Here is a 144,179-nt window from a genome sequence, read left to right as displayed (position 1 = left end):
CTACTCATTAACACTTGATTAGGGGAATATATACATAAGTCACCTCAAGAAGTGTTTCACATATATTATGTTATGACCTTTAAACATCTATTTTCCCACCACTTTCTTTCTATATATTAGGTCCACCCATGGATTAGAAGTATTTTCTTTCTCTTTCTCTCTCTTTCACAGGGTCAGTCCGTCTGCAAGTAGACATGTTTTGAAAAGACCACAATTCTTATATTTTCAAGGATATCTCAGAACAAATTGATTCATCACCATTATTAGTAGAGAATCATTTTTTTTCTTACTTGTTCCATGATAAGATAAGATTTTGTCTACTTTGTTTAAGTCTGTACACCTTACTTAACATAAACCATTCTCAAATTTATAAATTATTTAACTTCCAAGTCATAGTATTAATGAGAACCTATAGCACATCCATAGAGAACAGCAGAGCTTAGTGCTGCCCTCAATGATTAAAGAATACATGAGTAATAATTGTCAGCCCATTAGTGGTTTGTAAACTTTTTGATGATGGCCAATCTTGTTGGTGTGAGATGATACCTCATTGTAGTTTTAATTTGCATTTCTCTAATAAAGAACGATGTTGAGCATCTTTTCATGTGTTTATTAGCCATTTTTATGTCTTCTTTGGAGAAATGCTTGTGAGAAGGTAACAGGCAGGAAGGCCAGGGATCTCCAAATGGAGGAAGTAGGCTGCAAATGTCAGACAATTTTTATCTCTCTCTTAAGTGGCAGGAGGAAACAAACCACAAGTGTTAAGATTTTTTTCCCCTTCTCTATACAAATTTAAAAAGAGGTTTCTCTTAAAATTCTGTATTGCCATGACGACACCTGATTCCATCTGAACTTAACTTTTCTCAAACCTTGAGCTAACCAATGCATTTTTCTTATGGAGATGTTTGTCTTAAGCTATGTTAATGTACTATGTATTTACCCTAGACACTGTCTTCAAGTTGGTTGCACCTAAGACTCAGAACCAACTTGACAAACCAGTATGTTTTACTCATCCATTGTTCTCCTAATCAATGTTAATGAAATTATATATTTGCTTGGAAAACTGCCTTTCTTCAAGATTCACCAGGATGACTCAACTGGTGCCAATGTTATCTCAAAATGCATGTTGTGGGTGAGGGGCCTGGTGCCATTCTCTGAGTTTTGAGACATTTCCTTTCTCTGATTAGAGACTGCTAGTAGCTATATAACATCTGGCTAAAGACTAGGAGGGGGGCATTCTTTCTGCACCTTTATGATGTCTAGGTCAGAAGCTTTCTCTATCTCTTTTAGACTTTAGCAAAACTTAATTACACAAAAGCTCTGAGCGATCAAACCTCATCACTGGCCCCGGATTGAATGCTCCTCCTCCGGGGGCTAAGAATCCTGTTGTCTTTCATGGTTTAGCAACAACCTTTCACTTGTTTAGTTCTTCTGGCCACTTTTTGACTGGGTTGTTTGTTTTTCTGGTATTGAGCTGCTTGGGCATATGCCCTCAGGAAACCTTAATTGAAAAAACACATCTGCCCCAATGTTCATTGCAGCACTAATTTACAATTGCAAGGACATGGAAGCAACCTAGATGTCTATCCACAGATGAATGGGTAAAGAAACTGTGGTACATAGTTGTGTACATTCCATACACAACGGAATATTACTCAGCTGTAGAAAGGAACACATTTGAATCCATTCTAATGTAGTGGATGAACTTAGAGCCTATTATACGAATGAAATAAGTCAGAAAGAGAAAGACAAATATCACAAATTAATGCGTATATATAGAATCTAGAAAGATGGTACTGATGATCCTATTTGCAGGGCAGCAAAGGAGACACAGACATAATGAACAGATGTGTGGTCACAGTACAGGAGGGAGAGGGTGGCATGACTCGAGAAAGTAGCATATACATTACCATATACAAAGTGAACGCGTGTATATGTGTGTGTGTGTGTGTGTGTGTGTGTGTGTGTGTGAGTCACTCTGCCATGTCTGACTCTTTGAGACCCCATGAACTGTAGCCCGCCAGGCTCTTCTGTTCATGGAATTCTCCAGGCAAGAACACTGGAGTCATTCCCTTTTCAGAGGAATCTTCCTACCCAGGGTTTGAACCCAGGTCTCCTGCATTGCAGGCAGATTCTTTACCATCTGAGCCACTACGGAAGCCCATAAAGTGGATAGCCAGATGAGATTGGTAGTATGATGCAGAACCCAAAGCTGGTGCTCTGTGATGACTTAGAGGGGTGGAATGGAGAAGGAGGTGGGAAGGTGGCTTAGGAGGAAGGGATGTATGTGTTGTAGCCACGTGTTCCAGGAAACAAACTCACTCAGAAGGACAATGCAGATAGTGGAGTGCAGTTTATTATACCAGCGGGCCCAAGGTAGTGTCTCCTCTTAGCCAAGGACCCCGACCAGTTTTTGTGAAAACTGTACGTATCCTAACTGTACTTGCCCAAACCCACCTCCCCAGATTCCCTGAAACTAGTCTGAACAAAGGAAAAGAAAGACACAATCAAAGTTAACCTGTGATTCATATGCCTTAAGACTAGGTAGTTAGCAGTGGACAATTATCAGTAGGCCTGTGGTCATACCCCAATAAGCATAATAGAATTTATGATTCTATTTGGTTACACAGATAATTAGGGTATTCTTTTAAGTGACGGAGAGTCTAGGTACAAACCCTGGGGCTCTTCCATTCAGGGGGTCTGGTTTTCCAGTTGGTATGTCGTTTCTATAGATACTGGGCATATAGCTCAAAGTCCACAGTCCCGACCAAGATGGAGTCCTGCTTTCAAGATGGAGCCTGTTCTGTCTGTTTCCTCCTTCATATATATACTTATAGCTGATTCATGTTGATGTATGGTGGAAACCATTGCAATATTGTAATTATCCTCTAATTAAAAATAGTATTTAAAATAATTACATCCCAATTCCATTTGATTTCTACAAAATCAAATTGATCATAATATATGAGCATTCAATATCTTAAATTTCATCACCTGTTAACTTCAGTAGAAGTTTTTAAGCCAAATGGAGAATTTTGACTATGACAGATAACACTTCTGCTGTGCAAGGGTAGTGGAAAGAGAAAATACTCACAGTGAAGAGTGAGTCAGTACACATGCTCATTATATATATGTGTGTGTGTGTATATATATATATATATATATATATATATATTTTTTTTTTTTTGAAAAATGTGCCCTGAGGAAATGATGCTCTTTGCCTATTTACATGTGGTAAAAGGACTGACTGACTGGATTGAGCCAAGGGAGAAGCAAGAGTGGAAAGTAAAGGGATTTGAAGAATTGTTTAGATGGAGGTGTGAGGGCAGAAAGTGTTTCCCACTGTGTCCCACATCAATGACCTCCAGAGCGTTTACCACAAAGAAAACACTGGACAGCAGCAAGTTTGGGATATCTTACCCCATCTCTTTCTTTAGGTGCATCGATGTTTATACATGAACGGAGTCCATGGTGGTAGGGATGGCAGGTTTGTGTGAACCAACAGCACAAGCTCGCTCTGACCACGGCTGGCCCTGCTGTATATGCTGCTGGTCAGAAGCAGAGAATAATATCCCTCAGGAAACCCAGCCAGCTAACTTGAAGGCAGGTTAGTTTTCCTGTTAGACTACGTGTGCATGGAAAAGACAGCAATTCCTCTTTACTAAGATTCCATGTTATAAACATGGATTGTTATCCCTATCAGCAGTACTATCCACCAGCTTACAGTAATATTGTCATAGGATTCTGAATAGTAAAACTTAGGACCCACAGACCCACTTTTTGATGAACAAGATCAACAGGAAGCAAATGAACAAGGGATCTACTTGTTCTACCATACATCACATGACAGAGATGGCTGACCCATGGAAAATTAGAATCGTCTTGTTCAGTTCAGTTCAGTCACTCAGTCATGTCCGACTCTTTGTGAGTGCATGGACTGCAGCACACCAGGCTTCCCTGTCCATCACCAGTTCCTGGAGCTTACTCAAACTCATGTCCATTGAGTCGGTGATGCCATCCAACCATCTCATCCTCTGTCATCCCCTTCTCCTGCCTTCAATCTTTCCCAGCTTCAGGGTCCATTCAAATGAGTCAGTTCTTCACATCAGGTGGCTGAAGTATTGGAGTTTCAGCTTCAGCATCATTCCTTTCAATGAATAGTCAAGACTGATTTCCTTTAGGATGAATTGGTTGGATCTCCTTGCAGTCCAAGGGACTCTAAAGAGTCTTCTCCAACACCACAGTTCAAAAGCATCAAGTTTTTGGCACTCAGCTTTCTTTATAGTCCAACTCTCACATCTATCCATGACTACTGGAAAAACCATAACTTTGACTAGATGGACCTTTGTTGGCAAAGTAACTCTCTCCTTTTTAATATACTGTCTAGGTTGGTCATAACTTTTCTTTCAAGGAGCAAGCATCTTTTAATTTCATGGCTGCAGTCACCATCTGCAGTGATTTTGGAGCCCCCTAAAAGAGTCTCTCAATGTGTCCATTGTTTCCCCATCTATTTGCCATGAAGTGATGAGACCAGGTGCCATGATCTTAGTTTCCTGAATGTTGAGTTTTAAGCCAAGAGTATTGAGCCTCTTTCAGTTTCATCAAGAGATGGCTGGCCCATGGAAAATTAGATGGTCTTGGAGATTGCAGTAAGAACCAACTTAGAGATGACAACACACGAGGTTGATCTGTTGTTTCTGAATACGGTACATACTTCGACCTAATGGCCACTATGTGGTTCCCAAATAGGTAGTACCATGTATAACCACAAAGGTAGTATACGTGGTTGCAGAAAGTGAAGTAGCAGTGAACCCTCTCACTTTAACTCAGGGTGACATATATGGGAATCTGTTCTTCCCCTCCCCATGGATCTACACTCTCCTGGATTGAAGGGTTTAATACTATAAAAGTCACATCTTTTAGGGAATATAGTCTATGTTTAAACTGTCACCTGGTCATTTTGGACTCCTCATCTAGATAGACCAGTGGGCAGAGAGAGGAGTTACTAATTGCTGAGGGATAATTATCGTGAAAAGATAGAGGGCAGGGAGAAATAGTGTGAGCATAATTTCCTTGGAGTATCTCATGGTGTGTCCAGGCCCAGCTGTAGATAACCACATGAACAATGACAGCAACTATAGCTTGCCAAGGGCATAGTCACTGAGGTTCAGACATCTATTAATAGTTCCTTGGGATGTAAATGTAAGTGCCCTTGAGCAGGAACAGAAGACTTCATCCTGGATGAGTCTGTTTATTATTAGGTAAATCACACTACACAATGAAATGGGTTTTTAATAATGAGATAATAATTAGGAAGGGGGCTAATATGATGCTCATAATGGATAAAGCATATGATATATAAATTTCTATGTCAGGAAGGTGGTGCAATAAATCAAACACATATAGAAGAATTGTGGTACACCATTTATTGAGAAACATATGGGTAAACATCAAAGTGATCGTAAAAGGAGAAAGCATGATACAAGAACTATGAGGATAGCAAAAGAGAAAATATGATTATAAAGATTATGATAGGCTGCAGAAACCTATAGAAACATTCTGAGATCTCGTTTTCTTAAGTTACTCAGAAGAACTAGATGGTCAATCCTATTTTCAGAGTCAAAACCAAGACATGCTTCCTTATCACAGATGCAGGAAGTTGGCACATGGTCCTCCTACACCAGAGGAAGACAATTGGAGGAAGCTAATTCACAAGCTCTTAAGCAAGGAGATGAGTAACTGAAATTCTGGTAGAGCATGCCAGTTGTCAGCAAAGTCTAAGAAGTGATTTTGTTTGTGCCCAGGTAGCAAGTCAATTAATAGAAGGTGTTGTATAGGGACAGTGGCTCCTTGGCAAGGTGATCAGCAGCAGGAAGGCTGGCAGCAGCTGGACACACAGGTAGGGCGGCAGCAGGTGGTCCTGCAGCAGGTGGTCTGACAGCAGACAGGGCGGCTGCAAGGCTGGCAGCAGCTGGATCCACAGCTCTGGTCTTGGCACCCAGGCAGGCAGCAGCATGTGGGGTGGTAGCAGGTTCTGTGGCAGTACACGGGTGCACAGGAAGCTGGCTGGCAGCAAGACTGGCAGCACCTGGACCCACTGCAGGTTTGTCCACAGCTGCTGGATCCACAGCAGGTGGGCTGGCAGCAGGTGGTCACACAAGTAGGTTTGCAGCAGGTGGTCCTACAGCAGGTGTTTTCACTAGTCTGACAGCAAGTTGGTGGGCAGCAAGGACGACAGCAGGTGGACTCACAGCAGGTGGGCTGGCAGCAGGTGGTCACACAAACAGGCTTGAGGCAAGTGGTCCTGCAGCAGGTGGTCTGACAGCAGGCAGGGCGGCAGCAAGGCTGGCAGCAGCTGGACCCACTGCAGGTGGGCTGACAGCAGGTGGTCACACAGGTGGGTTTGCAGCAGGTGGTCCTACAGCAGGTGTTTTCACTAGTCTGATAGCAAGCTGGGGGGCAGCAAGGCCGACAGCAGCTGGGCTCACAGCAGGTGGGCTGACAGCACGGGGAGCAGCAGGAGTGAGTCATTTTGTCAGTGGTGGAGTGTGGACTTCTGTTTAGAAGTGAGTTTCTCAGATTCTGAGGACTGCTTCTGTTCTGGGGCTTTTTATACACTGGACCCCCAATGTTGGGACCAATAAGCAAGACTTTCCTTGTTGTGTATGTTGTTTTTGCAGTCAATGGGAAATTATCCAAGAGGAAATGATTTCTTTAGTGTTTTGAGGCCTCTGTAAATTAGTGTTTGATCTTCTTTTTAATTAGGACTAGTACTTAAGAACCTTTTCCAGAAGGGAAAAAGAATAAGGAATCATCCCAGCAGCATGTCTGGTCATGTGACATCATCAGGTCATGGGATAGTTCTTCCTGCCTTGGCCAGGGTCGGAGCAGTCATCTTTTCTTTCTTCCTTTGACTACACTTAGGTTGAGACTTGCTGGATGTTGATGCATTCTGTGATGAATGAAGCCAGCTAAAGTCCAAGTGTGATGTCAGAGGAAGTCTGAGATTCAAGACGATCACGTGTATCTATATACATGTCTTTCAAATCAGTAGTGACTGACCTAAAATGTTTCCCAGCTTTATTAGGTACATTTAGGTAGAAGATGTTGGCACATTGTTCTTCACTAGCAATTCGGCACCAAAGCTGGAATAGAGGCAAAACCTGTACCCTGTTTTCAGACATCAATTCATTAATGTCCCATAACTATTTTTAGCTGGATCAATCACCTCTGATGAGACATCACAACTTGCACATACTTTCTTTTATAATTTGTGACAAATAGGTAGATAGGATGATAACTTTATGGATTTATAGATTTCAATAAATGTCAAATGTGTCAGCCATAATTTCTTAGAGTTTTTTCTGCCCTATTTTCTCTCTTTTAGGTACATATGTAAGAGTGTAATTGCCATGTCATAGGGAAAGCAGATAGTCAACAGTGGTAGAAACAATAAAAGTGTTTCACTATTTCACTACAGTGGTGTATGTACTCTCCTGATATGAGACTTCTGAATTCTACTGGTGTGTATCTATCCTTGTTTGTTTGTTTTAAACTGTGCTTTAATTGACACGGTGTTATATTGTTTATAGTTGTTCCAACATAATAATTTGATATTCATAGATGTTGCAAAGTTATCACTGCAGTAAGTCTAGTTAACGTTAACATCTGTCACAATTGATAACTACAAAGTCTTTTTTCTTGCATGAGAGCTTTTAAAATCTACTTTTCTAGCAACTTTCAAAGATTTCAGTATTATTCACTATGGTCACTATGCTGTACATCACATCCCCCATGCATTTATTTTATAACTGGAAGCCTGTACCTTGTGATCCCATTTACCTGTTTCACCCACCCCACCCCCACCTCTGGCTACCATGGATCTGTTCTATCTATGAGCTCAGTTTTAGAAAAATTCTTTTAAGATTCCATATATAAGTGAAATCACATGGTATTTGCCTCTCTCTAACTTATTTCATTTAGCTTAATGCCCTCAAAGTCCATTCATATTGTCATAAATGGGAAGATATCCTTCTATTCATCACTGAATAACATTCCATTATATAATATGTTCCTTGTTTTCTTTATCCATGTATCCATTGACAGCCACTTTGGTTGTTTCCATGTCTTGGCTAGTGTAAACAGTGCTATAATGAACATGTGGCTGCATAAATCTTTTTGAGTCCGTGTTTTTGTTTTCTTCAGATAAATGCCAAGAAGTAGACTATTTAGATCATATTCTATTCTCCCCATGTCCTATTTTTAATTTTGAGGAAACTCCATAATGTTTTCCATAGTGACTGCATGAATTCCCATTTCAACTAACAGGGAAAGGGGTTCCCTTTTTTCATATTCTCATTAAAACTTTGTATGTCTTGACACTCTTATGATAGCCATGCTAAATCCGGTATGAACTGATATCTCATTGTGGTTTTGATTTGCATTCCTGTTGATTAGTGATATTAAACACCTTTTCATGTATCTGATGGCCATTTGCATGTCTTCTTTGGAAAAGTATGTCTTTAGAACCTCTGCCGATTTTAAATGAGGTTGTTTCATTTTTGCTATTGAGTCATGTGAGTTGTGAGTCATGTGAGTTATTGAGTTATGCATTTTGAATATCAACCCTTTATGAAATATGATTTGAAAATATTTTCTCTCAATTCAATAGGTTTCCTTTTCATTGTGTTGATAGCTTCCTTTTCTAGGCATAAACTATTTAATTATTCCCACTTTTAGATCTGTTGCCTTTACTTTTGGTGTCAAATCCAAAAAGTCAACACTCAGACCAATGTCAAGGAGCTTCCTATCTTTTTTCTCTTCCAGGAGTTTTATAATCTCAGGTCTTAAGTTCAGGTCTTTAATCGTTTTAGAGTTAATTTTTGTGGATGGTGTAAGAGAGGAGTCCAGTTTCATTCTTTGGCACATGGCTGCCCAGTTTTCCCACCACTATTTGTTTAAAAGATTGCAATTTCCTTATTGCATTAATATATTCTTGGCTCCTTTGTAATAAATTAGTAGGTCATGTAGTGTGTGGACTTATTTTTGGCCTCTTTATTCTATTTCATTGATCTAAGTGCCAGTTTTTTCCACTCCATCCTGTTTTGTTTAATAGAGCTTTGTAATACTGTTTGGAATCAAGGAAGATGATGCTTCCAGCTTTGTTCTTCTTTTTCAATATTGCATTGGATATTTTGCGGTTCCACACAAATTTTAAATTTTTCCTTTTTTCTGCCATTGGAATTACATTATCATTTATCCTTTCTACTGCTGTTGACTATATGTTTCCCCATTACATGGCAATTACACGCAAACATATACATCTAAAAGAGAGAAAATGGGGCCTAAAAGCTTTAAGAAATTGTGGCTGAGATTCAACATTTGTCGGAATATATAAATTTACAGATTCAAACATACCTTAGTTATTCTACTATCTAACCTGCTTGTCACAAGTTGTAGAAGAAAGTATATGCAAGTTGGGATGTCTCACCAGAGGTCATTAACCTAACTAGAGAATAGCACTGAAATAGAAAGGAAGGGATGCTGTTTGAAAATAGGATTCAGCTTTTGCCTCTATTCCAGTTTTGGTGCTGATTTTCATTTGAAAAACAATGTGCCAACCATCCTCTATTCAGATGACCCTGATGAAACTGGGAAACACTTCAAACTAGTTTTCAAATATAGATATATACAAATACATGTGGAAGTCTTAACTCTGACTTTGTCAGAGACCGGGCTTGAACTCAAGCAGGCTTCATTCATCACAGAATGCATCAGCATCCCGACCCTTTTGAGGCATGCCCCAGTCAAAGGAACAAACCTGAGAAAGGAGAACTATTCTGACCTTCACAGAGCCATCAGCAACTACCCCGTGACTAGATGATGTCACAGGACCAGAAATGCTGCTGGTGATGATTCCTGACTTTTTCATTTCTAGGAAAGATTCTTAAGTACTAGACCCAATTAAGGAAAAGATCAAACACTAATTTACAGAGGCCTCTCTATAAAACACTAAGAAAGCAACTTCCTCCATGACAATGATCAACACTACAACAAAAACATAAAGAACAACCAGGAAAGTCCTGCTTCTTGGTCCCAACATTGGGGGTCCAGGATATAAAGCCCCAGAACAGGAGGAGTGAGCAGAATCTGAGAAACTCACTTCTGAACGGGAGTGCACCCTCCTCACAGACCCAATGGCCCACTCGTGCTGCTCCCCGTGCTGCCAGCCCACCTGCTGTCAGCCCATTAGCTGCAGGACCACCTGCTGTGAGTTCAGCTGCTGCAAGCCCTGCTGCCCCCCACCTAGCTGTCAAACCACCTGTTGCAGGACCACATGCTGCAGACCTACTTGTGTGACCTCCTGCTGTCAGCCCACCTGCTGTGGGTCTAGCAGCTGTGGGCAAACCTTCAGTGGGTCCAGCTATGGCCAGCCTTGCTGTCAGCCAGCTCGCTGTGGTCCTGTGTACTGCCACAGAATCTGCTACCACCCCACGTGCTGCTGCCTGCCTGGGTGCCAAGCCCAAGAATGTGTATCCAGCTGCTGCCAGCCTTCCTGTTGCTGATCACTTCACCAAAGTTTCCCCATCCCCACACAACATCATTTGTTAACTAGCTTGCTATTGTGTGGACAAAATCACTTACTAGACTTCGCCGACCACTAGCATGTTCTACCAGAATTTCTGTTAGTCATCTCCTGTTTAAAAGCTTGTGAGTCAGCTGAATGGAGTGAAAAGGGCTTCCCCCTATCTCTTCCTTCCCTGTGTGGGGATAATATATCAATTTCATGCATCCTTGATATGGAGTTTGTCTGGGTGTTAACTCTGATGTCAGGATCGACTTCCTAGTCATTCCAAATAATTTATGAAAACAAATCCTCATAACATTTTCATAGGTTTCTGCAACTGACCATAATCTTCATAAACATATTTTCTTTATCGGTGTACTCGGGGATCCTGTAACTTGCTTTCTTTCTTAAGACCACTTTGTGTTGTCTTCCTAGATGCAGGAGTCTGATATACTTGTTTCTTAATAAATTCGATTCCACAATTCACTCCATAATGTGTTTGATTTATTGTACAGCATTGCTGATATATGAACATGTATCCATATTGCATACCATATGAGCTATACAAACTGAGGTGCAAACATCCTGCCATTAACTAATTCATATATTTTTAGATGAGAAATTTCACTGTGAAATATTATGTAGCTAATGATGGACAAGCTGAGATCCCAGGCAACTTCTGTTTTTGCTTAAGGACACCTATATTTACATGAAAACATAAGCAGAAATGATATCCAATACTGAGGTCTATTATGTTATGAAACTGAATTGCTACTTTAACAATGGGAGGAATGATACATCCCTCACATTTAACAGCTGGGGCTTCCTAGGTGGCTCAGTGATAACGAATTCACCTGCCAAAGCAGGAGACATAGGAGATGCAGGTTCCATCCCTGGGGCAAGTAGATCCTCTGCAAAGGAAGAGGCAACCCACTCCAATATTCTTGCCTAGAGAATCCCATGGATAGAGGATCATGGCCGGATCATACAGTCCATGGAGTTGCAAAGAGTCGGACACAGCTGAGGGACTGAGAAAGCACGCATACATGCATATATAATAGATAATGCCTGTTACAACGTCATCCCTATATCCATTTCCTACAATGCAGCAAGCAGCAGTTACATGTTAAAGCAGTAGATGCGTTTAGAGCTCTCGTGAAAGCGTGGAGCCTTTCCTGTCTCGGGGCAGTTCAGCCACTAATGCAACTCAACTGTATCAGATATTTTTAGAATCCATTGTGTCATCACAAGAGAAAGTCCATATAAAGGGACTTGTTTCTTAATATCACACAAGTCAAATTCTGAATTGTCTCCTTCTCCTGAATTTCTACTGAAAGAGCAAGGAATTAAATAATTACCTGAAAAAAAAGTGCTCTTTCAGTAGAAATTCAGGAGGAGACAGTTCATGCATTGTCAGTGATACCATCCAACCATCTCATCCTGTGTCGTCCCCTTCTCCTCCTGCCTTCAATCGTTCCCAGCATCCGGGTCTTTTCCAATGAGTCAGTTCTTCATATCAAGCGTCCATATTATTGGAGTTTCAGCTTCAGCATCAGTCTTTCCAATGTATATTCAGGACTGATTTCCTTTAGGATTGATTGGTTGGATCTCCTTGCAGCCCAAGGGACTCTCACGAGTTTCCTACAACACCACAGTTCAAAAGCATCAATTCTTCAGGGCTCAGCTCTTTTTATGGTCCAACTGTCACATCCATACATGACTACTGGAAAAACCGTAGCTTTGACTAGCTGGACCTTTGCTGGCAAAGTAATGTCTCTGCTTTTTAATATGCTGTCTAGGTTGGTCATAGCTTTTCTTCCAAGATGCAAGCATCTTTTAATTTCATGGCTGCAGTCACCAACTGTAGTGATTTTGGAGCCCCCCAAAATAAAGAAGAGGTTAAACTGGTACAAAATGACTGGTATCAAAATTGCAGGAAAACCAACACCTTCCATTTTTTGTCTTTGATGGAGCACTAAACTCTGCTCTTCTCCATGGGTGTAGTATTTTTCTGGTTAATACTTTGGTCTGGAAGAGAAGAGTTTTTAGGGACTCACACTGGACCTTTGTTTCTATCATGATTCTCACTTTGCATGTCTGGAGATGCTCTTCTGTTGCAAGGGCTACAGGCAACTGACAGGCTCCAACTGTTAGTGAGTTTAAGATCTGCATCAGATTTAGAGTTAAGGCCATGTTCTTCCTATCAATCCCTAGCTAATAGCTAGACATCATGCGGGAACTAAAGTTTGAACCTTTCTTCTTTAATTTTATTCATTCATTTATTTTTGGCTGTGCTGGGTCTTGGTTGCTGCCCACAGCCTTTCTCTAGTTGCTGCAAGCAGGGGTAGCTCTCTAGTTGCGGTGTGTGGGCTTCTCATTTTGGTGGCTTCTCTTGTGGTACACGGGCTTTAGGGCATGAGGCCTTCAGTAGTTGTGGCATTTGGGCTCTAGAGCACACACTCAGTAGTTGTGGCCCTCATGCTCTGCAGCATGTGGCATCTTCCTTGGCCAGGGATCAAACCCATATGCCCTTCATTGACAGGCAGATTCTTTACCCCTGGACCACCAGGGAAGTCCAAAGCCTTGAACTTTTCTTATCAACATAGGACTTGTTAATCGTAATCGTTGCTTCGATTATTTCCATTTGGTTGACCACAGTGTTGTTCAATCTACATGGCAAGTCTTATATCCTTGTTAAATGTTATCTCTTTCACACTTTTCTTTGAAAGATGTTAGATTTACTTTGCAATTTGTAGCCCTCAAATTGTGATATTCCTGTTCAGTTCAGTTCAGTTCAGTCACTCAGTCGTGTCCGACTCTTTGCGATCCCATGAATCGCAGCACGCCAGGCCTCCCTGCCCATCACAAACTCCCTGAGCTTGCTCAAACGCATGTCCATTGAGTCGGTGATGCCATCCAGCCATCTCATCCTCTGTCTTCCCCTTCTCCTGCCCCCAACCCCTCCCAGCATCAAGATCTTTTCCAATGAGCCAACTCTTCACATGAGGTCATCAAAGTACTGGAGTTTCAGCTTCAGCATCAGTCCTTCCAATGAACAGCCAGGACTGACCTCCTTTAGGATGGACTGGTTGGATGTCCTTGCAGTCCAAGGGACTCTCAAGAGTCTTCTCCAACACCACAGTTCAAAAGCATCAATTTTTCGGCACTCAGCTTTCTTCACAGTCCAACTCTCACATCCATACATGACCACTGGAAAAACCATAGCCTTGAACAGACGGACCTTTGTTGGCAAAGTGATGTCTCTGCTTTTTAATATGCTATCTAGGTTGGTCATAACTTTCCTTCCAGGGAGTAAGTGTCTTTTAATTTCATGGCTGCGATCACCATCTACAGTGATTTTGGAGCCCAAAAAATTTTAGCCACTGTTTCCACTATCTCCCCATCTATTTCCCATGAAGTGATGAAACCAGATGCCATGATCTTAGTTTTCTGAATGTTAAGCTTTAAGCCAACTTTTTCACTCTCCTCTTTCACTTTCATCAAGAGGCTTTTTAGTTCCTCTTCACTTTCTGCCATAAGGGTGGTATCATTTGCATATCTGAGGTTATTGATATTTCTTCTGGCAATCTTGATTCCAGCTTGTGCTTCTTCCAGCCCAGTGTTTCTCATGATGTACTCTGCATGTAAGTTAAATAAGCAGGGTGACAATATGCACCCTTGATATACTCCTTTTCCTATTTGGAACCAGTCTGTTGTTCCATGTCCAGTTCTAACTGCTGCTTCCTGACCTGCATACAGGTTTCTCAAGAGGCAGGTCAGGTGGTCTGGTATTCCCATCTCTTTCAGAATTTTCCACAGTTTATTGTGATCCACACAGTCAAAGGCTTTGGCATAGTCAATAAAGCAGAAATAGATGTTTTCTGGAACTCACTTGTTTTCTCGATGATCCAGAGGTTGTGGGCAATTTGATCTCTGGTTCCTCTGCCTTTTCTAAAAGCAGCTTGAACATCTCGAAGTTCACGGTTCACATATTGCTGAAGCCTGGTTTGGAGAATTTTGAGCATTACCTTACTAGTATGTGAGATAGGTGCAATTGTACGGTAGTTTGAGCATTCTTTGGGATTGCCTATTCCTGTTATGTTAGTGTAAACTTCCTTTTGGCTCATTTCTGCAATAATATTTAAGAGCTAGTTGCATTACATGTCATAGAAGTCTAAGTGTATTTTATTTATTTATTGAGGAATAGTTGCTTTACAACATTGTGTTAGTGTCTGCTTTACAAGAAGTGAACCAGCTATGTGCATACATATACTCCGTCCCTCTTGGACCTCCCTTCCTCGCCACCCCCATCCCACACATTCTAGGTCACCACAGAGCACTGAGCTGAGCTCCCTGTGCTATATAACTAGTTCTCACTTTCTATCTTTTATTATACATGGCAATTTATAGATGTCAATTCCAATCTCTCAATTCATCCCACCCCCTCTTCCCTCCCTGTGTCCACATGTCTGTGTCTCTATTCCTGCCCTGCAAAAAGGTCATCTCTACTGTTTTGCCAGGTTATGTGTGTGTGTGTGTGTGTGTGTGTGCGTGCCCATGTATACATGTTAATACATGATATTTCTTTTTCTTTTTCTGACTTAACTTCACTCTGTATGAAGACTCTAGGTCCATCCATATCTCTGCAAATGACCAATTTCATGCTTTTTTTGCCTGAGTAATAGTCTATTGTATATATGTACCACATCTTCTTTATTCATTCATCTGTTGATAGACATTTAGTTTGCTTCCATGTCCTGGCTATTGTAAATAGTGCTGCAATAAACACTGGAATGCATGAGGCTTTTTGAATTATCGTTATCTCGGGGTATATGCTCGGTAGCAGAATTACTAGGTCATATGGCAGCTATATTTTTAGTTTTTTTAAGAAATCTCATACTGTTCTCCATGGTAGCTCTATCAGTTTACATTCCATTAATAGTAGAAAAGGATTCCCTCTTCCTCACACCTCCAGTATTTATAATTTGTAGATTTTTCAAATTATATTTTTAATTGATAACACAGTCTCCAATCTTTTTCAAAATGCAAATGTAAAACTCAGTGGAATAGGTTTGTCTTACAAACTTGTCTGGGTTTTCACATTTGCATGGCTATTGATCAGATGAAAACATTGAATTGTTTTCATAATTACAAGGTTGGTTTAGCATTTGAACATTAATCGATGTTTGAAAATAACAGTAATTGAAAAACTACAGGAGAATAATCATAAGGGTATCTCAACAGGTAAAGAGAAAGCATTTTAGAAATGTCAACACATTTCCAATATAGAATACCTTAGCAAGGAATAGGAAACCTCTAGTTACTCTGATGGAAACAATCTAGCAAAAAGGACAGAAAGCTTCCTGTTGAATTATGAAATATTGAGAGTTGTCCCTTCTAGAGAGAATGCACAAAGATATCTTCTTCACCATTCTGCTCAACTGTACCAGTGAACTAGGATAAGAAAAAATTTTACAAGATGAAAAAGCTGCTGACTTCAGACTATACTACAAAGCTACAGTCATCAAGACAGTACAATACTGACACAAAGACAAATAAAGATCAATGGAACAAAACAGAGAGCCTAGAGATAAATCCATGTACCTATGGACACCTTATCTTTGACAAAGGAGGCAAGAATATACTAGGGAGAAAAGAGAATCTAACAAGTGGTGCTGGGAATAGTGGTCAACCACCTGTAAAAGAATGAAACTAGAATACTTTCTAGCACCATACACAAAAATAAACCCAAAATGGATTAAAGATATAAATGTAAGACCAGAAACTATAAAACTCCTAGAGGAAAACAAAGGCAAACACTCTCTGACATAAATCACAGCAGGATCCTCTATGACCCACCTCCCAGAGTAATGGAAATAAAAGCAAAAATACACAAATGGGACCTAATTAAACTTAAAAGCTTTTTCACAACAAAGGAAACTATAAGCAAGGTGAAAAGACAGCCCTCAGATTGGGAGAAAATAATAGCAAATGAAGCAACTGACAAAGACTAATCTCAAAAATATACAAGCAGCTCATGCAGTTCAATACCAGAAAAATATAAATAACTCAATCAAAAAATGGGCCAAAGAACTAAACAGACATTTCTCCAAAGAAGACACTGATGGCTAGCAAACACCTGGAAAAATGCTCAACATCACTCGTTATCAGAGCAATGCAAATCAAAACCACAATGAGGTACCATCTCACACCAGTCAGAATGGCTGCTATCCAAAAGTCTACAAACAATAATGCTGGAGAGGGTGTGGAGAAAAGGGAACCCTCTTACACTGTTGGTGGGAATGCAGACTAGGACAACCACTATGGAGAACAGTGTGGAGATTCCTTAAAAAACTGGAAATAGAACTGCCATACAACCTAGCAATCCCACTGCTGGGCATACGCACTGAGGAAACCAGAACTGAAAGATACACATGTACCCCAATGTTCACTGCAGCACTGTTTACAGTAGCTAGGACATGGAACCAAGCTAGATGTCCACTGGCAGATGAATGGATAAGAAAGTTGTGGTACATATCAACAGTGGAATATTACCCAGCTATTAAAAAGAATACATTGGAATCAGTTCTAATGAGGTGGATGAAAAAGTAAGTCAGAAAGAAAAACACCAATATAGTATATTAATGTATATATATGGAATTTAGAAAGATGGTAACAATGACCCTGTATGCAAGACAGCAAAGAGAAACATACAAAGAATAGACTTTTGGACTCTGTGGGAGCAGACGAGGGTGGGATGATTTGAGAGGATAGCATTGAAACATGTATATTACCATATATGAAACAGATGACCAGTCCAAGTTCGATGCATGAAACAGGGCACTCAAAGCTGGCACACTGGGACAACCCAGAGGGATGGGATGGGGAGGGAGGTGGAAAGGGGGTTCGGGATGGGGGATGCATGTGCACCCATGGCTGATTCATGTCAATGTGTGGCAAAAACCACTACAATCTTGTAAAGTAATTAGCCTGCAATTAAAGTAAAGAAATTAATTTTTATAAAAGATAAAAAGGCTGCTAGCCTCATCATTCATCATTGTTCAGTAGCTCAGTCATGTCCGACTCTTTGTGATCCCATTAATGGCAGCACGCCAGGCTTCCCTGTCCTTCGATCTCCCAGAGCTTGCTCAAACTCATGTCTATTGAGTTGGTGATGCCATCCAATCATCTCATCCTCTGTTGTACACTTCTCCTCCTGCCTCCACTCTTTACCAGCATCAGAGTCTTTTCTAATGAGTTGGCTTATAACACTATTTAAATAGCTAACACATGGAAGCAACCTAGGTATACATCAATAAATGAATGGGTAAAGAAGATATGATGTGTGTGTGTGTGTGTGTGTGTGTGTGTGTGTACACACCAAAGGAATATTACTCAACCATAAAAATGAATTAAAAATTGCCATTTGAAGCAATGTGAATGAAATTAGGGCAGAAATAAATGCAAAAGAAACTAAAGAGACCATAGCAAAAATCAACAAAGCTAAAAGCTGGTTTTTTGAAAAAATAAACAAAATTGACAAACCATTAGCAAGACTCAATAAGAAACAAAGGGAGATGAACCAAATTAACAAAATTAGAAATGAAAATGGAGAGATCACAACAGACAACACTGAAATACAAAGGATCATAAGAGACTACTACCAGCAGCTCTATGTCAATAAAATGGACAACTTGGAAGAAACGGAGAAATTCTTAGAAAAGTATAACTTTCCAAAACTGAACCAGGAAGAAATAGAAGATCTTAACAAACCCATCACAAGCAAGGAAATCGAAACTGTAATCAGAAATCTTCCAGCAAACAAAAGCCCAGGACCAGACGGCTTCACAGCTGAATTCTACCAAAAATTTAGAGAAGAGCTAACACCAATCTTACTCAAACTCTTCCATAAAATTGCAGAAGAAGGTAAACTTCCAAACTCATTCTATGAGGCCACCATCACCCTAATATCAAAACCAGACAAAGATGCCACAAAAAAAGAAAACTGCAAGCCAATATCACTGATGAACATAGATGCAAAAATCCTTAATAAAATTCTAGCAAACAGAATCCAACAACATATTAAAAAAATCATACACCATGACCAAGTGGGCTTTATCCCAGGAATGCAAGGATTCTTTAATATCCACAAATCAATCAATGTAATACAGCACATTAAGAAATTGAGAGATAAAAACCATATGATTATCTCAATAGATGCAGAGAAAGCCTTTGACAAAATTCAACACCCATTTATGATTAAAACTCTCCAGAAAGCAGGAATAGAAGGAACATACCTCAACATAATAAAAGCTATATATGACAAAACCACAGCAAGCATTACCCTCAATGGTGAAAAATTGAAAACATTTCCCCTGAAATCAGGAACAAGACAAGAGTGCCCACTCTCACCACTACTATTCAACATAGTTTTGGAAGTTTTGGCCACAGCAATCAGAGCAGAAAAAGAACTAAAAGGAATCCAGATAGGAAAAGAAGAAGTGAAACTCTCGCTGTTTGCAGATGACATGATCCTCTACATAGAAAACCCTAAAGACTCTACCAGAAAATTACTAGAGCTAATCAATGAATATAGTAAAGTTGCAGGATATAATTAACACACAGAAATCCCTTGCATTCCTATACACTAACAATGAGAATGCAGAAAGAGAAATTAAGGACACAATACCATTCACCATTGCAACAAAAAGAATAAAATACTTAGGAGTATATCTACCTAAAGAAACAAAAGACCTATACATAGAAAACTATAAAACACTGATGAAAGAAATCAAAGAGGACAGAAACAGATGGAGAAACATACCATGTTCATGGATTGGAAGAATCAATATTGTCAAAATGGCTATTCTACCCAAAGCAATCTATAGATTCAATGCAATCCCTATTAAGCTACCAATGATATTTTTCACAGAACTAGAACAAATAATTTCTCAATTTGTATGGAAATACAAAAAACCACGAATAGCCAAAGTAATCTTGAGAAAGAAGAATGGAACTGGAGGAATCAACCTGCCTGACTTCAGGCTCTACTACAAAGCCACAGTGATCAAGACAGTATGGTACTGGCACAAAGACAGAAATATAGATCAACGGAACGGAATAGAAAGCCCAGAGATAAATCCACACACCTATGGACACCATATCTTTGACAAAGGAGGCAAGGATATCCAATGGAAAAAAGACAACCTCTTTAGCAAGTGGTGCTGGGAAAACTGGTCAACCACTTGGAAAAGAATGAAACTAGAACACTTTCTAACACCATACACAAAAATAAACTCAAAATGGATTAAAGATCTAAATGTAAGACCAGAAACTATAAAACTCCTAGAGGAGAACATAGGCAAAACCCTCTCCGACATAAATCACAGCAGGATCCTCTATGACCCACCTCCCAGAATATTGGAAATAAAAGCAAAAATACACAAATGGGACCTAATGAAACTTAAAAGCTTTTGCACAACAAAGGAAACTATAAGCAAGGTGAAAAGACAGCCCTCAGATTGGGAGAAAATAATAGCAAATGAAGCAACAGACAAAGGACTAATGTCAAAAATATACAAGCAACTCCTGCAGTTCAATCCCAGAAAAATAAATGACCCAATCAAAAAATGGGCCAAAGAACTAAACAGACATTTCTCCAAAGAAGACATACAGATGGCTAACAAACACATGAAAAGATGCTCAACATCACTCATTATCAGAGAAATGCAAATCAAAACCACAATGAGGTACCATTACACACCAGTCAGGATGGCTGCTATCCAAAAGTCTACAAGCAATAAATGCTGGAGAGGGTGTGGAGAAAAGGGAACCCTCTTACACTGTTGGTGGGAATGCAAACTAGTACAGCCGCTATGGAAAACAGTGTGGAGATTTCTTTAAAAACTGGAAATAGAACTGCCATATGACCCAGCAATCCCACTCCTGGGCATACACACCGAGGAAACCAGATCTGAAAGAGACACGTGCACCCCAATGTTCGTCGCAGCACTGTTTAAGCAACCTAGATGCCCATCAGCAGACGAATGGATAAGGAAGCTGTGGTACTTATACACCATGGAATATTACTCAGCCGTTAAAAAGAATTCATTTGAATCAGTTCTAATGAGATGGATGAAACTGGAGCCTATTATACAGAGTGAAGTCAGCCAGAAAGATAAAGAACATTACAGCATACTAACACATATATATGGAATTTAGAAAGATGGTAATGATAACCCTATATGCAAAACAGAAAAAGAGACACAGATGTACAGAACAGACTTTTGGACTCTGTGGGAGAAGGCGAGGGTGGGATGTTTTGAGAGAACAGCATCGAAACTTGTATATTATCTATAGTGAAACAGATCACCAGCCCAGGTTGGAAGCATGGGACAAGTGCTCGGGCCTGGTGCACTGGGAAGACTCAGAGGGATTGGGTAGAGAGGGAGGTGGGAGGGGGGATCGGGATGGGGAATACATGTAAATCCATGGCTGATTCATGTCAATGTATGACAAAACCCACTACAATATTGTAAAGTAATTAACCTCCAACTAATAAAAATAAAGGATAAAAAATAAATAAACACAATATAAGTAAATAAAATTCAGTGCCATATACATATGATCATAACCATGTTAAATTATGTTTATAATTACAAGGTTGGTTTAACATTTGAATGTTAATCAATGTTTTAAAATCATAGTCATTGAAACAAACAGAGAATAACTGTAAGAGAATCTCAACAGGTAAAGAAAAAGCATTTTAGAAATTTCAGCACATTTCCAGTATAGAATACCTTAGTTTAAGGAATAGAAAAATTCTAGTTATTCTGTTTGAGACAATCTACAAAGAAAGAGAAAGCTTCCTGTTGAGTTGTGAAATAATGAGAGCTATCCCTCCTACACAGAGTATACAGAGATATCCTTCTGACCATTCTGTTCAACATTGTACTGCAAAGCCTACCTAGGCCTAGTGGTCTAGGGAAGGAAAAAAATTTAACAAGATAAAAAAAATTTACAAGATAAGTGTTATGACACTATTTACAATAGCCAAGACATGGAAGCAACCTAGGTGTCCATCAGCAGATGAATGGGTAAAGATGATGCAGTATACTCAACCATTAAAAAGAATTAAGTATTGCCACTTGCAGCAATGTGAATGGACCCATAGAATATCATACTAAGTGAAGTCAAAGCCAAACATCATATGATATCACTTACTGTGGAATCTAAAACATAATATTAATACAAATGAATCTATATACAAAACAGAGACAGACATAGAAAACAAAGCTTTGGTTGCTGAAGAGGAAAGAGAGCAGAGGAGGGATAAATTAGAAATATGGAATTAACAAGAGACACACTTCTATATATCAAATAGATAAGCAACAAAGATTTACTGCATAATACAGGAAATAGTAGTTAGTAACTTGCAATAACCCTAGTGTGAAATAATCTTAAAAAGCCTATAAACATATAAATATAACTGAATCACTTTGCTGTAGTCCTGAAAGCAACACAATATTGTAAATCAATTATTTCAATTAAAAATGCTGCTAGGAAATAAATAAAGCTGCAGTTACCTGTAGATGATGTGATTGTGCTTGTAAAATTTCAAAACACCTATTGCTAAGCTTTAAAAATAATAAAGGAGTTTGATTACAAGGTCAACATACATAAGTCCATTTTTATACTTCAAAGCAGTTGAAAAATTTCAATTATACTGTAGAAAATGGCATAGAAATGAGCATATCTAGGAATAAGTCAAGTGAAAGATAGGCAAGACCTCTACAGAGAATAGAATAGACGTTTGACCAAGCAATTCTATGAGAAATCTACTCCTAGGTTTATATCCAAACAAATGTTTATATGTGTTTACCCAAAAAATCTGTACAAAAAATTTAAACAAGCATTCTTTTTTAATAGTCCTAAAATTATAGAAAGCCTACTTGTTTATCAGGACAGTCAACAAATCGTGTCATATTAACACAATGGAAGATTATACAACAATGACAATGGATAAATTACAAATAATTTCATTGTTCAATCTCACAATCATAATGTGAAAGGAGGTCAATTCTATATTCTTTCAATTATATAAAGATTAAAAAAAGTCAGAGCTGACTTACAGGGTTGTAAGTCAACAGAGCATTTAGCAACCTTTCGGGATGACTGAGGGGGTATAATTTTGAGGGAACAGGGTTAACTTCTATTGCTTAACCTGCTGGTATTGACAAGGGTTTGTTCATTCTTGTAAGAATCTATGAGCTTGAAAATTAATAATTTTCATTTTATCATTTGCTTTTCAAATAAATGGTATAACTAAAACATGTTTAAGCATGTTAGAGGTCTAAACAATAGATTAGGTATTAACTAATTCAATTCTATCATTAAAAGAAAGAAAGGGAAAGAGCGAGAGAAGGAAAGAAAGAAGGAGAGGAAAGACGGAGGGAAGAAGGAAAGGAAGGATTGAAGGAAGAAGGAAGGAAAGATGGAAGAAAGAGGAAAGAGGACAATAAAAAGAAAGATTACAATGATGAAGATGCTATCATTAAGATGAGATCATCGACTCTGTTGATAAACAAGGGTGGGACTAGAGTCACCAGCTCTCCCGGGTTTGCTGAGAATTGCCCCAATTATTCAGCGGGTCACTGGATGAGCCTCATCCAGGGAAATTCCTCTGTCCTGGAAAAATCAGGACTATCGATCACCCGAGAAGTAAAGTACTGAAACTTTCTCAGTCCCAGTGTACAGTTTCTGCTTCTACTCACCTGTTTTGATTCTGCTTTGCCATGAGAAAGAGATTATGCCAGACACCATCTAACCAACTGTGATAGAACTGGGATACATGGCAGGGGGTGGGTGTAGGGGGTACATAGGGATGCCTGTAGTGGTCTAGAGTCAGGCTTTTGTAGGTAAACAGATTTGAACTCTGACATGGATTCAATTTGTCATTGTGAAGATGTCAGCCATTATGCCCCTCACCCCAGGGGAACTTCCCAGATTCCATATAGCAAAAGGACCAAAGCTGGAGAAGGACAATGCTATAACCCTTCCAGGCCAGCTAGAACTATATCACATGATCACATTATGACTGAGCAGGAACAATACGTATGATGGGATCACCTTCTTTTTTTTTTTTTTTTTTCCTAGTTTTTGCAATGGATACTTAGTTTACTGATTTTTAGCTTTTCCATACATTTCCCTCTAAGTATGGATTTAGCTGCATTTCATGTTTTTTTTTTTTTTTTTTTTTTTATTATTTTTTTTTTTTCCCGTGGGTTTTGTCATACATTGATATGAATCAGCCATGGATTTACATGTATTCCCAATCCCGATCCCCCCTCCCACCTCCCTCTCCACCCGATTCCTCTGGGTCTTCCCAGTGCACCAGGCCCGAGCACTTGTCTCATGCATCCCACCTGGGCTGGTGATCTGTTTCACCATAGATAGTATACATGCTGTTCTTTTGAAATATCCCACCCTCACATTCTCCCACAAAGTTCAAAAGTCTGTTCTGTATTTCTGTGTCTCTTTTTCTGTTTTGCATATAGGGTTATCGTTATCACCTTTCTAAATTCCATATATATGTGTTAGTATGCTGTAATGTTCTTTATCTTTCTGGCTTATTTCACTCTGTATAATGGGCTCCAGCTTCATCCATCTCATTAGGACTGGTTCAAATGAATTCTTTTTAATGGCTGAGTAATATTCCATGGTGTATAAGTACCACAGCTTCCTTATCCATTCATCTGCTGATGGGCATCTAGGTTGCTTCCATATCCTGGCTATTATAAACAGTGCTGCGATGAACATTGGGGTGCACGTGTCTCTTTCAGATCTGGTTTCCTCAGTGTGTATGCCCAGAAGTGGGATTGCTGGGTCATATGGCAGTTCTATTTCCAGTTTTTAAAGAAATCTCCACACTGTTTTCCATAGCGGCTGTACTAGTTTGCATTCCCACCAACAGTGTAAGAGGGTTCCCTTTTCTCCACACCCTCTCCAGCATTTATTGCTTGTAGACTTTTGGATAGCAGCCATCCTGACTGGTGTGTAATGGTACCTCATTGTGGTTTTGATTTGCATTTCTCTAATAATGAGTGATGTTGAGCATCTTTTCATGTGTTTGTTAGCCATCTGTATGTCTTCTTTGGAGAAATGTCTGTTTAGTTCTTTGGCCCATTTTTTGATTGGGTCATTTATTTTTCTGGAATTGAGCTTCAGGAGTTGCTTGTATATTTTTGAGATTAATCCTTTGTCTGTTTCTTCATTTGCTATTATTTTCTCCCAATCTGAGGGCTGTCTGAGAGGAAAAAATCTATGAATTATTATCAATTAGAAACACTTTTAAAAGATTCATAACATCTAGGAAACAACTTCCTCATATACAATCCCTTCAGTGACTATGGAAAACAAGGCAAACAACAATAAGGAAAAATCTGCTTATTGGTTCACACCCTGGGAGCCCAGTATATAAAAGTACAAGAATTGAAGAAGTAATCAGAATCTGAGACACTCACCTCTGAACAAGAACCCACACACCACCCTGAGACCATGACCCACTCCTGCTGCTCCCGTTGCTGCCAGCCTACCTGCTGCAGGACCACCTGCTGTAGGACCATATGCTTCCAGCCCACCTGTAATGGATCCAGCTCTTGTGGGTCCAGCTGCTGCCAGTCCAGCTGCCCCGCAACTTGCTCTCAAACCACCTGCTGCCAACCTACTTGTGTGACCACCTGCTGCCAGCCCACCTGCTGTAGGACCACCTGCTGCAAACCCACCTGTGTGACCACCTGCTGCCAGCCCATCTGCGGTGGGTCCAGCTGCTGCCAGCCTTGCTGCCGCCCTGCCTGCTGTCAGACCACCTGCTGCAGGACCACCTGCCTCAAGCCTACTTGTGTGACCACCTGCTGCCAGCCCACCTGCTGTGAGTCCAGCTGCTGCCAGCCCTCCTGCCCCCAAACTTGCTGTCAAACCACTGAAACCACCTGCTGCAAACCTACTTGTGTGACCACCTGCTGCCAGCCCACCTGCTGTGAGTCCAGCTGCTGCCAGCCCTCCTGCCCCCAAACTTGCTGTCAAACCACTGAAACCACCTGCTGCAAACCTACTTGTGTGACCACCTGCTGCCAGCCCACCTGCTGTGGATCCAGCAGCTGTGGACAAACCTGCGGTGGTTCTAACTGCTGTCAGTCTTGCTGCCAGCCAGCTTCCTGTGCACCCGTGTACTGCCACAGAACCTGCTACCACCCCACATGCTGCTGCCTGCCTGGGTGCCAAGACCAGAGCTGTGGATCCAGCTGCTGCCAGCCTTGCAGCCGCCCTGTCTGCTGTCAGACCACCTGCTGCAGGACCACCTGCTGCCACCCCAGCTGTGTGTCCAGCTGCTGCCAGCCTTCCTGCTGCTGATCACTTTGCTAAAGAATCACTGTCTCACAAATCAATAATCTTACCACCTGATTTGGCATTTCAGAACAAATTTTACTTCCAAATGTTGCTGAAAGCAACATTCTGTCACCAAATTTATGTTATTCATTTCCCTGTTTAAAAGTCTGAGGATCAACTTGATGGAGTGTGAAGGAATTTACCTTAATTCTCTTCTTCTTATGTGTGGGTCATGTTCCTGCTTCCTGCATCCTAGATAGTGTTGGTCTCTGATTTGACTCAGAAACCAGAATCTTCACCTTCTCTCTACATGCAACTTAGGAAGATACATGCTTATGACTTTCTGCAGTTTCTGCTACTTATCTTTATAATAACCTTCATAATCATGTTTCTTTTCAATGTACCCATGATTCTTGTATCCTGCTTTCTTCTTTTCCTAATCACTTTGAGTGCCTCCCTAGAAGCAGGGAATCTTGCTTAAATTTCCAAATAAATCTTGTGCCACTATTAATTCCATATTGTGTTTGGTGTTATTATATAGCATTCATGATGTGAGGATTTACACACATGTGCATATGATATGCACTATTCATTCTAAGATCATACAGTCCCCCACAATTATTATTTGCATTTTTCACATGAGAAAATGTCCAACTTGATAGAATATCTCAAAAGGAACATTTGCCACTTTTACCAGGTAAAGAAATAGAACTTGCTGCCATCACTTTCAAATTCTCTCTTTCACTCATTCCTAAATGTAGGCACGTTCACTTTATATAAAGTTTCTAATCTTTATATAAATGAGAATATAGAATTGACTAATTTCTCTTTATGTTATGACTGTGAGACTCCTTCATGTAATTATCTGTAGTCCATTCATTTTCCTTGCTGTCTAATCTTCCACTGAATGAATACGACATGTTTTATTTGTTTACTGTTGATATATATGTAGATCATTTTCAGTTTGGAGCTAATAAAAGTAGTGTTGCTATGAATGTTTTACAACAAGTCCTTTGGTACACACATATAAACATTTTTGTTGGAAAAACTCTGTAAGAATTGCTTGGACAGAATGTTTATACACTCTCTGTAGAGGTCCTTCCCATTTTATTCAATTTCCTTCTAGGTATTTTAAAGTCTAAGTTATAAGACATAACTAGGACTAGAATCAATTTATGCAAAGGCACTTTACAGAAAAATTGTGATATCAAGACGAGCAGAAATTCCTCTAGCCTGATGAGGATTTGAATAATGAATGTGTGTTTCTTAAATATAGTTGGGATTGTCAGTCGTGGAGGTTCAAAGTCAAGAGAGGCACACGTGCAAAGGTTAGCAGCACAGCCAAGCACTGCAGGGGAAAGAGACTGCACCTGAGTCTTCCAGTCCCTTAGGAAAGACCACATGTTTGACATGATTGCATGAGATGCCACTCAGCATTCCGTCTTACCAAACACTTCTTCTGATTGCTTACAGAATAACCTTCTGATTGTTATTTGACTTTCCTCTTAGTTCTTCATGCAGATAGAAATGACTGATCAAGTAGATTATGAAAATTATACCACAATTATAATTGTGATCCAGAAACTGGAATATTAATTTATGGCATGGATAAATTGTTATCATTCAATAGAGGACTCAATTGTAATATAATACAGTAATGTAATATAATACAGTAATGTAATACTAGAACATAACACAGTTTTCTGTATGTAAATAAAAGCAGATTTCTGAGTCTGCAAGAATCATTTCAGTTGCTTGCACATTGGTCAAAATAATAAAGATCAACTTGAATGGGAATACCAGACCACCTGACCTGCCTCCTGAGAAATCTGTATGTAGGTCAAGAAGCAACAGTTAGACCTGGACATGGAACAACAGATTGATTCCAAATTGGGAAAGGAGTACATCAAGGCTGTATGTTGTCACTCTGGTTATTTAATTTACATGCAGAGTACATCATGAGAAATGCTGGGCTGGATGAAGCACAAGCTGGAATCAAGATTGCCGGGAGAAATATCGATAACCTCAGATATGCAGATGACACCACCCTTGTGGCAGACAGAGAGGAAGGAACTAAAGAACCTCTTGATGAAAGTGAGAGAGGAGAGTGAAAAAGCTGGCTTAAAACTCAACATTCAGAAAACTAAGATCATGGGATCTGATTGCATCACTTAATGGCAAATAGATGGAGAAACAATGGAAACAGTGAAAGAATTTATTTCTGAGGCTCCAAAAATCACTGAAGACGGTGACTGCAGCCATGAAATTAAAAGACGCTTACTCCTTGGGAGGAAAGTTATGACCAACCTCGACAGTATGTTAAAAAGCAGAGATATTACCTTGCCAACCAATGTCCATGTAGTCAAAGCTATGGTTTTTCCAGTAGTCATGGATGGATGTGAGAGTTGGACTATAAAGAAAGCTGAGTGCCAAAGAATTGATGCTTTTGAACTGTGGTGTTGGAAAAGACTCTTGAGAGTCCCTTGGACAGCTAGGAGCTACAACCAGTTCATCCTAAAGGAAATCAGTCCTGACTCTTCATTGAAAGGACTGATGCTGAAGCTGAAACTCCAATACTTTGGCCACCTGATGCAGAGAACTGACTCACTAGAAAGGACCCTGAAGCTGGGAAAGATTGAAGGAGGAGAAGGGGATGACAAAGGATGAGATGGTTGGATTGCCTCACTGACTCTATGGACATGAGTTTGGGTAAGCTGCAGGAGTTGGTGATGGACAGGGAAGCCTGGCATGCTGCAGTCCATGGGATCGCAATGAGTTGGACATGACTGAGTGACTGAACTGTACTGAAGTGAAAGAATTTGGGGAGAGAGCATCTTTTTGCCTAGGTGAATGGATGTCATAATTTCATGGTGCAATGTCTTATTATTTTAATGCTATGCCTTTGAGTGCTTCTGGACCTAGAGCAAAACAGCAATGTCAACAACCAATCAATCAATTATAGTGCTTGAACAAGACAGAGAATTTAGAGACTTCACAGAGACTCATTAATAGAAGGGACCCTTACAGTCCCCTGATAGAATTCACTCACAGAGGCTACAAATCAAAGATACAATATTCCAACTGTTTGATTGTTTAGTTGATGCTTCCATACCTCCAGTGGTGTGACTTCCTACTGCTGTGGTAACCCATTCCATTTTCAAGCATCTCTCATAAATAGGAATTGATTATTTTAGCATTTCTCCTTCCCTCAATCCAGTCTCCTGAATCTTTTTCTCACTGGGATCAGTTGTTAGACACTCAGAATGGCATTGCTGAGCTGTTACTCTTCCCAGGAGAAGACACCTGTACTGCAAAATCACATTCATTTCTCCCTTATCCTTGGCATGTGCTCTCCCACCTCTTGGGATGCACTTTTCATTATGCCCAGTATTTGCCTACTGACTACAGAACCTTAAGATTCTCATTTTTCCCCAAGACCTCTATCACTGACCTTTTCAATCAGATGTGTAGTGTTAAGGTTAAGTCAGAGTAGTTTCCCTAAATATTCTAGATGTTACCAGATTATAGTTTAGTAGAATGAAATATCATTGAAACAAATAGGTGTATGTGATCATTCTTTTGACATTTTTTTTGTTCCTTTGTAAGATGCTTCTAGTGTACACTATCCACTTTCTGTACTAAGTTCCCTCATAGATTTGTGCTTCTATTTACCTTATCTTCAACCATAAGTTCTCCATGGTGGAAAAAGACAAAAGCTCTCAGTTACGGGAATTAATATCATATGGAAGAGAGTTCAAATTTCTGTTCTGCTACTCATTAACACTTGATTAGGGGAATATATACATAAGTCACCTCAAGAAGTGTTTCACATATATTATGTTATGACCTTTAAACATCTATTTTCCCACCACTTTCTTTCTATATATTAGGTCCACCCATGGATTAGAAGTATTTTCTTTCTCTTTCTCTCTCTTTCACAGGGTCAGTCCGTCTGCAAGTAGACATGTTTTGAAAAGACCACAATTCTTATATTTTCAAGGATATCTCAGAACAAATTGATTCATCACCATTATTAGTAGAGAATCATTTTTTTTCTTACTTGTTCCATGATAAGATAAGATTTTGTCTACTTTGTTTAAGTCTGTACACCTTACTTAACATAAACCATTCTCAAATTTATAAATTATTTAACTTCCAAGTCATAGTATTAATGAGAACCTATAGCACATCCATAGAGAACAGCAGAGCTTAGTGCTGCCCTCAATGATTAAAGAATACATGAGTAATAATTGTCAGCCCATTAGTGGTTTGTAAACTTTTTGATGATGGCCAATCTTGTTGGTGTGAGATGATACCTCATTGTAGTTTTAATTTGCATTTCTCTAATAAAGAACGATGTTGAGCATCTTTTCATGTGTTTATTAGCCATTTTTATGTCTTCTTTGGAGAAATGCTTGTGAGAAGGTAACAGGCAGGAAGGCCAGGGATCTCCAAATGGAGGAAGTAGGCTGCAAATGTCAGACAATTTTTATCTCTCTCTTAAGTGGCAGGAGGAAACAAACCACAAGTGTTAAGATTTTTTTCCCCTTCTCTATACAAATTTAAAAAGAGGTTTCTCTTAAAATTCTGTATTGCCATGACGACACCTGATTCCATCTGAACTTAACTTTTCTCAAACCTTGAGCTAACCAATGCATTTTTCTTATGGAGATGTTTGTCTTAAGCTATGTTAATGTACTATGTATTTACCCTAGACACTGTCTTCAAGTTGGTTGCACCTAAGACTCAGAACCAACTTGACAAACCAGTATGTTTTACTCATCCATTGTTCTCCTAATCAATGTTAATGAAATTATATATTTGCTTGGAAAACTGCCTTTCTTCAAGATTCACCAGGATGACTCAACTGGTGCCAATGTTATCTCAAAATGCATGTTGTGGGTGAGGGGCCTGGTGCCATTCTCTGAGTTTTGAGACATTTCCTTTCTCTGATTAGAGACTGCTAGTAGCTATATAACATCTGGCTAAAGACTAGGAGGGGGGCATTCTTTCTGCACCTTTATGATGTCTAGGTCAGAAGCTTTCTCTATCTCTTTTAGACTTTAGCAAAACTTAATTACACAAAAGCTCTGAGCGATCAAACCTCATCACTGGCCCCGGATTGAATGCTCCTCCTCCGGGGGCTAAGAATCCTGTTGTCTTTCATGGTTTAGCAACAACCTTTCACTTGTTTAGTTCTTCTGGCCACTTTTTGACTGGGTTGTTTGTTTTTCTGGTATTGAGCTGCTTGGGCATATGCCCTCAGGAAACCTTAATTGAAAAAACACATCTGCCCCAATGTTCATTGCAGCACTAATTTACAATTGCAAGGACATGGAAGCAACCTAGATGTCTATCCACAGATGAATGGGTAAAGAAACTGTGGTACATAGTTGTGTACATTCCATACACAACGGAATATTACTCAGCTGTAGAAAGGAACACATTTGAATCCATTCTAATGTAGTGGATGAACTTAGAGCCTATTATACGAATGAAATAAGTCAGAAAGAGAAAGACAAATATCACAAATTAATGCGTATATATAGAATCTAGAAAGATGGTACTGATGATCCTATTTGCAGGGCAGCAAAGGAGACACAGACATAATGAACAGATGTGTGGTCACAGTACAGGAGGGAGAGGGTGGCATGACTCGAGAAAGTAGCATATACATTACCATATACAAAGTGAACGCGTGTATATGTGTGTGTGTGTGTGTGTGTGTGTGTGTGTGTGTGAGTCACTCTGCCATGTCTGACTCTTTGAGACCCCATGAACTGTAGCCCGCCAGGCTCTTCTGTTCATGGAATTCTCCAGGCAAGAACACTGGAGTCATTCCCTTTTCAGAGGAATCTTCCTACCCAGGGTTTGAACCCAGGTCTCCTGCATTGCAGGCAGATTCTTTACCATCTGAGCCACTACGGAAGCCCATAAAGTGGATAGCCAGATGAGATTGGTAGTATGATGCAGAACCCAAAGCTGGTGCTCTGTGATGACTTAGAGGGGTGGAATGGAGAAGGAGGTGGGAAGGTGGCTTAGGAGGAAGGGATGTATGTGTTGTAGCCACGTGTTCCAGGAAACAAACTCACTCAGAAGGACAATGCAGATAGTGGAGTGCAGTTTATTATACCAGCGGGCCCAAGGTAGTGTCTCCTCTTAGCCAAGGACCCCGACCAGTTTTTGTGAAAACTGTACGTATCCTAACTGTACTTGCCCAAACCCACCTCCCCAGATTCCCTGAAACTAGTCTGAACAAAGGAAAAGAAAGACACAATCAAAGTTAACCTGTGATTCATATGCCTTAAGACTAGGTAGTTAGCAGTGGACAATTATCAGTAGGCCTGTGGTCATACCCCAATAAGCATAATAGAATTTATGATTCTATTTGGTTACACAGATAATTAGGGTATTCTTTTAAGTGACGGAGAGTCTAGGTACAAACCCTGGGGCTCTTCCATTCAGGGGGTCTGGTTTTCCAGTTGGTATGTCGTTTCTATAGATACTGGGCATATAGCTCAAAGTCCACAGTCCCGACCAAGATGGAGTCCTGCTTTCAAGATGGAGCCTGTTCTGTCTGTTTCCTCCTTCATATATATACTTATAGCTGATTCATGTTGATGTATGGTGGAAACCATTGCAATATTGTAATTATCCTCTAATTAAAAATAGTATTTAAAATAATTACATCCCAATTCCATTTGATTTCTACAAAATCAAATTGATCATAATATATGAGCATTCAATATCTTAAATTTCATCACCTGTTAACTTCAGTAGAAGTTTTTAAGCCAAATGGAGAATTTTGACTATGACAGATAACACTTCTGCTGTGCAAGGGTAGTGGAAAGAGAAAATACTCACAGTGAAGAGTGAGTCAGTACACATGCTCATTATATATATGTGTGTGTGTGTATATATATATATATATATATATATATATATATTTTTTTTTTTTTTTTGAAAAATGTGCCCTGAGGAAATGATGCTCTTTGCCTATTTACATGTGGTAAAAGGACTGACTGACTGGATTGAGCCAAGGGAGAAGCAAGAGTGGAAAGTAAAGGGATTTGAAGAATTGTTTAGATGGAGGTGTGAGGGCAGAAAGTGTTTCCCACTGTGTCCCACATCAATGACCTCCAGAGCGTTTACCACAAAGAAAACACTGGACAGCAGCAAGTTTGGGATATCTTACCCCATCTCTTTCTTTAGGTGCATCGATGTTTATACATGAACGGAGTCCATGGTGGTAGGGATGGCAGGTTTGTGTGAACCAACAGCACAAGCTCGCTCTGACCACGGCTGGCCCTGCTGTATATGCTGCTGGTCAGAAGCAGAGAATAATATCCCTCAGGAAACCCAGCCAGCTAACTTGAAGGCAGGTTAGTTTTCCTGTTAGACTACGTGTGCATGGAAAAGACAGCAATTCCTCTTTACTAAGATTCCATGTTATAAACATGGATTGTTATCCCTATCAGCAGTACTATCCACCAGCTTACAGTAATATTGTCATAGGATTCTGAATAGTAAAACTTAGGACCCACAGACCCACTTTTTGATGAACAAGATCAACAGGAAGCAAATGAACAAGGGATCTACTTGTTCTACCATACATCACATGACAGAGATGGCTGACCCATGGAAAATTAGAATCGTCTTGTTCAGTTCAGTTCAGTCACTCAGTCATGTCCGACTCTTTGTGAGTGCATGGACTGCAGCACACCAGGCTTCCCTGTCCATCACCAATTCCTGGAGCTTACTCAAACTCATGTCCATTGAGTCGGTGATGCCATCCAACCATCTCATCCTCTGTCATCCCCTTCTCCTGCCTTCAATCTTTCCCAGCTTCAGGGTCCATTCAAATGAGTCAGTTCTTCACATCAGGTGGCTGAAGTATTGGAGTTTCAGCTTCAGCATCATTCCTTTCAATGAATAGTCAAGACTGATTTCCTTTAGGATGAATTGGTTGGATCTCCTTGCAGTCCAAGGGACTCTAAAGAGTCTTCTCCAACACCACAGTTCAAAAGCATCAAGTTTTTGGCACTCAGCTTTCTTTATAGTCCAACTCTCACATCTATCCATGACTACTGGAAAAACCATAACTTTGACTAGATGGACCTTTGTTGGCAAAGTAACTCTCTCCTTTTTAATATACTGTCTAGGTTGGTCATAACTTTTCTTTCAAGGAGCAAGCATCTTTTAATTTCATGGCTGCAGTCACCATCTGCAGTGATTTTGGAGCCCCCTAAAAGAGTCTCTCAATGTGTCCATTGTTTCCCCATCTATTTGCCATGAAGTGATGAGACCAGGTGCCATGATCTTAGTTTCCTGAATGTTGAGTTTTAAGCCAAGAGTATTGAGCCTCTTTCAGTTTCATCAAGAGATGGCTGGCCCATGGAAAATTAGATGGTCTTGGAGATTGCAGTAAGAACCAACTTAGAGATGACAACACACGAGGTTGATCTGTTGTTTCTGAATACGGTACATACTTCGACCTAATGGCCACTATGTGGTTCCCAAATAGGTAGTACCATGTATAACCACAAAGGTAGTATACGTGGTTGCAGAAAGTGAAGTAGCAGTGAACCCTCTCACTTTAACTCAGGGTGACATATATGGGAATCTGTTCTTCCCCTCCCCATGGATCTACACTCTCCTGGATTGAAGGGTTTAATACTATAAAAGTCACATCTTTTAGGGAATATAGTCTATGTTTAAACTGTCACCTGGTCATTTTGGACTCCTCATCTAGATAGACCAGTGGGCAGAGAGAGGAGTTACTAATTGCTGAGGGATAATTATCGTGAAAAGATAGAGGGCAGGGAGAAATAGTGTGAGCATAATTTCCTTGGAGTATCTCATGGTGTGTCCAGGCCCAGCTGTAGATAACCACATGAACAATGACAGCAACTATAGCTTGCCAAGGGCATAGTCACTGAGGTTCAGACATCTATTAATAGTTCCTTGGGATGTAAATGTAAGTGCCCTTGAGCAGGAACAGAAGACTTCATCCTGGATGAGTCTGTTTATTATTAGGTAAATCACACTACACAATGAAATGGGTTTTTAATAATGAGATAATAATTAGGAAGGGGGCTAATATGATGCTCATAATGGATAAAGCATATGATATATAAATTTCTATGTCAGGAAGGTGGTGCAATAAATCAAACACATATAGAAGAATTGTGGTACACCATTTATTGAGAAACATATGGGTAAACATCAAAGTGATCGTAAAAGGAGAAAGCATGATACAAGAACTATGAGGATAGCAAAAGAGAAAATATGATTATAAAGATTATGATAGGCTGCAGAAACCTATAGAAACATTCTGAGATCTCGTTTTCTTAAGTTACTCAGAAGAACTAGATGGTCAATCCTATTTTCAGAGTCAAAACCAAGACATGCTTCCTTATCACAGATGCAGGAAGTTGGCACATGGTCCTCCTACACCAGAGGAAGACAATTGGAGGAAGCTAATTCACAAGCTCTTAAGCAAGGAGATGAGTAACTGAAATTCTGGTAGAGCATGCCAGTTGTCAGCAAAGTCTAAGAAGTGATTTTGTTTGTGCCCAGGTAGCAAGTCAATTAATAGAAGGTGTTGTATAGGGACAGTGGCTCCTTGGCAAGGTGATCAGCAGCAGGAAGGCTGGCAGCAGCTGGACACACAGGTAGGGCGGCAGCAGGTGGTCCTGCAGCAGGTGGTCTGACAGCAGACAGGGCGGCTGCAAGGCTGGCAGCAGCTGGATCCACAGCTCTGGTCTTGGCACCCAGGCAGGCAGCAGCATGTGGGGTGGTAGCAGGTTCTGTGGCAGTACACGGGTGCACAGGAAGCTGGCTGGCAGCAAGACTGGCAGCACCTGGACCCACTGCAGGTTTGTCCACAGCTGCTGGATCCACAGCAGGTGGGCTGGCAGCAGGTGGTCACACAAGTAGGTTTGCAGCAGGTGGTCCTACAGCAGGTGTTTTCACTAGTCTGACAGCAAGTTGGTGGGCAGCAAGGACGACAGCAGGTGGACTCACAGCAGGTGGGCTGGCAGCAGGTGGTCACACAAACAGGCTTGAGGCAAGTGGTCCTGCAGCAGGTGGTCTGACAGCAGGCAGGGCGGCAGCAAGGCTGGCAGCAGCTGGACCCACTGCAGGTGGGCTGACAGCAGGTGGTCACACAGGTGGGTTTGCAGCAGGTGGTCCTACAGCAGGTGTTTTCACTAGTCTGATAGCAAGCTGGGGGGCAGCAAGGCCGACAGCAGCTGGGCTCACAGCAGGTGGGCTGACAGCACGGGGAGCAGCAGGAGTGAGTCATTTTGTCAGTGGTGGAGTGTGGACTTCTGTTTAGAAGTGAGTTTCTCAGATTCTGAGGACTGCTTCTGTTCTGGGGCTTTTTATACACTGGACCCCCAATGTTGGGACCAATAAGCAAGACTTTCCTTGTTGTGTATGTTGTTTTTGCAGTCAATGGGAAATTATCCAAGAGGAAATGATTTCTTTAGTGTTTTGAGGCCTCTGTAAATTAGTGTTTGATCTTCTTTTTAATTAGGACTAGTACTTAAGAACCTTTTCCAGAAGGGAAAAAGAATAAGGAATCATCCCAGCAGCATGTCTGGTCATGTGACATCATCAGGTCATGGGATAGTTCTTCCTGCCTTGGCCAGGGTCGGAGCAGTCATCTTTTCTTTCTTCCTTTGACTACACTTAGGTTGAGACTTGCTGGATGTTGATGCATTCTGTGATGAATGAAGCCAGCTAAAGTCCAAGTGTGATGTCAGAGGAAGTCTGAGATTCAAGACGATCACGTGTATCTATATACATGTCTTTCAAATCAGTAGTGACTGACCTAAAATGTTTCCCAGCTTTATTAGGTACATTTAGGTAGAAGATGTTGGCACATTGTTCTTCACTAGCAATTCGGCACCAAAGCTGGAATAGAGGCAAAACCTGTACCCTGTTTTCAGACATCAATTCATTAATGTCCCATAACTATTTTTAGCTGGATCAATCACCTCTGATGAGACATCACAACTTGCACATACTTTCTTTTATAATTTGTGACAAATAGGTAGATAGGATGATAACTTTATGGATTTATAGATTTCAATAAATGTCAAATGTGTCAGCCATAATTTCTTAGAGTTTTTTCTGCCCTATTTTCTCTCTTTTAGGTACATATGTAAGAGTGTAATTGCCATGTCATAGGGAAAGCAGATAGTCAACAGTGGTAGAAACAATAAAAGTGTTTCACTATTTCACTACAGTGGTGTATGTACTCTCCTGATATGAGACTTCTGAATTCTACTGGTGTGTATCTATCCTTGTTTGTTTGTTTTAAACTGTGCTTTAATTGACACGGTGTTATATTGTTTATAGTTGTTCCAACATAATAATTTGATATTCATAGATGTTGCAAAGTTATCACTGCAGTAAGTCTAGTTAACGTTAACATCTGTCACAATTGATAACTACAAAGTCTTTTTTCTTGCATGAGAGCTTTTAAAATCTACTTTTCTAGCAACTTTCAAAGATTTCAGTATTATTCACTATGGTCACTATGCTGTACATCACATCCCCCATGCATTTATTTTATAACTGGAAGCCTGTACCTTGTGATCCCATTTACCTGTTTCACCCACCCCACCCCCACCTCTGGCTACCATGGATCTGTTCTATCTATGAGCTCAGTTTTAGAAAAATTCTTTTAAGATTCCATATATAAGTGAAATCACATGGTATTTGCCTCTCTCTAACTTATTTCATTTAGCTTAATGCCCTCAAAGTCCATTCATATTGTCATAAATGGGAAGATATCCTTCTATTCATCACTGAATAACATTCCATTATATAATATGTTCCTTGTTTTCTTTATCCATGTATCCATTGACAGCCACTTTGGTTGTTTCCATGTCTTGGCTAGTGTAAACAGTGCTATAATGAACATGTGGCTGCATAAATCTTTTTGAGTCCGTGTTTTTGTTTTCTTCAGATAAATGCCAAGAAGTAGACTATTTAGATCATATTCTATTCTCCCCATGTCCTATTTTTAATTTTGAGGAAACTCCATAATGTTTTCCATAGTGACTGCATGAATTCCCATTTCAACTAACAGGGAAAGGGGTTCCCTTTTTTCATATTCTCATTAAAACTTTGTATGTCTTGACACTCTTATGATAGCCATGCTAAATCCGGTATGAACTGATATCTCATTGTGGTTTTGATTTGCATTCCTGTTGATTAGTGATATTAAACACCTTTTCATGTATCTGATGGCCATTTGCATGTCTTCTTTGGAAAAGTATGTCTTTAGAACCTCTGCCGATTTTAAATGAGGTTGTTTCATTTTTGCTATTGAGTCATGTGAGTTGTGAGTCATGTGAGTTATTGAGTTATGCATTTTGAATATCAACCCTTTATGAAATATGATTTGAAAATATTTTCTCTCAATTCAATAGGTTTCCTTTTCATTGTGTTGATAGCTTCCTTTTCTAGGCATAAACTATTTAATTATTCCCACTTTTAGATCTGTTGCCTTTACTTTTGGTGTCAAATCCAAAAAGTCAACACTCAGACCAATGTCAAGGAGCTTCCTATCTTTTTTCTCTTCCAGGAGTTTTATAATCTCAGGTCTTAAGTTCAGGTCTTTAATCGTTTTAGAGTTAATTTTTGTGGATGGTGTAAGAGAGGAGTCCAGTTTCATTCTTTGGCACATGGCTGCCCAGTTTTCCCACCACTATTTGTTTAAAAGATTGCAATTTCCTTATTGCATTAATATATTCTTGGCTCCTTTGTAATAAATTAGTAGGTCATGTAGTGTGTGGACTTATTTTTGGCCTCTTTATTCTATTTCATTGATCTAAGTGCCAGTTTTTTCCACTCCATCCTGTTTTGTTTAATAGAGCTTTGTAATACTGTTTGGAATCAAGGAAGATGATGCTTCCAGCTTTGTTCTTCTTTTTCAATATTGCATTGGATATTTTGCGGTTCCACACAAATTTTAAATTTTTCCTTTTTTCTGCCATTGGAATTACATTATCATTTATCCTTTCTACTGCTGTTGACTATATGTTTCCCCATTACATGGCAATTACACGCAAACATATACATCTAAAAGAGAGAAAATGGGGCCTAAAAGCTTTAAGAAATTGTGGCTGAGATTCAACATTTGTCGGAATATATAAATTTACAGATTCAAACATACCTTAGTTATTCTACTATCTAACCTGCTTGTCACAAGTTGTAGAAGAAAGTATATGCAAGTTGGGATGTCTCACCAGAGGTCATTAACCTAACTAGAGAATAGCACTGAAATAGAAAGGAAGGGATGCTGTTTGAAAATAGGATTCAGCTTTTGCCTCTATTCCAGTTTTGGTGCTGATTTTCATTTGAAAAACAATGTGCCAACCATCCTCTATTCAGATGACCCTGATGAAACTGGGAAACACTTCAAACTAGTTTTCAAATATAGATATATACAAATACATGTGGAAGTCTTAACTCTGACTTTGTCAGAGACCGGGCTTGAACTCAAGCAGGCTTCATTCATCACAGAATGCATCAGCATCCCGACCCTTTTGAGGCATGCCCCAGTCAAAGGAACAAACCTGAGAAAGGAGAACTATTCTGACCTTCACAGAGCCATCAGCAACTACCCCGTGACTAGATGATGTCACAGGACCAGAAATGCTGCTGGTGATGATTCCTGACTTTTTCATTTCTAGGAAAGATTCTTAAGTACTAGACCCAATTAAGGAAAAGATCAAACACTAATTTACAGAGGCCTCTCTATAAAACACTAAGAAAGCAACTTCCTCCATGACAATGATCAACACTACAACAAAAACATAAAGAACAACCAGGAAAGTCCTGCTTCTTGGTCCCAACATTGGGGGTCCAGGATATAAAGCCCCAGAACAGGAGGAGTGAGCAGAATCTGAGAAACTCACTTCTGAACGGGAGTGCACCCTCCTCACAGACCCAATGGCCCACTCGTGCTGCTCCCCGTGCTGCCAGCCCACCTGCTGTCAGCCCATTAGCTGCAGGACCACCTGCTGTGAGTTCAGCTGCTGCAAGCCCTGCTGCCCCCCACCTAGCTGTCAAACCACCTGTTGCAGGACCACATGCTGCAGACCTACTTGTGTGACCTCCTGCTGTCAGCCCACCTGCTGTGGGTCTAGCAGCTGTGGGCAAACCTTCAGTGGGTCCAGCTATGGCCAGCCTTGCTGTCAGCCAGCTCGCTGTGGTCCTGTGTACTGCCACAGAATCTGCTACCACCCCACGTGCTGCTGCCTGCCTGGGTGCCAAGCCCAAGAATGTGTATCCAGCTGCTGCCAGCCTTCCTGTTGCTGATCACTTCACCAAAGTTTCCCCATCCCCACACAACATCATTTGTTAACTAGCTTGCTATTGTGTGGACAAAATCACTTACTAGACTTCGCCGACCACTAGCATGTTCTACCAGAATTTCTGTTAGTCATCTCCTGTTTAAAAGCTTGTGAGTCAGCTGAATGGAGTGAAAAGGGCTTCCCCCTATCTCTTCCTTCCCTGTGTGGGGATAATATATCAATTTCATGCATCCTTGATATGGAGTTTGTCTGGGTGTTAACTCTGATGTCAGGATCGACTTCCTAGTCATTCCAAATAATTTATGAAAACAAATCCTCATAACATTTTCATAGGTTTCTGCAACTGACCATAATCTTCATAAACATATTTTCTTTATCGGTGTACTCGGGGATCCTGTAACTTGCTTTCTTTCTTAAGACCACTTTGTGTTGTCTTCCTAGATGCAGGAGTCTGATATACTTGTTTCTTAATAAATTCGATTCCACAATTCACTCCATAATGTGTTTGATTTATTGTACAGCATTGCTGATATATGAACATGTATCCATATTGCATACCATATGAGCTATACAAACTGAGGTGCAAACATCCTGCCATTAACTAATTCATATATTTTTAGATGAGAAATTTCACTGTGAAATATTATGTAGCTAATGATGGACAAGCTGAGATCCCAGGCAACTTCTGTTTTTGCTTAAGGACACCTATATTTACATGAAAACATAAGCAGAAATGATATCCAATACTGAGGTCTATTATGTTATGAAACTGAATTGCTACTTTAACAATGGGAGGAATGATACATCCCTCACATTTAACAGCTGGGGCTTCCTAGGTGGCTCAGTGATAACGAATTCACCTGCCAAAGCAGGAGACATAGGAGATGCAGGTTCCATCCCTGGGGCAAGTAGATCCTCTGCAAAGGAAGAGGCAACCCACTCCAATATTCTTGCCTAGAGAATCCCATGGATAGAGGATCATGGCCGGATCATACAGTCCATGGAGTTGCAAAGAGTCGGACACAGCTGAGGGACTGAGAAAGCACGCATACATGCATATATAATAGATAATGCCTGTTACAACGTCATCCCTATATCCATTTCCTACAATGCAGCAAGCAGCAGTTACATGTTAAAGCAGTAGATGCGTTTAGAGCTCTCGTGAAAGCGTGGAGCCTTTCCTGTCTCGGGGCAGTTCAGCCACTAATGCAACTCAACTGTATCAGATATTTTTAGAATCCATTGTGTCATCACAAGAGAAAGTCCATATAAAGGGACTTGTTTCTTAATATCACACAAGTCAAATTCTGAATTGTCTCCTTCTCCTGAATTTCTACTGAAAGAGCAAGGAATTAAATAATTACCTGAAAAAAAAGTGCTCTTTCAGTAGAAATTCAGGAGGAGACAGTTCATGCATTGTCAGTGATACCATCCAACCATCTCATCCTGTGTCGTCCCCTTCTCCTCCTGCCTTCAATCGTTCCCAGCATCCGGGTCTTTTCCAATGAGTCAGTTCTTCATATCAAGCGTCCATATTATTGGAGTTTCAGCTTCAGCATCAGTCTTTCCAATGTATATTCAGGACTGATTTCCTTTAGGATTGATTGGTTGGATCTCCTTGCAGCCCAAGGGACTCTCACGAGTTTCCTACAACACCACAGTTCAAAAGCATCAATTCTTCAGGGCTCAGCTCTTTTTATGGTCCAACTGTCACATCCATACATGACTACTGGAAAAACCGTAGCTTTGACTAGCTGGACCTTTGCTGGCAAAGTAATGTCTCTGCTTTTTAATATGCTGTCTAGGTTGGTCATAGCTTTTCTTCCAAGATGCAAGCATCTTTTAATTTCATGGCTGCAGTCACCAACTGTAGTGATTTTGGAGCCCCCCAAAATAAAGAAGAGGTTAAACTGGTACAAAATGACTGGTATCAAAATTGCAGGAAAACCAACACCTTCCATTTTTTGTCTTTGATGGAGCACTAAACTCTGCTCTTCTCCATGGGTGTAGTATTTTTCTGGTTAATACTTTGGTCTGGAAGAGAAGAGTTTTTAGGGACTCACACTGGACCTTTGTTTCTATCATGATTCTCACTTTGCATGTCTGGAGATGCTCTTCTGTTGCAAGGGCTACAGGCAACTGACAGGCTCCAACTGTTAGTGAGTTTAAGATCTGCATCAGATTTAGAGTTAAGGCCATGTTCTTCCTATCAATCCCTAGCTAATAGCTAGACATCATGCGGGAACTAAAGTTTGAACCTTTCTTCTTTAATTTTATTCATTCATTTATTTTTGGCTGTGCTGGGTCTTGGTTGCTGCCCACAGCCTTTCTCTAGTTGCTGCAAGCAGGGGTAGCTCTCTAGTTGCGGTGTGTGGGCTTCTCATTTTGGTGGCTTCTCTTGTGGTACACGGGCTTTAGGGCATGAGGCCTTCAGTAGTTGTGGCATTTGGGCTCTAGAGCACACACTCAGTAGTTGTGGCCCTCATGCTCTGCAGCATGTGGCATCTTCCTTGGCCAGGGATCAAACCCATATGCCCTTCATTGACAGGCAGATTCTTTACCCCTGGACCACCAGGGAAGTCCAAAGCCTTGAACTTTTCTTATCAACATAGGACTTGTTAATCGTAATCGTTGCTTCGATTATTTCCATTTGGTTGACCACAGTGTTGTTCAATCTACATGGCAAGTCTTATATCCTTGTTAAATGTTATCTCTTTCACACTTTTCTTTGAAAGATGTTAGATTTACTTTGCAATTTGTAGCCCTCAAATTGTGATATTCCTGTTCAGTTCAGTTCAGTTCAGTCACTCAGTCGTGTCCGACTCTTTGCGATCCCATGAATCGCAGCACGCCAGGCCTCCCTGCCCATCACAAACTCCCTGAGCTTGCTCAAACGCATGTCCATTGAGTCGGTGATGCCATCCAGCCATCTCATCCTCTGTCTTCCCCTTCTCCTGCCCCCAACCCCTCCCAGCATCAAGATCTTTTCCAATGAGCCAACTCTTCACATGAGGTCATCAAAGTACTGGAGTTTCAGCTTCAGCATCAGTCCTTCCAATGAACAGCCAGGACTGACCTCCTTTAGGATGGACTGGTTGGATGTCCTTGCAGTCCAAGGGACTCTCAAGAGTCTTCTCCAACACCACAGTTCAAAAGCATCAATTTTTCGGCACTCAGCTTTCTTCACAGTCCAACTCTCACATCCATACATGACCACTGGAAAAACCATAGCCTTGAACAGACGGACCTTTGTTGGCAAAGTGATGTCTCTGCTTTTTAATATGCTATCTAGGTTGGTCATAACTTTCCTTCCAGGGAGTAAGTGTCTTTTAATTTCATGGCTGCGATCACCATCTACAGTGATTTTGGAGCCCAAAAAATTTTAGCCACTGTTTCCACTATCTCCCCATCTATTTCCCATGAAGTGATGAAACCAGATGCCATGATCTTAGTTTTCTGAATGTTAAGCTTTAAGCCAACTTTTTCACTCTCCTCTTTCACTTTCATCAAGAGGCTTTTTAGTTCCTCTTCACTTTCTGCCATAAGGGTGGTATCATTTGCATATCTGAGGTTATTGATATTTCTTCTGGCAATCTTGATTCCAGCTTGTGCTTCTTCCAGCCCAGTGTTTCTCATGATGTACTCTGCATGTAAGTTAAATAAGCAGGGTGACAATATGCACCCTTGATATACTCCTTTTCCTATTTGGAACCAGTCTGTTGTTCCATGTCCAGTTCTAACTGCTGCTTCCTGACCTGCATACAGGTTTCTCAAGAGGCAGGTCAGGTGGTCTGGTATTCCCATCTCTTTCAGAATTTTCCACAGTTTATTGTGATCCACACAGTCAAAGGCTTTGGCATAGTCAATAAAGCAGAAATAGATGTTTTCTGGAACTCACTTGTTTTCTCGATGATCCAGAGGTTGTGGGCAATTTGATCTCTGGTTCCTCTGCCTTTTCTAAAAGCAGCTTGAACATCTCGAAGTTCACGGTTCACATATTGCTGAAGCCTGGTTTGGAGAATTTTGAGCATTACCTTACTAGTATGTGAGATAGGTGCAATTGTACGGTAGTTTGAGCATTCTTTGGGATTGCCTATTCCTGTTATGTTAGTGTAAACTTCCTTTTGGCTCATTTCTGCAATAATATTTAAGAGCTAGTTGCATTACATGTCATAGAAGTCTAAGTGTATTTTATTTATTTATTGAGGAATAGTTGCTTTACAACATTGTGTTAGTGTCTGCTTTACAAGAAGTGAACCAGCTATGTGCATACATATACTCCGTCCCTCTTGGACCTCCCTTCCTCGCCACCCCCATCCCACACATTCTAGGTCACCACAGAGCACTGAGCTGAGCTCCCTGTGCTATATAACTAGTTCTCACTTTCTATCTTTTATTATACATGGCAATTTATAGATGTCAATTCCAATCTCTCAATTCATCCCACCCCCTCTTCCCTCCCTGTGTCCACATGTCTGTGTCTCTATTCCTGCCCTGCAAAAAGGTCATCTCTACTGTTTTGCCAGGTTATGTGTGTGTGTGTGTGTGTGTGTGTGTGTGTGCGTGCCCATGTATACATGTTAATACATGATATTTCTTTTTCTTTTTCTGACTTAACTTCACTCTGTATGAAGACTCTAGGTCCATCCATATCTCTGCAAATGACCAATTTCATGCTTTTTTTGCCTGAGTAATAGTCTATTGTATATATGTACCACATCTTCTTTATTCATTCATCTGTTGATAGACATTTAGTTTGCTTCCATGTCCTGGCTATTGTAAATAGTGCTGCAATAAACACTGGAATGCATGAGGCTTTTTGAATTATCGTTATCTCGGGGTATATGCTCGGTAGCAGAATTACTAGGTCATATGGCAGCTATATTTTTAGTTTTTTAAGAAATCTCATACTGTTCTCCATGGTAGCTCTATCAGTTTACATTCCATTAATAGTAGAAAAGGATTCCCTCTTCCTCACACCTCCAGTATTTATAATTTGTAGATTTTTCAAATTATATTTTTAATTGATAACACAGTCTCCAATCTTTTTCAAAATGCAAATGTAAAACTCAGTGGAATAGGTTTGTCTTACAAACTTGTCTGGGTTTTCACATTTGCATGGCTATTGATCAGATGAAAACATTGAATTGTTTTCATAATTACAAGGTTGGTTTAGCATTTGAACATTAATCGATGTTTGAAAATAACAGTAATTGAAAAACTACAGGAGAATAATCATAAGGGTATCTCAACAGGTAAAGAGAAAGCATTTTAGAAATGTCAACACATTTCCAATATAGAATACCTTAGCAAGGAATAGGAAAACTCTAGTTACTCTGATGGAAACAATCTAGCAAAAAGGACAGAAAGCTTCCTGTTGAATTATGAAATATTGAGAGTTGTCCCTTCTAGAGAGAATACACAAAGATATCTTCTTCACTATTCTGCTCAACTGTACCAGTGAACTAGGATAAGAAAAAATTTTACAAGATGAAAAAGCTGCTGACTTCAGACTATACTACAAAGCTACAGTCATCAAGACAGTACAATACTGACACAAAGACAAATAAAGATCAATGGAACAAATCAGAGAGCCTAGAGATAAATCCATGTACCTATGGACACCTTATCTTTGACAAAGGAGGCAAGAATATACTAGGGAGAAAAGAGAATCTAACAAGTGGTGCTGGGAATAGTGGTCAACCACCTGTAAAAGAATGAAACTAGAATACTTTCTAGCACCATACACAAAAATAAACCCAAAATGGATTAAAGATATAAATGTAAGACCAGAAACTATAAAACTCCTAGAGGAAAACAAAGGCAAACACTCTCTGACATAAATCACAGCAGGATCCTCTATGACCCACCTCCCAGAGTAATGGAAATAAAAGCAAAAATACACAAATGGGACCTAATTAAACTTAAAAGCTTTTTCACAACAAAGGAAACTATAAGCAAGGTGAAAAGACAGCCCTCAGATTGGGAGAAAATAATAGCAAATGAAGCAACTGACAAAGACTAATCTCAAAAATATACAAGCAGCTCATGCAGTTCAATACCAGAAAAATATAAATAACTCAATCAAAAAATGGGCCAAAGAACTAAACAGACATTTCTCCAAAGAAGACACTGATGGCTAGCAAACACCTGGAAAAATGCTCAACATCACTCGTTATCAGAGCAATGCAAATCAAAACCACAATGAGGTACCATCTCACACCAGTCAGAATGGCTGCTATCCAAAAGTCTACAAACAATAATGCTGGAGAGGGTGTGGAGAAAAGGGAACCCTCTTACACTGTTGGTGGGAATGCAGACTAGGACAACCACTATGGAGAACAGTGTGGAGATTCCTTAAAAAACTGGAAATAGAACTGCCATACAACCTAGCAATCCCACTGCTGGGCATACGCACTGAGGAAACCAGAACTGAAAGATACACATGTACCCCAATGTTCACTGCAGCACTGTTTACAGTAGCTAGGACATGGAACCAAGCTAGATGTCCACTGGCAGATGAATGGATAAGAAAGTTGTGGTACATATAAACAGTGGAATATTACCCAGCTATTAAAAAGAATACATTGGAATCAGTTCTAATGAGGTGGATGAAAAAGTAAGTCAGAAAGAAAAACACCAATATAGTATATTAATGTATATATATGGAATTTAGAAAGATGGTAACAATGACCCTGTATGCAAGACAGCAAAGAGAAACATATAAAGAATAGACTTTTGGACTCTGTGGGAGCAGACGAGGGTGGGATGATTTGAGAGGATAGCATTGAAACATGTATATTACCATATATGAAACAGATGACCAGTCCAAGTTCGATGCATGAAACAGGGCACTCAAAGCTGGCACACTGGGACAACCCAGAGGGATGGGATGGGGAGGGAGGTGGAAAGGGGGTTCGGGATGGGGGATGCATGTGCACCCATGGCTGATTCATGTCAATGTGTGGCAAAAACCACTACAATCTTGTAAAGTAATTAGCCTGCAATTAAAGTAAAGAAATTAATTTTTATAAAAGATAAAAAGGCTGCTAGCCTCATCATTCATCATTGTTCAGTAGCTCAGTCATGTCCGACTCTTTGTGATCCCATTAATGGCAGCACGCCAGGCTTCCCTGTCCTTCGATCTCCCAGAGCTTGCTCAAACTCATGTCTATTGAGTTGGTGATGCCATCCAATCATCTCATCCTCTGTTGTACACTTCTCCTCCTGCCTCCACTCTTTACCAGCATCAGAGTCTTTTCTAATGAGTTGGCTTATAACACTATTCAAATAGCTAACACATGGAAGCAACCTAGGTATACATCAATAAATGAATGGGTAAAGAAGATATGATGTGTGTGTGTGTGTGTGTGTGTGTGTGTGTGTGTACACACCAAAGGAATATTACTCAACCATAAAAATGAATTAAAAATTGCCATTTGAAGCAATGTGAATGAAATTAGGGCAGAAATAAATGCAAAAGAAACTAAAGAGACCATAGCAAAAATCAACAAAGCTAAAAGCTGGTTTTTTGAAAAAATAAACAAAATTGACAAACCATTAGCAAGACTCAATAAGAAACAAAGGGAGATGAACCAAATTAACAAAATTAGAAATGAAAATGGAGAGATCACAACAGACAACACTGAAATACAAAGGATCATAAGAGACTACTACCAGCAGCTCTATGTCAATAAAATGGACAACTTGGAAGAAACGGAGAAATTCTTAGAAAAGTATAACTTTCCAAAACTGAACCAGGAAGAAATAGAAGATCTTAACAAACCCATCACAAGCAAGGAAATCGAAACTGTAATCAGAAATCTTCCAGCAAACAAAAGCCCAGGACCAGACGGCTTCACAGCTGAATTCTACCAAAAATTTAGAGAAGAGCTAACACCAATCTTACTCAAACTCTTCCATAAAATTGCAGAAGAAGGTAAACTTCCAAACTCATTCTATGAGGCCACCATCACCCTAATATCAAAACCAGACAAAGATGCCACAAAAAAAGAAAACTGCAAGCCAATATCACTGATGAACATAGATGCAAAAATCCTTAATAAAATTCTAGCAAACAGAATCCAACAACATATTAAAAAAATCATACACCATGACCAAGTGGGCTTTATCCCAGGAATGCAAGGATTCTTTAATATCCACAAATCAATCAATGTAATACAGCACATTAAGAAATTGAGAGATAAAAACCATATGATTATCTCAATAGATGCAGAGAAAGCCTTTGACAAAATTCAACACCCATTTATGATTAAAACTCTCCAGAAAGCAGGAATAGAAGGAACATACCTCAACATAATAAAAGCTATATATGACAAAACCACAGCAAGCATTACCCTCAATGGTGAAAAATTGAAAACATTTCCCCTGAAATCAGGAACAAGACAAGAGTGCCCACTCTCACCACTACTATTCAACATAGTTTTGGAAGTTTTGGCCACAGCAATCAGAGCAGAAAAAGAACTAAAAGGAATCCAGATAGGAAAAGAAGAAGTGAAACTCTCGCTGTTTGCAGATGACATGATCCTCTACATAGAAAACCCTAAAGACTCTACCAGAAAATTACTAGAGCTAATCAATGAATATAGTAAAGTTGCAGGATATAATTAACACACAGAAATCCCTTGCATTCCTATACACTAACAATGAGAATGCAGAAAGAGAAATTAAGGACACAATACCATTCACCATTGCAACAAAAAGAATAAAATACTTAGGAGTATATCTACCTAAAGAAACAAAAGACCTATACATAGAAAACTATAAAACACTGATGAAAGAAATCAAAGAGGACAGAAACAGATGGAGAAACATACCATGTTCATGGATTGGAAGAATCAATATTGTCAAAATGGCTATTCTACCCAAAGCAATCTATAGATTCAATGCAATCCCTATTAAGCTACCAATGATATTTTTCACAGAACTAGAACAAATAATTTCTCAATTTGTATGGAAATACAAAAAACCACGAATAGCCAAAGTAATCTTGAGAAAGAAGAATGGAACTGGAGGAATCAACCTGCCTGACTTCAGGCTCTACTACAAAGCCACAGTGATCAAGACAGTATGGTACTGGCACAAAGACAGAAATATAGATCAACGGAACGGAATAGAAAGCCCAGAGATAAATCCACACACCTATGGACACCATATCTTTGACAAAGGAGGCAAGGATATCCAATGGAAAAAAGACAACCTCTTTAACAAGTGGTGCTGGGAAAACTGGTCAACCACTTGGAAAAGAATGAAACTAGAACACTTTCTAACACCATACAAAAAATAAACTCAAAATGGATTAAAGATCTAAATGTAAGACCAGAAACTATAAAACTCCTAAAGGAGAACATAGGCAAAACCCTCTCCGACATAAATCACAGCAGGATCCTCTATGACCCTCCTCCCAGAATATTGGAAATAAAAGCAAAAATACACAAATGGGACCTAATGAAACTTAAAAGCTTTTGCACAACAAAGGAAACTATAAGCAAGGTGAAAAGACAGCCCTCAGATTGGGAGAAAATAATAGCAAATGAAGCAACAGACAAAGGACTAATGTCAAAAATATACAAGCAACTCCTGCAGTTCAATCCCAGAAAAATAAATGACCCAATCAAAAAATGGGCCAAAGAACTAAACAGACATTTCTCCAAAGAAGACATACAGATGGCTAACAAACACATGAAAAGATGCTCAACATCACTCATTATCAGAGAAATGCAAATCAAAACCACAATGAGGTACCATTACACGCCAGTCAGGATGGCTGCTATCCAAAAGTCTACAAGCAATAAATGCTGGAGAGGGTGTGGAGAAAAGGGAACCCTCTTACACTGTTGGTGGGAATGCAAACTAGTACAGCCGCTATGGAAAACAGTGTGGAGATTTCTTTAAAAACTGGAAATAGAACTGCCATATGACCCAGCAATCCCACTTCTGGGCATACACACTGAGGAAACCAGATCTGAAAGAGACACGTGCACCCCAATGTTCGTCGCAGCACTGTTTAAGCAACCTAGATGCCCATCAGCAAACGAATGGATAAGGAAGCTGTGGTACTTATACACCATGGAATATTACTCAGCCGTTAAAAAGAATTCATTTGAATCAGTTCTAATGAGATGGATGAAACTGGAGCCTATTATACAGAGTGAAGTCAGCCAGAAAGATAAAGAACATTACAGCATACTAACACATATATATGGAATTTAGAAAGATGGTAATGATAACCCTATATGCAAAACAGAAAAAGAGACACAGATGTACAGAACAGACTTTTGGACTCTGTGGGAGAAGGCGAGGGTGGGATGTTTTGAGAGAACAGCATCGAAACTTGTATATTATCTATAGTGAAACAGATCACCAGCCCAGGTTGGAAGCATGGGACAAGTGCTCGGGCCTGGTGCACTGGGAAGACTCAGAGGGATTGGGTAGAGAGGGAGGTGGGAGGGGGGATCGGGATGGGGAATACATGTAAATCCATGGCTGATTCATGTCAATGTATGACAAAACCCACTACAATATTGTAAAGTAATTAACCTCCAACTAATAAAAATAAAGGATAAAAAATAAATAAACACAATATAAGTAAATAAAATTCAGTGCCATATACATATGATCATAACCATGTTAAATTATGTTTATAATTACAAGGTTGGTTTAACATTTGAATGTTAATCAATGTTTTAAAATCATATTCATTGAAACAAACAGAGAATAACTGTAAGAGAATCTCAACAGGTAAAGAAAAAGCATTTTAGAAATTTCAGCACATTTCCAGTATAGAATACCTTAGTTTAAGGAATAGAAAAATTCTAGTTATTCTGTTTGAGACAATCTACAAAGAAAGAGAAAGCTTCCTGTTGAGTTGTGAAATACTGAGAGCTATCCCTCCTACAGAGAATATACAGAGATATCCTTCTGACCATTCTGTTCAACATTGTACTGCAAAGCCTACCTAGGCCTAATGGTCTAGGGAAGGAACAAAATTTAACAAGATAAAAAAAATTTACAAGATAAGTGTTATGACACTATTTACAATAGCCAAGACATGGAAGCAACCTAGGTGTCCATCAGCAGATGAATGGGTAAAGATGATGCAGTATACTCAACCATTAAAAAGAATTAAGTATTGCCACTTGCAGCAATGTGAATGGACCCATAGAATATCATACTAAGTGAAGTCAAAGCCAAACATCATATGATATCACTTACTGTGGAATCTAAAACATAATATTAATACAAATGAATCTATATACAAAACAGAGACAGACATAGAAAACAAAGCTTTGGTTGCTGAAGAGGAAAGAGAGCAGAGGAGGGATAAATTAGAAATATGGAATTAACAAGAGACACACTTCTGTATATCAAATAGATAAGCAACAAAGATTTACTGCATAATACAGGAAATAGTAGTTAGTAACTTGCAATAACCCTAGTGTGAAATAATCTTAAAAAGCCTATAAACATATAAATATAACTGAATCACTTTGCTGTAGTCCTGAAAGCAACACAATATTGTAAATCAATTATTTCAATTAAAAATGCTGCTAGGAAATAAATAAAGCTGCAGTTACCTGTAGATGATGTGATTGTGCTTGTAAAATTTCAAAACACCTATTGCTAAGCTTTAAAAATAATAAAGGAGTTTGATTACAAGGTCAACATACATAAGTCCATTTTTATACTTCAAAGCAGTTGAAAAATTTCAATTATACTGTAGAAAATGGCATAGAAATGAGCATATCTAGGAATAAGTCAAGTGAAAGATAGGCAAGACCTCTACAGAGAATAGAATAGACGTTTGACCAAGCAATTCTATGAGAAATCTACTCCTAGGTTTATATCCAAACAAATGTTTATATGTGTTTACCCAAAAAATCTGTACAAAAAATTTAAACAAGCATTCTTTTTTAATAGTCCTAAAATTATAGAAAGCCTACTTGTTTATCAGGACAGTCAACAAATCGTGTCATATTAACACAATGGAAGATTATACAACAATGACAATGGATAAATTACAAATAATTTCATTGTTCAATCTCACAATCATAATGTGAAAGGAGGTCAATTCTATATTCTTTCAATTATATAAAGATTAAAAAAAGTCAGAGCTGACTTACAGGGTTGTAAGTCAACAGAGCATTTAGCAACCTTTCGGGATGACTGAGGGGGTATAATTTTGAGGGAACAGGGTTAACTTCTATTGCTTAACCTGCTGGTATTGACAAGGGTTTGTTCATTCTTGTAAGAATCTATGAGCTTGAAAATTAATAATTTTCATTTTATCATTTGCTTTTCAAATAAATGGTATAACTAAAACATGTTTAAGCATGTTAGAGGTCTAAGCAATAGATTAGGTATTAACTAATTCAATTCTATCATTAAAAGAAAGAAAGGGAAAGAGCGAGAGAAGGAAAGAAAGAAGGAGAGGAAAGACGGAGGGAAGAAGGAAAGGAAGGATTGAAGGAAGAAGGAAGGAAAGATGGAAGAAAGAGGAAAGAGGACAATAAAAAGAAAGATTACAATGATGAAGATGCTATCATTAAGATGAGATCATCGACTCTGTTGATAAACAAGGGTGGGACTAGAGTCACCAGCTCTCCCGGGTTTGCTGAGAATTGCCCCAATTATTCAGCGGGTCACTGGATGAGCCTCATCCAGGGAAATTCCTCTGTCCTGGAAAAATCAGGACTATCGATCACCCGAGAAGTAAAGTACTGAAACTTTCTCAGTCCCAGTGTACAGTTTCTGCTTCTACTCACCTGTTTTGATTCTGCTTTGCCATGAGAAAGAGATTATGCCAGACACCATCTAACCAACTGTGATAGAACTGGGATACATGGCAGGGGGTGGGTGTAGGGGGTACATAGGGATGCCTGTAGTGGTCTAGAGTCAGGCTTTTGTAGGTAAACAGATTTGAACTCTGACATGGATTCAATTTGTCATTGTGAAGATGTCAGCCATTATGCCCCTCACCCCAGGGGAACTTCCCAGATTCCATATAGCAAAAGGACCAAAGCTGGAGAAGGACAATGCTATAACCCTTCCAGGCCAGCTAGAACTATATTACATGATCACATTATGACTGAGCAGGAACAATACGTATGATGGGATCACCTTCTTTTTTTTTTTTTTTTTTTTCCTAGTTTTTGCAATGGATACTTAGTTTACTGATTTTTAGCTTTTCCATACATTTCCCTCTAAGTATGGATTTAGCTGCATTTCATGTTTTTTTTTTTTTTTTTTTTTTTTTTATTATTTTTTTTTTTTCCCGTGGGTTTTGTCATACATTGATATGAATCAGCCATGGATTTACATGTATTCCCAATCCCGATCCCCCCTCCCACCTCCCTCTCCACCCGATTCCTCTGGGTCTTCCCAGTGCACCAGGCCCGAGCACTTGTCTCATGCATCCCACCTGGGCTGGTGATCTGTTTCACCATAGATAGTATACATGCTGTTCTTTTGAAATATCCCACCCTCACATTCTCCCACAAAGTTCAAAAGTCTGTTCTGTATTTCTGTGTCTCTTTTTCTGTTTTGCATATAGGGTTATCGTTATCACCTTTCTAAATTCCATATATATGTGTTAGTATGCTGTAATGTTCTTTATCTTTCTGGCTTATTTCACTCTGTATAATGGGCTCCAGCTTCATCCATCTCATTAGGACTGGTTCAAATGAATTCTTTTTAATGGCTGAGTAATATTCCATGGTGTATAAGTACCACAGCTTCCTTATCCATTCATCTGCTGATGGGCATCTAGGTTGCTTCCATGTCCTGGCTATTATAAACAGTGCTGCGATGAACATTGGGGTGCACGTGTCTCTTTCAGATCTGGTTTCCTCAGTGTGTATGCCCAGAAGTGGGATTGCTGGGTCATATGGCAGTTCTATTTCCAGTTTTTAAAGAAATCTCCACACTGTTTTCCATAGCGGCTGTACTAGTTTGCATTCCCACCAACAGTGTAAGAGGGTTCCCTTTTCTCCACACCCTCTCCAGCATTTATTGCTTGTAGACTTTTGGATAGCAGCCATCCTGACTGGCGTGTAATGGTACCTCATTGTGGTTTTGATTTGCATTTCTCTAATAATGAGTGATGTTGAGCATCTTTTCATGTGTTTGTTAGCCATCTGTATGTCTTCTTTGGAGAAATGTCTGTTTAGTTCTTTGGCCCATTTTTTGATTGGGTCATTTATTTTTCTGGAATTGAGCTTCAGGAGTTGCTTGTATATTTTTGAGATTAATCCTTTGTCTGTTTCTTCATTTGCTATTATTTTCTCCCAATCTGAGGGCTGTCTGAGAGGAAAAAATCTATGAATTATTATCAATTAGAAACACTTTTAAAAGATTCATAACATCTAGGAAACAACTTCCTCATATACAATCCCTTCAGTGACTATGGAAAACAAGGCAAACAATAATAAGGAAAAATCTGCTTATTGGTTCACACCCTGGGAGCCCAGTATATAAAAGTACAAGAATTGAAGAAGTGATCAGAATCTGAGACACTCACCTCTGAACAAGAACCCACACACCACCCTGAGACCATGACCCACTCCTGCTGCTCCCGTTGCTGCCAGCCTACCTGCTGCAGGACCACCTGCTGTAGGACCATATGCTTCCAGCCCACCTGTAATGGATCCAGCTCTTGTGGGTCCAGCTGCTGCCAGTCCAGCTGCCCCGCAACTTGCTCTCAAACCACCTGCTGCCAACCTACTTGTGTGACCACCTGCTGCCAGCCCACCTGCTGTAGGACCACCTGCTGCAAACCCACCTGTGTGACCACCTGCTGCCAGCCCATCTGCGGTGGGTCCAGCTGCTGCCAGCCTTGCTGCCGCCCTGCCTGCTGTCAGACCACCTGCTGCAGGACCACCTGCCTCAAGCCTACTTGTGTGACCACCTGCTGCCAGCCCACCTGCTGTGAGTCCAGCTGCTGCCAGCCCTCCTGCCCCCAAACTTGCTGTCAAACCACTGAAACCACCTGCTGCAAACCTACTTGTGTGACCACCTGCTGCCAGCCCACCTGCTGTGAGTCCAGCTGCTGCCAGCCCTCCTGCCCCCAAACTTGCTGTCAAACCACTGAAACCACCTGCTGCAAACCTACTTGTGTGACCACCTGCTGCCAGCCCACCTGCTGTGGATCCAGCAGCTGTGGACAAACCTGCGGTGGTTCTAACTGCTGTCAGTCTTGCTGCCAGCCAGCTTCCTGTGCACCCGTGTACTGCCACAGAACCTGCTACCACCCCACATGCTGCTGCCTGCCTGGGTGCCAAGACCAGAGCTGTGGATCCAGCTGTTGCCAGCCTTGCAGCCGCCCTGTCTGCTGTCAGACCACCTGCTGCAGGACCACCTGCTGCCACCCCAGCTGTGTGTCCAGCTGCTGCCAGCCTTCCTGCTGCTGATCACTTTGCTAAAGAATCACTGTCTCACAAATCAATAATCTTACCACCTGATTTGGCATTTCAGAACAAATTTTACTTCCAAATGTTGCTGAAAGCAACATTCTGTCACCAAATTTATGTTATTCATTTCCCTGTTTAAAAGTCTGAGGATCAACTTGATGGAGTGTGAAGGAATTTACCTTAATTCTCTTCTTCTTATGTGTGGGTCATGTTCCTGCTTCCTGCATCCTAGATAGTGTTGGTCTCTGATTTGACTCAGAAACCAGAATCTTCACCTTCTCTCTACATGCAACTTAGGAAGATACATGCTTATGACTTTCTGCAGTTTCTGCTACTTATCTTTATAATAACCTTCATAATCATGTTTCTTTTCAATGTACCCATGATTCTTGTATCCTGCTTTCTTCTTTTCCTAATCACTTTGAGTGCCTCCCTAGAAGCAGGGAATCTTGCTTAAATTTCCAAATAAATCTTGTGCCACTATTAATTCCATATTGTGTTTGGTGTTATTATATAGCATTCATGATGTGAGGATTTACACACATGTGCATATGAGATGCACTATTCATTCTAAGATCATACAGTCCCCCACAATTATTATTTGCATTTTTCACATGAGAAAATGTCCAACTTGATAGAATATCTCAAAAGGAACATTTGCCACTTTTACCAGGTAAAGAAATAGAACTTGCTGCCATCACTTTCAAATTCTCTCTTTCACTCATTCCTAAATGTAGGCACGTTCACTTTATATAAAGTTTCTAATCTTTATATAAATGAGAATATAGAATTGACTAATTTCTCTTTATGTTATGACTGTGAGACTCCTTCATGTAATTATCTGTAGTCCATTCATTCTCCTTGCTGTCTAATCTTCCACTGAATGAATATGACATGTTTTATTTGTTTACTGTTGATATATATGTAGATCATTTTCAGTTTGGAGCTAATAAAAGTAGTGTTGCTATGAATGTTTTACAACAAGTCCTTTGGTACACACATATAAACATTTTTGTTGGAAAAACTCTGCAAGAATTGCTTGGACAGAATGTTTATACACTCTCTGTAGAGGTCCTTCCCATTTTATTCAATTTCCTTCTAGGTATTTTAAAGTCTAAGTTATAAGACGTAACTAGGACTAGAATCAGCTTATGCAAAGGCACTTTACAGAAAAATTGTGATATCAAGACGAGCAGAAATTCCTCTAGCCTGATGAGGATTTGAATAATGAATATGTGTTTCTTAAATATAGTTGGGATTGTCAGTCGTGGAGGTTCAAAGTCAAGAGAGGCACACATGCAAAGGTTAGCAGCACAGCCAAGCACTGCAGGGGAAAGAGACTGCACCTGAGTCTTCCAGTCCCTTAGGAAAGACCACATGTTTGACATGATTGCATGAGATGCCACTCAGCATTCCGTCTTACCAAACACTTCTTCTGATTGCTTACAGAATAACCTTCTGATTGTTATTTGACTTTCCTCTTAGTTCTTCATGCAGATAGAAATGACTGATCAAGTAGATTATGAAAATTATACCACAATTATAATTGTGATCCAGAAACTGGAATATTAATTTATGGCATGGATAAATTGTTATCATTCAATAGAGGACTCAATTGTAATATAATACAGTAATGTAATATAATACAGTAATGTAATACTAGAACATAACACAGTTTTCTGTATGTAAATAAAAGCAGATTTCTGAGTCTGCAAGAATCATTTCAGTTGCTTGCACATTGGTCAAAATAATAAAGATCAACTTGAATGGGAATACCAGACCACCTGACCTGCCTCCTGAGAAATCTGTATGTAGGTCAAGCAGCAACAGTTAGACCTGGACATGGAACAACAGATTGATTCCAAATTGGGAAAGGAGTACATCAAGGCTGTATGTTGTCACTCTGGTTATTTAATTTACATGCAGAGTACATCATGAGAAATACTTGGCTGGATGAAGCACAAGCTGGAATCAAGATTGCCGGGAGAAACATCGATAACCTCAGATATGCAGATGACACCACCCTTATGGCAGACAGAGAGGAAGGAACTAAAGAGCCTCTTGATGAAAGTGAGAGAGGAGAGTGAAAAAGCTGGCTTAAAACTCAACATTCAGAAAACTAAGATCATGGGATCTGATTGCATCACTTAATGGCAAATAGATGGAGAAACAATGGAAACAGTGAAAGAATTTATTTCTGAGGCTCCAAAAATCACTGAAGACGGTGACTGCAGCCATGAAATTAAAAGACGCTTACTCCTTGGGAGGAAAGTTATGACCAACCTCGACAGTATGTTAAAAAGCAGAGATATTACCTTGCCAACCAATGTCCATGTAGTCAAAGCTATGGTTTTTCCAGTAGTCATGGATGGATGTGAGAGTTGGACTATAAAGAAAGCTGAGTGCCAAAGAATTGATGCTTTTGAACTGTGGTGTTGGAAAAGACTCTTGAGAGTCCCTTGGACAGCTAGGAGCTACAACCAGTTCATCCTAAAGGAAATCAGTCCTGACTCTTCATGGAAAGGACTGATGCTGAAGCTGAAACTCCAATACTTTGGTCACCTGATGCAGAGAACTGACTCACTAGAAAGGACCCTGAAGCTGGGAAAGATTGAAGGAGGAGAAGGGGATGACAAAGGATGAAATGGTTGGATTGCCTCACTGACTCTATGGACATGAGTTTGGGTAAGCTGCGGGAGTTGGTGATGGACAGGGAAGCCTGGCATGCTGCAGTCCATGGGATCGCAATGAGTTGGACATGACTGAGTGACTGAACTGTACTGAAGTGAAAGCATCTGGGGAGAGAGCATCTTTTTGCCTAGGTGAATGGATGTCATAATTTCATGGTGCAATGTCTTATTATTTTAATGCTATGCCTTTGAGTGCTTGTGGACCTAGAGCAAAACAGCAATGTCAACAACCAATCAATCAGTTATAGTGCTTGAACAAGACAGAGAATTTAGAGACTTCACAGAGACTCATTAATAGAAGGGACCCTTACAGTCCCCTGATAGAATTCACTCACAGAGGCTACAAATCAAAGATACAATATTCCAACTGTTTGATTGTTTAGTTGATGCTTCCATACCTCCAGTGGTGTGACTTCCTACTGCTGTGGTAACCCATTCCATTTTCAAGCATCTCTCATAAATAGGAATTGATTATTTTAGCATTTCTCCTTCCCTCAATCCAGTCTCCTGAATCTTTTTCTCACTGGGATCACTTGTTAGACACTCAGAATGGCATTGCTGAGCTGTTACTCTTCCCAGGAGAAGACACCTGTACTGCAAAATCACATTCATTTCTCCCTTATCCTTGGCATGTGCTCTCCCACCTCTTGGGATGCACTTTTCATTATGCCCAGTATTTGCCTACTGACTACAGAACCTTAAGATTCTCATTTTTCCCCAAGACCTCTATCACTGACCTTTTCAATCAGATATGTAGTGTTAAGGTTAAGTCAGAGTAGTTTCCCTAAATATTCTAGATGTTACCAGATTATAGTTTAGTAGAATGAAATACCATTGAAACAATTAGGTGTATGTGATCATTCTTTTGACTTTTTTTTTGTTCCTTTGTAAGATGCTTCTAGTGTACACTATCCACTTTCTGTACTAAGTTCCCTCATAGATTTGTGCTTCTATTTATCTTATCTTCAACCATAAGTTCTCCATGGTGGAAAAAGACAAAAGCTCTCAGTTACGGGAATTAATATCATATGGAAGAGAGTTCAAATTTCTGTTCTGCTACTCATCAACACTTGATTAGGGGAATATATACATAAGTCACCTCAAGAAGTGTTTCACATATATTATGTTATGACCTTTAAACATCTATTTTCCCACTACTTTCTTTCTATATATTAGGTCCACCCATGGATTAGAAGTATTTTCTTTCTCTTTCTCTCTCTTTCACAGGGTCAGTCCGTCTGCAAGTAGACACCTTTTGAAAAGACCACAATTCTTATATTTTCAAGGATATCTCAGAACAAATTGATTCATCACCATTATTAGTAGAGAATCATTTTTTTTTCTTACTTGTTCCATGATAATGTAAGATTTTGTCCACTTTGTTTAAGTCTGTATGCCTTACTTAACATAAACCATTCTCAAATTTATAAATTATTTAACTTCCAAGTCATAGTATTAATGAGAACCTATAGCACATCCATAGAGAACAGCAGAGTTTAGTGCTGCCCTCAATGATTAAAGAATACATGAGTAATAATTGTCAGCCCATTTGTGGTGTGTAGACTTTTTGATGATGGCCAATCTTGTTGGTGTGAGATGATACCTCATTGTAGTTTAAATTTGCATTTCTCTAATAAAGAACGATGTTGAGCATCTTTTCATGTGTTTATTAGCCATTTTTATGTCTTCTTTGGAGAAATGCTTGTGAGAAGGTAACAGGCAGGAAGGCCAGGGGTCTCCAAATGGAGGAAGTAGGCTGCAAATGTCAGACATTTTTTATCTCTCTCTTAAGTGGCAGGAGGAAACAAACCACAAGTGTTAAGATTTTTTTCCCCTTCTCTATACAAATTTAAAAAGAGGTTTCTCTTAAAATTCTGTATTGCCATGACGACACCTGATTCCATCTGAACTTAACTTTTCTCAAACCTTGAGCTAACCAATGCATTTTTCTTATGGAGATGTTTGTCTTAAGCTATGTTAATGTACTATGTATTTACCCTAGACACTGTCTTCAAGTTGGTTGCACCTAAGACTCAGAACCAACTTGACAAACCAGTATGTTTTACTCATCCATTGTTCTCCTAATCAATGTTAATGAAATTATATATTTGCTTGGAAAACTGCCTTTCTTCAAGATTCACCAGGATGACTCAACTGGTGCCAATGTTATCTCAAAATGCATGTTGTGGGTGAGGGGCCTGGTGCCATTCTCTGAGTTTTGAGACATTTCCTTTCTCTGATTAGAGACTGCTAGTAGCTATATAACATCTGGCTAAAGACTAGGAGGGGGGCATTCTTTCTGCACCTTTATGATGTCTAGGTCAGAAGCTTTCTCTATCTCTTTTAGACTTTAGCAAAACTTAATTACACAAAAGCTCTGAGCGATCAAACCTCATCACTGGCCCCGGATTGAATGCTCCTCCTCCGGGGGCTAAGAATCCTGTTGTCTTTCATGGTTTAGCAACAACCTTTCACTTGTTTAGTTCTTCTGGCCACTTTTTGACTGGGTTGTTTGTTTTTCTGGTATTGAGCTGCTTGGGCATATGCCCTCAGGAAACCTTAATTGAAAAAACACATCTGCCCCAATGTTCATTGCAGCACTAATTTACAATTGCAAGGACATGGAAGCAACCTAGATGTCTATCCACAGATGAATGGGTAAAGAAACTGTGGTACATAGTTGTGTACATTCCATACACAACGGAATATTACTCAGCTGTAGAAAGGAACACATTTGAATCCATTCTAATGTAGTGGATGAACTTAGAGCCTATTATACGAATGAAATAAGTCAGAAAGAGAAAGACAAATATCACAAATTAATGCGTATATATAGAATCTAGAAAGATGGTACTGATGATCCTATTTGCAGGGCAGCAAAGGAGACACAGACATAATGAACAGATGTGTGGTCACAGTACAGGAGGGAGAGGGTGGCATGACTCGAGAAAGTAGCATATACATTACCATATACAAAGTGAACGCGTGTATATGTGTGTGTGTGTGTGTGTGTGTGTGTGTGTGTGTGAGTCACTCTGCCATGTCTGACTCTTTGAGACCCCATGAACTGTAGCCCGCCAGGCTCTTCTGTTCATGGAATTCTCCAGGCAAGAACACTGGAGTCATTCCCTTTTCAGAGGAATCTTCCTACCCAGGGTTTGAACCCAGGTCTCCTGCATTGCAGGCAGATTCTTTACCATCTGAGCCACTACGGAAGCCCATAAAGTGGATAGCCAGATGAGATTGGTAGTATGATGCAGAACCCAAAGCTGGTGCTCTGTGATGACTTAGAGGGGTGGAATGGAGAAGGAGGTGGGAAGGTGGCTTAGGAGGAAGGGATGTATGTGTTGTAGCCACGTGTTCCAGGAAACAAACTCACTCAGAAGGACAATGCAGATAGTGGAGTGCAGTTTATTATACCAGCGGGCCCAAGGTAGTGTCTCCTCTTAGCCAAGGACCCCGACCAGTTTTTGTGAAAACTGTACGTATCCTAACTGTACTTGCCCAAACCCACCTCCCCAGATTCCCTGAAACTAGTCTGAACAAAGGAAAAGAAAGACACAATCAAAGTTAACCTGTGATTCATATGCCTTAAGACTAGGTAGTTAGCAGTGGACAATTATCAGTAGGCCTGTGGTCATACCCCAATAAGCATAATAGAATTTATGATTCTATTTGGTTACACAGATAATTAGGGTATTCTTTTAAGTGACGGAGAGTCTAGGTACAAACCCTGGGGCTCTTCCATTCAGGGGGTCTGGTTTTCCAGTTGGTATGTCATTTCTATAGATACTGGGCATATAGCTCAAAGTCCACAGTCCCGACCAAGATGGAGTCCTGCTTTCAAGATGGAGCCTGTTCTGTCTGTTTCCTCCTTCATATATATACTTATAGCTGATTCATGTTGATGTATGGTGGAAACCATTGCAATATTGTAATTATCCTCTAATTAAAAATAGTATTTAAAATAATTACATCCCAATTCCATTTGATTTCTACAAAATCAAATTGATCATAATATATGAGCATTCAATATCTTAAATTTCATCACCTGTTAACTTCAGTAGAAGTTTTTAAGCCAAATGGAGAATTTTGACTATGACAGATAACACTTCTGCTGTGCAAGGGTAGTGGAAAGAGAAAATACTCACAGTGAAGAGTGAGTCAGTACACATGCTCATTATATATATGTGTGTGTATATATATATATATATATATATATATTTTTTTTTTTTTTTTGAAAAATGTGCCCTGAGGAAATGATGCTCTTTGCCTATTTACATGTGGTAAAAGGACTGACTGACTGGATTGAGCCAAGGGAGAAGCAAGAGTGGAAAGTAAAGGGATTTGAAGAATTGTTTAGATGGAGGTGTGAGGGCAGAAAGTGTTTCCCACTGTGTCCCACATCAATGACCTCCAGAGCATTTACCACAAAGAAAACACTGGACAGCAGCAAGTTTGGGATATCTTACCCCATCTCTTTCTTTAGGTGCATCGATGCTTATACATGAACGGAGTCCGTGGTGGCAGGGATGGAAGGTTTGTGTGAACCAACAGCACAAGCTCGCTCTGACCACGGCTGGCCCTGCTGAATATGCTGCTGGTCAGAAGCAGAGAATAATATCCCTCAGGAAACCCAGCCAGCTAACTTGAAGGCAGGTTAGTTTTCCTGTTAGACTACATGTGCGTGGAAAAGACAGCAATTCCTCTTTACTAAGATTCCATATTATAAACATGGATTGTTATCCCTATCAGCAGTACTATCCACCAGCTTACAGTAATATTGTCATAGGATTCTGAATAGTAAAACTTAGGACCCACAGACCCACTTTTTGATGAACAAGATCAACAGGAAGCAAATGAACAAGGGATCTACTTGTTCTACCATACATCACATGACAGAGATGGCTGACCCATGGAAAATTAGAATCGTCTTGTTCAGTTCAGTTCAGTCACTCAGTCATGTCCGACTCTTTGTGAGTGCATGGACTGCAGCACACCAGGCTTCCCTGTCCATCACCAATTCCTGGAGCTTACTCAAACTCATGTCCATTGAGTCGGTGATGCCATCCAACCATCTCATCCTCTGTCATCCCCTTCTCCTGCCTTCAATCTTTCCCAGCTTCAGGGTCCATTCAAATGAGTCAGTTCTTCACATCAGGTGGCTGAAGTATTGGAGTTTCAGCTTCAGCATCATTCCTTTCAATGAATAGTCAAGACTGATTTCCTTTAGGATGAATTGGTTGGATCTCCTTGCAGTCCAAGGGACTCTAAAGAGTCTTCTCCAACACCACAGTTCAAAAGCATCAAGTTTTTGGCACTCAGCTTTCTTTATAGTCCAACTCTCACATCTATCCATGACTACTGGAAAAACCATAACTTTGACTAGATGGACCTTTGTTGGCAAAGTAACTCTCTCCTTTTTAATATACTGTCTAGGTTGGTCATAACTTTTCTTTCAAGGAGCAAGCATCTTTTAATTTCATGGCTGCAGTCACCATCTGCAGTGATTTTGGAGCCCCCTAAAAGAGTCTCTCAATGTGTCCATTGTTTCCCCATCTATTTGCCATGAAGTGATGAGACCAGGTGCCATGATCTTAGTTTCCTGAATGTTGAGTTTTAAGCCAAGAGTATTGAGCCTCTTTCAGTTTCATCAAGAGATGGCTGGCCCATGGAAAATTAGATGGTCTTGGAGATTGCAGTAAGAACCAACTTAGAGATGACAACACACGAGGTTGATCTGTTGTTTCTGAATACGGTACATACTTCGACCTAATGGCCACTATGTGGTTCCCAAATAGGTAGTACCATGTATATCCACAAAGGTAGTATACGTGGTTGCAGAAAGTGAAGTAGCAGTGAACCCTCTCACTTTAACTCAGGGTGACATATATGGGAATCTGTTCTTCCCCTCCCCATGGATCTACACTCTCCTGGATTGAAGGGTTTAATACTATAAAAGTCACATCTTTTAGGGAATATAGTCTATGTTTAAACTGTCACCTGGTCATTTTGGACTCCTCATCTAGATAGACCAGTGGGCAGAGAGAGGAGTTACTAATTGCTGAGGGATAATTATCGTGAAAAGATAGAGGGCAGGGAGAAATAGTGTGAGCATAATTTCCTTGGAGTATCTCGTGGTGTGTCCAGGCCCAGCTGTAGATAACCACATGAACAATGACAGCAACTATAGCTTGCCAAGCGCATAGTCACTGAGGTTCAGACATCTATTAATAGTTCCTTGGGATGTAAATGTAAGTGCCCTTGAGCAGGAACAGAAGACTTCATCCTGGATGAGTCTGTTTATTATTACGTAAATCACACTACACAATGAAATGGGTTTTTAATAATGAGATAATAATTAGGAAGGGGGCTAATATGATGCTCATAATGGATAAAGCATATGATATATAAATTTCTATGTCAGGAAGGTGGTGCAATAAATCAAACACATATAGAAGAATTGTGGTACACCATTTATTGAGAAACATATGTGTAAACGTCAAAGTGATCGTAAAAGGAGAAAGCATGATACAAGAACTATGAGGATAGCAAAAGAGAAAATATGATTATAAAGATTATGATAGGCTGCAGAAACCTATAGAAACATTCTGAGATCTCGTTTTCTTAAGTTACTCAGAAGAACTAGATGGTCAATCCTATTTTCAGAGTCAAAACCAAGACATGCTTCCTTATCACAGATGCAGGAAGTTGGCACATGGTCCTCCTACACCAGAGGAAGACAATTGGAGGAAGCTAATTCACAAGCTCTTAAGCAAGGAGATGAGTAACTGAAATTCTGGTAGAGCATGCCAGTTGTCAGCAAAGTCTAAGAAGTGATTTTGTTTGTGCCCAGGTAGCAAGTCAATTAATAGAAGGTGTTGTATAGGGACAGTGGCTCCTTGGCAAGGTGATCAGCAGCAGGAAGGCTGGCAGCAGCTGGACACACAGCTAGGGCGGCAGCAGGTAGTCCTGCAGCAGGTGGTCTGACAGCAGACAGGGCGGCTGCAAGGCTGGCAGCAGCTGGATCCACAGCTCTGGTCTTGGCACCCAGGCAGGCAGCAGCATGTGGGGTGGTAGCAGGTTCTGTGGCAGTACACGGGTGCACAGGAAGCTGGCTGGCAGCAAGACTGGCAGCACCTGGACCCACTGCAGGTTTGTCCACAGCTGCTGGATCCACAGCAGGTGGGCTGGCAGCAGGTGGTCACACAAGTAGGTTTGCAGCAGGTGGTCCTACAGCAGGTGTTTTCACTAGTCTGACAGCAAGTTGGTGGGCAGCAAGGACGACAGCAGGTGGACTCACAGCAGGTGGGCTGGCAGCAGGTGGTCACACAAACAGGCTTGAGGCAAGTGGTCCTGCAGCAGGTGGTCTGACAGCAGGCAGGGGGACAGCAAGGCTGGCAGCAGCTGGACCCACTGCAGGTGGGCTGACAGCAGGTGGTCACACAGGTGGGTTTGCAGCAGGTGGTCCTACAGCAGGTGTTTTCACTAGTGTGATAGCAAGCTGGGGGGCAGCAAGGCCGACAGCAGCTGGGCTCACAGCAGGTGGGCTGACAGCACGGGGAGCAGCAGGAGTGAGTCATTTTGTCAGTGGTGGAGTGTGGACTTCTGTTTAGAAGTGAGTTTCTCAGATTCTGAGGACTGCTTCTGTTCTGGGGCTTTTTATACACTGGACCCCCAATGTTGGGACCAATAAGCAAGACTTTCCTTGTTGTGTATGTTGTTTTTGCAGTCAATGGGAAATTATCCAAGAGGAAATGATTTCTTTAGTGTTTTGAGGCCTCTGTAAATTAGTGTTTGATCTTCTTTTTAATTAGGACTAGTACTTAAGAACCTTTTCCAGAAGGGAAAAAGAATAAGGAATCATCCCAGCAGCATGTCTGGTCATGTGACATCATCAGGTCATGGGATAGTTCTTCCTGCCTTGGCCAGGGCCGGAGCAGTCATCTTTTCTTTCTTCCTTTGACTACACTTAGGTTGAGACTTGCTGGATGTTGATGCATTCTGTGATGAATGACGTCAGCTAAAGTCCAAGTGTGATGTCAGAGGAAGTCTGAGATTCAAGACGATCACGTGTATCTATATACATGTCTTTCAAATCAGTAGTGACTGACCTAAAATGTTTCCCAGCTTTATTAGGTACATTTAGGTAGAAGATGTTGGCACATTGTTCTTCACTAGCAAGTCGGCACCAAAGCTGGAATAGAGGCCAAAACTGTACCCTGTTTTCAGACATCAATTCATTAATGTCCCATAACTATTTTTAGCTGGATCAATCACCTCTGATGAGACATCACAACTTGCACATACTTTCTTTTATAATTTGTGACAAATAGGTAGATAGGATGATAACTTTATGGATTTATAGATTTCAATAAATGTCAAATGTGTCAGCCATAATTTCTTAGAGTTTTTTCTGCCCTATTTTCTCTCTTTTAGGTACATATGTAAGAGTGTAATTGCCATGTCATAGGGAAAGCAGATAGTCAACAGTGGTAGAAACAATAAAAGTGTTTCACTATTTCACTACAGTGGTGTATGTACTCTCCTGATATGAGACTTCTGAATTCTACTGGTGTGTATCTCTCCTTGTTTGTTTGTTTTAAACTGTGCTTTAATTGACACGGCGTTATATTGTGTATAGGTGTTCCAACATAATAATTTGATATTCGTAGATGTTGCAAAGTTATCACTGCAGTAAGTCTAGTTAACGTTAACATCTGTCACAATTGATAACTACAAAGTCTTTTTTCTTGCATGAGAGCTTTTAAAATCTACTTTTCTAGCAACTTTCAAAGATTTCAGTATTATTCACTATGGTCACTATGCTGTACATCACATCCCCCATGCATTTATTTTATAACTGGAAGCCTGTACCTTGTGATCCCATTTACCTGTTTCACCCACCCCACCCCCACCTCTGGCTACCATGGATCTGTTCTATCTATGAGCTCAGTTTTAGAAAAATTCTTTTAAGATTCCTTATATAAGTGAAATCACATGGTATTTGCTTCTCTCTAACTTATTTCATTTAGCTTAATGCCCTCAAAGTCCATTCACATTGTCATAAATGGGAAGATATCCTTCTATTCACCATTGAATAACATTCCATTATATAATATGTTCCATGTTTTCTTGATCCATGTATCCATTGACAGCCACTTTGGTTGTTTCCATGTCTTGGCTAGTGTAAACAGTGCTATAATGAACATGTGGCTGCATAAATCTTTTTGAGTCCGTGTTTTTGTTTTCTTCAGATAAATGCCAAGAAGTAGACTATTTAGATCATATTCTATTCTCCCCATGTCCTATTTTTAATTTTGAGGAAACTGCATAATGTTTTCCATAGTGGCTGCACCAATTCCCATTTCAACTAGCAGGGAAAGGGGTTCCCTTTTCTCATATTCTCCTTAAAACTTTGTATGTCTTGACACTTTTATGATAGCCATGCTAAATCCGGTATGAACTGATATCTCATTGTGGTTTTCATTTGCATTCCTGTTGATTAGTGATATTAAACACCTTTTCATGTACCTGATGGCCATTTGCATGTCTACTGTGGAAAAGTATGTCTCTAGAACCTCTGCCCATTTTAAATGAGATTGTTTCATTTTTGCTATTGAGTCCTGTGAGTTGTGAGTCATGTGAGTTATTGAGTTATGCATTTTGAATATCAACCCTTTATGAAATATGATTTGAAAATATATTCTCTCAATTCAATAGGTTTCCTTTTCATTTTGTTGATAGTTTCCTTTTCTAGGCATAAACTATTTAATTATTCCCACTTTTAGATCTGTTGCCTTTACTTTTGGTGTCAAATCCAAAAAGTCAACACTAAGACCAATGTCAAGGAGCTTCCTATCTTTTTTCTCTTCCAGGAGTTTTATAATCTCAGGTCTTAAGTTCAGGTCTTTAATCGATTTAGAGTTAATTTTTGTGGATGGTGTAAGGGAGGAGTCCAGTTTCATTCTTTGGCACATGGCTGCCCAGTTTTCCCACCACTATTTGTTTAAAAGATTGCAATTTCCTTATTGCATTAATATATTCTTGGCTCCTTTGTAATAAATTAGTAGGTCATATAATGTGTGGACTTATTTCTGGCCTCGTTTTTCTATTTCGTTGGACTAAGTGCCGGTTTATTCCAATCCATCCTGTTTTGTTTAATAAAGCTTTGTAATACTGTTTGGAATCAAGGAAGATGATGCTTCCAGCTTTGTTCTTCTTTTTCAATATTGCATTGGATATTTTGTGGTTCCACACAAATTTTAAATTTTTCCTTTTTTCTGCCATTGGAATTACATTATCATTTTATCCTTTCTACTGCTGTTGACTATATGTTTCCCCATTATATGGAAATTATACGCAAACATATACATCTAAAAGAGAGAAAATGGGGCCTAAAAGCTTTAAGAAATTGCGGCTGAGATTCAACATTTGTCGGAATATATAAATTTACAGATTCAAACATACCTTAGTTATTCTCCTATCTAACCTGCTTGTCACAAGTTGTAGAAGAAAGTGTATGCAAGTTGGGATGTCTCACCACAGGTCATTAGCCGAACTAGAAAATAGCACTGAAACAGTAAGGAAGGGATGCTGTGTGAAAATAGGATTCAGCTTTTGCCTCTATTCCAGTTTTGATGCTGATTTTCATTTGAAAAATAATATGCTAACCATCCTCTAATCAGATGACCCTGATGAAACTGGGAAACACTTCAAACTAGTTTCCAAATACAGATATATACAAATACATGTGGAAGTCTTAACTCTGAATTTGTCAGAGACCGGGCTTGAACTCAAGCAGGCTTCATTCATCACAGAATGTATCAGCATCCCGACCCTTTCGAGGCATGTCCCAGTCTAAGTAGAGCCAAAGGAACAAAGCTGAGAAAGGAGAGCTATTCTGACCTTCACAGAGCCAGCAGGAACTACCCATGACCAGATGATATCACAGGACCAGAAATGCTGCTGGTGATGATTCCTGACTTTTTCTTTTCTAGGAAAGATTCTTAAGTACTAGACCCAATTAAGGAAAAGATCAAACACTAATTTACAGAGGCCTCTCTATAAAACACTAAGAAAGCAACTTCCTCCACAACTATTATCAAAACTACAACAAAAACATAAAGAACAACCAGGAAAGTCCTGCTTCTTGGTCCCAACATTGGGGGTCCAGGATATAAAAGCCCCAGAACAGGAGGAGTGAGCAGAATCTGAGAAACTCACTTCTGAACAGGAGTGCACCCTCCTCACAGACCCAATGGCCCACTCGTGCTGCTCCCCGTGCTGCCAGCCCACCTGCTGTCAGCCCATTAGCTGCAGGACCACCTGCTGTGAGTCCAGCTGCTGCAAGCCCTGCTGCCCCCCAGCTTGCTGTCAAACCACCTGCTGCAGGACCACCTGCTGCAGACCTACTTGTGTGACCACCTGCTGCCAGCCCACCTGTTGCAGCAAACCCTGCTGTCAGCCCACCTGCTGTGAGACCATCTGCTGCCAGCCCTCCTGCCCCCCAACTTGCTATCAAACTAGTGAAACCACCTGCTGTAGGACCACCTGCCGCAAGCCTGCTTGTGTGACCACCTGCTGTCAGCCCACCTGCTGTGGGTCCAGCAGCTGTGGGCAAACCTTCAGTGGGTCCAGCTGCGGCCAGCCTTGCTGTCAGCCAGCTTGCTGTGCTCCTGTGTACTGCCACAGAATCTGCTACCACCCCACGTGCTGCTGCCTGCCTGGGTGCCAAGTCCAAGCATGTGGATCCAGCTGCTGCCAGCCTTGACCCGCCCCTGTCTGCTGTCAGACCACCTGCTGTCGCCCTAGCTGTGTGTCCAGCTGCTGCCAGCCTTCCTGTTGCTGATCACCTCACCAGAGAACCTGTGTCCCCAACAACACTTTATAGCAACTGAGTTGCTACTTGGGGACAAAAAATTACTTCTTAGTCTTTGCTGACAACTGGTATGCTCTACCAGAATTTGTTACCCATCTGCCTCTTTAAAAGCTTATAAATCAGCTTGATAGAGTGCAGAGGGTTCTCCTAGTTGTCTTTGTCTGGTGTAGGAAGACCATGTGCCAGGCATCTTTGATAAGGACTTATGTCTTGGTTTTGACTCTGAAAATAGGACTGACCATGTTGTACTTTTAAGCAACTTAGGAATACAAATCCTCTTAATGTTTCTATAGGTTTCTGCAGCTTATCATGATTAATATAATCATATGTTTCTCTATCAATATCCCCATGGCTCTTGTACCCTGAGTTTTCCTTTCATGATGCCTTTGAATTGTCTTCCTAGATGCAGTAGTCTTGCCTGTGTGTTTCTCAATAAATTCTTTGCCATAATCTTCCTATATTGTGTTTGATTTTTACATGGCATTCCTGATATAGAGATTTAAGTACATACTACATACTATATGCATTATCCATTATGAGTATCATGTTGGCTCTCAAAATCAATTATTAGCTCATTAAGTAAATTGTGTAGTATGCTTTAGCCAGTAATGAACACACTCATCCAGGATAGGGTCTTCTGTTCCTGCTCACAGGTATTTACCTATACATCCCAAGGAAATAGATGCTTCAATCTCAGTGACTAAGCTGTAGTTGTTGTCTTTGTTTATGTGCTATTGCTGGGCATGGACACATCATAAGATATGCCAAAGAAATTATGTTCAGACTATTAGTCCCTACTCTCTACCTCTTCTTGATAACCATCCCTGAGCAATTAGTAACTGCAAAAGAACCCCTGTCCCACACAACACCTTATGTTAACTGACTTGCTATTGAGGACAAAAAAATCACTTCTTAGACTTTGCTGACAACTGGTGTGCTGCACCAGAATTTGTTACAAATCTATCTCTTAAAAAAAAAACTTGCAAATCAGCTTGATGGAGTTCAAAGGGCTTCCCACTGGTCTACCTACATGAGGAATGCAAAATGATGGACACGACTGAGTGACTGAACTGAACTGATATTCCTTCTAAGAAATGTGACTCTCATAGTGTTAAAGCCTTCAATGCAGGATGGGAAGCACTGATTCCCAAGAACGTTACTTTGAGTTAAGTTGAGAAGATTCACTCCTACATCACTTTCTGAAACCATGTGTACTACCTCTGTGTATATATTTGGTACTACCTATGTAGGAACCAGGTAATGGTCTTTGGGTCAAAGTATACACCACAACCAGAAGACACTATATCAAAATCACATGCTGTCACTTCTAAATTTGTTCTTTGCTCCATATTTGCAAGACCATTCCAATTTTCCATGGGGCCAGTCATCTCTGTCATGTGATGTTTGGTAGAATAAGTAGCTCTCATGTTTGTGTGCCTGTTGTTGATCTTGTTCTTCAAAAAGTGGGGCTCTTGGTCCAAATTGATGCTATTCAGAATCCTATGATAATAATACTATAAGCCAACAGTGCTGCTGATAGGGACAACAAATCCATGTTTAGAATATGCAGTCCTAGAAAGAAGAACCTCTCTCTTTTTCTACAAGTCTGAGAGGATAACTTGCCTTTGTGTGGCTTGGTTAATGAGTTATGATGCTACCTTATCAGTGCTCAATAACATTCTCTGCTTCTAACTAGCAGCACATACAGCAGGGGCAGCCATGGTGAGAGGGAGCCTATGCTATTGGGTTCACACAAATCCTCTATCACTGCCACCATGGATACTTTATTCATATTCTCTTGTGTAAATATTGATGCACCTGAGGACAGAGATGGGATGAGTTATTCCAAATTTGTAGCTGTCCAGTGCCTTCTCTATCATGAACACTCTGAAGATCATTGACGTGGGACAGAAGTGGGAAACACCTTCTGTCCTCAACCCATCTTTATATAAATAATTATTCTCCAAATCTCCTTATGTTCCAGTCTTGCTTCTCCCAAGCTCAATCCAGTCAGGACTTCCACCACTTGCAAACAGCCAATGAACATCATTGCAAGGCCACTTTTCCTCAAAATAAATGTCATGCCCATCTGTACTGTTGATTGTTCGCTGTAAATATTTTCTCTTTCCACTGCCTTTGAAGAGCAAAAGTGTTATCTGTGGTACTCAAAATTCTCCACCTGGCATAAAAACTTCTATGGGACTATGGACTGGTGAAACTTAAGGTATTGCATGTTTATATACTATGATCCATTAGATTTTGCAAGAATCAAATGCAAGTATTACCTGTGTATTCTTTAGTCATTGAGGGCAGCACAAAACTCTACTGTTCTCCTTGGATGTGTAGGTTCTCATACCTTCCAATACCTTGACTTTGTTGTTGTTCAGTCGCTCTGCTGTATCCAATTCTTTGCAACCCCATGGACTGCAGCACATGAGGCTTCCCTGTCCTTCACCATATCCTGGAACTTCCTCAAACTCATGTCCATTGAGGCGGTGATGCCATCCAACTATCTCATCCTCTGTCATCCCCTTCCCCTCCTGCCTTCTATCTCTCCCGGCATCAGGGTCTTTTCCAGTGAGTCAGGTCTTCACATCAAGTAGCAAAAATCTTGGAGCTTCAGCTTCAGCATCAGTTCTAATGAAAACTCAGGGTTAATTTCCTTTAGGATTGACTGGTTTTATCTCCTTGCAGTCCAAGGGATTCTCAGGAGTGTTCTCCAACACCACAGTTCGAAAGCATCAGTTCTTCGGCACTCAGCCTTCTTTATGGTCCAACTCTCACATCCATACATGACTATGGGAAAAATCATAGCTTTGACTATATGGAACTTTGTCAGCAAAGTAATGTCTCTGCTTTTTAATATGCTATCTAGGTTGGTCATAGTTTTTCTTCCAAGGAGCAAGCATCTTTTAATTTTATGGCTGCAGTCACCATCTGCAGTGATTTTGGAGCTCAAGAAAATAAAATTGGTCACTGTTTTCATTGTTTCCCCACCTATATGCCATTACGTAGTGGGACTGGATGCAGCGATCTTAGTTTTTTGAATGTTGAGTTTTAAGCCATATTTTCACTCTCCTCTTTCACCTTCATCAAGAAACTCTTTAGTTCTTCCTCGCTTTCTGCCATAAGGGTGGTGTCGTCTACATATCTGAGGTTATTGATATGTCCCCTGGCAATCTTGATTTCAGCTGTGCTTCATCCAGCCTGGCATTTCACATGATGTACTCTGCATATAAGTTAAATAAACATGGTGACAATTTACAGCCTCGATGCACCCCTTTACCAAATTTGAACCAGTTTGTTGATCCATATTCAATTCTAATTGTTGCTTCTTGACATGCATACAGATTGCTCAAGAGACAGATAAGGTGGTCTGGTATTCCCATCTCTTGAAGACTTGGAAGTTTACAATTAGTAGATTTGAAGCTAATTTGTGTTAAGTCAGGCACACAGGTGCTTCCCAGGGGGCGCTAGTGGTAAAGAACCCGCCTGCCAGTGCAGGAGACTTAAGAGACATAGGTTTCATCCCTGGATTGGGAAGATCCCCTGGAGGAGGGCATGGCAACCCTCTCCAGTATTCTTGCCTGGAGAATCCTATTTACAGAGGAACCTGTTGGTCTATAGTCCATAAGTTTGCAAAGAGTTGGACATGACTGAAGCAACTTAGCGTGCACCCATGCAGGCATACAGTGTTAAACAAAAGAGACAAAACAGATTATCATGGAACAAGTAAGGGAAAAACCAATTCTCTGGTGATGAATAGATCTGTTCCTGTGATATTCTTTTTTTTTTCCTGTGATATTCTTAAAAATATAACAATTGTGGTTTTTCAAAGTCATCTGCTTATAGACTAGTTGACCCATAAAAGCACGGGGAAGAGAAAGAAAACACTTCTAGATTAATACATAAGTTGACATAATATGAAAGAAAATAGTGGAAAATTAACACAACATTGTAAATCAACTATAATTAAATAAAAATAAGTTAGAAAATAAAAAATGATAACAGAATATATATGAAAAATATGTTCTGTACATTCTCCTAATAAGACTAGTGAGTGGCAGAACAAGAATTTGAGTACTCTTCCATATGATTTTAATTCTCATAATTGAGTGATAGTTGCTCAGTCATGTCTGACTCTTTGCAATCCCATGGACTGTAGCCTGTCAGGCTACTCTGTCCTTGGAATTCTCCAGGCAAGAATACTAAGAGCTGTGGTCTTTCCTTCCTTTATAGAGATTTTATGATTGAAGATAAATTCAGAAGTAAAGAAAAGCACAATCTAAGAGTGAGTTTAGTAAAGAAAGTGTGTGCATGCATGTTAAGTCACTTCAGTCCTGTCTGACTCTTTATGATCCCATGTACTGTAGCCTGGCTGGTGCCTCTGTTCATGGGATTCTCCAGGCATGAATACTGGAGTGGGTTTTTATGCCTTTCTCAAGGGCATTTTCCTGACCTAGGGATCTCTTATGTCTCCTGCATTGGCAGGCAGGTTCTTTATCACTAGTGCCACCAGGGAAGCCGAGTACAGAAAGTGGATAATGTAAATTAGAAACATCTTAAAAAGGCACAGACACAGTCATAAGAATGATAACATATGTCCATGCATTTCAGTGGTATTTCATGCCACTAAACCATAATCCAGTACATTTAGAATATTTAGAGAAAATGTTTGGACTTAACCTTAACACTATAGATCTAGTTGGAAAAGTCAGTGACTGGGGCCTCAGGGAAAAATGAACATCTGCGGTCAGTAAGGAAACACTAGGCCTTGTCCAAAATGCACCCTGGGAGGTGGGAAAATACATGCCAGGGATTGGTGTGAAACCAATGTGATTTTTCAGTGTGCATATCTTCTACTGGGGAGAACTCAGTAACTGCTCAGTAATGCCATTCTGACTGTCTAACAAGTGATCCCAATGAGCAAAAGATTCAGGAGACCAGGCTGGACAATCCAGGAGACCAACTGAAATTCCATGGCTGACTATTCCAACCCCATTTAAGAAATACACATTCGTTTTTCAAATCCTTTTCAGGCAAGAGGAAATTCTGCTAGTCTTGATATTACAATTTCTCTATAAGTTCTTTTGTATAAATTGGTTCTAGTCCTACTTATGTCTTGTAAGTTAGACTTTAGAAGGGTCAAGCCATCAACTGTAGTTGATAATGACTATGCATGCAAAATTAAAAAGAAAACCCATCTATTGATAAACTATTAGAAAGAATGAGGAAGTTTGGTTATAGTATCAACATACATGAACTAATTGCTATTTTATATGTCAGAAACAGGACTTCGCCGGTAGCTCAGATGATGAAGAATCTGCCTGCAATGCAGGAGGCCTGGGATCGATCCCTGGGTCAGGAAGATGCCCTGGAGAAGAAGATGGCAATCCACCACAGTGTTCATGCCTGAAGAATTCCATGGACAGAAGACCCTAGTGGGCTACAGTCTATGGGGTCACAAAGAGTGAGACACACATTCGCATACATATGAAAACACACATACACACACACATTTCACACATACGTATGAAAACACACATACACATACACATGTCAGAAACACTGAAGAATCAGAATTTTAAGTTGTACCCTAAAATAGCATAAATTTATGCTGTTATGTTTCATAATTATGAAACACCTAGAAATAAATCTAATAGAAATGGGAAGACCTCTACAGAGATCAGTATAAATACTTTGATCAAGCAATTCTACTTGCAGATATTTATCCAATAGAAATGTTTATATACATGTACCAAAGAACCTGTTCTAAAACTTGAAAGCAGCATGATTTTATTAGCCCCAAACTGCAAACAATATATCAATGGGAAACAAATGAAAGTTGTCATATTCATTCAGTGGAAGATGATACCGTAAGGAGAATAAGTGAACTTCAGATAATTACATGGATCAGTGTCACAATCCTAATATAAAGAACAAGTGGCCAATTATATAGTATCTCATTTATATGAAGTTCAGAAAAATCGTGACCTTGCCTACATTTGGGAATGAATGAGAGAATTTGAAGATAGCAAGTTCTATTTCTTAAGCTGGTAAGAGTGACAGGAGTGTGTTCATTTGGAGGTCATCTATCAAGTTGGGCATTTTCTCATGTGAAATGGAAATAATAAATGTGGGGCATTGTATGAGCTCAGAATGAATAATTCATAGTATATGCATATGTGTATAAATCCTCACATCATGAATGCTATATAATAACACCAAACACAATATGGAATGAATACTGGCACAAGATTTATCTAGAAATTCAGGTAAGATTCCCTGCTTCTGGGAGATGCTAGAAGTGATTATAAAAAGAAGAAAGCAGGATGTAAGAATCATGAGTACGTTGAAAACAAACATGATTATGAAGATTTTTATGAAGATAGTAGCAGAAACTGAAGAAAGTCGTGAGTATGTGTCTTCATAAGTTGCATGTAGAGAGAAGATGAAGATCCTGATTTCTGAGTCAAAGTAGAGACCAACACTCCATATCAAGGATGCAGGAATGTGGAACATGACTCATATACACAGGAAGAAGAGAATCAAGGGGAGGTCCTCCACACTCCATCAAGCTGATTCTCAACCTTTTAAACAGGGAGATTAATAACAAAAATTTGGTGATAGAACACTGGCTTTAGCAACATTTGGAAGTAAAATTTGTTCTGGAATGCCAAATCAGGTGATGAGAAGGTTGGTTTGAGAGACAGTGATTCTTTAGCAAAGTGATCAGCAGCAGGAAGGCTGGCAGCAGCTGGACACACAGCTGGGGTGGCAGCAGGTGGTCCTACAATGGGTGGTCTGACAGCAGACAGGGGGGCAGCAAAGCTGGCAGCAGCTGGACCCACAGCTCTGGTCTTGGCACCCAGGCAGGCAGCAGCACGTGGGGTGGTAGCAGGTTCTGTGGCAGTACACGGATGTACAGTGAGCTGGCTGGCAGCAAGACTGACCACAGTTAGACCCACCACAGTTTTGTCCACAGCTGCAGGATCCACAGCAAGCGGGCTGACAGCCAGTGGTCACACAAGTAGGTTTGTAGCAAGTGATTTGACAGCAAGTTGAGGGGCAGCAGGACTGGCAGCGGCTGGACCCACAAGAGCTACATCCACTACAGGTGGGCTGGAAGCTCGTGGTCCTACAGCAGGTGGTCCTGCCACAGGCAGGCTGGCAGCAAGGGGAGCAGTAGGAATGGGTCATGGTCTCAGGGTGGTGTGTGGGTTCTTACACAGAGGTGAGTTCTCAGATTCTGATCACTTCTTCAATTCTAGTACTTTTATACACTGGGCTCTCAATATGTGAACCAATAAACAGGATTTTCCTTACTGTTGTTTACATTGTTTTCACAGTCACTGATGGAATTTTAGAGGAGGAAGTTGTTCCCTAAGGGTTATGAATCTTTGGTAAATAAGGATTTAATCTGTTTCCCAATTGAGAATAGTTCATAGAAACATTTTTCAGGGAAAAGAAAGGCGATCACATTATCAACATCATTCCTGCTTCAGTCATAATATGATCATGTGATACAGTTTTCACTGGCCTGAGGCGGGTCATAGCAGTTGTCCCTCCCTAGCTTTGGTGCTTTTGCTATATGGAAATTGGCAATTTCCTAATTTATCTTTAGGTTTTAAACTTTTTAAGGTAACAAGTGAATGGTAAATACAAATAATTAATTACCAGCTTTATAGATTATGATGCAATGAACAAACCCATGTCAATATTACCAGGTTAAGAAATAGAAATTAAAAGTGGTCCTTTCCAATTATACCCTCTTCACTAATCCCCATATGTGCTAAATACTCTATTGATGACTTACAACCCTTTAGGTCAGTTTTAACTTTTTTTTTAACCTTTATGTAATAAAAGAATATAGAATTGACTTCCCTTTACATTATGAGTGTGAGATTCAACAAAGTTATTATTTGTAGTTTATCTATTGTCATTGCTCTAAAATCTTGGATTGTATGTGAATATGACACAATTTATTTGTTGACTGTCCTCCTGATGTACATTTTTTTTAAGGTTTAATATTGAAAAGAGTCCTATAAATGTTTTTGTACCAGTTGTTTGATAAACACATTTCTTTGGATGTAAACCTAAGAGTAGGTGGCTCATATAATTGCTTGGTCAAATGTTTATCCTATTCTATGTATCCTATTCTTGCCCATCTTCCATTTGATTTATTCCTAGATATTCTAATTTTTATGCTAATTTTATTTTATAATTGAATTTTTTCGATTGCTTCTGACATACAAAAATATATTCATATATGTTGATGTTGTAACTAAGCTCTCTTATTATTTTTAATATTTAGCAATAGATTTTTTGAGAAATTTTACATGCACAATCATGTCATCTACAGATGATGATAGCTTTATCCATTTCATAGAAGACTTTAAAGTTTTTTTTAATTAATTTATTTTGTATTGAAGGATAATTGCTTTACAGAATTTTCCTGTTTTCTGTCAAATCTCAAAATGAATCAGCCATAGGTATACATATATCCCCTCCCTTTTGAACCTCTCTCCCATGTCCCTTCCCATCCCACCCCTTTAGGTTGATCCAGAGCCCCTGTTTGAGTTTCCTGCCATACAGCAAATTCCCATTGGCTATCTATTTAACATATGGTAATATAAGTTTCTGTGCTACTCTTTCCATACATCTCACCCTCTCCTCCCCTCTCCCCATGTCTATAAGTCTATTCTCTATGTCTGTTTCTCCATTATTGCCCTGTAAATAAGTTCTTCAGTACCATTTTTCTAGATTCTGTATATATGCTTTAGAATACAGTATTTACCTTTCTCTTTCTGACTCACTTCCCTCTGTAGATTCTAGGTTCATCCACCTCATTAGAACTGACTCACATGCATTCCTTTTTCTGGCTGAGTGATATTCCATTGTCTATATGTACCACAACTTCTTTATCCATTCAACTGTTGATGGACATCTAGGTTACGTCCATGTTCTAGCTATTGTAAATAGCATAGCAACCTTTTTAAAATTAAAGAATAGTTGGTTTACATATTGTGTTAGTTTCAGGTGTATGGTAAAGTGATTCAGTTATATGTATATATATATTTTTCAGATTATTTTCCGTTGTAGATTATTAAAAGATATTGACTACTGTATCCTGTATTATGCAGTAAATCCTTGTTACTTATCTGTTTTATTCAATATATATGTGGTAGTGTGTACTTGTTAATCCTATACTTCTAATTTGTTCCTCTCCCCTTATCTTTCTCTCTTGGTAATGATAAGTTTGTTTTCTATGTCTGTGAGTCTCTGTTTTCTAAATAGATTCATTTATATTGCTTTTTTGATTCCACATATAAGTACTGCAGTCCTTAGGGTCACAGCCAGACATGACTGAGTGACTGAACAACATAAGTGATATCATATGATATTTGTCTTTCCTCCTCTGACTTAATTCACTTGGTATGACATTACCTAGGTCCATTCACATTGCTTCAAATGGCAATATTTAATTCAATTTTCTGGTTGAGTAATATTCCTTTGGTGTGTATACACACACACACACACACACACACACCATATCTTCTTTACGCATTCATCTATTGATGTATTCCTAGGTTGCTTCTGTGTGTTAGCTATTTAAATAGTGTTATAAGCCAACTCATTAGAAAAGACTCTGATGCTGGTAAAGAGTGGAGGCAGGAGGAGAAGGGTACAACCCAGGATGAGATGATTGGATGGCATCACCGATTCAATAGACATTGAGTTTGAGCAAGCTCTGGGAGATGGTGAAGACAGGGAAGCCTGGCATGCTGCCGTTCATGGGGTCACAAAGAGTCGGACATGCATGAGCGACTGAACAATGATGAATGATGAGGCTAGCAGCCTTTTTATCTTTTATAAAAATTAATTTCTTTACTTTAATTGCAGGCTAATTGCTTTACAAGGTTGTAGTGGTTTTTGCCATACATTTACATGAATCAGCCATGGGTGTACATGCATCCCCCATCCTGAACCCCCTTCCCACCTCCCTCCCCGTCCCATCCCTCTGGGTTGTCCCAGTGTGCCAGCTTTGAGTGCCCTGTTTCATGCATCGAACTTGGACTGGTCATCTGTTTCATATATGGTAATATACATGTTTCAATGCTATCCTCTCAAATCATCCCACCCTCGCCTGCTCCCACAGAGTCCAAAAGTCTGTTCTTTATATGTTTCTCTTTGCTGTCTTGCATACAGGGTCATTGTTACCATCTTTCTAAATTCCATATATATACATTAATATACTATATTGGTGTTTTTCTTTCTGACTTACTTTTTCATCCACCTCATTAGAACTGATTCCAATGTATTCTTTTTAATAGCTGGGTAATATTCCACTGTTGATATGTACCACAACTTTCTCATCCATTCATCTGCCAGTGGACATCTAGCTTGCTTCCATGGCCTAGCTATTGTAAACAGTGCTGCAGTGAACATTGGGGTACATGTGTATCTTTCAGTTCTGGTTTCCTCAGTGTGTATGCCCAGCAGTGGGATTGCTAGGTTGTATGGCAGGTCTATTTCTAGTTTTTTAAGGAATCTCCACACTGTTCTCCATAGTGGTTGTACTAGTCTGCATTCCCACCAACAGTGTAAGAGGGTTCCCTTTTCTCCACACCCTTTCCAGCATTATTGTTTCTAGACTTTTGGATAGCAGCCATTCTGACTGGTGTGAGATGGTACCTCATTGTGGTTTTGATTTGCATTTCTCTGATAATGAGTGATGTTGAGCATCTTTTCATGTGTTTGCTAGCCATCTGTATGTCTTCTTTGGAGAAATGTCTGTTTAGTTCTTTGGCCCATTTCTTGATTGAGTTATTTATTTTTCTGGTATTGAACTGCATGAGCTGCTTGTATATTTTTGAGATTAGCTCTTTGTCAGTTTCTTCATTTACTATTATATTCTCCCAATCTGAGGGCTGTCTTTTCACCTTGCTTATAGTTTCCTTCTTTGTGAAAAAGCTTTTAAGTTTCATTAGGTCCCATTTGTTTATTTTTGCTTTTATTTCCAATATTCTGGGAGGTGGGCCGTAGAGGATTCTGCTGTGATTTATGTCAGAGAGTGTTTGCCTTTGCTTTCCTCTAGGAGTTTTATAGTTTCTGGTCTTATGTTTAGATCTTTAATCCATTTTGAGTTTATTTTTGTGTATGGTGTTAGAAAGTATTCTAGTTTCATTCTTTTACAGGTGGTTGACCACTATTTCCAGCACCACTGGTGAAAGAGATTGTCTTTTCTCCATAGTATATTCTTGCCTCCTTTGTCAAAGATAAGGTGTCCATAGGTGTGTGGATTTATCTCTGGGCTTTCTATTTTGTTCCATTGATCTTTATTTGTTTTTGTGTCAGTATTGTACTGTCTTGATGACTGTAGCTTTGTAGTATAGTCAGCAGCCTTTTTATCTTGTAAAATTTTTTCTTATCCTAGTTCACTGGTACAGTTGAGCAGAATGGTGAAGAAGATATCTTTGTGTATTCTCTCTAGGAGGGACAACTCTCAATATTTCATAATTCAACAGAATGCTTTCTGTCTTTTTTGGTAGATTGTTTCCATCAGAGTAACTAGAGGTTTCCTATTCCTTGCTAAGGTATCCTATATTGGAAATGTGTTGACATTTCTAAAATGCTTTCTCTTTACCTGTTGAAATAACCTTATGATTATTCTCCTGTAGTTTTTCAATTAGTATTATTTTCAAACATTGATTAACGTTCAAATGCTAAACCAACCTTGTAATTATGAAAACAATTCAACATTTTCATCTGATCAATAGCCACGCAAATGTCAAAACCCAGACAACTTGGTAAGACAAACCTATTCCACTGAGTTTTACATTTGCATTTTGAAAAAGATTGGAGACTGTGTTATCAATTAAAAATATAATTTGAAAAATCTACAAATTATAAATACTGGAGAAGGTGTGGGGAAAAGGGAACCCTTTTCTACTATTAATGGAATGTAAACTGATACAGCTACCATGGAGAACAGTATGAGATTTCTTAAAAAACTAAAAATATAGTTGCCATATGACCTAGTAATTCTACTACCGAGCATATACCCCGAGATAACGATAATTCAAAAAGCCTCATGCATTCCAGTGTTTATTGCAGCACTATTTACAACAGCCAGGACATGGAAGCAAACTAAATGTCTATCAACAGATGAATGAATAAAGAAGATGTGGTACATATATACAATAGACTATTACTCAGGCAAAAAAAGCATGAAATTGGTCATTTGCAGAGATATGGATGGACCTAGAGTCTTCATACACAGTGAAGTTAAGTCAGAAAAAATAAAAGAAATATATATTAATGTGTATGCATGGGCACGCACACACACACACACACACACACACACACACACACACACACACATAACCTAGCAAAACAGTAGAGATGACCTTTTTGCAGGGCAGGAATAGAGACACAGACATGTGGACACTGGGAGGGAAGAGGGGGTGGGATGAATTGAGAGATTGGAATTGACATCTATAAATTGCCATGTATAATAAAAGATAGAAAGTGAGAACTAGTTATATAGCACAGGGAGCTCAGCTCAGTGCTCTGTGGTGACCTAGAATGTGTGGGATGCGGGGTGGCGAGGAAGGGAGGTCCAAGAGGGACGGAGTATATGTACGCACATAGCTGGTTCACTTCTTGTAAAGGAGAGACTAACACAATGTTGTAAAGCAACTATTCCTCAATAAATAAATAAAATACACTTAGACTTCTATGACATGTAATGCAACTAGCTCTTAAATATTATTGCAGAAATGAACCAAAACGAAGTTTACACTAACATAACAGGAATAGGCAATCCCAAAGAATGCTCAAACTACTGCACAATTGCACTCATTTCACACACTGGTAAGGTAATGCTGAAAATTCTCCAAGCCAGGCTTCAGCAATACGTGAACTGTGAACTTCCAGATGTTCAAGCTGGTTTTAGGAAAGGCAGAGGAACCAGAGATCAAATTGCCAATATCCACTGGATCATCGAAAAAGCAAGAGAGTTCCAGAGAAACATCTATTTCTGCTTTATTGACTACGCCAAAGCCTTTGACTGTTTGGATGACAATAAACTGTGAAAAATTCTGAAAGAAATGGGAATACCAGACCACCTGACCTGCCTCTTGAGAAATCTGTATGCAGGTCAGGAAGCAACAGTTAGAACTGGACATGGAACAACAGACTGGTTCCAAATAGGGAAAGGAGTACATCAAGGCTGTATATTGTCACCCTGCTTTTTTAACTTATATGAAGAGTACATCATGAGAAACGCTGGGCTGGAGGAAGCACAAGCTGGAATCAAGATTGCCAGGAGAAATATCAATAACCTCAGATATGCAGATGACACCACCCTTATGGCAGAGAGTGAAGAGGAACTGAAAAGCCTCTTGATGAAAGTGAAAGAGGAGAGTGAAAAAGTTGGCTTAAAGCTCAACATTCAGAAAACTAAGATCATGGCATCTGGTCCCATCAGTTCATGGGAAATAGATGGGGAGACAGTGGAAACAGTGGCTGACTTTAATTTTTTGGGCTCCAAAATCACTGCAGATGGTGATTGCAGCCATGAAATTAAAAGATGCCTGCTTCTTGGAAGGACAGTTATGACCAACCTAGGTAGCATATTTAAAAGCAGAGACATTACTTTGCCAGCAAAGGTCCGTCTAGTCAAGGCTATGGTTTTTCCAGTAGTCATGTATGGATGTGAGAGGTGGACTATAAAAAGAGCTGAGCCCTGAAGAATTGATGCTTTTGAACTGTGGTGTTGGAGGAAACTCATGAGAGTCCCTTGGACTGCAAGGAGATCCAACCAATCAATCCTAAAGGAAATCAGTCCTGAATATACATTGGAAGGACTGATGCTGAAACTGAAACTCCAATTCTTTGGCCACTTGATGTGAAGAACTGACTCATTGGAAAAGACCCGGATGCCGGGAAAGATTGAAGGCAGGAGGAGAAGGGGACGACACAGGATGAGATGGTTGGATAGCATCAGTGACAATGCATGAATTGTCTCCTTCTGAATTTCTACTGAAAGAGCACTTTTTTTTCAGGTAGTTAATTAAATTCCTTGCTCTTTCAGTAGAAATTCAGAAGGAGAAAATTCAGAATTTTACTTGTGTGATATTAAGAAACAAGTCCCTTTATATGGACTTTCTCTTGTGATGACACAATGGATTCTAAAAATATTTGATACAGTTGAGTTGCATTAGTGGCTGAACTGCCCCGAGACGGGAAAGGCTCCATGCTTTCACCAGAGCTTTAAACGCATCTACTGATCTAACATGTAACTGCTGCTTGCTGCATTGTAGGAAACCGATATAGGAACGATGTAACAGGCATTATCTATTATATATACATGTATGCGTGCTTTCTCAGTACCTCAGCTGTGTCTGACTCTTTGCAACTTCATGGACTGTATGATCCGGCCATGATCCTCGATCCATGGGATTCTCTAGGCAAGAATATTGGAGTGGGTTGCCATTTCCTTTGCAGAGGATCTACTTGTCCCAGGGATGGAACCTGCATCTCCTACGTCTCCTGCTTTGGCAGGTGAATTCTTTATCACTGAGCCACCTAGGAAGCCCCAGCTATTAAATGTGAGGGATTTATCATTCCTCCCATTGTTAAAGTAGCAATTCAGGTTCATAACATAATAGACCTCAGTAGTGGATATCGTTTCTGCTTATGTTTTCATGTAAATATAGGTGTCCTTAAGCAAAACCAGAGGAGAGGGCAACGGCAACCCACTCCAGTACTCTTGCCTGGAAAATCCTATGGATGGAGGAGCCTGGTAGGCTGCAGTCCATGGGGTCGCTAAGAGTCGGACACGACTGAACCACTTTACTTTCACTTTTCACTTTCATGCATCGGAGAAGGAAATGGCAACCCACTCCAGTGTTCTTGCCTGGAGAATCCCAGGGATGGTGGAGCCTGGTAGGCTGCTGTCTATGGGGTCGCACAGAGTTGTACACAACTGAAGTGACTTAGCAGCAGCAGCAAGCAAAAACAGAAGTTGCCTGGGATCTCAGCTTGTCCATCATTAGTTACATAATATTTCACAGTGAAATTTCTCATCTAAAAATGTATGAATTAGTTAATGGCAGGATGTTTGCACCTCAGGTTGTATAGCTCATATGGTATGCAATATGGATACATGTTCATATATTAGCAATGCTGTACAATAAATCAAACACAATGTGGAGTGAATTGTGGAATCGAATTTATTAAGATACAGGTATGTAAGACTCCTGCATCTAGGAAGAGAACACAAAGTGGTCTTAAGGAAGAAAGCAAGTTACAGGATCCCTGAGTACACCGATAAAGAAAATATGTTTATGAAGATTATGGTCAATTGCAGAAACCTATGAAAGTGTTATGAGGATTTGTTTTCAAAAATTATTTAGAATGACTAAGAAGTAGATCTTGACATCAGAGTTAATACCCAGACAAACTCCATATGAAGGATGCATGAAATTGATATATTATCCCCACACAGGGAAAGAAGAGATAGGGGAAGCCTTTTTCACTCCATTCAGCTGACTCACAAGCTTTTAAACAGGAGAAGAGTAATAGAAATTCTGGGAGAACATGCTAGTTGTCGGCAAAGTCTAGTAAGTGATTTTGTCCACACAATAGCAAGCTAGTTAACAAATGATGTTGTGTGGGGATGGGGAAACTTTGGTGAGGTGATCAGCAACAGGAAGGCTGGCAGCAGCTGGACACACAGCTAGGGCGGCAGCAGGTGGTCCTGCAGCAGGTGGTCTGACAGCAGACAGGGCGGCTGCAAGGCTGGCAGCAGCTGGATCCACAGCTCTGGTCTTGGCACCCAGGCAGGCAGCAGCATGTGGGGTGGTAGCAGGTTCTGTGGCAGTACACGGGTGCACAGGAAGCTGGCTGGCAGCAAGGCTGACAGCACCTGGACCCACTGCAGGTTTGTCCACAGCTGCTGGATCCACAGCAGGTGGGCTGACAGCAGGTGGTCACACAAAGAGGCTTGAGGCAGGTGGTCCTGCAGCAGGTGGTCTGACAGCAGGCAGGGCGACAGCAAGGCTGGCAGCAGCTGGACCCAGCGCAGGTGGGCTGACAGCAGGTGGTCACACAGGTGGGTTTGCAGCAGGTGGTCCTACAGCAGGTGTTTTCACTAGTCTGATAGCAAGCTGGGGGGCAGCAAGGCCGGCAGCAGCTGGGCTGACAGCAGCTGGGCTGACAGCACGGGGAGCAGCAGGAGTGAGTCATGTTGTCAGTGGTGGAGTGTGGACTTCTGTTTAGAAGTGAGTTTCTCAGATTCTGAGGACTGCTTCTGTTCTGGGGCTTTTTATACACTGGACCCCCAATGTTGGGACCAATAAGCAAGACTTTCCTTGTTGTGTGTGTTGTTTTTGCAGTCAATGGGAAGTTATCCAAGAGGAAATGATTTCTTTAGTGTTTTGAGGCCTCTGTAAATTAGTGTTTGATCTTCTTTTTAATTAGGACTAGTACTTAAGAACCTTTTCCAGAAGGGAAAAAGAATAAGGAATCATCCCAGCAGCAAGTCTGGTCATGTGACATCATCAGGTCATGGGATAGTTCTTCCTGCCTTGGCCAGGGTCGGAGCAGTCATCTTTTCTTTGTTCCTTTGACTACACTTAGGTTGAGACTTGCTGGATGCTGATGCATTCTGTGATGAATGACGTCAGCTAAAGTCCAAGTGTGATGTCAGACGAAGTCTGAGATTCAAGACGATCACGTGTATCTATCTACATGTCTTTCAAATCAGTAGTGACTGACCTAAAATGTTTCCCAGCTTTATTAGGTACATTTAGGTAGAAGATGTTGGCACATTGTTCTTCACTAGCAAGTCGGCACCAAAGCTGGAATAGAGGCCAAAACTGTACCCTGTTTTCAGACATCAATTCATTAATGTCCCATAACTATTTTTAGCTGGATCAATCACCTCTGATGAGACATCACAACTTGCACATACTTTCTTTTATAATTTGTGACAAATAGGTAGATAGGATGATAACTTTATGGATTTATAGATTTCAATAAATGTCAAATGTGTCAGCCATAATTTCTTAGAGTTTTTTCTGCCCTATTTTCTCTCTTTTAGGTACATTTGTAAGAGTGTAATTTCCATGTCATAGGGAAAGCAGATAGTCAACAGTGGTAGAAACAGTAAAAGTGTTTCACTATTTCACTACAGTGGTGTCATGTACTCTCCTGATATGAGACTTCTGAATTCTACTGGTGTGTATCTATCCTTGTTTGTTTGTTTTAAACTGTGCTTTAATTGACACGGCGTTATATTGTTTACAGGTGTTCCAACATAATAATTTGATATTCGTAGATGTTGCAAAGTTATCACTGCAGTAAGTCTGGTTAACGTTAACATCTGTCACAATTGATAACTACAAAGTCTTTTTTCTTGCATGAGAGCTTTTAAAATCTACTTTTCTAGCAACTTTCAAAGATTTCAGTATTATTCACTATGGTCACTATGCTGTACATCACATTCCCCATGCATTTGTTTTATAACTGGAAGCCTGTACCTTGTGATCCCATTTACCTGTTTCACCCACCCCACCTCCACCTCTGGCTACCATGGATCTGTTCTATCTATGAGCTCAGTTTTAGAAAAGTTCTTTTAAGATTCCATATATAAGTGAAATCACATGGTATTTGCCTCTCTCTAACTTATTTCATTTAGCTTACTGCCCTCAAAGTCCATTCACATTGTCATAAATGGGAAGATATCCTTCTATACATCATTGAATAACATTCCATTATATAATATGTTCCATGTTTTCTTTATCCATTTATCCATTGACAGCCACTTTGGTTGTTTCCATGTCTTGGCTAGTGTAAACAGTGCTAAAATGAACATGTGGCTGCATAAATCTTTTTGAGTCCGTGTTTTTGTTTTCTTCAGATAAATGCCAAGAAGTAGACTATTTAGATCATATTCTATTCTCCCCATGTCCTATTTTTAATTTTGAGGAAACTCCATAATGTTTTCCATAGTGGCTGCACCAATTCCCATTTCAACTAACAGGGAAAGGGGTTCCCTTTTTTCATATTCTCATTAAAACTTTGTATGTCTTGACACTTTTATGATAGCCATGCTAAGTCTGGTATGAACTGATATCTCATTGTGGTTTTGATTTGCATTCCTGTTGATTAGTGATATTAAGCACCTTTTCATGTATCTGATGGCCATTTGCATGTCTTAAGAACCTCTGCCCATTTTAAATGAGGTTGTTTCATTTTTGCTATTGAGTCATGTGAGTTGTGAGTCATGTGAGTTATTGAGTTATGCATTTTGAATATCAACACTTTATGAAATATGATTTGAAAATATTTTCTCTCAATTCAATAGGTTTCCTTCTCATTTTGTTGATAGTTTCCTTTTCTAGGCATAAACTATTTAATTATTCCCACTTTTAGATCTGTTGCCTCTACTTTTGGTGTCAAATCCAAAAAGTCAACACTAAGACCAATGTCAAAGAGCTTCCTATCTATTTTCTCTTCCAGGAGTTTTATAATCTCAGGTCTTAAGTTCAGGTCTTTAATCGATTTAGAGTTAATTTCTGTGGATGGTGTAAGAGAGGAATCCAGTTTCATTCTTTGGCACATGGCTGCCCAGTTTTCCCACCACTATTTGTTTAAAAGATTGCAATTTCCTTATTGCATTAATATATTCTTCGCTCCTTTGTAATAAATTAGTAGGTCATATAATGTGTGGACTTATTTCTGGCCTCTTTATTCTATTTCATTGATCTAAGTGCCGGTTTTTTCCAATCCATACTGTTTTGTTTGATAGAGCTTTGTCATACTGTTTGGAATCAAGGAAAATGATGCTTCCAGCTTTGTTCTTCTTTTTCAATATTGCATTGGATATTTTGCGGTTCCACACAAATTTTAAATTTTTCCTTTTTTCTGCCATTGGAATTACATTATCATTTTATCCTTTCTACTGCTGTTGACGATATGTTTCCCCATTACATGGCAATTATATGCAAACATATACATCTAAAAGAGAGAAAATGGGGCCTAAAAGCTTTAAGAAATTGTGGCTGGGATTCAACATTTGTCAGAATATATAAATTTACAGATTCAAACATACCTTAGTTATTCTCCTATCTAACCTGCTTGTCACAAGTTGTAGAAGAAAGTATACGCAAGTTGGGATGTCTCACCACAGGTCATTAACCTAACTAGAAAATAGCACTGAAATAGAAAGGAAGGGATGCTGTTTGAAAATAGGATTCAGCTTTTGCCTCTATTCCAGTTTTGGTGCTGATTTTCATTTGAAAAATAATATGCTAACCATGCTCTATTCAGATGACCCTGATAAAACTGGGAAACACTTCAAACTAGTTTCCAAATACAGATATATACAAATACATGTGGAAGTCTTAACTCTGACTTTGTCAGAGACCGGGCTTGAACTCAAGCAGGCTTCATTCATCACAGAATGTATCAGCATCCCGACCCTTTCGAGGCATGTCCCAGTCTAAGTAGAGCCAAAGGAACAAAGCTCAGAAAGGAGAACTATTCTGACCTTCACAGAGCCAGCAGGAACTACCCATAACCAGATGATGTCACAGGACCAGAAATGCTGCTGGTGATGATTCCTGACTTTTTCATTTCTAGGAAAGATTCTTAAGTACTAGACCCAATTAAGGAAAAGATCAAACACTAATTTACAGAGGCTTCTCTATAAAACACTAAGAAAGCAACTTCCTCCATGACAATGATCAAAACTACAACAATAACATAAAGAACAACCAGGAAAGTCCTGCTTCTTGGTCCCAACATTGGGGGTCCAGGATATAAAAGCCCCAGAACAGGAGGAGTGAGCAGAATCTGAGAAACTCACTTCTGAACAGGAGTGCACCCTCCTCACAGACCCAATGGCCCACTCGTGCTGCTCCCCGTGCTGCCAGCCCACCTGCTGTCAGCCCATTAGCTGCAGGACCACCTGCTGTGAGTCCAGCTGCTGCAAGCCCTGCTGCCCCCCAACTAGCTGTCAAACCACCTGTTGCAGGACCACATGCTGCAGACCTACTTGTGTGACCTCCTGCTGCCAGCCCACCTGTTGCAGCAAACCCTGCTGTCAGCCCACCTGCTGTGAGACCATCTGCTGCCAGCCCTCCTGCCCCCCAACTTGCTATCAAACTAGTGAAACCACCTGCTGTAGGACCACCTGCCGCAAGCCTGCTTGTGTGAGCATCTGCTGTCAGCCCATCTGCTGTGGGTCTAGCAGCTGTGGACAAACCTTCAGTGGGTCCAGCTGCGGCCAGCCTTGCTGTCAGCCAGCTTGCTGTGGTCCTGTGTACTGCCACAGAATCTGCTACCACCCCACGTGCTGCTGCCTGCCTGGGTGCCAAGCCCAAGAATGTGGATCCAGCTGCTGCCAGGCTTGCACCGCCCCTGTCTGCTGTCAGACCACCTGCTGTCGCCCTAGCTGTGTGTCCAGCTGCTGCCAGCCTTCCTGTTGCTGATCACTTCACCAAAGTTTCCCCATCCCCACTCAACATCATTTGTTAACTAGCTTGCTATTGTGTGGACAAAATCACTTACTAGACGTCGCCGACTTAGCATGTTATACCAGAATTTCAGTTACTCATCACCTGTATAAAAGCTTGTGAGTCAGCTGAATGCAGTGAAAAGGGTTTCCCCGTATCTCTTCCTTCCCTGTATGGGGATAATATATCAATTTCATGCATCATCCCCTTCATATGGAGTTTGTCTGGGTATTAACTCTGATGTCAGGATCGACTTCCTAGTCATTCTAAATAATTTCAAATACAAATCCTCATAACATTTTCATAGGTTTCTGCAATTGACCATAATCTTCATAAACAAATTTTCTTTATCAGTGTACTCAGGGATCCTGTAACTTGCTTTCTTCCTTAGGACCACTTTGTGTTGTTTTCCTAGATGCAGGAGTCTTACATACCTGTTTCTTAATAAATTCTATTCCACAATTCACTGCATATTGTGTTTGATTTATTGTACAGTATTGCTAATATATGAATATGTATCCATATTGCATACCATATGAGCTATACAATCTGAGGTGCAAACTTCCTGCCATTAACTAATTCATACATTTTTAGATGAGAAATTTCACTGTGAAATATTATGTAACTAATGATGGACAAGCTGAGATCCCAGGCAACTTCTGTTTTTGCTTAAGGACACCTATATTTACATGAAAACATAAGCAGAAATGATATCCAATACTGAGGTCTATTATGTTATGAAACTGAATTGCTACTTTAACAATGGGAGGAATGATAAATCCCTCACATTTAATAGCTGGGGCTTCCTAGGTGGCTCAGTGATAAAGAATTCACCTGACAAAGCAGGAGACGTAGGAGATGCAGGTTCCATCTCTGGGACAGGTAGATCTTCTGCAAAGGAAGAGGCAACCCACTCCAGTATTCTTGCCTAGAGAATCCCATGGATAGAGGATCATGGCCGGATCATACAGTCCATGGAGTTGCAAAGAGTCGGACACAGCTGAGGGACTGAGAAAGCAAGCATACATGCATATGTAATAGATAATGTCTGTTACAACGTCATCCCTATATCCGTTTCCTACAATGCAGCAAGCAGCAGTTACATGTTAGGGCAGTAGATGCGTTTAGAGCTCTGGTGAAAGCTTGGAGACTTTCCTGTCTCGGGCCAGTTCAGCCACTAATGCAACTCAACTGTATCAAATATTTTTAGAATCCATTGTGTCATCACAAGAGAAAGTCCATATAAAGGGACTTGTTTCTTAATATCACACAAGTCAAATTCTGAATTGTCTCCTTCTCCTGAATTTCTACTGAAAGAGCAAGGAATTAAATAATTACCTGAAGAAAAAAGTGCTCTTTCAGTAGAAATTCAGGAGAAGGAGACAATTCATGCATTGTCATTGATGCTATCCAACCATCTCATCCTGTGTCGTCCCCTTCTCCTCCTGCCTTCAATCTTTCCCAGCATCCGGGTCTTTTCCAATGAGTCAGTTCTTCACATCAAGTGGCCAAAGTATTGGAGTTTCAGCTTCAGCATCAGTCTTTCCAATGTATATTCAGGACTGATTTCTTTTAGGATTGATTGGTTGGATCTCCTTGCAGTCCAAGGGACTCTCACGAGTTTCCTCCAACACCACAGTTCAAAAGCATCAATTCTTCAGGGCTCAGCTCTTTTTATGGTCCAACTGTCACATCCATACATGACTACTGGAAAAATCGTAGCTTTGACTAGCTGGACCTTTGCTGGCAAAGTAATGTCTCTGCTTTTTAATATGCTGTCTAGGTTGGTCATAGCTTTTCTTCCAAGATGCAAGCATCTTTTAATTTCATGGCTGCAGTCACCAACTGTAGTGATTTTGGAGCCCCCCAAAATAAAGAAGAGGTTAGACTGGTACAAACTGACGGGTATCAACATTGCAGGAAAACCAACACCTTCCATTTTTTGTCTTTGATGGAGCACTAAACTCTGCTCTTCTCCATGGGTGTAGTATCTTTCTGGTTAATACTTTGGTCTGGAAGAGAAGAGTTTTTAGGGACTCACACTGGACCTTTGTTTCTATCATGATTCTCACTTTGCATGTCTGGAGATGCTCTTCTGTTGCAAGGGCTATAGGCAACTGACAGGCTCCAACTGTTAGTGAGTTTAAGATCTGCATCAGATTTAGAGTTAAGGCCATGTTCTTCCTATCAATCCCTAGCTAATAGCTAGACACCATGTGGGAACTAAAGTTTGAAACTTTCTTCTTTAATTTTATTCATTCATTTATTTTTGGCTGTGCTGGGTCTTGGTTGCTGCCCACAGCCTTTCTCTAGTTGCTGCAAGCAGGGGTAGCTCTCTAGTTACGGTGTGTGGGCTTCTCATTTTGGTGGCTTCTCTTGTGGTACACAGGCGTTAGGGCATGAGGCCTTCAGTAGTTGTGGCATTTGGGCTCTAGAGCACACGCTCAGTAGTTGTGGCCCTCAGGCTTAGTTGCTCTGCAGCATGTGGCATCTTCCTTGGCCAGGGATAAAACCCATATGCCCTTCATTGGCAGGCAGATTCTTTACCCCTGGACCACTAGGGAAGTCCAAAGCCTTGAACTTTTCTTACCAACATAGGACTTGTTAATCGTAATCTTTGCTTTGATCATTTCCGTTTGGTTTACCACGGTGTTGTTCAATCTACACGGCAAGTCTTATATCCTTGTTTAATGTTTTCTCTTTCACACTTTTCTTTGAAAGACGTTAGAATTACTTTGCAATTTGTAGCACTCAAATTGTGATATTCCTGTTCAGTTCAGTTCAGTCACTCAGTCGTGTCCGACTCTGCGATCCCATGAATCGCAGCACGCCAGGCCTCCCTGCCCATCACCAACTCCCTGAGCTTGCTCAAACCCACGTCCATCGAGTTGGTGATGCCATCCAGCCATCTCATCCTCTGTCATCCCCTTCTCCTGCCCCCAACCCCTCCCAGCATCAAGATCTTTTCCAATGAGTCAACCATTCGCATGAGGTGGCCAAAGTATTGGAGTTTCAGCTTCAGCATCAGTCCTTCCAATGAACAGCCAGGGCTGATCTCCTTTAGGATGGACTGGTTGGATGTCCTTGCAGTCCAAGGGACTGTCAAGAGTCTGCTCCAACACCACAGTTCAAAAGCATCAATTTTTCAGCACTCAGCTTTCTTCACAGTCCAACTCTCAATCCATACATGAGAACTGGAAAAACCATAGCCTTGACCAGACAGACCCTTGTTGGCAAAGTAATGTCTTTGCTTTTTAATATGCTATCTAGGTTGGTCATAACTTTCCTTCCAAGGAGTAAGCATCTTTTAATTTCATGGCTGCAATCACCATCTGCAGTGATTTTGGAGCTCCCAAAAATAAAGTCAGCCACTGCTTCCACTGTTTTCTGATCTATTCTCCATGAAGTGATGGGACCAGATGCTATGATCTTAGTTTTCTGAATGTTGAGCTTTAAGCCAACTTTTCCACCCTCCTTCTTCACTTTCATCAAGAGGCTTTTTAGTTCCTCTTCACTCTCTGCCATAAGGGTGGTGTCATCTGCATATCTGAGGTTATTGATATTTCTCCCAGCAATCTTGATTCCAGCTTGTGCTTCTTCCAGCCCAGCATTTCTCATGATGTACTCTGCATATAAGTTAAATAAGCAGGGTGACAATATGCAGCCTTGACGTACTCCTTTTCCTATTTGGAACCAGTCTGTTGTTCCATGTCCAGTTCTAACTGTTGCTTCCTGACCTGCATACAGGTTTCTCAAGATGCAGGTCAGGTGGTCTGGTATTCCCATCTCCTTCAGAATTTTCCACAGTTTATTGTGATCCACACAGTCGAAGGCTTTGGCATAGTCAATAAAGCAGAAACAGATGTTTTTCTGGAACTAGCTTGCTTTTTGATGATCCAGAGGATGTCGGCAATTTGATCTCTGGTTCCTCTGCCTTTTCTAAAAGCAGCTTGAACATCTGGAAGTTCATGGTTCACATATTGCTGAAGCCTGGCTTGGAGAATTTTGAGCATTACCTTACCAGTGTGTGAGATGAGTGCAATTGTGCGGTAGTTTGAGCATTCTTTGGGATTGCCTATTCCTGTTATGTTAGTGTAAACTTCCTTTTGGCTCATTTCCGCAATAATATTTAAGAGCTAGTTGCATTACATGTCATAAAAGTCTAAGTATATTTTATTTATTTATTGAGGAATAGTTGCTTTACAACATTGTGTTAGTGTCTGCTTTACAAGAAGTGAATCAGCTATGTGCATACATATACTCCCTCCCTCTTGGACCTCCCTTCCTCGCCACCCCCCATCCCACACATTCTAGGTCACCACAGAGCACTGAGCTGAGCTCCCTGTGCTATATAACTAGTTCTCACTTTCTATCTTTTATTATACATGGCAATTTATAGATGTCAATTCCAATCTCTCAATTCATCCCACCCCCTCTTCCCTCCCAGTGTCCACATGTCTGTGTCTCTATTCCTGCCCTGCAAAAAGGTCATCTCTACTGTTTTGCTAGGTTTTATGTGTGTGTGTGTGTGTGTGTGTGTGTGTGTGTGCGTGCCCATGCATACACATTAATATATATTTCTTTTATTTTTTCTGACTTAACTTCACTGTGTATGAAGACTCTAGGTCCATCCATATCTCTGCAAATGACCAATTTCATGCTTTTTTTGCCTGAGTAATAGTCTATTGTATATATGTACCACATCTTCTTTATTCATTCATCTGTTGATAGACATTTAGTTTGCTTCCATGTCCTGGCTGTTGTAAATAGTGCTGCAATAAACACTGGAATGCATGAGGCTTTTTGAATTATCGTTATCTCGGGGTATATGCTCGGTAGTAGAATTACTAGGTCATATGGCAACTATATTTTTAGTTTTTTAAGAAATCTCATACTGTTCTCCATGGTAGCTGTATCAATTTACATTCCATTAATAGTAGAAAAGGGTTCCCTTTTCCCCACACCTTCTCCAGTATTTATAATTTGTAGATTTTTCAAATTATATTTTTAATTGATAACACAGTCTCCAATCTTTTTCAAAATGCAAATGTAAAACTCAGTGGAATAGGTTTGTCTTACCAAGTTGTCTGGGTTTTCACATTTGCATGGCTATTGATCAGATGAAAACGTTGAATTGTTTTCATAATTACAAGGTTGGTTTAGCATTTGAACTTTAATCAATGTTTGAAAATAACAGTAATTGAAAAACTACAGGAGAATAATCATAAGGGTATCTCAACAGGTAAAGAGAAAGCATTTTATAAATGTCAACACATTTCCAATATAGAATACCTTAGCAAGGAATAGGAAACCTCTAGTTACTCTGATGGAAACAATCTACCAAAAGACAGAAAGCGTTCTGTTGAATTATCAAATATTGAGAATTGTCCCTCCTAGAGAGAATACACAAAGATATCTTCTTCACCATTCTGCTCAACTGTACCAGTGAACTAGGATAAGAAAAAATTTTACAAGATAAAAAGGCTGCTGACTTCAGACTATACTACAAAGCTACAGTCATCAAGACAGTACAATACTGACACAAAAACAAATAAAGATCAATGGAACAAAATAGAAAGCCTGGAGATAAATCCATGTACCTACAGACACCATATTTTTGATAAAGGAGGCAAGAATATTATGGAGAAAAGAGCATCTAACAAGTGGTGCTGGGAATAGTGGTCAACCACCTGTAAAAGAATGAAACTAGAATACTTTCTAGCACCATACACAAAAATAAACTCAAAATGGATTAAAGATATAAATGTAAGACCAGAAACTATAGAACTTCTAGAGGAAAACAAAGGCAAACACTCTCTGACATAAATCACAGCAGAATCCTCTACGGCCCACCTCCCAGAGTAATGGAAATAAAAGCAAAAATAAACAAATGGGACCTAATTAAACTTAAAAGCGTTTTCACAACAGAGGAAACTATAAGCAAGATGTAAAGACAACTTTCAGAATGGGAGAAAATAATAGCAAATGAAGCAACTGACAAAGACTAATCTCAAAAATATACAAGCAGTGCATGCAGTTCAATACCAGAAAAATATAAATAACTCAACCAAAAAATGGGCCAAAGAACTAAACAGACATTTCTCCAAAGAAGACATTGATGGCTAGCAAACACCTGGAAAAATGCTCAACATCACTCATTATCAGAGAAATGCAAATCAAAACCCCAATGAGGTACCATCTCACACCAGTCAGAATGGCTGCTATCCAAAAGTCTAGAAACAATAATACTGGAGAGGGTGTGGAGAAAAGGGAACCCTCTTACACTGTTGGTGGGAATGCAAACTAGGAAAACCACTATGGAGAACAGTGTGGAGATTCCTTAAAAAACTGGAAATAGAACTGCCATACAACCTAGCAATCCCACTGCTGGGCATACACACTGAGGAAACCAGAACTGAAAGATACACACGTACCCCAATGTTCACTGCAGCACTGTTTACAATAGCTAGGACATGGAAGCAAGCTAGATGTCCACTGGCAGATGAATGGATGAGAAAGTTGTGGTACATATCAACAGTGGAATATTACCCAGCTATTAAAAAGAATACATTGGAATCAGTTCTAATGAGGTGGATGAAAAAGTAAGTCAGAAAGAAAAACACCAATATAGTATATTAATGTATATATATGGAATTTAAAAAGATGGTAACAATGAACCTGTATGCAAGACAGCAAAGAGAAACATATAAAGAACAGACTTTTGGCCTCTGTGGGAGAAGGCAACGGTGGGATGATTTGAGAGAACGGCACTGAAACATGTATATTACCATATATGAAACAGATGACCAGTCAGAGTTTGAAGCATGAAAGAGGGCACTCAAAGCTGGCGCACTGGGACAACCCAGAGGGATGGGATGGGGAGGGAGGTGGAAAGGGGGTTCGGGATAGGGGATGCATGTACACCCATGGCTGATTCATGTCAATGTGTGGCAAAAACCACTACAATCTTGTAAAGTAATTAGCCTGCAATTAAAGTAAAGAAATTAATTTTTATAAAAGATAAAAAGGCTGCTAGCCTCATCATTCATCATTGTTCAGTAGCTCAGTCATGTCCGACTCTTTGTGATCCCATTAATGGCAGCACGCCAGGCTTCCCTGTCCTTCGATCTCCCAGAGCTTGCTCAAACTCATGTCTATTGAGTTGGTGATGCCATCCAATCATCTCATCCTCTGTTGTACACTTCTCCTCCTGCCTCCACTCTTTACCAGCATCAGAGTCTTTTCTAATGAGTTGGCTTATAACACTATTTAAATAGCTAACACATGGAAGCAACCTAGGTATACATCAATAAATGAATGGGTAAAGAAGATATGATGTGTGTGTGTGTGTGTGTGTGTGTGTGTGTGTGTGTACACACCAAAGGAATATTACTCAACCATAAAAATGAATTACATATTGCCATTTGAAGCAATGTGAATGAAATTAGGGCAGAAATAAATGCAAAAGAAACTAAAGAGACCATAGCAAAAATCAACAAAGCTAAAAGCTGGTTTTTTGAAAAAATAAACAAAATTGACAAACCATTAGCAAGACTCAATAAGAAACAAAGGGAGATGAACCAAATTAACAAAATTAGAAATGAAAATGGAGAGATCACAACAGACAACACTGAAATACAAAGGATCATAAGAGACTACTACCAGCAGCTCTATGTCAATAAAATGGACAACTTGGAAGAAACGGAGAAATTCTTAGAAAAGTATAACTTTCCAAAACTGAACCAGGAAGAAATAGAAGATCTTAACAAACCCATCACAAGCAAGGAAATCGAAACTGTAATCAGAAATCTTCCAGCAAACAAAAGCCCAGGACCAGACGGCTTCACAGCTGAATTCTACCAAAAATTTAGAGAAGAGCTAACACCAATCTTACTCAAACTCTTCCATAAAATTGCAGAAGAAGGTAAACTTCCAAACTCATTCTATGAGGCCACCATCACCCTAATATCAAAACCAGACAAAGATGCCACAAAAAAAGAAAACTGCAAGCCAATATCACTGATGAACATAGATGCAAAAATCCTTAATAAAATTCTAGCAAACAGAATCCAACAACATATTAAAAAAATCATACACCATGACCAAGTGGGCTTTATCCCAGGAATGCAAGGATTCTTTAATATCCACAAATCAATCAATGTAATACAGCACATTAAGAAATTGAGAGATAAAAACCATATGATTATCTCAATAGATGCAGAGAAAGCCTTTGACAAAATTCAACACCCATTTATGATTAAAACTCTCCAGAAAGCAGGAATAGAAGGAACATACCTCAACATAATAAAAGCTATATATGACAAAACCACAGCAAGCATTACCCTCAATGGTGAAAAATTGAAAACATTTCCCCTGAAATCAGGAACAAGACAAGAGTGCCCACTCTCACCACTACTATTCAACATAGTTTTGGAAGTTTTGGCCACAGCAATCAGAGCAGAAAAAGAACTAAAAGGAATCCAGATAGGAAAAGAAGAAGTGAAACTCTCGCTGTTTGCAGATGACATGATCCTCTACATAGAAAACCCTAAAGACTCTACCAGAAAATTACTAGAGCTAATCAATGAATATAGTAAAGTTGCAGGATATAATTAACACACAGAAATCCCTTGCATTCCTATACACTAACAATGAGAATGCAGAAAGAGAAATTAAGGACACAATACCATTCACCATTGTAACAAAAAGAATAAAATACTTAGGAGTATATCTACCTAAAGAAACAAAAGACCTATACATAGAAAACTATAAAACACTGATGAAAGAAATCAAAGAGGACAGAAACAGATGGAGAAACATACCATGTTCATGGATTGGAAGAATCAATATTGTCAAAATGGCTATTCTACCCAAAGCAATCTATAGATTCAATGCAATCCCTATTAAGCTACCAATGATATTTTTCACAGAACTAGAACAAATAATTTCTCAATTTGTATGGAAATACAAAAAACCACGAATAGCCAAAGTAATCTTGAGAAAGAAGAATGGAACTGGAGGAATCAACCTGCCTGACTTCAGGCTCTACTACAAAGCCACAGTCATCAAGACAGTATGGTACTGGCACAAAGACAGAAATATAGATCAATGGGACGGAATAGAAAGCCCAGAGATAAATCCACACACCTATGGACACCTTATCTTCGACAAAGGAGGCAAGGATATCCAATGGAAAAAAGACAACCTCTTTAACAAGTGGTGCTGGGAAAACTGGTCAACCACTTGGAAAAGACTGAAACTAGAACACTTTCTAACACCATACACAAAAATAAACTCAAAATGGATTAAAGATCTAAATGTAAGACCAGAAACTATAAAACTCCTAGAGGAGAACATAGGCAAAACACTCTCTGACATAACTCACAGCAGGATCCTCTATGACCCACCTCCCAGAATATTGGAAATAAAAGCAAAAATACACAAATGGGACCTAATGAAACTTAAAAGCTTTTGCACAACAAAGGAAACTATAAGCAAGGTGAAAAGACAGCCCTCAGATTGGGAGAAATTAATAGCAAATGAAGAAACAGACAAAGGACTAATCTCAAAAATATACAAGCAGCTCCTGCAGCTCAATTCCAGAAAAATAAATGACCCAATCAAAAAATGGGCCAAAGAACTAAACAGACATTTCTCCAAAGAAGACATACAGATGGCTAACAAACACATGAAAAGATGCTCCACATCACTCATTATCAGAGAAATGCAAATCAAAACCACAATGAGGTACCATTACACGCCAGTCAGGATGGCTGCTATCCAAAAGTCTACAAGCAATAAATGCTGGAGAGGGTGTGGAGAAAAGGGAACCCTCTTACACTGTTGGTGGGAATGCAAACTAGTACAGCCGCTATGGAAAACAGTGTGGAGATTTCTTAAAAAACTGGAAATAGAACTGCCATATGACCCAGCAATCCCACTCCTGGGCATACACACCGAGGAAACCAGATCTGAAAGAGACACGTGCACCCCAATGTTCGTCGCAGCACTGTTTAAGCAACCTAGATGCCCATCAGCAGACGAATGGATAAGGAAGCTGTGGTACATGTACACCATGGAATATTACTCAGCCGTTAAAAAGAATTCATTTGAATCAGTTCTAATGAGATGGATGAAACTGGAGCCTATTATACAGAGTGAAGTCAGCCAGAAAGATAAAGAACATTACAGCATACTAACACATATATATGGAATTTAGAAAGATGGTAATGATAACCCTATGTGCAAAACAGAAAAAGAGACACAGATGTACAGAACAGACTTTTGGACTCTGTGGGAGAAGGCGAGGGTGGGATGTTTTGAGAGAACAGCATCGAAACTTGTATATTATCTATAGTGAAACAGATCACCAGCCCAGGTTGGAAGCATGGGACAAGTGCTCGGGCCTGGTGCACTGGGAAGACTCAGAGGGATTGGGTAGAGAGGGAGGTGGGAGGGGGGATCGGGATGGGGAATACATGTAAATCCATGGCTGATTCATGTCAATGTATGACAAAACCCACTACAATATTGTAAAGTAATTAACCTCCAACTAATAAAAATAAAGGATAAAAAATAAATAAACACAATATAAGTAAATAAAATTCAGTGCCATATACATATGATCATAACCATGTTAAATTATGTTTATAATTACAAGGTTGGTTTAACATTTGAATGTTAATCAATGTTTTAAAATCATATTCATTGAAACAAACAGAGAATAACTGTAAGAGAATCTCAACAGGTAAAGAAAAAGCATTTTAGAAATTTCAGCACATTTCCAGTATAGAATACCTTAGTTTAAGGAATAGAAAAATTCTAGTTATTCTGTTTGAGACAATCTACAAAGAAAGAGAAAGCTTCCTGTTGAGTTGTGAAATACTGAGAGCTATCCCTCCTACACAGAGTATACAGAGATATCCTTCTGACCATTCTGTTCAACATTGTACTGCAAAGCCTACCTAGGCCTAGTGGTCTAGGGAAGGAAAAAAATTTAACAAGATAAAAAAAATTTACAAGATAAGTGTTATGACACTATTTACAATAGCCAAGACATGGAAGCAACCTAGGTGTCCATCAGCAGATGAATGGGTAAAGATGATGCAGTATACTCAACCATTAAAAAGAATTAAGTATTGCCACTTGCAGCAATGTGAATGGACCCATAGAATATCATACTAAGTGAAGTCAAAGCCAAACATCATATGATATCACTTACTGTGGAATCTAAAACATAATATTAATACAAATGAATCTATATACAAAACAGAGACAGACATAGAAAACAAAGCTTTGGTTGCTGAAGAGGAAAGAGAGCAGAGGAGGGATAAATTAGAAATATGGAATTAACAAGAGACACACTTCTGTATATCAAATAGATAAGCAACAAAGATTTACTGCATAATACAGGAAATAGTAGTTAGTAACTTGCAATAACCCTAGTGTGAAATAATCTTAAAAAGCCTATAAACATATAAATATAACTGAATCACTTTGCTGTAGTCCTGAAAGCAACACAATATTGTAAATCAATTATTTCAATTAAAAATGCTGCTAGGAAATAAATAAAGCTGCAGTTACCTGTAGATGATGTGATTGTGCTTGTAAAATTTCAAAAAACCTATTGCTAAGCTTTAAAAATAATAAAGGAGTTTGATTACAAGGTCAACATACATAAGTCCATTTTTATACTTCAAAGCAGTTGAAAAATTTCAATTATACTGTAGAAAATGGCATAGAAATGAGCATATCTAGGAATAAGTCAAGTGAAAGATAGGCAAGACCTCTACAGAGAATAGAATAGACGTTTGACCAAGCAATTCTATGAGAAATCTACTCCTAGGTTTATATCCAAACAAATGTTTATATGTGTTTACCCAAAAAATCTGTACAAAAAATTTAAACAAGCATTCTTTTTTAATAGTCCTAAAATTATAGAAAGCCTACTTGTTTATCAGGACAGTCAACAAATCGTGTCATATTAACACAATGGAAGATTATACAACAATGACAATGGATAAATTACAAATAATTTCATTGTTCAATCTCACAATCATAATGTGAAAGGAGGTCAATTCTATATTCTTTCAATTATATAAAGATTAAAAAAAGTCAGAGCTGACTTACAGGGTTGTAAGTCAACAGAGCATTTAGCAACCTTTCGGGATGACTGAGGGGGTATAATTTTGAGGGAACAGGGTTAACTTCTATTGCTTAACCTGCTGGTATTGACAAGGGTTTGTTCATTCTTGTAAGAATCTATGAGCTTGAAAATTAATAATTTTCATTTTATCATTTGCTTTTCAAATAAATGGTATAACTAAAACATGTTTAAGCATGTTAGAGCTCTAAACAATAGATTAGGTATTAACTAATTCAATTCTATCATTAAAAGAAAGAAAGGGAAAGAGCGAGAGAAGGAAAGAAAGAAGGAGAGGAAAGACGGAGGGAAGAAGGAAAGGAAGGATTGAAGGAAGAAGGAAGGAAAGACGGAAGAAAGAGGAAAGAGGACAATAAAAAGAAAGATTACAATGATGAAGATGCTATCATTAAGATGAGATCATCGACTCTGTTGATAAACAAGGGTGGGACTAGAGTCACCAGCTCTCCCGGGTTTGCTGAGAATTGCCCCAATTATTCAGCGGGTCACTGGATGAGCCTCATCCAGGGAAATTCCTCTGTCCTGGAAAAATCAGGACTATCGATCACCCGAGAAGTAAAGTACTGAAACTTTCTCAGTCCCAGTGTACAGTTTCTGCTTCTACTCACCTGTTTTGATTCTGCTTTGCCATGAGAAAGAGATTATGCCAGACACCATCTAACCAACTGTGATAGAACTGGGATACATGGCAGGGGGTGGGTGTAGGGGGTACATAGGGATGCCTGTAGTGGTCTAGAGTCAGGCTTTTGTAGGTAAACAGATTTGAACTCTGACATGGATTCAATTTGTCATTGTGAAGATGTCAGCCATTATGCCCCTCACCCCAGGGGAACTTCCCAGATTCCATATAGCAAAAGGACCAAAGCTGGAGAAGGACAATGCTATAACCCTTCCAGGCCAGCTAGAACTATATCACATGATCACATTATGACTGAGCAGGAACAATACGTATGATGGGATCACCTTCTTTTTTTTTTTTTTTTTCCTAGTTTTTGCAATGGATACTTAGTTTACTGATTTTTAGCTTTTCCATACATTTCCCTCTAAGTATGGATTTAGCTGCATTTCATGTTTTTTTTTTTTTTTTTTTTTTTTTTTTTTTTATTTTTTCCCATGGGTTTTGTCATACATTGATATGAATCAGCCATGGATTTACATGTATTCCCAATCCCGATCCCCCCTCCCACCTCCCTCTCCACCCGATTCCTCTGGGTCTTCCCAGTGCACCAGGCCCGAGCACTTGTCTCATGCATCCCACCTGGGCTGGTGATCTGTTTCACCATAGATAGTATACATGCTGTTCTTTTGAAATATCCCACCCTCACATTCTCCCACAAAGTTCAAAAGTCTGTTCTGTATTTCTGTGTCTCTTTTTCTGTTTTGCATATAGGGTTATCGTTATCACCTTTCTAAATTCCATATATATGTGTTAGTATGCTGTAATGTTCTTTATCTTTCTGGCTTATTTCACTCTGTATAATGGGCTCCAGCTTCATCCATCTCATTAGGACTGGTTCAAATGAATTCTTTTTAATGGCTGAGTAATATTCCATGGTGTATAAGTACCACAGCTTCCTTATCCATTCATCTGCTGATGGGCATCTAGGTTGCTTCCATGTCCTGGCTATTATAAACAGTGCTGCGATGAACATTGGGGTGCACGTGTCTCTTTCAGATCTGGTTTCCTCAGTGTGTATGCCCAGAAGTGGGATTGCTGGGTCATATGGCAGTTCTATTTCCAGTTTTTAAAGAAATCTCCACACTGTTTTCCATAGCGGCTGTACTAGTTTGCATTCCCACCAACAGTGTAAGAGGGTTCCCTTTTCTCCACACCCTCTCCAGCATTTATTGCTTGTAGACTTTTGGATAGCAGCCATCCTGACTGGCGTGTAATGGTACCTCATTGTGGTTTTGATTTGCATTTCTCTAATAATGAGTGATGTTGAGCATCTTTTCATGTGTTTGTTAGCCATCTGTATGTCTTCTTTGGAGAAATGTCTGTTTAGTTCTTTGGCCCATTTTTTGATTGGGTCATTTATTTTTCTGGAATTGAGCTTCAGGAGTTGCTTGTATATTTTTGAGATTAATCCTTTGTCTGTTTCTTCATTTGCTATTATTTTCTCCCAATCTGAGGGCTGTCTGAGAGGAAAAAATCTATGAATTATTATCAATTAGAAACACTTTTAAAAGATTCATAACATCTAGGAAACAACTTCCTCATATACAATCCCTTCAGTGACTATGGAAAACAAGGCAAACAATAATAAGGAAAAATCTGCTTATTGGTTCACACCCTGGGAGCCCAGTATATAAAAGTACAAGAATTGAAGAAGTGATCAGAATCTGAGACACTCACCTCTGAACAAGAACCCACACACCACCCTGAGACCATGACCCACTCCTGCTGCTCCCGTTGCTGCCAGCCTACCTGCTGCAGGACCACCTGCTGTAGGACCAAATGCTTCCAGCCCACCTGTAATGGATCCAGCTCTTGTGGGTCCAGCTGCTGCCAGTCCAGCTGCCCCGCAACTTGCTCTCAAACCACCTGCTGCCAACCTACTTGTGTGACCACCTGCTGCCAGCCCACCTGCTGTAGGACCACCTGCTGCAAACCCACCTGTGTGACCACCTGCTGCCAGCCCATCTGCGGTGGGTCCAGCTGCTGCCAGCCTTGCTGCCGCCCTGCCTGCTGTCAGACCACCTGCTGCAGGACCACCTGCCTCAAGCCTACTTGTGTGACCACCTGCTGCCAGCCCACCTGCTGTGAGTCCAGCTGCTGCCAGCCCTCCTGCCCCCAAACTTGCTGTCAAACCACTGAAACCACCTGCTGCAAACCTACTTGTGTGACCACCTGCTGCCAGCCCACCTGCTGTGAGTCCAGCTGCTGCCAGCCCTCCTGCCCCCAAACTTGCTGTCAAACCACTGAAACCACCTGCTGCAAACCTACTTGTGTGACCACCTGCTGCCAGCCCACCTGCTGTGGATCCAGCAGCTGTGGACAAACCTGCGGTGGTTCTAACTGCTGTCAGTCTTGCTGCCAGCCAGCTTCCTGTGCACCCGTGTACTGCCACAGAACCTGCTACCACCCCACATGCTGCTGCCTGCCTGGGTGCCAAGACCAGAGCTGTGGATCCAGCTGCTGCCAGCCTTGCAGCCGCCCTGTCTGCTGTCAGACCACCTGCTGCAGGACCACCTGCTGCCACCCCAGCTGTGTGTCCAGCTGCTGCCAGCCTTCCTGCTGCTGATCACTTTGCTAAAGAATCACTGTCTCACAAATCAATAATCTTACCACCTGATTTGGCATTTCAGAACAAATTTTACTTCCAAATGTTGCTGAAAGCAACATTCTGTCACCAAATTTATGTTATTCATTTCCCTGTTTAAAAGTCTGAGGATCAACTTGATGGAGCGTGAAGGAATTTACCTTAATTCTCTTCTTCTTATGTGTGGGTCATGTTCCTGCTTCCTGCATCCTAGATAGTGTTGGTCTCTGATTTGACTCAGAAACCAGAATCTTCACCTTCTCTCTACATGCAACTTAGGAAGATACATGCTTATGACTTTCTGCAGTTTCTGCTACTTATCTTTATAATAACCTTCATAATCATGTTTCTTTTCAATGTACCCATGATTCTTGTATCCTGCTTTCTTCTTTTCCTAATCACTTTGAGTGCCTCCCTAGAAGCAGGGAATCTTGCTTAAATTTCCAAATAAATCTTGTGCCACTATTAATTCCATATTGTGTTTGGTGTTATTATATAGCATTCATGATGTGAGGATTTACACACATGTGCATATGATATGCACTATTCATTCTAAGATCATACAGTCCCCCACAATTATTATTTGCATTTTTCACATGAGAAAATGTCCAACTTGATAGAATATCTCAAAAGGAACATTTGCCACTTTTACCAGGTAAAGAAATAGAACTTGCTGCCATCACTTTCAAATTCTCTCTTTCACTCATTCCTAAATGTAGGCACGTTCACTTTATATAAAGTTTCTAATCTTTATATAAATGAGAATATAGAATTGACTAATTTCTCTTTATGTTATGACTGTGAGACTCCTTCATGTAATTATCTGTAGTCCATTCATTCTCCTTGCTGTCTAATCTTCCACTGAATGAATATGACATGTTTTATTTGTTTACTGTTGATATATATGTAGATCATTTTCAGTTTGGAGCTAATAAAAGTAGTGTTGCTATGAATGTTTTACAACAAGTCCTTTGGTACACACATATAAACATTTTTGTTGGAAAAACTCTGCAAGAATTGCTTGGACAGAATGTTTATACACTCTCTGTAGAGGTCCTTCCCATTTTATTCAATTTCCTTCTAGGTATTTTAAAGGCTAAGTTATAAGACGTAACTAGGACTAGAATCAGCTTATGCAAAGGCACTTTACAGAAAAATTGTGATATCAAGACGAGCAGAAATTCCTCTAGCCTGATGAGGATTTGAATAATGAATATGTGTTTCTTAAATATAGTTGGGATTGTCAGTCGTGGAGGTTCAAAGTCAAGAGAGGCACACGTGCAAAGGTTAGCAGCACAGCCAAGCACTGCAGGGGAAAGAGACTGCACCTGAGTCTTCCAGTCCCTTAGGAAAGACCACATGTTTGACATGATTGCATGAGATGCCACTCAGCATTCCGTCTTACCAAACACTTCTTCTGATTGCTTACAGAATAACCTTCTGATTGTTATTTGACTTTCCTCTTAGTTCTTCATGCAGATAGAAATGACTGATCAAGTAGATTATGAAAATTATACCACAATTATAATTGTGATCCAGAAACTGGAATATTAATTTATGGCATGGATAAATTGTTATCATTCAATAGAGGATTCAATTGTAATATAATACAGTAATGTAATATAATACAGTAATGTAATACTAGAACATAACACAGTTTTCTGTATGTAAATAAAAGCAGATTTCTGTGTCTGCAAGAATCATTTCAGTTGCTTGCACATTGGTCAAAATAATAAAGATCAACTTGAATGGGAATACCAGACCACCTGACCTGCCTCCTGAGAAATCTGTATGTAGGTCAAGCAGCAACAGTTAGACCTGGACATGGAACAACAGATTGATTCCAAATTGGGAAAGGAGTACATCAAGGCTGTATGTTGTCACTCTGGTTATTTAATTTACATGCAGAGTACATCATGAGAAATACTTGGCTGGATGAAGCACAAGCTGGAATCAAGATTGCCGGGAGAAACATCGATAACCTCAGATATGCAGATGACACCACCCTTATGGCAGACAGAGAGGAAGGAACTAAAGAACCTCTTGATGAAAGTGAGAGAGGAGAGTGAAAAAGCTGGCTTAAAACTCAACATTCAGAAAACTAAGATCATGGGATCTGATTGCATCACTTAATGGCAAATAGATGGAGAAACAATGGAAACAGTGAGAGAATTTATTTCTGAGGCTCCAAAAATCACTGAAGACGGTGACTGCAGCCATGAAATTAAAAGACGCTTACTCCTTGGGAGGAAAGTTATGACCAACCTCGACAGTATGTTAAAAAGCAGAGATATTACCTTGCCAACCAATGTCCATGTAGTCAAAGCTATGGTTTTTCCAGTAGTCATGGATGGATGTGAGAGTTGGACTATAAAGAAAGCTGAGTGCCAAAGAATTGATGCTTTTGAACTGTGGTGTTGGAAAAGACTCTTGAGAGTCCCTTGGACAGCTAGGAGCTACAACCAGTTCATCCTAAAGGAAATCAGTCCTGACTCTTCATGGAAAGGACTGATGCTGAAGCTGAAACTCCAATACTTTGGTCACCTGATGCAGAGAACTGACTCACTAGAAAGGACCCTGAAGCTGGGAAAGATTGAAGGAGGAGAAGGGGATGACAAAGGATGAAATGGTTGGATTGCCTCACTGACTCTATGGACATGAGTTTGGGTAAGCTGCGGGAGTTGGTGATGGACAGGGAAGCCTGGCATGCTGCAGTCCATGGGATCGCAATGAGTTGGACATGACTGAGTGACTGAACTGTACTGAAGTGAAAGCATCTGGGGAGAGAGCATCTTTTTGCCTAGGTGAATGGATGTCATAATTTCATGGTGCAATGTCTTATTATTTTAATGCTATGCCTTTGAGTGCTTGTGGACCTAGAGCAAAACAGCAATGTCAACAACCAATCAATCAGTTATAGTGCTTGAACAAGACAGAGAATTTAGAGACTTCACAGAGACTCATTAATAGAAGAGACCCTTACAGTCCCCTGATAGAATTCACTCACAGAGGCTACAAATCAAAGATACAATATTCCAACTGTTTGATTGTTTAGTTGATGCTTCCATACCTCCAGTGCTGTGACTTCCTACTGCTGTGGTAACCCATTCCATTTTCAAGCATCTCTCATAAATAGGAATTGATTATTTTAGCATTTCTCCTTCCCTCAATCCAGTCTCCTGAATCTTTTGCTCACTGGGATCACTTGTTGACACTCAGAATGGCATTGCTGAGCTGTTACTCTTCCCAGGAGAAGACACCTGTACTGCAAAATCACATTGATTTCTCCTTTATCCTTGGCATGTGCTCTCCCACCTCTTGGGATGCACTTTTCATTATGCCCAGTATTTGCCTACTGACTACAGAACCTTAAGATTCTCATTTTTCCCCAAGACCTCTATCACTGACCTTTTCAATCAGATATGTAGTGTTAAGGTTAAGTCAGAGTAGTTTCCCTAAATATTCTAGATGTTACCAGATTATAGTTTAGTAGAATGAAATACCATTGAAACAATTAGGTGTATGTGATCATTCTTTTGACTTTTTTTTTGTTCCTTTGTAAGATGCTTCTAGTGTACACTATCCACTTTCTGTACTAAGTTCCCTCATAGATTTGTGCTTCTATTTATCTTATCTTCAACCATAAGTTCTCCATGGTGGAAAAAGACAAAAGCTCTCAGTTACGGGAATTAATATCATATGGAAGAGAGTTCAAATTTCTGTTCTGCTACTCATCAACACTTGATTAGGGGAATATATACATAAGTCACCTCAAGAAGTGTTTCACATATATTATGTTATGACCTTTAAACATCTATTTTCCCACTACTTTCTTTCTATATATTAGGTCCACCCATGGATTAGAAGTATTTTCTTTCTCTTTCTCTCTCTTTCACAGGGTCAGTCCGTCTGCAAGTAGACATGTTTTGAAAAGACCACAATTCTTATATTTTCAAGGATATCTCAGAACAAATTGATTCATCACCATTATTAGTAGAGAATCATTTTTTTTTCTTACTTGTTCCATGATAATGTAAGATTTTGTCCACTTTGTTTAAGTCTGTATGCCTTACTTAACATAAACCATTCTCAAATTTATAAATTATTTAACTTCCAAGTCATAGTATTAATGAGAACCTATAGCACATCCATAGAGAACAGCAGAGTTTAGTGCTGCCCTCAATGATTAAAGAATACATGAGTAATAATTGCCAGCCCATTTGTGGTGTGTAGACTTTTTGATGATGGCCAATCTTGTTGGTGTGAGATGATACCTCATTGTAGTTTTAATTTGCATTTCTCTAATAAAGAACGATGTTGAGCATCTTTTCATGTGTTTATTAGCCATTTTTATGTCTTCTTTGGAGAAATGCTTGTGAGAAGGTAACAGGCAGGAAGGCCAGGGGTCTCCAAATGGAGGAAGTAGGCTGCAAATGTCAGACATTTTTTATCTCTCTCTTAAGTGGCAGGAGGAAACAAACCACAAGTGTTAAGATTTTTTTCCCCTTCTCTATACAAATTTAAAAAGAGGTTTCTCTTAAAATTCTGTATTGCCATGACGACACCTGATTCCATCTGAACTTAACTTTTCTCAAACCTTGAGCTAACCAATGCATTTTTCTTATGGAGATGTTTGTCTTAAGCTATGTTAATGTACTATGTATTTACCCTAGACACTGTCTTCAAGTTGGTTGCACCTAAGACTCAGAACCAACTTGACAAACCAGTATGTTTTACTCATCCATTGTTCTCCTAATCAATGTTAATGAAATTATATATTTGCTTGGAAAACTGCCTTTCTTCAAGATTCATGTCAGTCATTTTATGGCCCAGGATGACTCAACTGGTGCCAATGTTATCTCAAAATGCATGTTGTGGGTGAGGGGCCTGGTGCCATTCTCTGAGTTTTGAGACATTTCCTTTCTCTGATTAGAGACTGCTAGTAGCTATATAACATCTGGCTAAAGACTAGGAGGGGGGCATTCTTTCTGCACCTTTATGATGTCTAGGTCAGAAGCTTTCTCTGTCTCTTTTAGACTTTAGCAAAACTTAATTACACAAAAGCTCTGAGCGATCAAACCTCATCACTGGCCCCGGATTGAATGCTCCTCCTCCGGGGGCTAAGAATCCTGTTGTCTTTCATGGTTTAGCAACAACCTTTCACTTGTTTAGTTCTTCTGGCCACTTTTTGACTGGGTTGTTTGTTTTTCTGGTATTGAGCTGCTTGGGCATATGCCCTCAGGAAACCTTAATTGAAAAAACACATCTGCCCCAATGTTCATTGCAGCACTAATTTACAATTGCAAGGACATGGAAGCAACCTAGATGTCTATCCACAGATGAATGGGTAAAGAAACTGTGGTACATAGTTGTGTACATTCCATACACAACGGAATATTACTCAGCTGTAGAAAGGAACACATTTGAATCCATTCTAATGTAGTGGATGAACTTAGAGCCTATTATACGAATGAAATAAGTCAGAAAGAGAAAGACAAATATCACAAATTAATGCGGAAAGATGGTACTGATGATCCTATTTGCAGGGCAGCAAAGGAGACACAGACATAATGAACAGATGTGTGGTCACAGTACAGGAGGGAGAGGGTGGCATGACTCGAGAAAGTAGCATATACATTACCATATACAAAGTGAACGCATGTATATGTGTGTGTGTGTGTGTGTGTGTGTGTGTGTGTGAGTCACTCTGCCATGTCTGACTCTTTGAGACCCCATGAACTGTAGCCCGCCAGGCTCTTCTGTTCATGGAATTCTCCAGGCAAGAACACTGGAGTCATTCCCTTTTCAGAGGAATCTTCCTACCCAGGGTTTGAACCCAGGTCTCCCGCATTGCAGGCAGATTCTTTACCATCTGAGCCACTACGGAAGCCCATAAAGTGGATAGCCAGATGAGATTGGTAGTATGATGCAGAACCCAAAGCTGGTGCTCTGTGATGACTTAGAGGGGTGGAATGGAGAAGGAGGTGGGAAGGTGGCTTAGGAGGAAGGGATGTATGTGTTGTAGCCACGTGTTCCAGGAAACAAACTCACTCAGAAGGACAATGCAGATAGCGGAGTGCAGTTTATTATACCAGCGGGCCCAAGGTAGTGTCTCCTCTTAGCCAAGGACCCCGACCAGTTTTTGTGAAAACTGTACGTATCCTAACTGTACTTGCCCAAACCCACCTCCCCAGATTCCCTGAAACTAGTCTGAACAAAGGAAAAGAAAGACACAATCAAAGTTAACCTGTGATTCATATGCCTTAAGACTAGGTAGTTAGCAGTGGACAATTATCAGTAGGCCTGTGGTCATACCCCAATAAGCATAATAGAATTTATGATTCTATTTGGTTACACAGATAATTAGGGTATTCTTTTAAGTGACGGAGAGTCTAGGTACAAACCCTGGGGCTCTTCCATTCAGGGGGTCTGGTTTTCCAGTTGGTATGTCGTTTCTATAGATACTGGGCATATAGCTCAAAGTCCACAGTCCCGACCAAGATGGAGTCCTGCTTTCAAGATGGAGCCTGTTCTGTCTGTTTCCTCCTTCATATATATACTTATAGCTGATTCATGTTGATGTATGGTGGAAACCATTGCAATATTGTAATTATCCTCTAATTAAAAATAGTATTTAAAATAATTACATCCCAATTCCATTTGATTTCTACAAAATCAAATTGATCATAATATATGAGCATTCAATATCTTAAATTTCATCACCTGTTAACTTCAGTAGAAGTTTTTAAGCCAAATGGAGAATTTTGACTATGACAGATAACACTTCTGCTGTGCAAGGGTAGTGGAAAGAGAAAATACTCACAGTGAAGAGTGAGTCAGTACACATGCTCATTATATATATGTGTGTGTATATATATATATATATATATTTTTTTTTTTTTTTTTTTTGAAAAATGTGCCCTGAGGAAATGATGCTCTTTGCCTATTTACATGTGGTAAAAGGACTGACTGACTGGATTGAGCCAAGGGAGAAGCAAGAGTGGAAAGTAAAGGGATTTGAAGAATTGTTTAGATGGAGGTGTGAGGGCAGAAAGTGTTTCCCACGGTGTCCCACATCAATGACCTCCAGAGCATTTACCACAAAGAAAACACTGGACAGCAGCAAGTTTGGGATATCTTACCCCATCTCTTTCTTTAGGTGCATCGATGCTTATACATGAACGGAGTCCGTGGTGGCAGGGATGGAAGGTTTGTGTGAACCAACAGCACAAGCTCGCTCTGACCACGGCTGGCCCTGCTGAATATGCTGCTGGTCAGAAGCAGAGAATAATATCCCTCAGGAAACCCAGCCAGCTAACTTGAAGGCAGGTTAGTTTTCCTGTTAGACTACATGTGCATGGAAAAGACAGCAATTCCTCTTTACTAAGATTCCATATTATAAACATGGATTGTTATCCCTATCAGCAGTACTATCCACCAGCTTACAGTAATATTGTCATAGGATTCTGAATAGTAAAACTTAGGACCCACAGACCCACTTTTTGATGAACAAGATCAACAGGAAGCAAATGAACAAGGGATCTACTTGTTCTACCATACATCACATGACAGAGATGGCTGACCCATGGAAAATTAGAATCGTCTTGTTCAGTTCAGTTCAGTCACTCAGTCATGTCCGACTCTTTGTGAGTGCATGGACTGCAGCACACCAGGCTTCCCTGTCCATCACCAATTCCTGGAGCTTACTCAAACTCATGTCCATTGAGTCGGTGATGCCATCCAACCATCTCATCCTCTGTCATCCCCTTCTCCTGCCTTCAATCTTTCCCAGCTTCAGGGTCCATTCAAATGAGTCAGTTCTTCACATCAGGTGGCTGAAGTATTGGAGTTTCAGCTTCAGCATCATTCCTTTCAATGAATAGTCAAGACTGATTTCCTTTAGGATGAATTGGTTGGATCTCCTTGCAGTCCAAGGGACTCTAAAGAGTCTTCTCCAACACCACAGTTCAAAAGCATCAAGTTTTTGGCACTCAGCTTTCTTTATAGTCCAACTCTCACATCTATCCATGACTACTGGAAAAACCATAACTTTGACTAGATGGACCTTTGTTGGCAAAGTAACTCTCTCCTTTTTAATATACTGTCTAGGTTGGTCATAACTTTTCTTTCAAGGAGCAAGCATCTTTTAATTTCATGGCTGCAGTCACCATCTGCAGTGATTTTGGAGCCCCCTAAAAGAGTCTCTCAATGTGTCCATTGTTTCCCCATCTATTTGCCATGAAGTGATGAGACCAGGTGCCATGATCTTAGTTTCCTGAATGTTGAGTTTTAAGCCAAGAGTATTGAGCCTCTTTCAGTTTCATCAAGAGATGGCTGGCCCATGGAAAATTAGATGGTCTTGGAGATTGCAGTAAGAACCAACTTAGAGATGACAACACACGAGGTTGATCTGTTGTTTCTGAATACGGTACATACTTCGACCTAATGGCCACTATGTGGTTCCCAAATAGGTAGTACCATGTATAACCACAAAGGTAGTATACGTGGTTGCAGAAAGTGAAGTAGCAGTGAACCCTCTCACTTTAACTCAGGGTGACATATATGGGAATCTGTTCTTCCCCTCCCCATGGATCTACACTCTCCTGGATTGAAGGGTTTAATACTATAAAAGTCACATCTTTTAGGGAATATAGTCTATGTTTAAACTGTCACCTGGTCATTTTGGACTCCTCATCTAGATAGACCAGTGGGCAGAGAGAGGAGTTACTAATTGCTGAGGGATAATTATCGTGAAAAGATAGAGGGCAGGGAGAAATAGTGTGAGCATAATTTCCTTGGAGTATCTCGTGGTGTGTCCAGGCCCAGCTGTAGATAACCACATGAACAATGACAGCAACTATAGCTTGCCAAGCGCATAGTCACTGAGGTTCAGACATCTATTAATAGTTCCTTGGGATGTAAATGTAAGTGCCCTTGAGCAGGAACAGAAGACTTCATCCTGGATGAGTCTGTTTATTATTACGTAAATCACACTACACAATGAAATGGGTTTTTAATAATGAGATAATAATTAGGAAGGGGGCTAATATGATGCTCATAATGGATAAAGCATATGATATATAAATTTCTATGTCAGGAAGGTGGTGCAATAAATCAAACACATATAGAAGAATTGTGGTACACCATTTATTGAGAAACATATGTGTAAACGTCAAAGTGATCGTAAAAGGAGAAAGCATGATACAAGAACTATGAGGATAGCAAAAGAGAAAATATGATTATAAAGATTATGATAGGCTGCAGAAACCTATAGAAACATTCTGAGATCTCGTTTTCTTAAGTTACTCAGAAGAACTAGATGGTCAATCCTATTTTCAGAGTCAAAACCAAGACATGCTTCCTTATCACAGATGCAGGAAGTTGGCACATGGTCCTCCTACACCAGAGGAAGACAATTGGAGGAAGCTAATTCACAAGCTCTTAAGCAAGGAGATGAGTAACTGAAATTCTGGTAGAGCATGCCAGTTGTCAGCAAAGTCTAAGAAGTGATTTTGTTTGTGCCCAGGTAGCAAGTCAATTAATAGAAGGTGTTGTATAGGGACAGTGGCTCCTTGGCAAGGTGATCAGCAGCAGGAAGGCTGGCAGCAGCTGGACACACAGCTAGGGCGGCAGCAGGTGGTCCTGCAGCAGGTGGTCTGACAGCAGACAGGGCGGCTGCAAGGCTGGCAGCAGCTGGATCCACAGCTCTGGTCTTGGCACCCAGGCAGGCAGCAGCATGTGGGGTGGTAGCAGGTTCTGTGGCAGTACACGGGTGCACAGGAAGCTGGCTGGCAGCAAGACTGGCAGCACCTGGACCCACTGCAGGTTTGTCCACAGCTGCTGGATCCACAGCAGGTGGGCTGGCAGCAGGTGGTCACACAAGTAGGTTTGCAGCAGGTGGTCCTACAGCAGGTGTTTTCACTAGTCTGACAGCAAGTTGGTGGGCAGCAAGGACGACAGCAGGTGGACTCACAGCAGGTGGGCTGGCAGCAGGTGGTCACACAAACAGGCTTGAGGCAAGTGGTCCTGCAGCAGGTGGTCTGACAGCAGGCAGGGAGGCAGCAAGGCTGGCAGCAGCTGGACCCACCGCAGGTGGGCTGACAGCAGGTGGTCACACAGGTGGGTTTGCAGCAGGTGGTCCTACAGCAGGTGTTTTCACTAGTCTGATAGCAAGCTGGGGGGCAGCAAGGCCGACAGCAGCTGGGCTCACAGCAGGTGGGCTGACAGCACGGGGAGCAGCAGGAGTGAGTCATTTTGTCAGTGGTGGAGTGTGGACTTCTGTTTAGAAGTGAGTTTCTCAGATTCTGAGGACTGCTTCTGTTCTGGGGCTTTTTATACACTGGACCCCCAATGTTGGGACCAATAAGCAAGACTTTCCTTGTTGTGTATGTTGTTTTTGCAGTCAATGGGAAATTATCCAAGAGGAAATGATTTCTTTAGTGTTTTGAGGCCTCTGTAAATTAGTGTTTGATCTTCTTTTTAATTAGGACTAGTACTTAAGAACCTTTTCCAGAAGGGAAAAAGAATAAGGAATCATCCCAGCAGCATGTCTGGTCATGTGACATCATCAGGTCATGGGAAAGTTCTTCCTGCCTTGGCCAGGGCCGGAGCAGTCATCTTTTCTTTCTTCCTTTGACTACACTTAGGTTGAGACTTGCTGGATGTTGATGCATTCTGTGATGAATGAAGCCAGCTAAAGTCCAAGTGTGATGTCAGACGAAGTCTGAGATTCAAGACGATCACGTGTATCTATCTACATGTCTTTCAAATCAGTAGTGACTGACCTAAAATGTTTCCCAGCTTTATTAGGTACATTTAGGTAGGAGATGTTGGCACATTGTTCTTCACTAGCAAGTCGGCACCAAAGCTGGAATAGAGGCCAAAACTGTACCCTGTTTTCAGACATCAATTCATTAATGTCCCATAACTATTTTTAGCTGGATCAATCACCTCTGATGAGACATCACAACTTGCACATACTTTCTTTTATAATTTGTGACAAATAGGTAGATAGGATGATAACTTTATGGATTTATAGATTTCAATAAATGTCAAATGTGTCAGCCATAATTTCTTAGAGTTTTTTCTGCCCTGTTTTCTCTCTTTTAGGTACATATGTAAGAGTGTAATTGCCATGTCATAGGGAAAGCAGATAGTCAACAGTGGTAGAAACAATAAAAGTGTTTCACTATTTCACTACAGTGGTGTATGTACTCTCCTGATATGAGACCTCTGAATTCTACTGGTGTGTATCTCTCCTTGTTTGTTTGTTTTAAACTGTGCTTTAATTGACACGGCGTTATATTGTGTATAGGTGTTCCAACATAATAATTTGATATTCGTAGATGTTGCAAAGTTATCACTGCAGTAAGTCTAGTTAACGTTAACATCTGTCACAATTGATAACTACAAAGTCTTTTTTCTTGCATGAGAGCTTTTAAAATCTACTTTTCTAGCAACTTTCAAAGATTTCAGTATTATTCACTATGGTCACTATGCTGTACATCACATCCCCCATGTATTTGTTTTATAACTGGAAGCCTGTACCTTGTGATCCCATTTACCTGTTTCACCCACCCCACCCCCACCTCTGGCTACCATGGATCTGTTCTATCTATGAGCTCAGTTTTAGAAAAATTCTTTTAAGATTCCTTATATAAGTGAAATCACATGGTATTTGCTTCTCTCTAACTTATTTCATTTAGCTTAATGCCCTCAAAGTCCATTCATATTGTCATAAATGGGAAGATATCCTTCTATTCACCATTGAATAACATTCCATTATATAATATGTTCCATGTTTTCTTGATCCATGTATCCATTGACAGCCACTTTGGTTGTTTCCATGTCTTGGCTAGTGTAAACAGTGCTATAATGAACATGTGGCTGCATAAATCTTTTTGAGTCCGTGTTTTTGTTTTCTTCAGATAAATGCCAAGAAGTAGACTATTTAGATCATATTCTATTCTCCCCATGTCCTATTTTTAATTTTGAGGAAACTGCATAATGTTTTCCATAGTGGCTGCACCAATTCCCATTTCAACTAGCAGGGAAAGGGGTTCCCTTTTTTCATATTCTCATTAAAACTTTGTATGTCTTGACACTTTTATGATAGCCATGCTAAATCCGGTATGAACTGATATCTCATTGTGGTTTTCATTTGCATTCCTGTTGATTAGTGATATTAAACACCTTTTCATGTACCTGATGGCCATTTGCATGTCTTCTGTGGAAAAGTATGTCTCTAGAACCTCTGCCCATTTTAAATGAGATTGTTTCATTTTTGCTATTGAGTCCTGTGAGTTGTGAGTCGTGTGAGTTATTGAGTTATGCATTTTGAATATCAACCCTTTATGAAATATGATTTGAAAATATTTTCTCTGAATTCAATAGGTTTCCTTTTCATTTTGTTGATAGTTTCCTTTTCTAGGCATAAACTATTTAATTATTCCCACTTTTAGATCTGTTGCCTTTACTTTTGGTGTCAAATCCAAAAAGTCAACACTCAGACCAATGTCAAGGAGCTTCCTATCTTTTTTCTCTCCCAGGAGTTTTATAATCTCAGGTCTTAAGTTCAGGTCTTTAATCGATTTAGAGTTAATTTTTGTGGATGGTGTAAGAGAGGAGTCCAGTTTCATTCTTTGGCACATGGCTGCCCAGTTTTCCCACCACTATTTGTTTAAAAGATTGCAATTTCCTTATTGCATTAATATATTCTTGGCTCCTTTGTAATAAATTAGTAGGTCATATAATGTGTGGACTTATTTCTGGCCTCGTTTTTCTATTTCGTTGGACTAAGTGCCGGTTTATTCCAATCCATCCTGTTTTGTTTAATAGAGCTTTGTAATACTGTTTGGAATCAAGGAAGATGATGCTTCCAGCTTTGTTCTTCTTTTTCAATATTGCATTGGATATTTTGTGGTTCCACACAAATTTTAAATTTTTCCTTTTTTCTGCCATTGGAATTACATTATCATTTTATCCTTTCTACTGCTGTTGACTATATGTTTCCCCATTATATGGAAATTATACGCAAACATATACATCTAAAAGAGAGAAAATGGGGCCTAAAAGCTTTAAGAAATTGCGGCTGAGATTCAACATTTGTCGGAATATATAAATTTACAGATTCAAACATACCTTAGTTATTCTACTATCTAACCTGCTTGTCACAAGTTGTAGAAGAAAGTGTATGCAAGTTGGGATGTCTCACCACAGGTCATTAGCCGAACTAGAAAATAGCACTGAAACAGTAAGGAAGGGATGCTGTTTGAAAATAGGATTCAGCTTTCGCCTCTATTCCAGTTTTGATGCTGATTTTCATTTGAAAAATAATATGCTAACCATCCTCTAATCAGATGACCCTGATAAAATTGGGAAACACTTCAAACTAGTTTCCAAATACAGATATATACAAATACATGTGGAAGTCTTAACTCTGACTTTGTCAGAGACCGGGCTTGAACTCAAGCAGGCTTCATTCATCACAGAATGTATCAGCATCCAGACCCTTTCGAGGCATGTCCCAGTCTAAGTAGAGCCAAAGGAACAAAGCTGAGAAAGGAGAGCTATTCTGACCTTCACAGAGCCAGCAGGAACTACCCATGACCAGATGATGTCACAGGACCAGAAATGCTGCTGGTGATGATTCCTGACTTTTTCATTTCTAGGAAAGATTCTTAAGTACTAGACCCAATTAAGGAAAAGATCAAACACTAATTTACAGAGGCCTCTCTATAAAACACTAAGAAAGCAACTTCCTCCACAACTATTATCAAAACTACAACAAAAACATAAAGAACAACCAGGAAAGTCCTGCTTCTTGGTCCCAACATTGGGGGTCCAGGATATAAAAGCCCCAGAACAGGAGGAGTGAGCAGAATCTGAGAAACTCACTTCTGAACGGGAGTGCACCCTCCTCACAGACCCAATGGCCCACTCGTGCTGCTCCCCGTGCTGCCAGCCCACCTGCTGTCAGCCCATTAGCTGCAGGACCACCTGCTGTGAGTCCAGCTGCTGCAAGCCCTGCTGCCCCCCAGCTTGCTGTCAAACCACCTGCTGCAGGACCACCTGCTGCAGACCTACTTGTGTGACCACCTGCTGCCAGCCCACCTGTTGCAGCAAACCCTGCTGTCAGCCCACCTGCTGTGAGACCATCTGCTGCCAGCCCTCCTGCCCCCCAACTTGCTATCAAACTAGTGAAACCACCTGCTGTAGGACCACCTGCCGCAAGCCTGCTTGTGTGACCACCTGCTGTCAGCCCACCTGCTGTGGGTCCAGCAGCTGTGGGCAAACCTTCAGTGGGTCCAGCTGCGGCCAGCCTTGCTGTCAGCCAGCCTGCTGTGCTCCTGTGTACTGCCACAGAATCTGCTACCACCCCACGTGCTGCTGCCTGCCTGGGTGCCAAGTCCAAGAATGTGGATCCAGCTGCTGCCAGGCTTGCACCGCCCCTGTCTGCTGTCAGACCACCTGCTGTCGCCCTAGCTGTGTGTCCAGCTGCTGCCAGCCTTCCTGTTGCTGATCACCTCACCAGAGAACCTGTGTCCCCAACAACACTTTATAGCAACTGAGTTGCTACTTGGGGACAAAAAATTACTCTTAGTCTTTGCTGACAACTGGTATGCTCTACCAGAATTTGTTACCCATCTGCCTCTTTAAAAGCTTATAAATCAGCTTGATAGAGTGCAGAGGGTTCTCCTAGTTGTCTTTGTCTGGTGTAGGAAGACCATGTGCCAGGCATCTTTGATAAGGACTTATGTCTTGGTTTTGACTCTGAAAATAGGACTGACCATGTTATACTTTTAAGCAACTTAGGAATACAAATCCTCTTAATGTTTCTATAGGTTTCTGCAGCTTATCATGATTAATATAATCATATGTTTCTCTATCAATATCCCCATGGCTCTTGTACCCTGAGTTTTCCTTTCATGATGCCTTTGAATTGTCTTCCTAGATGCAGTAGTCTTGCCTGTGTGTTTCTCAATAAATTCTTTGCCATAATCTTCCTATATTGTGTTTGATTTTTACATGGCATTCCTGATATAGAGATTTAAGTACATACTACATACTATATGCATTATCCATTATGAGTATCATGTTGGCTCTCAAAATCAATTATTAGCTCATTAAGTAAATTGTGTAGTATGCTTTAGCCAGTAATGAACACACTCATCCAGGATAGGGTCTTCTGTTCCTGCTCACAGGTATTTACCTATACATCCCAAGGAAATAGATGCTTCAATCTCAGTGACTAAGCTGTAGTTGTTGTCTTTGTTTATGTGCTATTGCTGGGCATGGACACATCATAAGATATGCCAAAGAAATTATGTTCAGACTATTAGTCCCTACTCTCTACCTCTTCTTGATAACCATCCCTGAGCAATTAGTAACTGCAAAAGAACCCCTGTCCCACACAACACCTTATGTTAACTGACTTGCTATTGAGGACAAAAAAATCACTTCTTAGACTTTGCTGACAACTGGTGTGCTGCACCAGAATTTGTTACAAATCTATCTCTTAAAAAAAAAAAAACTTGCAAATCAGCTTGATGGAGTTCAAAGGGCTTCCCACTGGTCTACCTACATGAGGAATGCAAAATGATGGACACGACTGAGTGACTGAACTGAACTGATATTCCTTCTAAGAAATGTGACTCTCATAGTGTTAAAGCCTTCAATGCAGGATGGGAAGCACTGATTCCCAAGAACGTTACTTTGAGTTAAGTTGAGAAGATTCACTCCTACATCACTTTCTGAAACCATGTGTACTACCTCTGTGTATATATTTGGTACTACCTATGTAGGAACCAGGTAATGGTCTTTGGGTCAAAGTATACACCACAACCAGAAGACACTATATCAAAATCACATGCTGTCACTTCTAAATTTGTTCTTTGCTCCATATTTGCAAGACCATTCCAATTTTCCATGGGGCCAGTCATCTCTGTCATGTGATGTTTGGTAGAATAAGTAGCTCTCATGTTTGTGTGCCTGTTGTTGATCTTGTTCTTCAAAAAGTGGGGCTCTTGGTCCAAATTGATGCTATTCAGAATCCTATGATAATAATACTATAAGCCAACAGTGCTGCTGATAGGGACAACAAATCCATGTTTAGAATATGCAGTCCTAGAAAGAAGAACCTCTCTCTTTTTCTACAAGTCTGAGAGGATAACTTGCCTTTGTGTGGCTTGGTTAATGAGTTATGATGCTACCTTATCAGTGCTCAATAACATTCTCTGCTTCTGACTAGCAGCACATACAGCAGGGGCAGCCATGGTGAGAGGGAGCCTATGCTATTGGGTTCACACAAATCCTCTATCACTGCCACCATGGATACTTTATTCATATTCTCTTGTGTAAATATTGATGCACCTGAGGACAGAGATGGGATGAGTTATTCCAAATTTGTAGCTGTCCAGTGCCTTCTCTATCATGAACACTCTGAAGATCATTGACGTGGGACAGAAGTGGGAAACACCTTCTGTCCTCAACCCATCTTTATATAAATAATTATTCTCCAAATCTCCTTATGTTCCAGTCTTGCTTCTCCCAAGCTCAATCCAGTCAGGACTTCCACCACTTGCAAACAGCCAATGAACATCATTGTAAGGCCACTTTTCCTCAAAATAAATGTCATGCCCATCTGTACTGTTGATTGTTCGCTGTAAATATTTTCTCTTTCCACTGCCTTTGAAGAGCAAAAGTGTTATCTGTGGTACTCAAAATTCTCCACCTGGCATAAAAACTTCTATGGGACTATGGACTGGTGAAACTTAAGGTATTGCATGTTTATATACTATGATCCATTAGATTTTGCAAGAATCAAATGCAAGTATTACCTGTGTATTCTTTAGTCATTGAGGGCAGCACAAAACTCTACTGTTCTCCTTGGATGTGTAGGTTCTCATACCTTCCAATACCTTGACTTTGTTGTTGTCCAGTCGCTCTGCTGTATCCAATTCTTTGCAACCCCATGGACTGCAGCACATGAGGCTTCCCTGTCCTTCACCATATCCTGGAACTTCCTCAAACTCATGTCCATTGAGGCGGTGATGCCATCCAACTATCTCATCCTCTGTCATCCCCTTCCCCTCCTGCCTTCTATCTCTCCCGGCATCAGGGTCTTTTCCAGTGAGTCAGGTCTTCACATCAAGTAGCAAAAATCTTGGAGCTTCAGCTTCAGCATCAGTTCTAATGAAAACTCAGGGTTAATTTCCTTTAGGATTGACTGGTTTTATCTCCTTGCAGTCCAAGGGATTCTCAGGAGTGTTCTCCAACACCACAGTTCGAAAGCATCAGTTCTTCGGCACTCAGCCTTCTTTATGGTCCAACTCTCACATCCATACATGACTATGGGAAAAATCATAGCTTTGACTATATGGAACTCTGTCAGCAAAGTAATGTCTCTGCTTTTTAATATGCTATCTAGGTTGGTCATAGTTTTTCTTCCAAGGAGCAAGCATCTTTTAATTTTATGGCTGCAGTCACCATCTGCAGTGATTTTGGAGCTCAAGAAAATAAAATTGGTCACTGTTTTCATTGTTTCCCCACCTATATGCCATTACGTGGTGGGACTGGATGCAGCGATCTTAGTTTTTTGAATGTTGAGTTTTAAGCCATATTTTCACTCTCCTCTTTCACCTTCATCAAGAAACTCTTTAGTTCTTCCTCGCTTTCTGCCATAAGGGTGGTGTCGTCTACATATCTGAGGTTATTGATATGTCCCCTGGCAATCTTGATTTCAGCTGTGCTTCATCCAGCCTGGCATTTCACATGATGTACTCTGCATATAAGTTAAATAAACATGGTGACAATTTACAGCCTCGATGCACCCCTTTACCAAATTTGAACCAGTTTGTTGATCCATATTCAATTCTAATTGTTGCTTCTTGACATGCATACAGATTGCTCAAGAGACAGATAAGGTGGTCTGGTATTCCCAGCTCTTGAAGACTTGGAAGTTTACAATTAGTAGATTTGAAGCTAATTTGTGTTAAGTCAGGCACACAGGTGCTTCCCAGGGGGCGCTAGTGGTAAAGAACCCGCCTGCCAGTGCAGGAGACTTAAGAGACATAGGTTTCATCCCTGGATTGGGAAGATCCCCTGGAGGAGGGCATGGCAGCCCTCTCCAGTATTCTTGCCTGGAGAATCCTATTTACAGAGGAACCTGTTGGTCTATAGTCCATAAGTTTGCAAAGAGTTGGACATGACTGAAGCAACTTAGCGTGCACCCATGCAGGCATACAGTGTTAAACAAAAGAGACAAAACAGATTATCATGGAACAAGTAAGGGAAAAACCAATTCTCTGGTGATGAATAGATCTGTTCCTGTGATATTCTTTTTTTTTTTTTTTTCCTGTGATATTCTTAAAAATATAACAATTGTGGTTTTTCAAAGTCATCTGCTTATAGACTAGTTGACCCATAAAAGCACGGGGAAGAGAAAGAAAACACTTCTAGATTAATACATAAGTTGACATAATATGAAAGAAAATAGTGGAAAATTAACACAACGTTGTAAATCAACTATAATTAAATAAAAATAAGTTAGAAAATAAAAAATGATAACAGAATATATATGAAAAATATGTTCTGTACATTCTCCTAATAAGACTAGTGAGTGGCAGAACAAGAATTTGAGTACTCTTCCATATGATTTTAATTCTCATAATTGAGTGATAGTTGCTCAGTCATGTCTGACTCTTTGCAATCCCATGGACTGTAGCCTGTCAGGCTACTCTGTCCTTGGAATTCTCCAGGCAAGAATACTAAGAGCTGTGGTCTTTCCTTCCTTTATAGAGATTTTATGATTGAAGATAAATTCAGAAGTAAAGAAAAGCACAATCTAAGAGTGAGTTTAGTAAAGAAAGTGTGTGCATGCATGTTAAGTCACTTCAGTCCTGTCTGACTCTTTATGATCCCATGTACTGTAGCCTGGCTGGTGCCTCTGTTCATGGGATTCTCCAGGCATGAATACTGGAGCGGGTTTTTATGCCTTTCTCAAGGGCATTTTCCTGACCTAGGGATCTCTTATGTCTCCTGCATTGGCAGGCAGGTTCTTTATCACTAGTGCCACCAGGGAAGCCGAGTACAGAAAGTGGATAATGTAAATTAGAAACATCTTAAAAAGGCACAGACACAGTCATAAGAATGATAACATATGTCCATGCATTTCAGTGGTATTTCATGCCACTAAACCATAATCCAGTACATTTAGAATATTTAGAGAAAATGTTTGGACTTAACCTTAACACTATAGATCTAGTTGGAAAAGTCAGTGACTGGGGCCTCAGGGAAAAATGAACATCTGCGGTCAGTAAGGAAACACTAGGCCTTGTCCAAAATGCACCCTGGGAGGTGGGAAAATACATGCCAGGGATTGGTGTGAAACCAATGTGATTTTTCAGTGTGCATATCTTCTACTGGGGAGAACTCAGTAACTGCTCAGTAATGCCATTCTGACTGTCTAACAAGTGATCCCAAAGAGCAAAAGATTCAGGAGACCAGGCTGGACAATCCAGGAGACCAACTGAAATTCCATGGCTGACTATTCCAACCCCATTTAAGAAATACACATTCGTTTTTCAAATCCTTTTCAGGCAAGAGGAAATTCTGCTAGTCTTGATATTACAATTTCTCTATAAGTTCTTTTGTATAAATTGGTTCTAGTCCTACTTATGTCTTGTAAGTTAGACTTTAGAAGGGTCAAGCCATCAACTGTAGTTGATAATGACTATGCATGCAAAATTAAAAAGAAAACCCATCTATTGATAAACTATTAGAAAGAATGAGGAAGTTTGGTTATAGTATCAACATACATGAACTAATTGCTATTTTATATGTCAGAAACAGGACTTCGCCGGTAGCTCAGATGATGAAGAATCTGCCTGCAATGCAGGAGGCCTGGGATCGATCCCTGGGTCAGGAAGATGCCCTGGAGAAGAAGATGGCAATCCACCACAGTGTTCATGCCTGAAGAATTCCATGGACAGAAGACCCTAGTGGGCTACAGTCTATGGGGTCACAAAGAGTGAGACACACATTCGCATACATATGAAAACACACATACACACACACATTTCACACATACGTATGAAAACACACATACACATACACATGTCAGAAACACTGAAGAATCAGAATTTTAAGTTGTACCCTAAAATAGCATAAATTTATGCTGTTATGTTTCATAATTATGAAACACCTAGAAATAAATCTAATAGAAATGGGAAGACCTCTACAGAGATCAGTATAAATACTTTGATCAAGCAATTCTACTTGCAGATATTTATCCAATAGAAATGTTTATATACATGTACCAAAGAACCTGTTCTAAAACTTGAAAGCAGCATGATTTTATTAGCCCCAAACTGCAAACAATATATCAATGGGAAACAAATGAAAGTTGTCATATTCATTCAGTGGAAGATGATACCGTAAGGAGAATAAGTGAACTTCAGATAATTACATGGATCAGTGTCACAATCCTAATATAAAGAACAAGTGGCCAGTTATATAGTATCTCATTTATATGAAGTTCAGAAAAATCGTGACCTTGCCTACATTTGGGAATGAATGAGAGAATTTGAAGATAGCAAGTTCTATTTCTTAAGCTGGTAAGAGTGACAGGAGTGTGTTCATTTGGAGGTCATCTATCAAGTTGGGCATTTTCTCATGTGAAATGGAAATAATAAATGTGGGGCATTGTATGAGCTCAGAATGAATAATTCATAGTATATGCATATGTGTATAAATCCTCACATCATGAATGCTATATAATAACACCAAACACAATATGGAATGAATACTGGCACAAGATTTATCTAGAAATTCAGGTAAGATTCCCTGCTTCTGGGAGATGCTAGAAGTGATTATAAAAAGAAGAAAGCAGGATGTAAGAATCATGAGTACGTTGAAAACAAACATGATTATGAAGATTTTTATGAAGATAGTAGCAGAAACTGAAGAAAGTCGTGAGTATGTGTCTTCATAAGTTGCATGTAGAGAGAAGATGAAGATCCTGATTTCTGAGTCAAAGTAGAGACCAACACTCCATATCAAGGATGCAGGAATGTGGAACATGACTCATATACACAGGAAGAAGAGAATCAAGGGGAGGTCCTCCACACTCCATCAAGCTGATTCTCAACCTTTTAAACAGGGAGATTAATAACAAAAATTTGGTGATAGAACACTGGCTTTAGCAACATTTGGAAGTAAAATTTGTTCTGGAATGCCAAATCAGGTGATGAGAAGGTTGGTTTGAGAGACAGTGATTCTTTAGCAAAGTGATCAGCAGCAGGAAGGCTGGCAGCAGCTGGACACACAGCTGGGGTGGCAGCAGGTGGTCCTACAATGGGTGGTCTGACAGCAGACAGGGGGGCAGCAAAGCTGGCAGCAGCTGGACCCACAGCTCTGGTCTTGGCACCCAGGCAGGCAGCAGCACGTGGGGTGGTAGCAGGTTCTGTGGCAGTACACGGATGTACAGTGAGCTGGCTGGCAGCAAGACTGACCACAGTTAGACCCACCACAGTTTTGTCCACAGCTGCAGGATCCACAGCAAGCGGGCTGACAGCCAGTGGTCACACAAGTAGGTTTGTAGCAAGTGATTTGACAGCAAGTTGAGGGGCAGCAGGACTGGCAGCGGCTGGACCCACAAGAGCTACATCCACTACAGGTGGGCTGGAAGCTCGTGGTCCTACAGCAGGTGGTCCTGCCACAGGCAGGCTGGCAGCAAGGGGAGCAGTAGGAATGGGTCATGGTCTCAGGGTGGTGTGTGGGTTCTTACACAGAGGTGAGTTCTCAGATTCTGATCACTTCTTCAATTCTAGTACTTTTATACACTGGGCTCTCAATATGTGAACCAATAAACAGGATTTTCCTTACTGTTGTTTACATTGTTTTCACAGTCACTGATGGAATTTTAGAGGAGGAAGTTGTTCCCTAAGGGTTATGAATCTTTGGTAAATAAGGATTTAATCTGTTTCCCAATTGAGAATAGTTCATAGAAACATTTTTCAGGGAAAAGAAAGGCGATCACATTATCAACATCATTCCTGCTTCAGTCATAATATGATCATGTGATACAGTTTTCACTGGCCTGAGGCGGGTCATAGCAGTTGTCCCTCCCTAGCTTTGGTGCTTTTGCTATATGGAAATTGGCAATTTCCTAATTTATCTTTAGGTTTTAAACTTTTTAAGGTAACAAGTGAATGGTAAATACAAATAATTAATTACCAGCTTTATAGATTATGATGCAATGAACAAACCCATGTCAATATTACCAGGTTAAGAAATAGAAATTAAAAGTGGTCCTTTCCAATTATACCCTCTTCACTAATCCCCATATGTGCTAAATACTCTATTGATGACTTACAACCCTTTAGGTCAGTTTTAACTTTTTTTTTAACCTTTATGTAATAAAAGAATATAGAATTGACTTCCCTTTACATTATGAGTGTGAGATTCAACAAAGTTATTATTTGTAGTTTATCTATTGTCATTGCTCTAAAATCTTGGATTGTATGTGAATATGACACAATTTATTTGTTGACTGTCCTCCTGATGTACATTTTTTTTAAGGTTTAATATTGAAAAGAGTCCTATAAATGTTTTTGTACCAGTTGTTTGATAAACACATTTCTTTGGATGTAAACCTAAGAGTAGGTGGCTCATATAATTGCTTGGTCAAATGTTTATCCTATTCTATGTATCCTATTCTTGCCCATCTTCCATTTGATTTATTCCTAGATATTCTAATTTTTATGCTAATTTTATTTTATAATTGAATTTTTTCGATTGCTTCTGACATACAAAAATATATTCATATATGTTGATGTTGTAACTAAGCTCTCTTATTATTTTTAATATTTAGCAATAGATTTTTTGAGAAATTTTACATGCACAATCATGTCATCTACAGATGATGATAGCTTTATCCATTTCATAGAAGACTTTAAAGTTTTTTTTAATTAATTTATTTTGTATTGAAGGATAATTGCTTTACAGAATTTTGCTGTTTTCTGTCAAATCTCAAAATGAATCAGCCATAGGTATACATATATCCCCTCCCTTTTGAACCTCTCTCCCATGTCCCTTCCCATCCCACCCCTTTAGGTTGATCCAGAGCCCCTGTTTGAGTTTCCTGCCATACAGCAAATTCCCATTGGCTATCTATTTAACATATGGTAATATAAGTTTCTGTGCTACTCTTTCCATACATCTCACCCTCTCCTCCCCTCTCCCCATGTCTATAAGTCTATTCTCTATGTCTGTTTCTCCATTATTGCCCTGTAAATAAGTTCTTCAGTACCATTTTTCTAGATTCTGTATATATGCTTTAGAATACAGTATTTACCTTTCTCTTTCTGACTCACTTCCCTCTGTAGATTCTAGGTTCATCCACCTCATTAGAACTGACTCACATGCATTCCTTTTTCTGGCTGAGTGATATTCCATTGTCTATATGTACCACAACTTCTTTATCCATTCAACTGTCGATGGACATCTAGGTTACGTCCATGTTCTAGCTATTGTAAATAGCATAGCAACCTTTTTAAAATTAAAGAATAGTTGGTTTACATATTGTGTTAGTTTCAGGTGTCTGGTAAAGTGATTCAGTTATATGTATATATATATTTTTCAGATTATTTTCCGTTGTAGATTATTAAAAGATATTGACTACTGTATCCTGTATTATGCAGTAAATCCTTGTTACTTATCTGTTTTATTCAATATATATGTGGTAGTGTGTACTTGTTAATCCTATACTTCTAATTTGTTCCTCTCCCCTTATCTTTCTCTCTTGGTAATGATAAGTTTGTTTTCTATGTCTGTGAGTCTCTGTTTTCTAAATAGATTCATTTATATTGCTTTTTTGATTCCACATATAAGTACTGCAGTCCTTAGGGTCACAGCCAGACATGACTGAGTGACTGAACAACATAAGTGATATCATATGATATTTGTCTTTCCTCCTCTGACTTAATTCACTTGGTATGACATTACCTAGGTCCATTCACATTGCTTCAAATGGCAATATTTAATTCAATTTTCTGGTTGAGTAATATTCCTTTGGTGTGTATACACACACACACACACACACACACCATATCTTCTTTACCCATTCATCTATTGATGTATTCCTAGGTTGCTTCTATGTGTTAGCTATTTAAATAGTGTTATAAGCCAACTCATTAGAGAAGACTCTGATGCTGGTAAAGAGTGGAGGCAGGAGAAGAAGGGTACAACAGAGGATGAGATGATTGGATGGCATCACCGACTCAATAGACATGAGTTTGAGCAAGCTCTGGGAGATGGTGAAGGACAGGGAAGCCTGGCGTGCTGCTGTCCATGGGGTCACAAAGAGTCGGACACGAATGAGCGACTGAACAATGATGAATGATGAGGCTAGCAGCCTTTTTATCTTTTATAAAAATTAATTTCTTTACTTTAATTGCAGGCTAATTACTTTACAAGATTGTAGTGGTTTTTGCCACACATTGACATGAATCAGCCATGGGTGTACATGCATCCCCCATCCCGAACCCCCTTCCCACCTCCCTCCCCATCCCATCCCTCTGGGTTGTCCCAGTGCGCCAGCTTTGAGTGCCCTGTTTCATGCATCGAACTTGGACTGGTCATCTGTTTCATATATGGTAATATACATGTTTCAATGCTATCCTCTCAAATCATCCCACCCTCGCCTGCTCCCACAGAGTCCAAAAGTCTGTTCTTTATATGTTTCTCTTTGCTGTCTTGCATACAGGGTCATTGTTACCATCTTTCTAAATTCCATATATATACATTAATATACTATATTGGTGTTTTTCTTTCTGACTTACTTTTTCATCCACCTCATTAGAACTGATTCCAATGTATTCTTTTTAATAGCTGGGTGATATTCCACTGTTTATATGTACCACAACTTTCTCATCCATTCATCTGCCAGTGGACATCTAGCTTGCTTCCATGGCCTAGCTATTGTAAACAGTGCTGCAGTGAACATTGGGGTACATGTGTATCTTTCAGTTCTGGTTTCCTCAGTGTGTATGCCCAGCAGTGGGATTGCTAGGTTGTATGGCAGTTCTATTTCTAGTTTTTTAAGGAATCTCCACACTGTTCTCCATAGTGGTTGTCCTAGTCTGCATTCCCACCAACAGTGTAAGAGGGTTCCCTTTTCTCCACACCCTCTCCAGCATTATTGTTTGTAGACTTTTGGATAGCAGCCATTCTGACTGGTGTGAGATGGTACCTCATTGTAGTTTTGATTTGCATTTCTCTGATAATGAGTGATGTTGAGCATCTTTTCATGTGTTTGTTAGCCATCTGTATGTCTTCTTTGGAGAAATGTCTGTTTAGTTCTTTGGCCCCTTTTTCGTTTTTTTTTTTTTTTTTTTTTGCCCTTGTGCATTCTTTTTTATTTTATTTTATTTTATTTATTTTTTTGTCATACATTGATATGAATCAGCCATAGATCTACACGTATTCCCCATCCCGATCCCCCCCTCCCACCTCCCTCCCCACCCGATTCCTCCGGGTCTTCCCAGTGCACCAGGCCCGAGCACTTGTCTCATGCATCCCACCTGGGCTGGTGATCTGTTTCACCATAAATAGTATACATGCTGTTCTTTTGAAATATCCCAGCCTCACATTCTCCCACAGAGTTCAAAAGTCTGTTCTGAATTTCTGTGTCTCTTTTTCCGTTTTGCACATAGGGTTACGTCACCATCTTTCTAAATTCCATATATATGCGTTAGTATGCTGTAATGTTCTTTATCTTTCTGGCTTACTTCACTCTGTATAAGGGGCTCCAGTTTCATCCATCTCACCAGGACTGATTCAAATGAATTCTTTTTAACGGCTGAGTAATATTCCATGGTGTATATGTACCACAGCTTCCTTATCCATTCATCTGCTGATGGGCATCTAGGTTGCTTCCATGTCCTGGCTATTATAAACAGTGCTGCGATGAACATTGGGGTGCACGTGTCTCTTTCAGATCTGGTTTCCTCAGTGTGTATGCCCAGAAGTGGGATTGCTGGGTCATATGGCAGTTCTATTTCCAGTTTTTTAAGAAATCTCCACACTGTTTTCCATAGCGGCTGTACTAGTTTGCATTCCCACCAACAGTGTAAGAGGGTTCCCTTTTCTCCACACCCTCTCCAGCATTTATTGCTTGTAGACTTTTGGATAGCAGCCATCCTGACTGGCGTGTAATGGTACCTCATTGTGGTTTTGATTTGCATTTCTCTAATAATGAGTGATGTTGAGCATCTTTTCATGTGTTTGTTAGCCATCTGTATGTCTTCTTTGGAGAAATGTCTGTTTAGTTCTTTGGCCCATTTTTTGATTGGGTCATTTATTTTATTTAAGGATCTAAATGTAAGACCAGAAACTATAAAACTCCTAGAGGAGAACATAGGCAAAACACTCTCCGACATAAATCACAGCAAGATCCTCTACGACCCACCTCCCAGAATATTGGAAATAAAAGCAAAACTAAACAAATGGGACCTAATGAAACTTAAAAGCTTTTGCACTACAAAGGAAACTATAAGTAAGGTGAAAAGACAGCCCTCAGATTGGGAGAAAATAATAGCAAATGAAGAAATAGACAAAGGATTAATCTCAAAAATATACAAGCAACTCCTGGCCCATTTTTTGATTGAGTTATTTATTTTTCTGGTATTGAACTGCATGAGCTGCTTGTATATTTTTGAGATTAGTTCTTTGTCAGTTTCTTCATTTGCTATTATTTTCTCCCATTCTGAAAGTTGTCTTTTCACCTCACTTACAGTTTCCTGTGTTGTGAAAAAGCTTTTAAGTTTAATTAGGTCCCATTTGTGTATTTTTGCTTTTTTTCCATTACTCTGGGAGGTGGGCCATAGAGGATCCTGCTGTGATTTATGTCAGAGAGTGTTTGCCTTTGTTTTCCTCTATGAGTTTTATAGTTTCTGGTCTTACATTTATATCTTTAATCCATTTTGAGTTTATTTTTGTGTATGGTGCTAGAAAGTATTCTAGTTTCATTCTTTTACAGGTGGTTGACCACTATTCCCAGCACCACTGGTTAAAGAGATTGTCTTTTCTCCCTAGTATATTCTTGCCTCCTTTGTCAAAGATAAGGTGTCCATAGGTACATGGATTTATCTCTAGGGTTTCTATTTTGTTCCACTGATCTTTATTTGTCTTTGTGTCAGTATTATACTGTCTTGATGACTGTAGCTTTGTAGTATAGTCTGAAGTCAGCAGCCTTTTTATCTTGTAAAATTTTTTCTTATCCTAGTTCACTGGTACAGTTGAGCAGAATAGTGAAGAAGATATCTTTGTGTATTCTCTCTAGAAGGGACAACTCTCAATATTTCATAATTCAACAGAATGCTTTCTGTCTTTTTTGGTAGATTGTTTCCATCAGAGTAACTAGAGTTTTCCTATTCCTTGCTAAGGTATTCTATATTGGAAATGTGTTGACATTTATAAAATGCTTTCTCTTTACCTGTTGAGATACACTTATGATTATTCTCCTGTAGTTTTTCAATTAGTGTTCTTTTCAAACATCGATTAACGTTCAAATGCTAAACCAACCTTGTAATTATGAAAACAATTCAATGTTTTCATCTGATCAATAGCCATGCAAATGTGAAAACCCAGACAAGTGTGTAAGACAAACCTATTCCACTGAGCTTTACATTTGCATTTTGAAAAAGATTGGAGACTGTGTTATCAATTAAAAATATAATTTGAAAAATCTACAAATTATAAATACTGGAGGTGTGGGGAAGAAGGAACCCTTTTCTACTATTAATGGAATGTAAACTGATACAGCTACCATGGAGAACAGTATGAGATTTCTTAAAAAACTAAAAATATAGCTGCCATATGACCTAGTAATTCTGCTACCGAGCATATACCCCGAGATAACGATAATTCAAAAAGCCTCATGCATTCCAGTGTTTATTGCAGCACTATTTACAATAGCCAGGACATGGAAGCAAACTAAATGTCTATCAACAGATGAATGAATAAAGAAGATGTGGTACATATATACAATGGACTATTACTCAGGCAAAAAAAGTATGAAATTGGTCATTTGCAGAGATATGGATGGACCTAGAGTCTTCATACACAGTGAAGTTAAGTCAGAAAAAGAAAAAGAAATATCATAAATTAACGTGTATGCATGGGCATGCACACACGCACACACATAACCTAGCAAAACAGTAGAGATGACCTTTTTGCAGGGCAGGAATAGAGACACAGACATGTGGACACAGGGAGGGAAGAGGGGGTGGGATGAATTGAGAGATTGGAATTGACATGTATAAATTGCCATGTATAATAGAAGATAGAAAGTGAGAACTAGTTATATAGCACAGGGAGCTCAGCTCAGTGCTCTGTGGTGACAGAATGTGCGGGATGGGGGTGGCGAGGAAGGGAGGTCCAAGAGGGACGGAGTATATGTATGCACATAGCTGATTCACTTCTTGTAAAGCAGAGACTAACACAATGTTGTAAAGCAACTATTCCTCAATAAATAAATAAAATATACTTAGACTTCTATGACATGTAATGCAACTAGTTCTTAAATATTATTGCGGAAATGAGCCAAAAGGAAGTTTACACTAACATAACAGGAATAGGCAATCCCAAAGAATGCTCAAACTACTGCACAATTGCACTCATCTCACACACTGGTAAGGTAATGCTAAAAATTCTCCAAGCCAGGCTTCAGCAATACGTGAACCGTGAACTTCCAGATGTTCAAGCTGGTTTTAGGAAAGGCAGAGGAACCAGAGATCAAATTGCCAATATCCACTGGATCACCAAAAAAGCAAGAGAGTTCCAGAAAAACATCTATTTCTGCTTTATTGACTACGCCAAAGACTTCGACCGTGTTGATCACAATAAACTGTGGAAAATTCTGAAAGAGATGGGAATACCAGGCCACCTGACCTGCCTCTTGAGAAATCTGTGTGCAGGTCAGGAAGCAACAGTTAGAACTGGACATGGAACAGCAGACTGGTTCCAAATAGGAAAAGGAGTACATCAAGGCTGTATGTTGTCACCATGCTTATTTAACTTATATGCAGAGTACATCATGAGAAACGCTGGGCTGGAGGAAGCACAAGCTGGAATCAAGATTGCCAGGAGAAATATCAATAACCTCAGATATGCAGATGACACCACCCTTATGGCAGAGAGTGAAGAGGAACTGAAAAGCCTCTTGATGAAAGTGAAAGAGGAGAGTGAAAAAGTTGGCTTAAAGCTCAACATTCAGAAAACTAAGATCACGGCATCTGGTCCCATCAGTTCATGGGAAATAGATGGGGAGACAGTGGAAACAGTGGCTGACTTTAATTTTTTGGGCTCCAAAATCACTGCAGATGGTGACTGCAGCCATGATATTAAAAGATGCTTGCTTCTTGGAAGGAAAGTTATGACCAACCTAGGTAGCATATTAAAAAGCAGAGACATCACTTTGCCAACAAAGGTCCGTCTAGTCAAGGCTATGGTTTTTCCAGTAGTCATGTATGGATGTGAAAGTTGGACTATAAAAAGAGCTGAGCCCTGAAGAATTGATGCTTTTGAACTGTGGTGTTGGAGGAAACTCGTGAGAGTCCCTTGGACTGCAAGGAGATCCAACCAATCAATCCTAAAGGAAATCAGTCCTGAATATACATTGGAAGGACTGATGCTGAAGCTGAAACTCCAATACTTTGGCCACTTGATGTGAAGAACTGACTCATTGGAAAAGACCCGGATGCTGGGAAAGATTGAAGGCAGGAGGAGAAGGGGACGACACAGGATGAGATGGTTGGATAGCATCAGTGACAATGCATGAATTGTCTCATTCTGAATTTCTACTGAAAGAGCACTTTTTTTTTTCAGGTAATTAATTAAATTCCTTGCTCTTTCAGTAGAAATTCAGGAGAAGGAGACAATTCAGAATTTTACTTGTGTGATATTAAGAAACAAGTCCCTTTATATGGACTTTCTCTTGTGATGACACAATGGATTCTAAAAATATTTGATACAGTTGAGTTGCATTAGTGGCTGAACTGGCCCGAGACAGGAAAGTCTCCACGCTTTCACCAGAGCTCTAAACGCATCTACTGCTCTAACATGTAACTGCTGCTTGCTGCATTTTAGGAAACCGATACAGGAATGACGTTGAAACAGGCATTATCTATTATATATACATGTATGCGTGCATTCTCAGTCCCTCAGCTGTGTCTGACTCTTTGCAACTCCATGGACTGTATGATCCAGCCATGATCCTCGATCCATGGGATTCTCTAGGCAAGAATATTGGAGTGGGTTGCCATTTCCTTTGCAGAGGATCTACTTGTCCCAGGGATGGAACCTGCATCTCCTATGTCTCCTGCTTTGGCAGGTGAATTTGTTATCACTGAGCCACCTAGGAAGCCCCAGCTATTAAATGTGAGGGATTTATCATTCCTCCCATTGTTGAAGTAGCAATTCAGTTTCATAACATAATAGACCTCAGTATTGGATATCGTTTCTGCTTATATTTTCATGTAAATATAGGTGTCCTTATGCAAAAACAGAGGAGAAGGCAATGGCAACCCACTCCAGTACTCTTGCCTGGAAAATCCTATGGATGGAGGAGCCTGGTAGGCTGCAGTCCTTGGGGTCACTAGGAGTTGGACATGACTGAGCGACTTTACTTTCACTTTTCACTTTCATGCATTGGAGAAGGAAATGGCAACCCACTCCAGTGTTCTTGCCTGGAGAATCCCAGGCATAGTGGAGCCTGGTGGGCTGCTGTCTATGGGGTCGCACAGAGTCGTACACGACTGAAGTGACTTAGCAGCAGCAGCAAGCAAAAACAGAAGTTGCCTGGGATCTCAGCTTGTCCATGATTAGTTACATACTATTTCACCATGAAATTTCTCATCTAAAACTGTATGAATTAGTTAATGGCAGGATGTTTGCACCTCAGGTTGTATAGCTCATATGGTATGCAATATGGATACATGTTCATATATTAGCAATGCTGTACAATAAATCAAACACAACATGGAGTGAATTGTGGAATTGAATTTATTAAGAAACAGGTATGTAAAACTCCTGCATCTAGGAAGACAACACAAAGTGGTCTTAAGGAAGAAAGCAAGTTACAGGATCCCTGAGTACATGGATAAAGAAAATATGTTTATGAAGATTATGGTCAATTGCAGAAACCTATGAAAATGTTATGAGGATTTGTTTTCAAAAATTATTTAGAATGACTAGGAAGTAGATCTTGACATCAGAGTGAATACCCAGACAAACTCCATATGAAGGATGCATGAAATTGATATATTATCCCCACACAGGGAAAGAAGAGATAGGGCAAAGCCTTTTTCACTCCATTCAGCTGACTCACAAGCTTTTAAACAGGAGATGAGTAACAGAAATTCTGGTAGAACATGCTAGTGGTCGGCGAAGTCTAGTAAGTGATTTTGTCCATACAATAGCAAGCTAGTTAACAAATGATGTTGTGTGGGGATGGGGAAACTTTGGTGAAGAGATCAGCAACAGGAAGGCTGGCAGCAGCTGGACACACAGCTAGGGCGACAGCAGGTGGTCTGACAGCAGACAGGGCGGCTGCAAGGCTGGCAGCAGCTGGATCCACATTCTTGGGCTTGGCACCCAGGCAGGCAGCAGCACGTGGGGTGGTAGCAGATTCTGTGGCAGTACACAGGAGCACAGCAAGCTGGCTGACAGCAAGGCTGGCCGCAGCTGGACCCACTGAAGGTTTGCCCACAGCTGCTGGACCCACAGCAGGTGGGCTGACAGCAGGTGGTCACACAAGCAGGCTTGCGGCAGGTGGTCCTACAGCAGGTGGTTTCACTAGTTTGATAGCAAGTTGCAGGGCAGGAGGACTGGCAGCAGATGGTCTCACAGCAGGTGGGCTGACAGCAGGGTTTGCTGCAACAGGTGGGCTGGCAGCAGGTGGTCACACAAGTAGGTCTGCAGCAGGTGGTCCTGCAGCAGGTGGTTTGACAGCTAGTTGGGGGGCAGCAGGGCTTGCAGCAGCTGGACTCACAGCAGGTGGTCCTGCAGCTAATGGGCTGACAGCAGGTGGGCTGGCAGCACGGGGAGCAGCACGAGTGGGCCATTGGGTCTGTGAGGAGGGTGCACTCCTGTTCAGAAGTGAGTTTCTCAGATTCTGCTCACTCCTCCTGTTCTGGGGCTTTTATATCCTGGACCCCCAATGTTGGGACCAAGAAGCAGGACTTTCCTGGTTGTTCTTTATGTTTTTGTTGTAGTTTTGATAATAGTTGTGGAGGAAGTTGCTTTCTTAGTGTTTTATAGACAGGCCTTTGTAAATTAGTGTTTGATCTTTTCCTTAATTGGGTCTAGTACTTAAGAATCTTTCCTAGAAATGAAAAAGTCAGGAATCATCACCAGCAGCATTTCTGGTCCTGTGACATCATCTGGTCATGGGTAGTTCCTGCTGGCTCTGTGAAGGTCAGAATAGTTCTCCTTTCTCAGCTTTGTTCCTTTGGCTCTACTTAGACTGCGACATGCCTCGAAACGGTCGGGATGCTTATACATTCTGTGATGAATGAAGCCTGCTTGACTTCAAGCCCGGTCTCTGACAAAGTCAGAGTTAAGACTTCCACATGTATTTGTATATATCTGTATTTGGAAACTAGTTTGAAATGTTTCCCAGTTTTATCAGGGTCATCTGATTAGAGGATGGTTGGCACATTGTTTTTCAAATGAAAATCAGCACCAAAACTGGAATAGAGGCAAAGCTGAATCCTATTTTCAAACAGCATCCCTTCCTTACTGTTTCGGTGCTATTTTCTAGTTAGGCTAATGACCTGTGGTGAGACATCCCAACTTGCGTATACTTTCTTCTACAACTTGTGACAAGCGGGTTAGATAGGAGAATAACTAAGGTATGTTTGAATCTGTAAATTTATATATTCCGACAAATGTTGAATCTCAGCCACAATTTCTTAAAGCTTTTAGGCCCCATTTTCTCTCTTTTATATGTATATGTTAGAGTATAATTGCGATGTAATGGAGAAACATATAGTCAACAGCAGTAGAAAGGATAAAATGATAATGTAATTCCAATGGCAGAAAAAAGGAAAAAATTTAAAATTTGTGTGGAACCACAAAATATCCAATGCAATATTGAAAAAGAGGAACAAAGCTGGAAGCATCATCTTCCTTGATTCCAAACAGTATTACAAAGCTCTATTAAACAAAACAGGATGGGTTGGAAAAAACTGGCACTTAGATCAATGAAATAGAATAAAGAGGCCAGAAATAAGTCCACACATTATATGGCCTACTAATTTATTACAAAGGAGCCAAGAATATATTAATGCAATAAGGAAATTGCAATCTTTTAAACAAATAGTGGTGTGAAAACTGGGCAGCCATGTGCCAAGAAACTAGACTCCTCTTGTACACCATCCACAAAAATTAACTCTAAATCGATTAAAGACCTGAACTTAAGACCTGAGATTATAAAACTCCTGGAAGAGAAAAAAGATAGGAAGCTCCTTGACATTGGTCTTAGTGTTGACTTTTTGGATTTGACACCAAAAGTAAAGGCAACAGATCTAAAAGTGGGAATAATTAAATAGTTTATGCCTAGAAAAGGAAACTGTCAACACAATGAAAAGGAAACCTATTGAATTGAGAGAAAATATTTTCAAATCATATTTCATAAAGGGTTGATATTCAAAATGCATAACTCAATAACTCACATGACTCACTACTCACATGACTCAATAGCAAAAATGAAACAACCTCATTTAAAATGGGCAGAGGTTCTAAAGACATACTTTTCCACAGAAGACATGCACATGGCCATCAGATACATGAAAAGGTGTTTAATATCACTAATCAACAGGAATGCAAATCAAACCCACAATGAGATATCAGTTCATACCGGATTTAGCATGGCTATCATAAAAGTGTCAAGACATACAAAGTTTTAATGAGAATATGACAAAAGGGAACCCCTTTCCCTGCTAGTTGAAATGGGAATTGGTGCAGCCACTATGAAAAAAAAATGGAGTTTCCTCAAAATTAAAAATAGGACACGGGGAAAATAGAATATGATCTAAATATTCTACTTCTTGGCATTTATCTGAAGAAAACAAAAACACGGACTCAAAAGATTTATGCAGCCACATGTTCATTATAGCATTGTTTACACTAGCCAAGACATGGAAATAACCAAAGTGTCTGTCAATGGATGAATGAATAAAGAAAACATGGAACATATTATATAATGGAATGTTATTCAGTGATGAATAGAGGGATATCTTCCCATTTATGACAATCTGAAAGGACCTTGAGGACATTAAGCTAAATGAAATAAGTTAGAGAGAGACAAATACCATGTGATTTCACTTATATAAGGAATCTTAAAAAAAAATTTTCTAAAACTGAGCTCATAGATAGAACAAATCAATGGTAGCCAGAGGTGGGGGTGGGGTGGGTGAAACAGGTAAATGGGATCACAAGGTATGGGCTTCCAGTTATAAAATAAATGCCTGGGGAATGTGATGTATAGCATAGTGACCATAGTGAATAATACTGAAATCTTTGAAAGTTGCTAGAAAAGTAGATTTTAAAAGCTCTCATGCAAGAAAAAAGACTTTGTAGTTATCAATTGTGACAGATGTTAACGTTAACCAGACTTATTGCAGTGATAACTTTGCAACATCTACGAATATCAAATTATGTTGAACACCTATAAACAATATAACGCCGTGTCAATTAAAACACAGTTTAAAACAAACAAACAAAGATAGATACACACCAGTAGAATTCAGAAGTCTCATATCAGGAGAGTACATGACACTACTGTAGTGAAATATTGAAACATTTATTGTTTCTACCACTGTTGACTATCTGCTTTCCCTATGACATGGCAATTACACTCTTACATATGTACCTAAAAGAGAGAAAATAGGGCAGAAAAAACTCTAAGAAATTATGGCTGACACATTTGACATTTATTGAAATCTATAAATCCATAAAGTTATCATCCTATCTACCTATTTGTCACAAATTATAAAAGAAAGTATGTGCAAGTTGTGATGTCTCATCAGAAGTGATTGATCCAGCTAAAAATAGTTATGGGACATTAATGAATTGATGTCTGAAAACAGGGTACAGTTTTGGCCTCTATTCCAGCTTTGGTGCCGAATTGCTAGTGAAGAACAATGTGCCAACATCTTCTACCTAAATGTACCTAATAAAGCTGGGAAACATTTTAGGTCAGTCACTACTGATTTGAAAGACATGTATATAGATACACGTGATCGTCTTGAATCTCAGACTTCGTCTGACATCACACTTGGACTTTAGCTGGCTTCATTCATCACAGAATGCATCAATATCCAGCAAGTCTCAACCTAAGTGTAGTCAAAAGAACAAAGAAAAGATGACTGCTCCGACCCTGGCCAAGGCAGGAAGAACTATCCCATGACCTGATGATGTCACATGACCAGACATGCTGCTGGGATGATTCCTTATTCTTTTTCCCTTCTGGAAAAGGTTCTTAAGTACTAGTCCTAATTAAAAAGAAGATCAAACACTAATTTACAGAGGCCTCAAAACACTAAAGAAATCATTTCCTCTTGGATAATTTCCCATTGACTGCAAAAACAACGTACACAACAAGGAAAGTCTTGCTTATTGGTCCCAACATTGGGGGTCCAGTGTATAAAAAGCCCCAGAACAGAAGCAGTCCTCAGAATCTGAGAAACTCACTTCTAAACAGAAGTCCACACTCCACCACTGACAAAATGACTCACTCCTGCTGCTCCCCGTGCTGTCAGCCCACCTGCTGTGAGCCCAGCTGCTGCCAGCCCTGCTGCCCCCCAACTGCTATCAGGCTAGTGAAAACACCTGCTGTAGGACCACCTGCTGCAAACCCACCTGTGTGACCACCTGCTGTCAGCCCACCTGCGGTGGGTCCAGCTGCTGCCAGCCTTGCTGCCGCCCTGCCTGCTGTCAGACCACCTGCTGCAGGACCACTTGCCTCAAGCCTGTTTGTGTGACCACCTGTTGCCAGCCCACCTGCTGTGAGGCCAGCTGCTGCCAGCCCTCCTGCCCCCAAACTTGCTGTCAAACCACTGAAACTACCTGCTGCAAACCTACTTGTGTGACCACCTGCTGCCAGCCCACCTGCTGTGGATCCAGCAGCTGTGGACAAACCTGCAGTGGGTCCAGGTGCTCTCAGTCTTGCTGCCAGCCAGCTTCCTGTGCACCCGTGTACTGCCACAGAACCTGCTACCACCCCACATGCTGCTGCCTGCCTGGGTGCCAAGACCAGAGCTGTGGATCCAGCTGCTGCCAGCCTTGCAGCCGCCCTGTCTGCTGTCAGACCACCTGCTTCAGGACCACCTGCTGCCGCCCTACCTGTGTGTCCAGCTGCTGCCAGCCTTCCTGCTGCTGATCACCTTGCCAAGGAGCCACTGTCCCTATACAACACCTTCTATTAATTGACTTGCTATCTGGGGACAAACAAAATCACTTAGACTTTGCTGACAACTGGCATGCTCTACCAGAATTTCAGTTACTCATCTCCTTGCTTAAGAGCTTGTGAATTAGCTTCCTCCAATTGTCTTCCTCTGGTGTAGGAGGACCATGTGCCAACTTCCTGCATCTGTGATAAGGAAGCATGTCTTGGTTTTGACTCTGAAAATAGGATTGACCATCTAGTTCTTCTGAGTAACTTAAGAAAACGAGATCTCGGAATGTTTCTATAGGTTTATGCAGCCTATCATAATCTTTATAATCATATTTTCTCTTTTGCTATCCTCATAGTTCTTGTATCATGCTTTCTCCTTTTACGATCACTTTGACGTTTACCCATATGTTTCTCAATAAATGGTGTACCACAATTCTTCTATATGTGTTTGATTTATTGCACCACCTTCCTGACATAGAAATTTATATATCATATGCTTTATCCATTATGAGCATCATATTAGCCCCCTTCCTAATTATTATCTCATTATTAAACACCCATTTCATTGTGTAGTGTGATTTACCTAACAATAAACAGACTCATCCAGGATGAAGTCTTCTGTTCCTGCTCAAGGACACTTACATTTACATCCCAAGGAACTATTAATAGATGTCTAAGCCTCAGTGACTATGCCCTTGGTAAGCTATAGTTGCTGTCATTGTTCATGTGGCTATCTATAGCTGGGCCTGGACACACCATGAGATACTCCAAGGAAATTATGCTCACACTATTTCTCCCCGCCCTCTATCTTTTCACAATAATTATCCCTCAGCAATTAGTAACTCCTCTCTCTGCCCACTGGTCTATCTAGATGAGGAGTCCAAAATGACCAGGTGACAGTTTAAACATAGACTATATTCCCTAAAAGATGTGAGTTTTATAGTATTAAACCCTTCAATCCAGGAGAGTGTAGATCTATGGGGAGGGGAAGAACAGATTCCCATATATGTCACCCTGAGTTAAAGTGAGAGGGTTCACTGCTACTTCAGTTTCTGAAACCATGTATACTACCTTTGTGGATATACATGGTACTATCTATATGGGAACAACATAGAGGGCAACAACATATCAACCTCGTGTGTTGTCATCTCTAAGTTGGTTCTTTACTGCACATCTACAAAACCATTCTAATTTTCCATGGGCCAGCCATCTCTTGATGAAACTGAAAGAGGCTCAATACTCTTGGCTTAAAACTCAACATTCAGAAAACTAAGGTCATGGCATCTGGTCCCATCACTTCATGGCAAATAGATGGGGAAACACTAGACACTTTGAAAGACTCTTTTGGGGGCCTCCAAAATCACTGCAGATGGTGACTGCAGCCATGAAATTGAAAGACACTTGCTCCTTGAAAAAAAAGTTATGACCAACCTAGACAGTATATTAAGAAGCAGAGAATTACTTTGCCAACAAAGG

The 144,179-nt window shown here is 40.0% G+C and overlaps 12 protein-coding genes across 13 annotated transcripts; 6 read left to right on the top strand and 6 right to left on the bottom strand.

Moving 5' to 3' along the window:
* Positions 1 to 5,412: 5,412 nt before the first annotated feature.
* On the bottom strand, positions 5,413 to 36,325 carry LOC122695071 (keratin-associated protein 9-2-like). The gene is made up of 2 exons (XM_043904551.1): positions 35,939 to 36,325; positions 5,413 to 6,452 (listed from the first exon to the last, which is right to left on the bottom strand). Exons 1-2 carry the CDS (start codon positions 36,258 to 36,260, stop codon positions 5,863 to 5,865), a joined length of 912 nt encoding a protein of 303 aa, XP_043760486.1. The 5' UTR covers positions 36,261 to 36,325; the 3' UTR covers positions 5,413 to 5,862.
* On the top strand, positions 25,085 to 26,470 carry LOC122695057 (keratin-associated protein 9-2-like). The gene has a single exon (XM_043904535.1). It carries the CDS (start codon positions 25,124 to 25,126, stop codon positions 25,976 to 25,978), a length of 855 nt encoding a protein of 284 aa, XP_043760470.1. The 5' UTR covers positions 25,085 to 25,123; the 3' UTR covers positions 25,979 to 26,470.
* Positions 36,326 to 54,824: 18,499 nt separating the features above from the next.
* Positions 54,825 to 56,210, top strand: LOC122695062 (keratin-associated protein 9-2-like). Its single transcript, XM_043904539.1, has one exon. It carries the CDS (start codon positions 54,864 to 54,866, stop codon positions 55,716 to 55,718), a length of 855 nt encoding a protein of 284 aa, XP_043760474.1. The 5' UTR covers positions 54,825 to 54,863; the 3' UTR covers positions 55,719 to 56,210.
* Positions 56,211 to 64,869: 8,659 nt separating this feature from the next.
* LOC122695064 (keratin-associated protein 9-2-like) lies at positions 64,870 to 66,056 on the bottom strand. The gene has a single exon (XM_043904542.1). The coding sequence runs from the start codon at positions 65,989 to 65,991 to the stop codon at positions 65,323 to 65,325; it is 669 nt and encodes a 222-aa protein (XP_043760477.1). The 5' UTR covers positions 65,992 to 66,056; the 3' UTR covers positions 64,870 to 65,322.
* A 3,498-nt stretch (positions 66,057 to 69,554) lies between these two features.
* Positions 69,555 to 70,747, top strand: LOC122695068 (keratin-associated protein 9-1-like). Its single transcript, XM_043904549.1, has one exon. It carries the CDS (start codon positions 69,669 to 69,671, stop codon positions 70,179 to 70,181), a length of 513 nt encoding a protein of 170 aa, XP_043760484.1. The 5' UTR covers positions 69,555 to 69,668; the 3' UTR covers positions 70,182 to 70,747.
* A 6,248-nt stretch (positions 70,748 to 76,995) lies between these two features.
* On the bottom strand, positions 76,996 to 77,489 carry LOC122695070 (keratin-associated protein 9-2-like). The gene has a single exon (XM_043904550.1). The coding sequence runs from the start codon at positions 77,487 to 77,489 to the stop codon at positions 77,022 to 77,024; it is 468 nt and encodes a 155-aa protein (XP_043760485.1). The 3' UTR covers positions 76,996 to 77,021.
* Positions 77,490 to 85,510: 8,021 nt separating this feature from the next.
* On the bottom strand, positions 85,511 to 116,562 carry LOC122695067 (keratin-associated protein 9-9-like). 2 transcript variants are annotated; one of them, XM_043904548.1, is made up of 3 exons: positions 116,094 to 116,562; positions 99,324 to 99,328; positions 85,511 to 86,495 (listed from the first exon to the last, which is right to left on the bottom strand). In XM_043904548.1, exons 1-3 carry the CDS (start codon positions 116,494 to 116,496, stop codon positions 85,998 to 86,000), a joined length of 906 nt encoding a protein of 301 aa, XP_043760483.1. In that variant the 5' UTR covers positions 116,497 to 116,562; the 3' UTR covers positions 85,511 to 85,997. The 2 variants fall into 2 exon arrangements, with proteins under 2 accessions (XP_043760483.1, XP_043760482.1); XM_043904547.1 differs by lacking the exons at positions 99,324 to 99,328; positions 116,094 to 116,562 and having other exon boundaries at positions 85,511 to 86,581.
* Positions 90,073 to 91,285, top strand: LOC122695066 (keratin-associated protein 9-9-like). Its single transcript, XM_043904546.1, has one exon. It carries the CDS (start codon positions 90,203 to 90,205, stop codon positions 90,791 to 90,793), a length of 591 nt encoding a protein of 196 aa, XP_043760481.1. The 5' UTR covers positions 90,073 to 90,202; the 3' UTR covers positions 90,794 to 91,285.
* Positions 105,332 to 106,383, top strand: LOC122695063 (keratin-associated protein 9-2-like). Its single transcript, XM_043904540.1, has one exon. The coding sequence runs from the start codon at positions 105,371 to 105,373 to the stop codon at positions 106,223 to 106,225; it is 855 nt and encodes a 284-aa protein (XP_043760475.1). The 5' UTR covers positions 105,332 to 105,370; the 3' UTR covers positions 106,226 to 106,383.
* A 3,574-nt stretch (positions 116,563 to 120,136) lies between the features above and the next one.
* LOC122695055 (keratin-associated protein 9-2-like) lies at positions 120,137 to 143,136 on the top strand. Its single transcript, XM_043904532.1, has 2 exons — positions 120,137 to 120,585; positions 142,099 to 143,136. Exons 1-2 carry the CDS (start codon positions 120,174 to 120,176, stop codon positions 142,686 to 142,688), a joined length of 1,002 nt encoding a protein of 333 aa, XP_043760467.1. The 5' UTR covers positions 120,137 to 120,173; the 3' UTR covers positions 142,689 to 143,136.
* LOC122695053 (keratin-associated protein 9-2-like) lies at positions 127,509 to 128,002 on the bottom strand. The gene has a single exon (XM_043904530.1). It carries the CDS (start codon positions 128,000 to 128,002, stop codon positions 127,535 to 127,537), a length of 468 nt encoding a protein of 155 aa, XP_043760465.1. The 3' UTR covers positions 127,509 to 127,534.
* On the bottom strand, positions 137,294 to 138,478 carry LOC122695051 (keratin-associated protein 9-3-like). Its single transcript, XM_043904528.1, has one exon. The coding sequence runs from the start codon at positions 138,367 to 138,369 to the stop codon at positions 137,779 to 137,781; it is 591 nt and encodes a 196-aa protein (XP_043760463.1). The 5' UTR covers positions 138,370 to 138,478; the 3' UTR covers positions 137,294 to 137,778.
* Positions 143,137 to 144,179: the final 1,043 nt, after the last annotated feature.

Source organism: Cervus elaphus, chromosome 5 (assembly GCF_910594005.1).
Source record: "Cervus elaphus chromosome 5, mCerEla1.1, whole genome shotgun sequence".
NCBI lineage: Eukaryota > Metazoa > Chordata > Mammalia > Artiodactyla > Cervidae > Cervus > Cervus elaphus.
The sequence above is the reverse complement of the archived record's forward strand: the minus strand, read 5'-3'. Positions and strand labels throughout refer to the sequence as shown.

Bases quoted from the DNA above. Each gene is read 5' to 3' on its own strand.
- LOC122695057 (XM_043904535.1), top strand. From the start codon at position 25,124: ATGACCCACTCCTGCTGCTCCCGTTGCTGCCAGCCTACCTGCTGCAGG.
- LOC122695062 (XM_043904539.1), top strand. From the start codon at position 54,864: ATGACCCACTCCTGCTGCTCCCGTTGCTGCCAGCCTACCTGCTGCAGG.
- LOC122695070 (XM_043904550.1), bottom strand. From the start codon at position 77,489: ATGACCCATTCCTACTGCTCCCCTTGCTGCCAGCCTGCCTGTGGCAGG.
- LOC122695066 (XM_043904546.1), top strand. From the start codon at position 90,203: ATGGCCCACTCGTGCTGCTCCCCGTGCTGCCAGCCCACCTGCTGTCAG.
- LOC122695051 (XM_043904528.1), bottom strand. From the start codon at position 138,369: ATGGCCCACTCGTGCTGCTCCCCGTGCTGCCAGCCCACCTGCTGTCAG.
- LOC122695063 (XM_043904540.1), top strand. From the start codon at position 105,371: ATGACCCACTCCTGCTGCTCCCGTTGCTGCCAGCCTACCTGCTGCAGG.
- LOC122695071 (XM_043904551.1), bottom strand. From the start codon at position 36,260: ATGACTCACTCCTGCTGCTCCCCGTGCTGTCAGCCCACCTGCTGTGAG. The intron at 6,453-35,938 runs GTCAGACTAGTG...GCTGCCCCCCAG, and splicing joins TTGCTGCCCACCAACTTGCT to CTTGCTATCAGACTAGTGAA.
- LOC122695067 (XM_043904548.1), bottom strand. From the start codon at position 116,496: ATGACTCACTCCTGCTGCTCCCCGTGCTGTCAGCCCACCTGCTGTGAG.
- LOC122695053 (XM_043904530.1), bottom strand. From the start codon at position 128,002: ATGACCCATTCCTACTGCTCCCCTTGCTGCCAGCCTGCCTGTGGCAGG.
- LOC122695055 (XM_043904532.1), top strand. From the start codon at position 120,174: ATGGCCCACTCGTGCTGCTCCCCGTGCTGCCAGCCCACCTGCTGTCAG. The intron at 120,586-142,098 runs GTGCTCCTGTGT...AGCTGCTGCCAG, and splicing joins TTGCTGTCAGCCAGCCTGCT to CCCTGCTGCCCCCCAACTGC.
- LOC122695068 (XM_043904549.1), top strand. From the start codon at position 69,669: ATGGCCCACTCGTGCTGCTCCCCGTGCTGCCAGCCCACCTGCTGTCAG.
- LOC122695064 (XM_043904542.1), bottom strand. From the start codon at position 65,991: ATGACTCACTCCTGCTGCTCCCCGTGCTGTCAGCCCACCTGCTGTGAG.